The sequence below is a fragment of the Alligator mississippiensis genome, chromosome 9 (assembly GCF_030867095.1).
Source record: "Alligator mississippiensis isolate rAllMis1 chromosome 9, rAllMis1, whole genome shotgun sequence".
NCBI lineage: Eukaryota > Metazoa > Chordata > Crocodylia > Alligatoridae > Alligator > Alligator mississippiensis.
Window position 1 is genome coordinate 25,461,152 of NC_081832.1, and position 144,179 is coordinate 25,605,330.

General features: G+C 46.4%; 1 long non-coding RNA gene across 2 annotated transcripts; it reads left to right on the forward strand.

Moving 5' to 3' along the window:
* Window positions 1-352: 352 nt before the first annotated feature.
* LOC109282432 (uncharacterized) lies at window positions 353-107,687 on the forward strand. 2 transcript variants are annotated; one of them, XR_002089406.2, is made up of 4 exons: window positions 353-473; window positions 19,803-20,032; window positions 100,344-100,447; window positions 107,167-107,687. It is a non-coding gene; the product is annotated as an uncharacterized LOC109282432 (long non-coding RNA). The 2 variants fall into 2 exon arrangements; XR_009464350.1 differs by lacking the exons at window positions 100,344-100,447; window positions 107,167-107,687 and adding an exon at window positions 69,955-70,564.
* The last annotated feature ends 36,492 nt before the right edge of the window (window positions 107,688-144,179 follow it).

Here is a 144,179-nt window from a genome sequence, read left to right on the forward strand (position 1 = left end):
TAGCTCCCCAGGCTTAACCAGACTTCCCCACCCTGAAAATTTCCCCAGAATCCCATCTACCCTAGAGTAACTCATACCCTCATGCTTACATCAATGCCACCCTCTAGCCCTACAGCCCTCTGATACCTCCAGTTATCACTAGCTTTCCTGCAACCCTCCTTACCTACTGTAACAAGGAACCCTAACCCTGTTACTAGGTAACAGAATAGCCTGTTTAATACCAAAGTCTTCAGAGCACAGCCTGCCCGCACAGCAGGAGTTAAAAGGTTGCCCTGGAGGCCAGTCAGCTGATTGGGGATGTCACATGACTGTGGGAGAGCTCAGGCAAGAGCTATATAAGCCCTGTGCTGAGCTAGCTAGGGAGGCAGCCCATGCTGTGGCAGAGGGTGGAATCCTTAGGGTTCTAAGAAACTGGGAAGCAGCCCTGCCAGTGAGAGTACCAAGCAAAGTAGCCCAGAGATGTGTAGCCTGGGGTAAGCCAGCTAATTGTCTCTATTACTTATTCTTTGTTATAGCCCAGGGTTTTGGTGTTTACATTACAGTTTAAATCTGGTTGTTTGTGGATGCAGCTATAGGGAAGGTGGATGCCCCATTAGCAGCCACAGGGGCCAGAGAGCCTAGTGTTCACAGGGGCACAGCCATAGGAGCCAGAGCCCAGTGCTACAAGGGAGCAACCACAGGGGCCAGAAAGTCTGGTGCCACAAGGGCACAGCTACACAGGGCCAGGGGCCCAGAGCAGATTGAGGGAAGCTAGTGCCTCAAAGCTGGGACCAACACAGTGGGTCTGAGCTGGATGGCTTAGCTATATAAATAGGGGTGGAAGCTGCATTGGCTGAGACCTTGACAGAGTGAACAAAAGATGCATGTAACATCTGTGAGGCATGATAAAGGGGTGATTTGGAGTCAAGCAAATAGCCTAAAAGGCAGTAGGTCATCACCTCCAGGTCTTTGTGAGCACAGACCAGGTCTGGGAAACCCTGGGGAAGTCTCCTCTTTGAGAACTCAAAGAAACATCAAGACATGGCAAGTGAGTGAAGGGAGGTCTGTTCCCAGAAGAATGTTTAAAATATAAAGGACTCTGGGGTGCCTCTGGGTATTTTCAAATACCACTGAGGATGCCACCTTGTTACATCCACCTAACTGTAAGGATTCCAGCCCCAGGTCCATTTGATACGTAGGTGAAGAGATGATGTGCATTGTTAATAGCTGTGACGGGCTCTTGCCCTGCCACCTATGGAGAAGCTGCCTCTGAGCCTACTCACCTGCCATGATTTGGATGTTCTTGGTAATTCTGAGATGTTGTTCAGTTGTTCTTACTGGCTCAGTGGCATCCTCCTTGGTGCATCTTCTGTGGGGCTCCTCTTCCTCTATACCCCACCCCTTTCTACTCGGGTGTTAATGTAGATTCGGACCACACCTTGATGTCATTGCAGGCTGTTGGTGTGATGGTTAGGTTAAGATTAAGTGCTACTGGGACCTCCATGTGCCATTCTTGGAGGAAAAAATGCTAACACAAAAACACCTTAAATCAATGTAGTTCAACATAAACGGTGGGCAGGGCACTAGTGCCCCTGTGCTGAGCTGTTGTATCTTGAGCACTGGGAATTAATGGTCAACTTCCCTGACCCTTTGTCCCCCTTGAATTATTTAGCTCTCTTTCCCTGGGGCCTTTCCAGATGACTTGTTGGCCATGTGTCTCAGGGTCTCTGCGTATTCCCTGCTGGGCTTGTTTTGTGGCTGAACATGATCGATATTAGGGCTGTGGGAAATTCACTGGTAGTTTCATTTTGATGCTGTTTTGACTCATTTTGAGCTCAAAATGGCAAAATCAAAATGAAACAGAGCTTCAAAACAGCCTTGAAACATTTCAACTTGCCTCATTTTATTTCAAAAATTTTTTTTTAAGCGTTTTGAGTTTCAAAGCTCAACCTGGGCTTACTTGCAGGAAAACAAACTAAAGTAAGGAGAAGGGTAGGGAAGAGGGGTGAAGTGGGGGTAAGGAGTGCTCTCATTATTGACTGTGTAGTTGGCCAGTGACTGTCATCCTTTCCTGAGGTCCCTTCCAATCCCAGGGCTCTGGGGGAGGGATGGAAAAACTGTATAACAAGCAGCATTGTTTTGCCTGTCAATAGCCAGAGGTGCAGGGCCCCAGAACCCAGACTCCCCCTGCACCTATCTCCTTGACAACTGGCAGGATTTATGGTCTCAGTAGGACCTAGCAGGCCTGCAGTTCTCACCTCCTGTTCCCCAAGACGGACACAGTCAATTGCACAAGCACCCATGTCATGAGTTTTGCCTGCCTGCAGCCAGAGGTGCAGGGCCCCAGAACCCAGAAGCCCCTGCACATATCTCCTTGAAATCTGCCAGGTTTCGTGGTCTCAGAAGAGGCTAGCATGCCTGCAGGTTTGACACCCCCCCCCCCCCCCCCCCCCCGGGCACTGTAATTTAGCAAAACTCATGTCACATTTATATGTTTTCAAGACTTTGAGGTGCAGTTTCCCCCAAACCTCCACACCTACCTCCTTGAAAGCTGGCAGGCTTTGTGGCCTCATCAGGGGTTACCATCCCTGCAGCTTTCACCCTGCTGCGCCTTAACATATACACAGTGTCACCCATGTCACAAGTTTTGCTTGTCTGCAGCTTCTCCAAAACCTCTGCACCTATCTCCTTGAAACTTGTCAGGCTTCATGCCCTCAGAAAGCGCTATGGTTCCAGCTGATTTCATCCAAATAAGGCCATAAATGACCAAGTTATAGGCTGTTTCGAGTTTCAACGTTTTGCCCATAGGCTATAATGGAGAAGCAACAAAATTTTTTCGACGAAACGAAATGGAACAGTGGTTTCGAATCGAAACAAAACTCTAAATGAAACACTATTCTGTTGAAATGTCGAAGCACAAGTGAAAAGGGAACAGTGCCATCTCTCACAGCCCTAATTGATATTCCCCCATTGGCATGCTTCAGGTACATGGCTGCACTGCTGGTACGTGCGGGCATTGTATGCTGTCTCTCTAGGGCTCACCTTTGTTGGGTGCCCTCTAGGCCCACTGGGCCATCCTCTCCCATCTCCATGTAACCTTGAGTGGTTTGGGCAGTCGTCCTGTTGCAATGCAGGGCAACCATTTTGGAATGCCGGGCTGCCAGTGAGCAGTGTCCAGGGGCTCAGTGTTGGCTCCGGGCCTTGGTATTTTTCAGGTCAGCAGGCCTTGCTCATTCAGTCCAGGTTGCCTTTGCCAAGAATATGGGTGAAGGCCTGAACTGTTTGCCAGAGCTGCATCCAGATCTTCTTTGGTTGTCTCATGGCTGGCACATGTGTGCCCCTCAGTTGCAGCTGCCTCCTGCGGTTTCCCCAGGTTCACCGGCTGGCAGTAGGGAGTGTGTCCGGTTCTGGTTTTGGTGCCCAGATTCCCCCCCCCCGGCTTGTAGCCTCTGGGTTATTTTTTCAACATGCAGCTGCTGGCCCGCCGTCCATGGAGCAGCAGCTGCGTCGGTTGCGGTCCAGTCACCTGAGCTGTTGCGTTCACGTAAGCCGGGCCACACCAGATGCCACTCATTCATACTCCTCACTTATGAATTAGAAATATCTTTCCCAGTTCATCTCTAACTTATAGCAACATATCCAGAGACCAGGTGCAGACAGAAGTGCAGTTACAGTTATAGACTGCTTTCTGTGCCCAGATGAGGTGAAAATTGTAACATCTGTCTGTGCCCTAGTATCCGGCATGGAGCAGAATTCTGGGTGTGTCCTACTATTGATTTCAAATGTCCTTCCCTTTAATTCCATAAAAATTCCTCTTGTCTCTCATGTTGGTGAAGTGTGATTAAGAACTGACTTTTTCCATATGTTCTCTGCAACAAATCCCATTCTAACTCAAATGAAATAAATCCAGCATTTGCAGTTTCCCCATTCCTTATCTTCATTTGAGTTTGGGCTGCATGGTGCTGGCACAACTGGCCAGGGAAGAATTGCTCCAGTGAATAATGATTCTCAGGTGGTGAATAGTAGGGCTGTGCGACGTTTTGGGTAGTGATTCGATTCAGAGGAGATTTGGCCTGATTCAGTGGCTGACTCTCCAAATCTGAATTGAATCAAGGGACCAACAGAAAAAGTCAGAATACATTCAAAGCTCTCCAAATCTTTGGAAAACATTCAGAGAGCTTTGATTCAGGCAGTCCCCAATGGCTGCAGCAGGGAGCTGCAGCCAACTCCGAGCTGGTAAGTAAGGGGGTGGGGGAGGGGAGCCTGGGGGAGGAAGGAGGGGACCATGGGGGGGATGCCTGTCAGCCCCCCTGACCCCCGCCTGCTCTTCCTCCCCCCCCCCCAATGGCTGCCTTGCCTGCCCCAGCTCCCAGCCCTTTAAAGAAAAGCCTCAGTACTCGCTGGATTCTGCCAGGCAGGGGGTGATTCGGTGATTCTCCACTGCCCCACGCTGCATGGGGGCTCTGCATGAGACTCCTGAACCCCCCCCTTGCTCCCCCAGCCCCCCCCCCAGCAACCCCACCTGATGCAGCTCTGGCCCTTTAAGAAAAAAAAATGGAGGAGAAACCCCAGACTCACCACTCCTCCAGCGGCCTTGGGGCTCTGGGGGGCTCATGCAGAGCCCCCCATGTGGCAAGGGGTAGCAGGAGGCAGCAGGGATCACCCTCCGCCAGCAGGAATGATGAGTGCAGGGTGGGCAGTGCTGGGAGCTGGGGCAGGTGGGGCAGCCATTACCAGGATGGGAGAGTGAGTGGGGGATGGGCCTGTGTGATTTGGAGATTTGGCAGTAGTTGGGCTCCTGCTGAATCTTTGAATCAGATTTGGCCAAATCAATTCAGGATAGTGATTCGAATCACCAAATCGAATTGCTGTCCCCTGATTCAGCCAAATCTGAATCTGAAGCAAATATTAGCCACTTTGCACAGGCCTAGTGAATAGCTAGAATAGAGGCTTTGGTGCCACTTTAATCTGTAGCCAGACTAAGGGGCACAATTATGGTTTAAGAGATGGTTAGAGGTCCCATTGATTCAAGCCTGCTGTGATGACCTTTGCAACTTGGTGGCAGCTGGCACACATGCAAGCTGCTCTAAGTTAAACCAGGGAATTGGATTGGTATAAAGCTGGGTGCAGTATCTCATGAGTTCTTTAGTCACTTACTTTCTTGAACTATGCTGAGTCCCTCAGCCATATCTGAGAATTAGAGTAGTTATATTTAAACTAAGGATTATCTGTCCCTTGTGGGTCCCTTCTCATTCTCTGCACCTTTACAGTCTCTGCTGTATTATTTTTGAAGCGAGGTAACCAAGCATCGCAGATCATACACCAGGTGTAGGTACCTTAATCTTGTAAAGAATAGCATGCATCATTTATTTTCTACCCTATTTTTCTACACCTAACAAGCACTGATACAAGCAACGCAAAGCAAAAGAGAGATTAAAACAAAGAAGGCAACTTGTGCTATAAACTTTCTGTACAAAAGACCACATAAATTCAATCTCAGTTATTTTCAGAGTTTATTCTACCAACCTGCCAAATGAGGCGCAAAGTCAAAAGTGTGGCAGGATTTAACTTTGTTCCAGCAAATATCCACTAGGCCAGTTGCACCAAACACTACACAAATGTCATTCAAAGCCAGCACCTAGGTTATTAGCACTGAATTACCATTTCCAAGGATAAATTAATTATTAGGGGCAAAAATTCATGTAAATAAAAGCCTAAGGGTGCATCCAGACAAGCATGGATGTTTGGTCCCCTGGGAACAAGTGGCGGTCGCACACTTTGCACCACCACTACTTGTCCCTGGGGAATGCCCATGCCACGTGTGCTTTGGTGTACAGCAAGTTACCTTGAGGGTGACAGGGAAGGCTGGGGCCAGCACTGGGCTGGCCCTACCAGTCTTACCTGGAGTTCTGGGGGCCTCCCAGGGCTGCAGCTGCAGTGATCCTGCCATGCAGAGCCTGGCTGGCAACTGCAGCATGGCTCTGGGTGGCCTGACTGCTTCTCAGCAGCGTGTGCTGCCCACCATGCACTTTTGTGGTTTGTTTTATATCCAGGGGTCAAAAAAAACCATGGAGGGGGGGAAAAAAACCACTGAAGCAGAGCATGCATGGGCAGCACACCCTTACTACACAGTCCAGTGTTCTCAGTGTTGTATGTGGCACTGCAGATGTGTTTGTGGCACCAAACACAGCTGAGCTCATCTGGATGCATCCTAAGAGGCCAAGAAATAAAAGGCCAGTGTCTCATGTAGTGTAAACTAGTGCACCTCTAGTAAATGTAGAGGTGTTTTGCTAATTTATACCAGATGACAATGTGTCTCTCAGTTTATTGGAGTAGAGAAACAAAATAATGGAATACAATTTGACAGCATTTTCCTGCTCGTATCACAAATCTCCCTGAGTTCAAGAGAGTATACAGAAAGAACACCTAGTCCAGGATAAACATCGCTGCATGACTTAGTTGCCATCAAAGCAAAGGTTTAATTTGCACATGCTGAGTCATGAGTCACTTATTCACCATGAACTGTTATCTAACTCAGTTGCAAATTTAATATCCAGACTTAAGACTCCTTTTCTGCTCCTAATTTGTAGCTTGCTCATTTATGTATTTATTGCAATATTATGAATGATGGATGCTTTTGATTGTACCTTGTATATGGCTGAACAGGAAACATAATGGTGTTCCTATGGGGCCTCAGACTTGTGACCATTCCTACATGGGTGTCCTTCTGTCTCTACTTGGGTTTGTGCCAGTGAAGAGGATTCCACTGTGTAATGAGTCCAGGCTTTAGACTTGTGGGTTAGATGTGTGCCAAACTTGCCCTGCAATTTCTGCATCGGGTGCGCCACGCTGTAATCTTTTCACAGTACTTTAAGTTCAGTGTAGTACATTTCCTTCTTTTCTACTGGTACCTTGTCCCCAAAACCCTGACTTGTGCAATTAAAGGCTCATTAGATTCTTAGCGACAGGTGCTTATCTAATATAAACCTGACATTGTTCTACTGATTTCAGTGAATTGACACTGACCTATGCAGGCTGGGAACCCATCCAGAAAGTTAAATACTATGAGATAAATGGTAGGGAGAAGACTACGGTATAGGGAAAATAGAGGTGGAAAGAAACAGTCTGAATTAATCAAAAACATTCCATTAGGTCAGTAAGATATGCTTTAAGAGGAACTTAGACTGGATGTGTACTGATGAGACAGTAGTTAAAGGAATACCATGACATCTGATGCCATTGTCTCACTGCTGCAAAGGGAGTGGCTGTCTTTCTTGTAACTTTCCAGTGAAAGTGTTTCAATGATTCTTCTCCCCTGACCTTGCTCAGTTCTTCATCTCAGCCAGCTCACAGGCAACATGTCTCAAGGAAAAAAGTTGTCATTAAAGTCCTGCCATGGCTGATTTTTGGAGAGCACTTAGTGGAGCACCATCTATGGAAAACCCTCCATTTATATTGGTGTCATTCCTCACCTTGATGGAAACTAAAAATAAAGCACTACAATAATCAACTAGATTGACTAAGACAGATGCAGCTTTTAACATGTGTACTGTAATTAACTTGCACAAGACTAAAAAGCTCTTGCTCAGTTTCTTCCCCTGCCAGAGGAAATTTGGATTTCTAATAATAGGAGCTGGGAACACATGTTGAATGATTTAAAGTAACTGAAGTTGGTCATGGCATGAGCAATTTAGATCTGTTGAGCTTCTGTTTAACCACCAAATCTGAGAGGCTTAATATCTTAATAACTTGTTCCATCCTTGGATCATTTTGAATTTCTCCTTTATTCTGGGGAAACAGGTAAATTCTGTATAGTTGTGTGTAGTGCTTTCTTTTACTCTTCTTTAAATAAATGCACACAATGACTCTCACACATGTTATTTGTAGACATCCCTGCACGCTGATAAGCATGGATTAAGGTGTGTGTGTATATATAGACACAAAAGTACTGGTTTACACAAATCCACATATGCTGTATGCTCCCAAATACAGACTCTGCTACGTGCTGTATTGTCCAGGTATACCCTCACACACTGGACTATCATAAACTGCAATATGTTGTGCTGTTTGCTAGAAATGGCTGACAAATGGATGACAGTCTTCACTATTAATCTTCATTTTTGTAGCCAAGACATGCAGAATATCAGGGTTACACTACTCTCCCTCACAGGTATATATGTATTGCAAACGCACTTCATTATTCTCAAATACTTCTACTGTGGTATATAAACTCCACCAAAGGGTTAACAAAATCAGGTTTACCAGCTTCACTCCCAAATCCTCTTTCTGTGGCCCAAGTTGTGAGTCACTAACTTCTTAACCTCACTATCATTTCTATCATTTGAGCTTGCAAGCTTGGTTCTATTTTTGAACTCTCTCTTTCTTTCTCCACTATATCAAGGCTCTTTCTACTCTTGTTGGTTTCACTATAGATTCTCCAAATGTTGTCCTCCTTCCCCTACCCTACTTCTAAGACACTACCCCATGCTCAGCTATACTTTATCTCAGAAAAGTGAAGGTGTAATTAAAGTATATGTAGCTATGGTCCTGCTAGCTTTAATTTAGGCAGCTCAGGTAACATTAAGAGTGAAGCATGTACCCAGGCAGTGTGCCTACACAAGATGCTAAATGAGTAGTAGCCTAATAATACTGCACAGTAATATTACATGGCAGAAACGGTGCCAACATTCTACTGTGCAGTATTATTAGGCTACTGCGCAGTAGCATCACTAAAAAGGCCTGAACTAGCACTCCTGCACAGTAACACTGGTTACTGTGCATTGATTTAGTATTTGGTTATACAAGTACTAAATTTCATCTGCTGGAACTAGAGCACATTAAAGATTTAAAGAATGTGTAGGTGTGCCCAGGGTCTCCAAAAGACTTGTACTTGAATTGTTAGCCTATGCTGAAGCCCATGTCAACATGTCTTCTCTAATGATGTTACTCTGAGTGAAATGGTAGCTCCATTGGGCTGCCTATTCTGCCACCAAATTTGCATTGTACTATCTATTCTATCATTATATTTGCATTGTACTGTGTAGAGATACTCTTTACTATAAGCTCTTCTTTTTTTGACTTTCTATTCTCTTAGTTCTCTCCCTCATGCCCAAAACAAGACTGCAAAGAATTTTTTGTGCCCATTGTACAGTTTGGATGATAGTCTCTATTTTCCTGGTCATCTAGGCATCCAGATCTGTTATCTATATGGTCATCTAAGTACCAAGAATGCCACTTTTGCACATATGGCACTTTATTACTGAGCTCATAAACAGCTATCTGTAACTACATAATACGTGTCCACACTGGGCATATACACTGGCAAAAAAGCATGAAAGGGACTTCCCATTTTTTTTCCTCCCAGATAGCTGCATGGCTAGCATACTCATCTGAGAAGGCAGAGAACTTGGATTCTGGCCCTTCTCAGGCAGGGGGTTTAGAATCTGGGTCTCTGTGGCTTCGCTGCACAACTTCTTCTGAAACACCAGCTGGCATTCTTTTTTAAGCTGGAACCCTCCCGGGCAGCCATGGGAGAGATGTCTGAGGGAGATATTTGGGGCCAGGGAGAAAGGAGCTACCCAAAGGTGTGTGGTTCAATGGTGTAGTGACTGGGCTGGAAAGGAGGGGCACTAGGCTTTAGCTGGGGCCTTTCCTACCACTAAGGTAGATACTTCCCTCTGCACTGTTGTAACAGGTGTGTGTCCCACCCCAGTGCTCTGGGCAGCCTGCCCAGCTCTTTCCTGCCACACCTTGATTGGAAAAAGAAATTAATAAGATTGTTGCATGGTACTGAAGTGCCTTTTCCTTTAAAAGCAGAAACTACCCAGGGAGGAGGTCTTAGGAGCCAGGCAGAAACCCCACAGGTGTAGGTTACTATGGTCACAGGCTAACAAGGGATTTAACCTGCACCTGCACCCAGTCAGCTGACTGGAAGAAAGGGCACTGGGCACATATAAACCCCAGGGCTGAAGCCAGCAGGGGTTAGTTTTCTGGCAGCAGCCAGGGGAAGGAGCCTGCAAAGAAGAATTGGCCAGAGATGCTGTGGCCATCTGATATGCTGCTTATAGGACTAATGGGGCTCCAGGAGCTCACCAGGTGTTCTGGGCTAAAAAGCACTTAAAGTTTGGTGGGGAAGTTTGACCCTTTTAAAGGGACAGAGTGCCCCCTGAACTGGTTGTATTATGTTATAGCCTAGGGGCTCAGATTTTGGTTGCTGTCTATAAACCAGTGGACTGAGCCAAGGCTTTTGGGGAGGAGGAGACTTCATTGGGCCCATACTGGTGCTGGGGTCTCCACACTGTAGTGCGTGCAGCGCCAGGGAGCACAGTGACAAAGGGGCTGTGGAGAGCCCAGCACCACAGGGCACAGAGACAAGGTTGCAGAGAGCCTGGTGATGACAGGAGGCTGAGCTAGACTAAGGCCTCAGAGGGACAATGTTTAAATGCCATCTGCAAGGCTTGGAGCATGGTAAAGGGGTGTTTTTTGGAGCCACACATCTAGCCCATAAGGCTGAGTGTCCCGTGAAGCATCCATATTGAGTGGGACCGAAAAAGGGCTTTTAGTCCACTTCTGGGTCTCCTGCTGAGCATGCTGGAGAGCTCCCTGCACTCCTGTGGGACACTCCATGTGTCACAGCATTTCATGAGCTGCCTGCTACCTAGAGGTACGTTGAAAAAACATTTAAAATTGTGCCCATGTCCAAATCGATGGATCTTTCCATAGTTTCATAGTAAGTAGGGTTGGAAGGGACCTGAGCAGATCATCAAGTCCGACCCCCTGCCATGGGCAGGAAAGAATGCTGGGGTCAAGTGACCCCGGCTAGGTGATTATCCAGCCTCCTTTTGAAGACCCCCAGGGTAGGAGTGAGCACCACTCTCTCCAAATTGATTCACAGGTTTCCATTTCAACTTGGAGAGATTAAAGGGTCCTGTGATTCAATTTGGATTGGTAGATTTGGCCACTGAATTGGGCCAAACCTCTGCCGAATCGAATTGGGGACCAAAGCTTCACACAGCCGTACTGTGCAGCTATAGTTGCTGGCACTGCACAGGTTGGGAAATGTCTTGCATATATACAAACCAGAAATAAAAAGAGGCTCTTACTATGTTTTAGCTCAATATTTGGGGCACTTGCCCAGGGAGCAGGAGATATAGGTTGTAGGTGGTCCCCATCACACACAGGTGCTTCTAACTTAATTTTCTTCTTTTGTAGAACAGTACTCTAATCACCAACTCACACGCCAGGCACTATTCTGAATGTTTTCCAACCCTTCTCTTCAAGCTGACCCACTGAGCAGCCATAAAAAAGAATAATATGAGGCCAGGAGGAAGCATGCAAGTCAGACTCTCTCTGACTTTCAAAGGGAGAAGACACTATGTTTTAGCAGGGACTTTTCTAGTGCTGTCTATCCAATGACTATAAACGTAAGGCATGGTGCTCCACTTTCAGGGCCTGGTAGTTGGAGTAAGTAGTTGGAAGTAGGAAATGCATATTCAAGCCCCATCTGGGTGAGGAAGGTCTAATAGTTGGATCCTGCAGTCTCTTGGCAAGTATTGTGTTAGGCTACTGGCCTAAGGAGTGGGAAGGCTATTGTCCTCCTCTTCTGTCTAATACCTACTAGCTGTAGGCTTTACTCAACTAACTTACACATTTACCTGTGCAACTTTATTTACCTCTGTAGATGCCCAGAACTATTGAGCTGGAGGTGTAGGTAATGCTGAATCTCAAACTCTGTGAAATGCCCAAAACTGCTGTTATGCAGCTACCACTCTAGATATTCATGTGAAATAGGACACGCTATGGACTAAATCCTACTGCTCCAATGATGTCTGGGCATCTCTTATTGCCTCCACCGTGCACCAGTAATTAACTGCCCTGACCTGGCTTGTGACAGGGCACCGGTCATGCCCTGCCATAATTGGAAAAGGCAGATGGACAGCAGGGAAGAGGATGTCTTACCTGCAGGTGGAAGGAAGATAATAAAACTACTTAATTAGCAGAATCAGCCTTTTGATTTCTGCCAGTGCTCTGATGTGCGAATGGGCCAACAGGGAGCTGCCTTGATAGGGTCTAGTGGCTGACCCAGAAGTAAAAGGCCCAGGGGTTGGATGAGTTTGTCTCCCCAGAGAGGGGAAACTAGCAGAGGCTCATGGAGCTGCACAGAGGTGCAGTGATTACCTGACCCCAGTTGAGGGTCAGTGGATAATGCATAGAAGAATTGAAAGCCAAGACTCACCTGAAATCAAGTCCAGTGTGAAAGCATCACATGGAAGACTGGCAGGGATCCAGCCTGGTGAGTGCCGTATTTTGTGAGCATTACCTAGAATGGGAAGAAGAAGCAGACAGTTGGCTAAGGGGAGCTGCCCTGAGAAAGGTGGGGTTTTCCCCTCCAAGGGGACACAATACAGGGACTGAGCCAGGGGGACTGCATTAGCCTGGTTATGGTTTATGATCGGTCCTCTAAGTTAATGTGGAGTAGTATTGGAACTCTGGTGATTAACTGATTGATTACTGCATGGGATAAACTTGAGTTTATGATTTACTCAGAATTGCAAGTGGCAAGTGGGATTAAGGTTGGATCAGAATTAGGGGGCCTGTGAGGACATCAGGTCAGTTAAAGAGTACGTTCAGTGCCACAGGCACTTGGCAATCTGAAAGAACTCGTAAGAGTTTGCGCTAAGCAAAGGCTCTAGCCAAAGAATTGCACCTCAGAACAGCTGGGGTGGTAAAGGCAGGGTATGGGAACAGAGGAGCCCTGTGAAGAGGCCAGGTAGCCTGCTGTATTGCAGTGAGAACCAGGAGTATATACCTCCCAATATTTATTTTCTCTTTTGGCTTTCTTTAACACCAAGGGAATGGCAGATGAGTACAGAAGAGGATTAACAAATCCTTGGATGGATTGGCTGCAACACATTTTCTATAAGAGCCTCAGACTTTTACATGGCCCTTAAGGACTTATGTGAGACTCATAAGTTGTTCACACTGCACCTTCTTGTCTATACCAGAGAACTCATGTCCCTCTCCTTGGGGGGGTTTCAAAGTACTGTATTGCATCTGAGAATATATAGCACTTGTGGGGTAGAACTGCCTTCCTAGAGGAAAATACACCTAGCAGACTGTGCTTGGAGCAGGAACTCCTCACAGAAGTCTCACTGCTATGAAAAAAGTGCAGTAAAAAATGGTAATTTCTGCCCTTTATTTAACATTTGTTTTCCTCTAAAATCGGGGGAAAAGTGGTCTCAGTGGGCATGTCTACACACACCTTGTCGCATGCCTAAACTTAATGCACCTTTGCTTAAGGTACATTAAGTTGATTTTAGGCACACTTCTAAATGTGGATGCACTAATGCACATTAAGGCACATTAAATGCACTTTAATGTGGTGTGTATCTATTGGTGCACACTGTTTAATGCACATTAGTGCATCTACATGTGTGCTAATGCAACTTAGCTATTAGCACCTAAACTTGATATCTGCTTTATGGAGGTATCAAATTTAGGGTCACATAGCCTTAAATCACCATTTTTAAGGTGCATTAAGTATAGGCACGCACCATTAACATGCCTTAAAAATGGCAATTTTAGGCTAAACCTGATTAAAAGAGGCATGCATAGACACTCAATATCAATGCGTTTTCTGCTGAACAAAGTTCCACACATGTATGGTATGATCTGATTTAAAAGAGATCCTCCTGCCATTCATGGATCCAAGTGTTTCAGTCAATTTGACCTTAAACTGCATCTGCATATGATGCTGTAGTATCTCGAGAGCTCTAGTTTGAATACCTAATTCTTCCCTGTAGAATGGATTCCCTATCCATTAGGCCTGTGCAAAATGTCTAGTATTTGCTTTAGATTTAGATTCAGCTGATTCGGGGGGGACAGTGATTCGATTCGGTGACTGTCTCCAGTCACCCAGGCCAGGCACATCCCCCGCCCACTGTCTCAGCCCAGCAATGGCTGCCCCACCCATCCCAGCTCCCGCCACTGGTGGGGCCGGGGGGTGGAGGGGGGGAAGCCCTGACTCAGCAGGTGCTGCTGGCCAGGGGAGTGATCCCCACTGCCCCAAGCTGCGTGGGGGACTCTGCATTAGCCCCCTGAATGCCCCTCACTCTTCCAGTCCCCCCCATGGTTGCCCTGCCTGCCCCAGCTCTGGCCCTTTAAGAAAAAAAAAAACCCTGAGAAACCCCCCTGACCCCCCCATTCCTGCCTGGTAGGGGGGCAATCCCTGCTGTCCCCCACTGCTGTAGAGCCCCTCACATGGCATACATGAGCCTCACAAAGCCCAGAGGCTGCTGCAGGAGTGGTGAGTCCCAGGGTTTTTCTTGGTGTTTTTTTCCTTAAAGGGCTAGAGCTGAGGCAGGCAGGGCAGCCATGGGAGGGGAGCAAGGGAGGGGTTGGGGGGGCCTCATGGCAGAGCCCCACATGCAGTGTGGGGCAGCAGGGATCACCCCCCTGCTTCCTGGCAGCACCCAGTGAGTGGGGCTTTTTATTTTAAGCACCAGGAGCTGGGGCAGGTAGGGCAGCCATGGGGGTGGGGGGCTGTGGGAGCAGTTGGGGGGAGTAGGCAGGGTGTGGTAGCTGTCACGGGTCATCCCATGGTTCACCCCCCTCCCCTGCCCCCTACTTACCAACTCTGAGTCCAGCTGCAGGTCTCCACTGCAGCGGGTGGGGACTGTCCAAATCATCGAATTTCTCCAAGTCTTTTCCGAAGATTCAGAAAGTTTCTTATTGATTCAGATCTTTTTATTGGTCCAATTCAATTCAGATCCAGAGATTCAGCCACTGAATCAGGCTGAATCTCCTCCGAATTGAATTGGCACTCGAAGCTTCACACAGCCCTATTATCCACATTACTACTTCCAGCATACATTTCATTTTTATGACTCTGCAGCATCGTACAATTCAGTCAGAGGTGAAGCCATGATGCATTATAGGAGATGTATATTGGCTATGGGCTCTTGTATTGCTGGCATTTGAATTACAAAGCCCATGCAGCAACTCCAGATTGGTTCAAAGTCAGACGAGCAATTTACTGAACAATCTGAAATATATTTTGTTTAAAAACCATAGTGATTTGATTCAGGTCAAACCAATTGAGACTGAAACATTTTGTTTAGATTTTCTCAATGGAAGAAAAGATTTTTTTTTTGGCAAAGTAGGAATTTTCTATGGCGCTTCAGCTCACTTATGTGCCTGAGTATGTGATGTTATCACTGTCTAGATATAGATGCACGATTTCAAAGGCACAGAATCTGACAAACCAAACTTGTTTTTTCATCTGAACTTGTAAATACTGGTTAGGGCATTTCCATGCACTATTTACACTTTCAGATTCCAGCCTTTTCAGCTGGGAGAGGTGTTCAGGAAAGGTCAGAAGAATTTAAATAGAGTGTATTTTTTCTTTTCTCCTGTTATTCAAAAAAAGATGAATTGATGTAGTTCAAACATTCCATAGGAATTTACCTTCAGGCAAAGACCACATGTGAAAAATTTCAGCCTCAGTGGTAAAACCTTTTGAAAGCTTGAAAGCAGACGATTAAAATGAAACAAATCAAACAAGAATGACTTGTAAGTGGCACCAAGTAGAGGAACCATTGTAATTGCTTATTACTATCTGAACATAAGCTCAGGTTTTTAGAAAGGATTATGTGCACTTGCATGTCTAATATTCATGTGAGAGGGTGGTAATTGCCTATGCAAATGACCATGTGTGCATATAGAAGAACCGTACCTATGCATGCAAAGAGCCACACTCTAGGGCTTATTGCAGTTAAAAAAAAAAAAAAAAAAGGCAGCATGATGGCACTCTAACTGTTTTGGAGAGGCATCAGTTCTCATAGTTGATAGCATAATTTGCTGGATGCTAGAAATCCATTCATGGCTCAGGCCCACGAAAGCTTATGCTATATAGCTCTGACTTAGTCTATAACATACAAATGCATTGTGCCTTTTGCCTTTCTTCAGACTGATACAGCTGACTGCATCTCTCTACCTCTTTTGAAGTCCGTGAGATTTGGGTTGGAACTTAATTGTGCAAACATAGCAGTCCCTTTTGATAACCAGGAATATTCTATTTCTCTCTTCTTTGCTACTACCAAAAATGTATTGAAAATCCAACAAGAAAGCAGCCTTACAAAAGTGTTACTGGGTAGAACAACTGGACAGAGCATTTCCCTTCATGAGTGGAGTCCCTACCTCACTGACTCACCAAGTAGTCACATCTACATGAGATGCTGACTGCACAGTAATCCAAGTTGCTGCACATTAGCTCTGACAAACATCTTTTTTATGATGCTACTGCATGGTAGCCTAATACTACTGCACAATAGCATTGCATCATGGTTGTTGCACGGTAGTATCGGGCTACTGTGCAGTCAGTGTCTCATGTAGACACAGCCAGTGTAAAGGAAATAGTTTTACTCCCACCTGCCCTGACTATCAAGGGGATAACAGATAACAGAAATGGGAATGAATTTCATCCCTGACTTCCTAATGCCAGACTGGCTGTCACTGAAGAAAAGAAATGTCACTCCAGGGCAGGAGTGGAACCCTGTACAAGTGAGACCCAGGATTGATTTCAGGGGAATGGTTAGAGAGAAGACACAGTATGAGGCCTGACAACATGTTTTGTTGGAGGGAGTAGGCCAAAACTTGGAGCTAGGGTATCAGCCCAAACTGATACACAGAGGCACCCAGTATGGGACCAAATCTTAGACTCAACTGAAGACTCCTGATGTTGGGGAGGGACTCTGGGTGGCTCAGTAGAGACTTGGTTTCATATCTGCATTCTTACATCAAATCCAAGCAGCACAGAGCCATAGCATAGGCAGAAGGTACCTTATTGGATCTGAAAGCTGGGACTGGGGGCAATCTGGATTCTTACTGGGGTTAAAAAGGGTTCTTCTGTCTATACAGGAACTGGGAATTCAGTACATTGTGCTGTTGCTGGGATGCAGGGTGGTATGTATGTCTTTTCAGTGGGATTTTGAATGACCCGTTTTGCCGTCAAGCGTGTGGCCCTTCCCTTATAAATTCTGATATAGCTAAGCACAGAATTAGCTTCTGGGGCTAATTTCTGCCTTCTTAACAGCTGGGGAAGGGAACCAAAGGGTGATGGGCTTTGTGGGAAGCCCACAGGACTCTCCTGAGCATATTAGGGATTGTCTTAATAAAACAAGGGTGGTCCACTATAATCTCCATTCATGTGACCTACCAAATTCATGGGCCCCAGAGGTCAATGACATGGCTGTAACATGGCCAGGGCCCCTGATTTCACAGCCATATCACAGCTGGGGCTGCCATTTTGAAGGTGGAGCAAAGCACTATCCCCCCCAAACACACGCATCTGATTGGCTGAGGGGCAACACAAGTCCCACCCCTCCCAGGCATTGATTGAAAGCCCTAGCTGGAGCTGCCTGGCTTGTTAATTCAGTAATTATCACCCTTCCCCCCCCCGCCTTCTAGGAGATCGTTTTTTGCAGGCTCTTTGCCAGCTTTTTGAACATAGATGCTTCTCTATGCTTTTTCATGGGGCACCGGCTATTTCACAGGAGACTGCCAATTGTACAACTTCCATGAACTTGTGTATTTGGTAAGTCTCTAGTCATTGTGCCCTCTTAACATGATTCTTTCTGTCACCAGTTGAAAAAGATGGAGGGAGAACATCAGGGAGCCCTAGCATTGATGCAGCTCAGTGTTGTTGACAGGCAGCTCCAAGTTCTATAACTGATCCAGGGTCTTTATCAGACCCCACTTGGGCGGAAAAAAGCTTTACTGCTTCCTTCCCCAGCCACAACAGATTCCCCCTCCCACCACTGACACAGACAGAGACACAAACCCAGAGGTGCAAGCCCAGAACACTTGCTTCCAACAGAATCCTCCTCTGCAGCCAGATTGCAGCATAAAGGAATATTAACTTGGTAAAGAATCTGGCCAGCTGAGTTTTGTCTGATCCCAAACTTTCTACATTCAATCAAAACTACTTTCACATCATTTCAAAAACCCAGCAAAACTGTGATTTTTTTTTTTTTTTTTTCACGCACAGTGCAAAACCATAAACCATCAAAGGTTCTGTCAAAAGGTTGGCGAACTTTAGCAAAGCCTTTGATGAAAATGGTCTGGGTTTCAAGTGTGTAATGAAACTCAAAATCATCAAGTTTCACATGGTTGCAAACATTTCTCTCAGCTCTGATCAAAGGTGTATTCAGCAAGGACAAGGCTTTGATACCTCACTACAGCACATACCTTGAAATTTTCAAAGCCAGATGCAAGGATTTAGCTGAGCAATTCTTGTTGGGAGTGATGCAGCTAAACTTAGCAATGCTTGATTCCCTATTTTTCCAGAGGTAACTTTTTGATTCTGCAACCCCCAACATCAAAGTTCAAAATACAATGTGAAACTCAGCCTGTTGTCCTAGGTGATAGCTCTGTTATGTAATACTTTCATTGTTGCTCTGTTCTATGGCTTCACTCAACAAGCAGTAACAAAAAATGCCACAATAATTCCTCCTCCTAAATCCAGATTTTCCTTTGTGTAAGTGGGCTGTGGGAGGAGGGGAGTAGGAGGGGAGAATCTTCTGAGAAGGAAAAGATGTTCATGCTATAATGTTGTTGCAGAAAGCACAAGCAAGGCTATGATTAACCAGTCCGGTGAGGAATTGGTGGGACCCAGTGGGATGTGGCTACGGGTTTTATAAGGCCAGGACCATCACTGAGGCGCCAGGACCATCACTGATGCCTCAGACTGGCTCTGACCTGCCATAGCAAAGGAGCTCCCAACCTCAGGACAGCTGAAGGAAGTGCAACAGCACCAGGCATTGAAGCAGAGTTCTTTTTGTTATATGTTCATTCATTATATCTGTGGCGTGACAGACCCAGGGTGGGTCTGTGAATTTTAGTTTGATATCAGTTTATGCCCATGTTTAAGTTTACACTGGATGACTGGTAGTGGCTGTAAGGGGAGGCTTGGAGGCTGCAGGGAGTGCCTGCAGCAGTGCTGCCGCTGTTTCTAATGGACAAGACTGTGAACTGGGGATCAGAGCCTACAGCTAAAAAGACTGAGTAAGCAGGCCTGGAGCCCAAGAGGGCAATACCAGGGCTGGGCCCAGGAGCCAGTGTCTAGGACAGTGGACTGGGGTTGAAGGCCCCAGCCAGAAGAGACACAAAATTGGAAGGTCAAAGCCCAGACAAAGTTTTAAGGCCTGAGGGGCCAAGTGCTATGTTGGGGGTTCCCTCTGAAACTATACTAAGTGCTACCTGAAAGTCATGAGTGTGGTTATAAGGGAGGACAGAGGCCACGATTCTAGCCCTTGAAGCAATTAAGGCAGTGGGACTGGAGCCCTGGTGATGGGGAGACTGTGCGGCCAAGGTAGGAAGAACTCCCAAAGCTCACTGGCCTCTGAGGACATCCTCCCCACTTTCGTTTGCCATTAAGACATGGCAGGTGAGATGGTGGGGTGGAACCCTGAGATGCCAGTCATGAAGGATCAAGATGGCCATTGGGGGCAACACAGCTGCCCTTAGGGCCTGACTACCTACAGTCCCCTAGAATAGACAGGAGAATCGCAGCAACTATTATACTCTACTCATCTTGTTAGCCCTTTTTTTCCCCTCAATAATTGTAAATGCCAGGGGTTTTTTTTTTTTTTGTTTTTTTTTTGTTTTTTTTTTTTGTTGTTTTTTTTTTTCTTCCCTTCTTCCCAAGTCCATCTCACCCATGCACTGGATCATACAGTAAAATCTCCATAGTGCTGATTTTGAGCATGTAGCTTTCCACAGAAACAAACTGTGAAATGACTAACTGGGATTTACCTCCATTATAGGAGCAGACTGAAGAAAGGAAGGTGGTAGGCAGGAAGCCTGTCCTGATACTATCAAATGGTTCACAGAAATGCGTTGAATAAGTAAAAGCTTGGCTTTTCCAAATTTCTCTACATGGCAAAGTTTATGTACCCACTGTTCTGAAGGCTGCCACTGAAAAATAAACCTTGCTCATCTACTCCTGCTCCTCTCCATGCTCCAAGCCCAACCAGAGGCAATGAAGACATTCCAGGTACGTAGCCCTCTGTTGCTCTCAAGGTCTTTGTCTATTGAGATGTTCTATCTTCAGGTTTGCTGTAGAATGAGCTCATTTTTTGGTGGCAAACTGTAGAGTTGGGTGGAGACAATATAGTTATAAAAAAGCTTCCTTTGTAAAGGCCTTTTACTGCAGGAAGTCATTGTCAAGTAGAGGATGTCTTGAAAGTGAATACACTGGAATGTGATTATAGAGGTACTGATTCAGTATCTGGCTTTACCATGGGCTCCCTGGATGACCTTGTACAAGTTATTTCATCTGTTTCATTTTCCCCATGTTTAAAATGGGGGAAACTATGTTGACCTCCTTTGTCAAGTGCTTGAGGTCTACTATGGAAAGTTCTAGATAAGGAACTCCTAATGTTCAGGAGTTCAACTAATCTCAGAAGTTGTGAGGATGAATGTATTAGTATTTATGTATTGCTCATTAATACACTGATGACTGCCAGAGAAGTGGAAGATATGGTTCAAGTATAAGCCTGGGCATCAGCTGATCTAGATTTATTTTTGGCCTTGCCAGAGATTTGCTGTATTTCTTTGGGCAAAGTCACTTTGCTTAATGTTTGAATTTCTAGAAACTACCAAGGCATGGAAAAAGCATATTTAAGTGGGTGAAGTAGCTTCATATAGAGAAGAGAAACAAAGGCAAAGGCAATCTCATAGATGTGTCTGTAGCAGAGATGTGGGTTTTCCAGAAATTTTTTTTAATTGGAAAATTTTCTGGAAATGTTTCCAATGCCCTAAATAGTGATCTGATTTGGCATTTATTTGACTTATACTTAGTAAACAAAACTAAAGTACCCCCATGTTAATTTTATGTCCCAGTAGCCACAAGTATTTGAATTGAAATATTTTGATTAGGAAAAAAATAAATAAACACAGCACAATTAATGTGGTTTAAATATTATAGTCAAACAAATTCAAAGCTTTATGTGGAAATAAATTTATTTTTATTGGAATATCTGTAAAAATGTAAAGATAATACAAAATAGCATGTACTTCCCTTACATTGGTTAAATTTAAGGGAAAAAAAACCCACTGAAAACTGACACTAATTTTAGCACATCCAAAGAACTGTGCAAGGTATGCCGTGGTTGTCCACTCATCTACTTCAGCAGTTTAACTCTCTTCCACTGCGGTCATTGTGGCACCTCCAGTTTCACTGTTACTATCTGTAGGATCACTTGCATTACTTATTAGTTCCATTTCAGAATCAGATGGAGGCAAATCTGATTCAGAATTGCTTGAAGCACATTCTCATTGATAAAACCATGCTTTAGTGAAAGAGTCCATGATCAAGGGCAACTTGTCACACTGCATCTTCTTCGCTAGTTGTACTTCTGACTGGTTCTCCAGAGGCAAGAGATTTTGAGAAATAGAAATGAGCGTACCGGTGTGTTCATTTGTTAGTCTCTTTCTCTTTTTTTGGTCTTGATTGAGCTGAATGCCTTCCAGTTCTGTTAGCAAGAAGCTGCTTCTGGTGGAATGCTTGGGATCCTTAGAGCAATCCTGGACAATGGTTGGGTGTTACAGTATTCCTTCCATCACGTGATAGATATATTCTCTGCTGCCCACCAAATGATGTCTTGGGTCCAAAGTTTTGTTGTTTTTTTTTCCTTTTTTTGTTTTTTGTTTTTGTGTGGTACTAGGCAATGTCTGTCATCGTGGCTATTTCATCAATGTTGGGGGCATTCTTAGCTACTTCCATAATTGTATCGAGAGCAGTAGATAATTCATCCTCTGATAAATATTGTCTTCTGTGTTGAGGACCCAAAAGGTTTGCTTCCAGATGAACTGAATGAGAGCAAAACTCAGATTTTGTAGTAAACATTTATTTTACTTCTTTTTATTGGATAGAGGTGAAGAAGGCAAAAGCTCAATTACATTTTCATTCCATTATCTGAATATCTCTGGAATATTTGAAAGGCTTGGTGTATCTCCTTCAAGTTTCTTGATAGCCACTGAAACTGCTAGTAGCAAACTGAATGCTCCTTGAACTCAAAACCAGGACACATCATTATCAAGAATCTGCTTCCAAATGTTCACGGGAATAATCTAGGATACTGTCATCTATTGAAGCACACCAAGCCCCATCTAGTTTCTCCTGGTAATAAAATTGCACTTTCCTTTCCCTGCTTCTTTCTGTAATTTCTTAACATCTGATTAACAACATGATGATTGTTTAATAACTTCACAATCACTTTGCAGTTTGCCAATACTATCTTCATTGTATTCACACTTAGTATGTCCTTTGCCAGAAGATTCAACCCATGAGCAAGACAGCCAAATACTATTAAATGAGGATACTTTGCCTTTAATATTTGCCGTGCAGCTTTCATGTTACTCGCATTATCAGTTACAAGGGCTTGTACTACGGAGGGACCTGCACTTCAAATGTCTTCACTCAGTAATTTAGCTATGTATTCACCTGTATGATGAGAAGATTTGGTAGCAATTGCTTTCAGGAATATTCAGTGGTGTAGTGGGTGCACAGGGGTACACGTGCACCCCCTCTCAGGCCACGCTCCCTGTTTAGCTGGTGGGCAGGGGGGCAGGTGGGAACACTGGTGCCCTCCTTATGAGTGCTGGCCAGGAATCGGGACCACCAGCAAAAGTGGCCGTGCTGCTTTCAGAAGAGGCTGTGGGACTTCCAGAAATCGCATGGCTGCATTTTGGTGAGTGCGACTGGCTGTGGGCAACCCCCCTTCTCCCCTTCTCAGTCAGTGGGATTGGCCACTAGGGTACTCCTCCACCCCTGCCAGTCGCTGACTGGTGTTAGGGGGGACACGTGCCCCCCCTGACTCAAGAGGCACCAGTTGCCCATGCAAATATTGGTCCAGTGTTGCTAACATAATGTTCAATAAAGGATTTCCTTTCCATCCATCTGACATCAGAGTCACTGATTCTGCTTGACCAATCCTTGTTTGAACTCCATCATATTCTCTATCTAAGAGAGAATGTGATAAGCAATAACATGATGGTAACTTATATGATGGGTGAATCAGTTTGTAACGTTCCTTCCAGTATTGGGGTGTGTGTGGTTTTGTTTTGTTTTTTTTTTCCAGTTATGGAAAGAGGTGTACCACTTGCAAATATAACTTGAGCTGATGTCTCATCTGCTTTTTCTTTCATAGATTTCATAGACATTAGGGCTGGAAGGGACCTCGGAAGATCATCGAGTCCAGCCTCCTGTCCAAAGGGCAGGAAGTCAGCTGGGGTCATAGGATCCCAGCAAGATAAGCATCCAGTTTGCTCTTGAAGGTGTTCACTGTAGGCGCTTGAACCACCTCCGGTGGCAGGCTGTTTCAGACCTTGGGGGCTCAGACAGTAAAGAAATTCTTCCTTATGTCCAGCCTGAAACGGTCTTGCAGTAGCTTATGACCATTCGACCTAGTCGTCATCCCTTGGGGCGCTCTGGTGAACAAACGTTCCCCCAGATACTGGTGGTCACCCCTGATAAACTTGTAGGTGGCCATCAGATCACCCCTGAGCCTGCGCTTTTCCAGGCTAAAGAGCCCCAGGGCTCTCAGCCTGTCATCGTAGGGTCTGCTTCCCTGACCTCTGATCATGCATGTGGCTCTTCTTTGGACTCTCTCAAGCTTCTCCACATCCTTTTTGAATTGTGGAGCCCAAAACTGGACGCAGTACTCCAGCTGCGGCCTCACTAAGGCTGAGTACAAGGGGAGAATGACGTCCCTGGATTTGCTTGAGAAGCAACTATGGATGCAAGCCAGCGTTTTGGTCGCTTTACTAGCCGCAGCATTGCACTGCAGGCTCATGTTCATCTTGTGGTCAATGATGACCCCCAAGTCTCTTCTTGATATTCTTTTGACATTTTGTTCACAAAGCTTGATAAAAAGCATGACTGTCTTAAACAGCTACTGATGGTCAATTGCATATCTGGTGACGGTGATCTTGAAAGTGGGGATCCTGTTTCTTCTTCCCCCAGACCTGGCAGCTCAACATTTTCACTTTCCATTTTTTTGCAAATCTGGTATTTCACTTGAGCTACCAAGTTCCTGCAACAAAAGTGTGTGTGTGTGTGGGGGGGGGGGGAAGTTTTTATTTTAGCCTATTGTGGTCTGGCCTCATCCATCAGAAGGAAAAGTGGCAGGAGCTTGCTTTCCCCGCCTTGTCAGAAGGGCTGCTCAACTTGCTGCTCAGTTGCCCTAGGACTGCAAGAGCCAAAGGGAAGTATAGTCAGGCCTACACCATTGGCTAGAGTACTAAATTCATTCTACTGGGTTGAAATGGTTAATTATTTATCTATTATGTAATTAAATATATATTGTTAAGCCTATGCCACTTTGAGTGCTTAGTGCAAGCAGAAAAGCAGGGTACAAATATCTTAAATAAATAATAGTCCAGAGCTGCATTAACAACTTTTAAAATTATAATGTTTTACAACAATATAGATCGTTTTACAACAGTATAGTCTATACTGTGTGTTGTTTAACTTATTAATTTGTTTACTTACATAGGATTCTTGAAACAGACTTTTCTCAGATGATGTTGTTCCACCACTTCATTGTATTATCTTTCTATATATGGCTTATACTCTTTCAGGACAGTTTCTACATGTTATTAAATGTTTGGTTTTTTTCATTCTTGTTCCATAGTTAGCATACTCCAGTGGTCACAAACTCCTGGAAAACCATTTTAGACTGGACATAAGGAAAAACTTCTTTACTGTCCAAGGCCCAAACCCTGGAATAGACTCCCTCCAGAAGTGGTGCAAGCACCTACTCTGGTCACTTCTCTTGGGGGGGGGGAAACAAACAAACATTTGAATGCCTATCTTGTTGGGATCCTTTGACCCCATCTAATTTTCTGTCCCTTGGGCAGGGTGCTGGATCCAATGATTTTGTGAAGTTCCTTCCAGCCCTAATGTCTATGAAATCTATGAAACTTCCTCAAAAGAAAATCATTGACCGTTCCCCCACCAATCCTTGACCAAACATGGATTAGTCTCTTTGATAGATCAATTGATGGTCCTGTAATGCTCATGCATACTACCTGGACTGCTGGAAAGCTGAATCAAAATGAATCATTTTCCTATGCCAGGTTGCTTGTAAAATGTGCTGGTTTTAGGAGAATGCCCTCTGCATGTTCAAGAACCCATTTCACTACACTACAGACCAGAGGTGTGGGGCGGACAATTTCCCAATGCTTTATTTTTCCATGGGAAACTTTCAATTGCTAAAAATTAATTGTTTCATAACATTCATTAGTAACAATGAATGGATGCCAATATATTATTAGGCAAGCTTGGCAGTTTCAAAGTTGTAATTAATGTTTTTCAGGTGATTTATCCCTAGGAAGTGAGAGTACATATATATATTTTAATGACTTGTAAATAGGAAGGTAAATACTAGGGCTGTGCAAAACTTCAACAGGTGTGTCATTTCAAAGCTGTTTCAACCTGTTTTGAGCTCAAAACAGCAAAATCAAAATGAAGCAAAAGGCTTTGAAATGGCTTCGAAATGAAATGAGGGCACTCGAAACATTACAAAAGTTTTTTGAAATGTTTCGAGTTTCAATGCCAGGCTTGCTTGCATCTAAACAGAAACTGAGGAGGAAGAGGGAGAAAGGACTGCTCTGATATTGCCATCTAGGTCCTGGTTTGGTTCCCCAGCTCTCTGATCGTTTCCCCAGCTCTTCATGGGGTGGGGGGCATGGGCCCCAGATCTGCACCCGGGGTTTCAGGATGCTGCTGCTGCTGCAGGCTGGGGCCAGCAGCAGCCAGGAAGACTGGTTCTGCTGCTGGCCCCAGCCTGCAGTGGCAGCCTGCTGAAACCCAGCATGCAGATCCTGGGGCCTGCACCCCCAAGAAAGACCTGGGGAAATGATCAGAGACCTGGAGGAAGCGATCAGAGACCTGGGGAATCAGTAAGCAAAGTAATCACTAAGCAGATTGGCTTTTTCCTGGGTGTTGGTTATCAGCTTCCCCATTTCGTTTAGCAGAGATCCAATGTTTCCCTTGTTTTTTCTGACTTCCCACATATCTGAAGAAGGACTTTTTTTATTGCCCTTGTTTCATGTGGCCAGTTGGAGTTGGCGTTCCTAGTTTGCTCCCTACAGGTATGGACCAGTGCAGTATACTCCTCCTTAGTTGTGTTTTCTGTCTTCCATCCTTTATAAGCTTCTGTTTTTAGATGCAGGAGATCCATGAGTTCCCTATTGAGCCAAGGGGGTTGCTGAACCCTTTTACTACTCTTTCCTACAGGCTGGAATGGACTTCCCTTGTGCTTTCAGGATTGCTTCCTTAGGAGCGAGCACTCATCGTGAACTCCCCTTCTTGTCAGATCATGGCCTCTCGGGGCCTCAACAACTAGCCTCTTGAGCTTATGAAAGTCAGCTTTCTTAGATTCAAGGACTTCTGCATTGCTGACTGACTTGCCACCTTTGCAATACATAGTGAAAGTGATCAACTTGTGCTTACTGTCTCCCAGCTTCCCTTTGATTCTTAGGTTGCTGGCAAGATTATCACCTTTGGTCAGTACCAGGTCCAGCAGCACCTTACCTCTTGTCAGCTGGTAAACTTCTTGAGACAGGTAGAGCTCATCCATGCATGTGAGGAAGCTTTGTGACCAATCGGATTTGGCTGTTCTTCCTATTAGATGTTCGGGTAGTTGAAGTCTCCCATGACAACCATGCACCAAGAGCATGCAACCTTGGCCAGTTGCCTGGTGAATTTGTAGTCAAGCTCTTCCTCTTGATTTTGGAGGTCTGTAGTAGACTCTGACCATTATATCCCCTTCACCTCATTTCTCTCATTCTAACCCAGAGGGTCACAAGCTGCCCTCCTTGGGTGCCAATCTCTGCTTGTAGGGAGGTGTACTGTTCCTTCACATAGAGCTAAACCCCCACCCTTTCTCTCAACACCATCTCTCCTGTACAAGGTATAGCCATCTATACCTGTGGTCCAGTCATAGGTGGAGTCCCACCAGGTCTCTATTATCCCTAGGAGTCATACAGTCATTATTGTTTAGCAGAAGGACTACTTCCTCCTGTTTTGTTCCCAAGGCTCCAGACATTTGTGTACAGGCAAGTTAGTCTGCCATTGGAGACCCTAGGCTTCCATGGATTCCTAGAAAAGCCCTGTTCCTGGGCTGGGGTAGGAGTCTTCTTTCTTCAGGTGAAGAGCCTGGCGGTAGGAGTCAGTCTCCTCTTCATCATCCCTGATGGCATGCAGCCTTTGCACTGCAGTCTGGAACTCCCCTGACCAGCACTCCAGAGACTCCAATATGAAGCAAACCTCACAATGGGAGGTGTCATTGCTCCTGATCCCATGTGCCTGCAGTCATGTCAGGCAGCCCCCACAGCTGAGAGCCAGGGGCCCTGTCTGAGTGGAGGCCAGAACCATGGGTTCCCTCCCACAACTGTCTAATTTCCACCCACTGCAGGCCCCACTTATCTCCTGGCTGTGCTGGGGGTTAAGGTTGGGGTCTGCTGTGTCTGCTGGGGGTCCCTGGGGTCCTGGATTCACAAGGGTATGACAGGCTTCTGCCCAAGCATCTCTTGCTGGAGCTGGACCCTAAAGGGACAAGCTTTTTGTTTTTTAAGATGAGCATTACCTTCTGGGTAACTGTATAACATTTTCACTGAAAGTTTATGGTAACTGGGTTTGTAACGCTTCATAAGATGGTGTAGCAGGGGCTGGAAAGTGACGCCTCCTAGACCCCCTCAGGAGGGGCCAGACCAAGGAAAATTGAATGAGTGGTGGCATGCTGGTTGTGAACTACAGAAAAAAGCAAACAACCTACCTGGCCAAGTCCAGGAATACCATGCTGCCCAGTAGGGCTGTGCAAAGCTTTGAACCACTATTTGGATTCGGAAAAGATTTGGACAATTCAGAGGCTGAATCTACGAGTCTGAATTTAATTGCTAGCTGCTTTTGGCTTTCCAAATAGACTTGGAACTTCCGAAATGATTTGGAAAGTATTTGGCAATTCAGAGATTTAGAGGGCTGTCTGTATAGGGAAATAGAAAGTTAGAGGGAGGGGGACCCGGGGGAGGGACAGCAGATAGGGAAAGACTGACATGTCTAGGTAGCCAGTAAGCATGATTTCTCTCTGACTGCCTTTCCAATTAGTGTCTGGGGGGAGGGACATAGAACCAGCATAAAAGCCTCCTTGCAGGCTTGCTCTGCCTCTTGTGAGCTGGTTTTGTCTGAGCAATAGCATCAGAAAGGTACTGTGCTGCCTAGCTTGCTTCATAGAGTCAGTCAGTTACAACTTGCCTGCTCCTTTTTGTTGTTAGGAAGGATTGGATAAGATTTGGCTTAGTTTATTTTATTTTAGTTTAGCTTAGTTTAGAACCTCCTTACTTAATATTATCCAATTCATTTCTTTCAATTTATTTGCTTTCTTTTTTTGTTTCAAACTTTGAAAAAAGAAAGCTCAGTGTTTTCCTTGCCAGCGTGATCCATCACTCTGCAGGGAAGCACACAGAGTGTGTGTGTGTGTGTGTGCACGCGCACACTTATACACACATAGGAGAAGAAAAATCAGATATTCATAGAAGAAGAGTCAAATTATATGTAGTAGTTATTAATATTATTATAGTTAGTTGACATGGAGACTGATGATAACACAAGTCGGATTCAGATTGAGATTAACACAAAACTCATGGTTTTAGAAGAAGGAGATGTATCATTTTAGGTACACATTACAACACAGAAGAAGAACAAGAAGTATAGTAGTAGTCACACATTCACATTTTTAATAGGACATCACAGAAGAAGACACCATATATAGGTATTAACAATCAAAGCAGAGTCCAGTGCATGCACAGAACACAGAGGGAAGAAAACACACAACAGAGGCACACTTCACATTCATAATTCATAGTAAATAAACACATCACAGTAGAGAAGAGAGCAGAGTGACAGCACACCTTAACAGACTAGCTAGAGAAGAAGCGGCTCCTACTTGAGAGGAAAGAAGGGATCTCTGACAGTTTGGCTACCTGAGATGCTTCTGGTGCTACTGCTAGTGCTCAGTCAGTTACTAAGTTATTTTACCTGTTGCCATGTAAAGTGGTAGACCAGAGTGAGGCTGTAGGGGAGGAGGAAACCTCACTGGGGCACACAACCATGTTGTATAGAGGCCCCAGCACTAGTGAGGGAACATTAACACGCACACAGTGTCACCTAAGCATGTCACAAGTTTTGCCTATTAGTGGCCAGAGGTGCAGGGCCCCAGAAGCCAAAGTCCCCCTGGACCTATCTCCTTGGCAGCTGGCAGGCTTTGTGGCCTGGCAGGGCCTAGCAGGCCTGCAGTAGTGATTTTCACTCCCCTGTGCCCTAAGAGAGACAGTTGCACAAGCACCTATGTCATGAGTTTTACCTATTAGCAGCCAGAGATACAGGGTCCCAGAAGCCAAACTCTCCCTGCACCTATCTCCTTGACAGCTGGCAGGCTTTGTGGCCATAGCAGGGCCTAGCAGGCCTGCAGTTTTCACCCTGCTATGCCTTAACACATGCACACAGTGTCACCTATGTCACCAGTTTTGCTTGGCAGCAGCTTGAGGTTCGGTTAACCAGAAACTTCTGCACCCATCTCCTTGAAACTTAGCAGGCTTTGCGGCCTCAGCAGGGGATATCATCTCTTCAGTTTTCACCCCACTGTGGCATAACACATACACGTGACATAAGTTTTGCTTTCAGAATTTTGAGGTACATTTTCCCAGAAACCCCTACACCTATTGTATTGAAACTTGGTAGACATCATGCCCTCAGCAGATGCTACCACTCCTGCATGTTTCATCTGAATCAGACAAGAAATAACAAAGTTATAGATATTTCATTGATTCCCTATTATACCCTATGGCCATCTCCGAATTGGCTCCGAGTCAGCTCCAAACCTTTGAAGCTGATTCGGCTGAATCAAAGTGGAAAAAATGATTCAGAGCTCTGAATCGAATTGCTGGCATCTGAATAGGCTGAATCCGGATCCGAATTGAATGACTTCCCGTTCCCAGCCCAATCTATCGAAACATTGGAACAGTGTCCAAACACCCTCACTGTTTTGACGAAGGATCTGACTTCCCCTGGCATATTTCCCTAGCCTGGGATTACTAGATAACAGGGATATGCAAAACAGCACCATTCCATTTTTCCTTGAGTTTTGAGGTTTTGATGGAACAGCATTCCATTTCCATTTTCATTTCGATTTGAATCAGCTGTTCTGTTTTGCCTTGCACACCTGAGTTTTGATTAATCAAGCTAGAGAGTCAACACCTAAGACCTGGTACGACATTGGAATGAGAACCCTGGGATTGGCAGGCAGAGACCCCTTGTCCTCAGGATCCACAGATCTCAGAGAGAAGGAAGATTACCACAAGGTGGGTGAAACACTCAGGGACATAGATTCATAGATGTTAGGATTGGAACAGACCTCAGTAGGTCATCAAATCTGACCCCTTGCCCTGGGCAGGAAAGAGTGCTGGGGTCAGATGACCCCAGCTAGGTGCTTTTCCAGTCTCCTCTTGAAGACCCCCAAGGTAGGGGAGAGCACCGCCTCCCTTGGAAGCCCATTGCAGATTCTGGCAACCCTTACTGTGAAGACATTCTTTCTAATGTCCAACCTAAATCTGTTCTCTGTCAATCTGTGGCCATTGTTCCTAGTTACTCTGGGGGGTGCCTTAGTAAATAGAGCATGTCCTATTCCCTGCTGCCCTCCCCTGATGAATTTATAGGCGATCACAAGATCACCTCTCAGCCTTCTCGTGCAAAGCTGAAGAGATCTAGGTCCCTCAGTCTCTCCTCAGAGGACCTTGCCTGCAGGCCTCTGACCATATGAGTGGCCCTCCTCTGAATCCTCTCAAGATTCTCTGCATATCTCTTGAAGTGCAGAACGCAAAACTGGATGCTGTACTCCAGCTGTGGCCTGACCAGTGCCACATAGAGAGGAAGCATCATTTCCCTGGACCTGTTTGCCATGCATCTGCTAATGCACGATAAAGTGTGGTTAGCCTTGTTGATCACTTCATCACAGTGATGACTCATGTTCATCCTGGAGTCAACTATGACTCCAATATCCCTTTCTGCTGCTGTGCTGCTGAGGTGGTCATCCCCCAGCCTGTTAGTATGTTGGTGGTTCTTTTTGCCCAGGTGCAGCACTTTGCACTTGTCTTTGTTGAACTGCATCCTATTTCATTCTGCCCATTTTTCCAACTTGTCCAGATCCACCTGAATCTGTTCCCTACCCTCTGGTGTGCTAACTTTGCTTCATAATTTGGTATCATCTGTGAATTTGGACAGGGTGCTCTTTATGCCCTTGTCCAAGTCACTGATGAAGACATTGAGTAGCACTGGTCAAAGGACCAAGCCTTGTGGAATTCCACTGCCACATCTTTCCTGGTTGATATCTACCCATCCACCACCACTCTCTGGGTGCGACCCCTAATAGAATTAAGGAAAGATCCATTAGGAGGATACAGTCATCAACCACTTGTGAAGACCACAGCCAAGCTGGGCTGGAAAGGAACCAAGAACCAGCGACTTGCATTTAGTGCCGACAGGAAGAGTTGACTCATCACCCAAGAGGAAAGGGGTAGGGCATAGGGGTGGCAGAGCCCTGCGGAAGACTGACCTTATCTTACAATCACCTGAGATACCATCTATACTCTGGAAGAATTACTTGACATCAAAGACGTAGCAGGTGAGAGGGAGAGAAGATGAGGTAAAGGTCCCTGCAATTCCAATGGGATGAAGAGCAGCGGGTAAACCTGCCTACTCACAGGTGGCCACAGATAACAAACATCACTGCTATTTAACTGCAAAGCTAGCAACTTTAAAATGTTATTTCATTTGAATGTGTTTAGATGGGGTTAGACAAAGCCTGCATGGGGAAGGCACACTTTAAAAACCACACTTTCAAAAGAAAGACCACTCCTACCAGGATATCCTGAAGGATATGGCCTGTATCCCAGGGCTGCAAACCACTAAAAGAGATAAAAGAAAAACTAGGTTAGAAGCTTTTGAGGGCAAAAACATCTTTACTATATCAGAAAAAGGGGGAATTACTGTCCTAGAAGCTTCATTTGCATTGCCTATTTAGTCACAATTATATAGCAAACATTTGGAGTAACTATAAACATATAAACTTTGGTTTTTGAAGGTTGGGCAAGGAAAGGTCTTAATTTATGAGTAGCTAGAAGATTATTAAAGTATTCTAAATGCTCCAGTGTCCCTTTTGCAGGGACTTCCTTGCAAGTTTCAGCAAATAAGATTACTTTGAGGGCAATTGCTGAGATTCCGAGTAAGCCCCACTAGATTAAGTGGAGTCACTTAACTGAGTTAAGTGGTTGTACTTCCCCATGAGACTGGACAAATAACTTCTTTGGGACTTGGAACAGCATTGGAAAATGAGACTTCATTTATACCTACTTACTGCTGTAGACTAGAAGTAGGTATAGTTACCTGTGAGACATTCTTGCTAGTGGATGGAAGAATTAGATGGACAGCTGGCAGAGTTACTGGAAGAGGGAGGTTATATTTTACTCATTATTTGCTCATGAATTCCATTGTGTTTCCCGAGATTTATCACTCTGTTCTATTTGAACTCAGCCTCTATTACTGCCATTAACCACCTGGCATAAGTTATGAAAAAATAATGGTTAATAACTTTCTAAATAACCCCAAGACTACCATGGCCAAACCACACAGGAAAACATGCCACGTATAGATTCACAAGATGACTAAAGTACATAAACTCAAGATTAATTTCCTTCAAACACCCACTTAAAGTCTGTAGGTACCTCTGTTTCTGATAGTAAAATTCCTTAGCTACCTGATGTTTATTTTCTGTTCGTGCCTATCACTGCCACCACCTTGACAGAGTTGAGCTGACTAGTATCTATTTCATGCCCAAGCCAAATCAGGTTCCTCAAACTGATTGTTCTCCCACTGACACAGTTGAGGGGTCCAATCTGGTCAGCATGTTCAGAACATGCTTCACTTATGCCTACAGGACTGGGCTCTGCACAAAACACAGCAGTGTCAGCCACTTCCACTCAAAACCTATGGGGCTGTAATGGTGACCATCTTTTTATACAGTAGTCAAGTACTCAGGATATTGAACTAGGTTCTCTGTCCTCTTTAGCCTAGGGTAGGGGGGGAGGTGTCAAATTTGCCCTCCTTGGAAAAGGTCTCCCTTATCAGGTTATATATGAGGCTGATTTGTGTACATTGGGGTACTTTCCATCCTTCCTGTAGAAACCATGTCATTGTGTAGAAAACAATTCTAAATTCATTATGTCAAAACCATGCTTGAGTTTCTAGGCTAGTGGTTCGGACATTCTCCTGGGAGGGGGGAGATCAGGGTTTGGAACATGCTTTGTGCATTTAATCTAGTCGCTATTTAATTTCAAATACAGACATAGCTCTTGGCATGCGGAGAGCCCAGGTCCCCCTCCTCCCTGGTGAATATCCTAACTATTAGGACAGAGTCAGGGTTCATCTTCTAGTTTTTCTTTCTGGCCCAAGAAATATTTTATTATTTTTTACATTATGGCACAGCTTCAATGTAGTGCTGCCTACCAGAATAGCCTGTGACCTGGTGGTCAGGGCGTTTTTCCAGGAGGAGGGGGGCATTGATTTTTACCTCGGGCTGGGAGACCCAAGGATCATCAAGTCTGACCCCCTGCATAGGCAGGAAAGAGTGCTGGGTCTAGATGACCCCAGCTAGATGCATATCCAACCTCCTCTTGAAGATCCCCAGGGTAGGGGAGAGCACCACCTCCCTTGGGAGCCAGAATGCACATTAGCTCCCACCTGAAGGGCATGGTTCTGGAGGCCCCACTGGACTGATGACTATGGCTGGTCACAGCCACCCAGTGGGCCCACAGGTACTTGACCTTAATGTAGCACTGCCATGCTGACCAGGAGGGGCCCCATGCATGGATTCCAGCTGCCAGAGCCTCATAAATGGGTCACTTAAGTGTCATCCTGAGTGTCACCCTGGGTGAACTGCCTCAGGACATTCTTCTCTCCCACAGTGCCACAAGGGTGCATACCTCTTCCCAGGTCCATTTTGAGTCCCTGGGACCCTGGATGGGCAGTTGCACATGGACAGGGTTGGTGCTAGACATGGGTGGGGGGGAGGAGGAGGGTGTCATGCCCCATACCAGTTGACTGGGCCCCTGCATGGCTGGCCCTGTGATGCTGGCCCTGGAGGCCTGGGAGCAGCACCTTGACGAAGGCATGGCCAGAGTCACAGCTGTGCAGCCAAGGTGCTTCACCATGGTCCTGAAAAGAGAGGTGGGGGTTGAGCAGCAGTGGGGAGCAGGTGCTGTCCTTGGTGGGATCACAGGGCTGGGCAAGGGGTGCAGCAAACTGCAAACCTTTGCAGCACTCACCTGTGGCTAGGCAGCAGCTCTGGAGGGGGACAGACCCATCAAACACAGCCTGTTCACTGTCCAGGGGGGCACATGGAGCCTGCTGGGGTGCTGCAGCTGCAAGCAGCTCCTGCCAGCTCTCTGGAGTGTGTGCCCCAAGGCACAAAATGGCTACAGGCTTTTATATCCTGAAGCTAGGGGCTGCCAGAGAGCAGCTTAGCCCAGAAGCAGAAGTGGAGACCAGGCAGGAGCCCTGGGGCTGGTCTCTGGCTGGCCTTCTAGTGGCTGGGGAGACTCAGCTGGGAACCTCCCTCATTACTGCACATGAATGGATCTACACGTAAGTGCACTGTAACTAAGTGAGCATAAATTTATGCCCATGTCGGCATAAGTCACTATAGTTACTGTGCAGTATGGGCATGCACATGTAGACACATGCTTGTACTGTGCAGTAATTTTTGGTTACTGTGCAGTACTTTAGGTTACTAGGCAGTAAATGTGCATGTGTAGATGTGCCCAGTGGGTACCACATGGCCATTTAAAAGCAGAGGCACATGGTCTTACCCAAGTACTTTCAGTTTGCAGTAGAGTCAGTAACAAAATTTACATTTCCTGACTCGTACTGCAGTCTTTAGACATGAGACTGTCTACTTGTAGTGAGCATTATGGCACAGAACCACAGAATTGCTAATGGCCTGATGCTCATGACTCTTTAGTGCTAAGGAAGATTTATTATCATCCTCATTTCACAGATGACAAACTGATGCACAGAGTGACTTGTTTAAGGATACACAGTTCAAAGCACTGCAGTTCTTTTTGTTCTTAGATCAGTGTCTTAAAGAAGGCCATATTTCCTCTTCAGACTAGTGAACAGCAAGGTGCAGACCCACACAGTGTTACAAATTTCAAGACCCATCCTTTTTTTTCTCATCAGGTAAAATGATCAAATTTCTGCCTGTTTGGCTGGAATTGAATATTTTATTTCCCCTCTTGCAAATGAGTGGTTAATCATTTATAAACTTGTCCATAATGCTCTAATCTACATGCTCGGTTTCCATGATTTATTGAACAATGTGACATTTTAAAAAATATATACTACCATGGATCAAACACCCTTGCAGGGGAATTGAATGGCTTTTTCTTTAAAAACAACAATAACAAAGTAAATAATTTAAGAAATTTCTCAAAATCCTAAATCAGTGATGCTTTCTTTTGTTTAAAGCCATTTATCCAGCTAAATAAATCATCTATCTTGAGATGAATTTGGCCTCTTGAGAAATATCTTCTGGGCTTTGCTGGTTGCCATATGGGGCCAGGAAGAATTCTACCCTTCCTTGTTGTTACACCTGTCAATGGGGTATTTTTGCCTTCTTCAGAGACACTGGATGTTGGGTGCAGCCAAGGCTGGGGATTTTTGTCTGGGGTGTGCCAGTGCTTCTACTGAGACTAAAACCTGGTGGGGCTACTGACTAATAGAGTTTGCTCCTCAGCTAAAGATCTGAACAGTTGCCACATTTGGGTTCAGGAAGGAGTTTTATCCCATGTTGTTTGGTATCAATTATGAGGGTTTTTGCTTTCCTCTGTAGCAGTGGGCATAACCATCTTCCATGGATCTCTCAAGCATATTTTGATAACCTCTGCATCAGCAGGACATTGGTTACCATTATCCCCTTGCTTTATCTGCAGTAGGCTCAGGTGCTATGCTTTGTGGTTGCATGACAGGGTTTCCTGTGTAGTTTTAGTAATAGATTAGACAAGGATCTTCTTGGGATGGTATGGATAGGGATGATTCTGTCTCAGGCCAGGGGTTGAACTAGATGACCCCCATGAAGTCCCTTCAAGCCCTATTTTTCTGTGATTCTATGGGCACTTGTATACGTGACAGGGGTTTCTCCCTCAGGGTTTTATTCTATGCTCCCTATATTGAAACAGTGTGGTTTTAGTTGAAACCCACCATATCAATTTTTTCATCACATTATGGCAAGGGGCCTGATCCTCTTTTCTTTTGTCACAGTTGGACCTGCCTGTGGGGTGAGCTGCTGGTAGGCTGAGTGGCTCCTGAGCTGCAGGGGGTCCCAGTCCTTCCCTCCATAGTGGCAGAACTTCCCTGGGCCCAGCTGGGCGGGTTGCTAAAAGTCAGGTGCTGCCCCAGTGCAGATGCAGCATCCAGCCTGATCCAACTGTTACCCAAGCTTGCCCAGGGAGCAAGGACTGGTGGGCTCAGGGAACAGCAAGATTGGGCCAGGTTCTGCTTCCAAGCCAGGGCAGCACCCAGCATGCTAGCAGCCTTCCCAGCCAGCCCCTGGGGGACACAGCTATTGTGGAGGGAAGGACAGGAGCCCCCCACAGCTCAGGGGCCACATGGCCTACTAGTAGCTCATCCCCTGGCTGTGGGAGAGGCAGGCAGGCTCCCTTGGGGGGGGGGGGGGGGAGGGAGGAAGTAAGGATCGGGACCCTGCTGTTTCTGCCTTCAACTAGCACATGCTAAAAGCAGAAGTGGTGAGGGGCCCAATCCTTTTTTTCTGCAGAGCCTGCCTGCCTCTACCAGGGCCAGGGGGCAAGCTGACAGCTGCAATGCATTGTTGCAGACTAACTACATCCAGATGTAGTTTAGTTTGCAAAAATACAAACTCATCTAAACCCCCCAAACTGGTGCACATGTAATGCGTGATGTCATTAAACCGTACTAATGACATTTTCATCACATGTACATCATGATGATCATCACATGTACAAACACTCTATGATTCTGTATTTTGTATTTAAATGAAGTTACCTAAAGGGTTGTAGCATCCAACAAAACAAGCTGTTGCTTATGGAAGCTTTTGCCTTTCTGAATTAGTTAGTCTATAAGGTGCCTCTCTGCTGTTTTCTACCAATCCATTAGTCGGTGAAATGAAATGGAATTGAAAGATATTTAACTGTTAATTACACATTGGTGACATATTTTCACCAAAACTTTTTTTTCTCTAAGAAATTTAGTTTTGTGTTAATTAGAACATTTGATCATTCATGCTGATTTCAATTAATAGGTTTGGTACCTTCCCCTTCTACCCCAAATCCTAAACATTATGAAAAAACAAAATCAAAGCATTTCAACACTTTAATTTTTTTTTGTTTTTTTAAAATCTGAAATTATATTTAATCTTGAAATATACTTCAATTTTATTGACGATTTAAATTGTTAAACAACTTTGAAAATGAAATCCAACATTTTGTTTGACCAGAAATGAATTTTCTTATAACTGTTTTGCCATAAAATTAAAATACATATATATTTCATGTTCTCTCTCTCTCTCACACACACACACACACACACACACACACACACACACACACACACACACACACACACACACCCACCCTTTTTTTTTCCCCCCCCTCAGACCTGCCAATGAATCAAAATGTTGGTTCTTCAAGAAGTTCTACTGTTGAGTTTAAGGTTCTGTCCTTTTCCCTGAGACATCATCCTGCTCTTATCAATGTCAAGTGACTCTGCACTCTCTCCTGTGGGAAGAAGATCAAACTGTGAAGTACTGCGCAGCCTCATTATTTAGTGATTAAGCATTAGCTAACTAAGACAGGACAGCATTCAGGTTTTCTTTCTTCCTCCTCTTATCCTATACTGGACATGAAGAACTTGCTGAAAATATTGTTCTGTCCTAGACATTAGATTTATACAGATGTATCAAAATACCAAAGTCAAAACCTGCTTAGATTGGTCCATCAGGATAGCATGATTAAGGTGTTTGTGAAAGTGTTGTGGTTAGCATCACATTCAACTACCTTTTCTGATTCTCAAGCCTGGTTATCCAGATACCCATTTATAACAGGGTGAGTTAGGAGTGGCCTTTGGCATGAGTTAAGAGTGAGGTTAAAACTCACTAGACTCATCTGGGTCTATACTTAATCATCTTGCCCCAGCCCTGGAACAATCTGCAGGCAAGGCTGGGGCCCCCAAGGGGACACTTGCCTGCCTGTACACAAATGCCAGGAGCTTGGGGAATAAACAGGAGGAACTTGTCCTTCTGCTTAACACAAATAATTTTGATGTCATAGGGATAACAGAAACCTGGTGGGACTCCACCCATGACTGAACCACGGGTATAGATAGCTATACCCTGTACAGGAGAGATCGAGTGGACAAAAGGGGCAGGGGTGTAGCTCTATATGTCAAGGAGAGCTATGTGTCCCTGCTAGCTGGTATTGGTGACCAGGGTGGATGACTGGAGACTTTCTGGGTTAAAATCTGCAGGGAACATGGCACAGGGGACACGATGGTGGGAATCTACTACAGATGTCCCACCCAAAGTCAGGAGCTAGACAAGGAGTTCGCCAGGGAATTGGCTGAGGCTGTATGCTCCTGGTCCATGGTTGTTATGGCAGATTTCAACTACCCGGACATCTCGTGGGAAGAGCGCTCGGCTAAGTCCAAGCAGTTGCAAAGCTTCCTCTTGCATGGATGACCTTTATCTGACACAAGAAGTCTACGGGCCAAGGAGAGGTAAAGCGCTGCTCGACCTGGTACTGGCAACCGGGGATGACCTAATCGGTGACTTAACAATCGATGAGAAGCTGGGTGATAGCAAACACGAGCTGATCACCTTCACCATTTGCCATAAAGCTGGCAAGACAGTCAGCAATACAGAAGTTCTTGACCTCAGGAAAGCTGACTTTGACAAGCTCAGGAAGCTTGTCAGTGAGGCCCTAAGGGACCATGACCCAAAGGGGAGGGGAGTTCAGGAAGAGTGGTTGCTCCTCAAGGGAGCAATCCTTGCTGCACAAGCTAATGCTATTCCATCTCAGAGGAAAGGCACCAAAAGGGCACAGCAGCCCCTTGGCTCCCCAGGGCTCTAGTGGACCTCCTCAGGCTAAAAAGAAAGACCTACAAAGGATGGAGGACGGGATCCACCTCCAAGGAGGAATACTCCACAATGGTCTGGACCTGCAGGGAGCAAACAAGGAAAGCCAACGCTGTGACTGAACTCCAACTAGCTACAAGTATCAAGGATAATAAAAAGTCCTTGTTTAGATATGTGGGGAGCCAGAGGAAAAGCAAGGGAAATATTGGACCCCTGCTAAACCAGAAGGGACAACTGACAACAAATGCCCAGGAAAAAGCCAACCTACTAAATGGGTACTTTGTGTTGGTCTTTCATCAGTCCTACGGGATGCCCCTATCCATTATGGGACAGGGAGTCCTGGGTGAGGGAGATTCCTTGCCCTCCATCAATGCTGACCTTGTGAAGGAACAACTTGAGAGGCTGGACACCTTCAAGTCAGCTGGCCTGGACAGTCTACACCCCAGGGTACTCAAGGAGCTGAACTAGCATCATAGCTCAGCCCCTGGCACAGATCTTTGAGAACTCCTGGCGCTCTAGTGAAGTGCCCAAAGATTAAAAGAAGGCCAATGTGGTGCCTATCTTCAAGAAGGGGAGGAATGTGGATCTGGCAAACTACAGGCCCATCAGCCTGACCTCTATCCCAGGGAAGGTCTTAGAAAAAATCATCAAAGAGGCCATTCTTAACAGACTGGGTGATGGCAACATTCTGAGGGATAGCCAGCACGGGTTTGTTGTGGGTAAGTCTTGCTTGACCAATCTTATTTCCTTTTACGACCTGTTTTGATTTTGTTTTGATGTTTTGCCTATAGGCTATAATGGGGAAGCATGAAACTGCTATAACATTGTCATTTCTTGCCATATTCAGATGAACTTTTTAGGAATGGTAGCCCCATCTCGGGCCATGAAGTATGCTAAGTTTCAAGAAGATAGGTGCAGGGGTTTCTGGGAACTTCATCTCAAAGTCTTGAAAGCAAAACTCGTTTCCCTTGTAAGTGTGAAGTCACGGGGGGGTAAAAACTGCAGGGATGGTAGCCCCCACTGAGACCAATAGCCTGCCAAGTTTCAGGGAGATAGGTGCAGGTGTAACTGGGATACTGCATCCCCAAGCTTCTGAGAAGCAAAACTTGTGACATGGGTGACACTGTGTGTGTGTTAAGGTGCAACAAGGTGAAAACTGCCAGGCATCTGGCTCCCCAGGTACCTGTCCAGTTTAACCTGCACTGATACATCCCTCCCCCACTCCACCCCAGCCTGTCCCTCACCCCCTGATGCCTCCATTTCCATTTTCACTGATTGGCATTCTTGCCTGCATTGTATGCCAGCCTCTGGCTTCTTTACTATCCAGAAACAGCACAGAGACATACCAACTTCAGGTGCTTCCGCAGCCTGAGAAAGTGGTTTTCAATCTGAAAGTTTCCAAAGATATACTTCTCTAACTATACTCTTGAAAAAATAACAAACATATAAACTTAAAACACAACAGAACCCATCACACACCACAAGTGACACATCATTTATATATCCAAAACAACATGTCTATTTCTTTCATTCAATTCTTTTATAAAAACTCTAATTTCAATAAAAATAAGCCACTTAGCCCTACTGGATAATCAAGGAAAACTGGTCTCCATAAAATCAAAACACAACGGCTCACTGTCCCAGCTTCTCTAACTATTCAGTTGGTCTACTAAAAGATACCAGATTAACCCAGGGGACCTTGACTGCCAGTGCCATATCCTGAGACCAACACCCCTAGCACCTGTCCCTCATCAGCTGGCCGGAAGGACACAGGGCCCTGGGTAGTGGGCAAATCTAAGCCCCAGGGCTGGGGCTGGCAGGGAGAGTTCTCTGGCAGCTGCTGGAGAAGATGATCCTGCAGGAGAGGAAAAAACCAGCTCTAGTCTGTGACAGTTTGGCTGCCTGAGATGTTGCTGGTGTTACTGTGGTACAGTGCATTACCTGTTGTTATTTAATGTGGTAGACCATGCTGAGGCTGTAGGGGAGGAGCAGACCTCATTGGGACACATTACTGTATCACATAGAGGCCCCAGCAACAGTAAGTTCTGCTCTGGCATTGGAAATGCAGCTCCTGAATGCAGCTGTTGCCAGGTAAAATGTCCTTTTATTCCATTATGTTTGTGATGAGCCATGATTATCAGCTACTCAAAAAAAGTAAGTTTGTTTTCTTGTGTTTTTCAAGACAGCCCTTCATAATAATACCAATGATTACAAATGTCCTGTCAAATCTGAAAATAATGAAAAGCAATTGAAAGGAGTTAATACCAGACAAATTCAAGTAGACACAAGAGCCACATCTACACAAGATGCTAACAGTACAATAGCTTGTTACTACTGCACAGTAGCATCACATGGAGTGAAACACAAAGCTATCATGAAACAAGTCTCCAAGTTTTCAAACTTCCTAAAATCATGGAATTCTTTCATATTACCACTGCCACAGAACCCTTAGTCCTATCTTTGCAGGCTGTTTAAACTGACACAAAGCTAGGCGACCATCCACCTCCTAATCTGCCATTACTCCCAATCTCTGAAGAACCCCTGATGACCTATCCTGGAACCCCAGGGTTCTGTGGAACATAGTTTGAAAAACCTCTGAACTAGAGAAAAAGGAAATGCATTTTTCTAAATTCATGAAGCTTCAGTCTCCTCTCATTCCTGCTGCTGTGAGGTGGAAGTAACTCCAGTAAATTCAGTGAAGTTAGACTCATGCCAAAATAGCTGAAGTGACAGAGCCTTTATAGAAGAGGACAAGGAGGGTAGTGCCACACTCTGCAGAGGGAAAGAAAGAAAGAAATCCAGTTCAGTCAAATTCTTACGAAAAAGCATTACATTATTTTGCAATAATAACAATCCTAAACCCTTCAGTTTAAAATAGCTGTACTATTTTATGCCATTACTAGAGTTATTTTGCATTAAGGAACAAGGTATAATTTATGGTATTTGCCTGGGCAGTTCTGATAGCAGAAAAACAAATGTTCATCTCATCCTTCTATTAGCTTATTTATTCTATTTCACAGTCTTCACCAAGAAGTTTCCTATGTAAAATCTTTACTGGTGGTATATACTGTAATGTGCTTTTTCAGACAAAACCGTGGAGATTATTGCAAGAACAACATCAAAACTAAAGGCTCTTTTCCATCTGTAGCTTCTCTGATTCTCTGGACTTGTTACTATTATCCATTTGTGACCAGGTCAACACTTTTCTTTGGAACAAGTAAGGAAATGGTAGCAATATCTGCTATTTTTCACTGCCTGCTTCTCAAAGAAAGGCACCATCTTTATGAGGCAGATCTCCCCAGGTCCTCCTGTGATCCAATTACATTATTTCCCCACTTCTCCATAACATACACAAAATGTGAGAATTTCATGGAATGACATGATGACTATGTCCCTGCTCTGTCTTGCTAGCACCTAGGGCTGTGTGAAACACCACCATTCTGTTTTGACTTAGATTTCAATGTTTTGACAGAACAGGATTTCTTTCTGAATTTCTTTTTGATTTGAAACCACTGTTCTGTTTCAATTCATCGAAACAATTTTGCTGTTTCGACGTTTTGCCATAGGCTATAACGGGGAAGCTTGAAACAACCTATAAGTTTGTCATTTCTTGCCTGACTTGGATAAAGCTTGCAGAAATAGTAGTCCCTTCTTCAGGCATAACACCTGCCAAGTCTCAAGGAGATAGGCGCAGAGCTTTTGGTGAAACTGCACCTCAAGGTCTTGAAAGCAAATCCCATGTCATGTGTATGTGTTAAGCCACACTGGGGTCAAAACTGCACAGATGGTAGCGCCTGCTGAGGGCACAAAGCCTGACAAGTTTCAAGGAGATAGGTTCAGGGGTTATGGGGATACTGCACCTCAAACTGCTGACAAGCAAAATTCATGACATGGGTGACACTGTGTGTGTGTTAAGGCACAGCAGCATAAAAACTGCAGGGATGTTGGCCCCTGCTGAGGCCACAAATCCTGCCAGCTTTCAAGGTGCAGGGGGTTCTGGGTTCTGGGGCCCTGTACCTCAGGCTGCTGACAGGCAAAACTCATCACATGGGTGCTTGCGGAACTATGTCTGTCTTAGGGCACAGCGGGGTGAAAACTGCAGGGCTGCTAGGCCCTGCTGCAGCTATGAAGCCTGCCATCTTTCAGGGAGATAGGTTTAGGGGCTTCTGGGGCCCTACACCTTTGGATGCTGACAGGCAAAATTTGTGACATGGGTGGGTGACTTTGTGTAATGTTAAGGTGCACCCTCACTGGCGCTGGGGCATCTACACAACACAGTAGTGTGCCCCAAAGAGGGCTCCTTCTCCCCTATAGACTCATCCAAGTCTACCACTTTAAATGGCAACAGGCAAAATAATAACTTAGTGAGCAGCAGCACGGTGGCACCAGCAGCATCTTAGGCAGCCAAACTGTCACAGAGCCTTTCTTTTTATAAAAGAATTGAAAGCAAGAAGTAAAGACTTGTGTTGGATATATGTTACTCATGATGTGTGATAGCTTATCTTGTGCTTTTATGTTTATATGTTTATTATGAAAAAAACCCGGAATAGTTAGGGAACTACATCATAGGAAGCTTTCAGGTTGAAAAACCCTTTATCAGGCTAAAGAAGCAACTGCAGTTTGTAGGTCTGCTGGTCCTTGTCGGAAGGAATAGTAAAGAAGCTAGAGGCTGGCCTGGCATGCAATGCAGGCAAGAAATCCAGCCAATGAAAAAAGGAAATGGAGGCATCAGGGGGTAAGGGACAGACTGTGTGGGGGAGGTGTTACCTCTTAGCTCCATGGTTTTGGGGAGCCCTGGCACAGAACGCAGCCTGTCTGACTCACAAAGAATCTCCCCTCCCCTCCTCTACCTGAACAAGAACTGATTACAAAAGACAATGAAGATGCAGTGGGAGACGCACCTAAAGCCCTCCAGATAAGGGTGACGAGTGAAACAGCTGCCCTAGGTCTCATTTGCATCCAAGATGGAACCAGGTGACATGGGAGATGGAGAACAGAAAGCTCGAAGCAGAGACTGGGATTAGAGAAGCAGGGGAGCACTGCATGATGGGGAATTGGTGCTCAAAATGCTAATCAACCCACATTTATACACACCCAGCTCAGCATTTATCAGACCAGTTCTAATCTGGATTTACAAAGGACTTTTCCCACCCCACACACCCACCTCTAAGCAGAAGTAAAGTTTAATAGGCATCTCGGGCCGTACATTCCTCGGTCCCACTGTGGGAGGCCTATTTAAACTTGCTTGACTAAAACTCAGTTGCTGGGTTAGGGAATGCTGAGGCAGAGACCAAGTCAGAGTGGGTATGAGCAACATTTGAACAATGGTAAAGGTTCATCACAGCATCTGGCCTGTTGGAGCCTTGACCACAAGTGTTGTCATACTTTTCCCAGGACAACTGGTGGAAGTCCTCCCCCCAAAAAACGGTTATGAACACTCCAGTAATTGCCTTAAGTCTTTTAACAGACCATAGTAAGATCTGGAAAAGTCATACTAAGCTGAGGCTTGTTCACAAGTAAAAATCCAAAACCCTGATGCTGCAAGCATCTGAAGAAACCATGAGATATCCCATCAGTATATCTGTTATCTATAGGAATTTCAAGCTGGCTCCTAAGTGTCTGGTTACTCCCTAACCTTATGTTTTCCTGAGTATCAGTCAGTTTTTTTTTTAAATGTTCCAAACCAGATAACCCCTTGTCAAGAGAAAAGACAATGATTTACACTATTGAGAATGCTCTGAAGAAGCTGAACTGAGGGTATAAAAATCTGTAAAAAAAAAAAAAAAAAAAAGCAGCAAAGTGTGTGTGTGTACTTTAAGAGGAGAACTCTCTCTCTCTCTCACACCACCCGCTGTTCTTCTCGAGAGGCTGGAAGAAACAGATCATCTACCTTCAAGGACTGTGCTATGAACTTTACCTGTCAGCATTGCAATCCAAGTGCCTTGGACTGGTGAGATCCCAGTGCTCTCGCTCTCTTTTCTCTCTAGGCATAAATTTCTGAACCTGAACTGTATTAGTTAAGCTTGAGCTAAGTTTCCCTAAATACTTAGTGAAACCAGGGTAGTATTGTAATTGTTTGTGTTTGTTTTCCTTTGCATGTCTATTACTATTAGTACTATTCTATATTTCATATACTTAGCAATAAATAATGTTTATAGTCAAACTGGTAGCAACTGCGTATATTTTTCCTTCTCTACTTCTCCTTCCCCACTTGCTCTGCAGCAACACTTCTTTTACCTAAGCTAAAGATCCCTGTGAAGCCAAAAAATAATGTGGGGTCTGCTCATCAAGAGGCTAAAGATCGGGATGTGCTGAGTTTGAAACACATAAGGGGATCAGCTTGTACAGGCTGATTGACCCAGTTTGGCTCAGACATGCCTTAATGAACTGAATGCTGGCCCATGAGGGTGTCAGCTGGACACTCAGCCAGATTCAGATGTATTCTGTTTAACTGTGTGCTTGTGTCTGACTGCAGTTTATTGTTGCTCTTTTGAACTGATTCTTGGCATATGAGGGTGTCAGCCCGTCCATGCTGATCAACCCGGCTGGGTCAGGCATGTCACGTTAATCTGTATGTGTTTGTGTGTATGACTGATTTGGTGACTGGAGGAACCCAGGCCCCATTGAAACTGAGTCCTGCAAGATAGCTCCATCGGGGGTGAGGACTTGCAGAAAGGAGATATACAGCTCTGTATAGAAACGCAAGTAACACAAGCAGCACATTGATAGAATTACCAAAACCCTAGAAATGTATCCCTAATAAATGAGCACACCCCAAAGTGATGGGCAAATCTGGTAACAGGGGGGAGAGGGATGTAGCAGTGCAGGTAAGAGTGCAGAGGTACCTGGGAAGTCAGATGTCCAGCAGGTTGCAGAGGGATCATTGGTCCTGGCATTTATAGGGCTGCCACACCACCAGCAGTCCCACCAGGCCCCCCTACCCTGGCAGGGTGCAGTTTTAGTGGTCATGCCCAGAACCTGGGGTCTCCTCCTTCCCCATAGCCCTAGCCCATACCTCCAAGTTTCCTGGCACGGTAGCGAGCTCAGCAGGGACATGTTCTTCCCCTGGTTACTGGTGATGCAGTGAGTGTCCCTTCCAGCTGAGAGCATAGCATTAACTGGTTTTTAAAAAATGAAAAAAGGAAATAGGTATGGATGGAGAGAGGAGGGTGGCATTCAGCCCATCTGCAGATGGAGTTTGGGGAACACCAGCAGTGGGAGATTCACCTTGAGGAACAGTAGCTGCTCCACCAAACCAGGATCTAAGCAGGTGTGGTGAGGTGTTACTACATTCCCAGCAATGCCAAACACCCTCTCACTTAGAATACTCATTGCTGGACTGGGCAGGTGCTTACAGGCAACCATGACCAGATCTGGCCACATCTGCCTGCGGCTTGCCCAGTAGGCCAAGGGTTCACACAGTGGTGCCTCCATATCCTCGGTGAGATAGGCAGCCACCAAGGCATGAGCACTACCTGCCTGATGGTGGGGTCTGGTGGCCCTGGACCCCACCACAGAAGCCATGCCCTTGGCCCACATTGGCAGTACCTGCATGGGACAGTGGATCCCCCTGTTCCACTTCTTCCAACCTCCGCTGTTCTGCCTCCCTGACTTTCTATACCAGCACCTCCATCCACTGATTCAGGGTTTGGCTGCTGCATAAGCTGCCCTTCGCCCTCAGGTCACACATAGCGGCCAGCATGTGGACCGTACTGGACCACAAGGGATTGAGCCATTTCCTGATGCCCTCCTTCAGCTGCCTCACCAGTGCCTGCATGTCTGGTGACAGTGACTTGCCCCATCCAGGAACATTGATCCCCTGGAAGCTCTCCATTTGTCTTTGAAGTTCCCTCACTACAGGGATCATCTGGCTAAGGTGGGCATCGGCAGTGCTAAGGGTCTCAGTGGCCTCGACGAAGGGCTTGTGCATCACCAAGATCTGAGAGATGGTACCTCACTCAACTCTGTTCAGGGTGCTGCTGATCCCAATCTCCACGAGCAAGGGCATCTCATGGATGAACATCTGTTGCTCCATCATCCTCTTGAGTATCTGGTATGTGGAGTTCCACTGAGTTTCCACATCCTGCATGATTTTGTGCTGCAGGATGTTCAGCTCTGTTTGTCTGTCCTGCAGCATCTTGCCCCACTTGATGCTCTGGTGGAAGTAGCCTGCTACCTTCCTGCATTTTGAAATTAGTTTTCTGGTGGTGCTGATGCCGTCACCAGCAGCCCTGTTCCCCTGCAAGGTGTCCCTGACAACAAGGCGCAACTTATGTGCCATAGAGCAGATGCCAACAAAGTTGGCATCATGGATCACCTTGAACATATTGGCTCCCTTGTTGGTGACCATGAACCCATGGGTGAGCTTGCCCTGCCCAGAGAGCCACCCCTGCACCAAGTGGTTCATGGCCCCCAGGATCTATGTTGCTGTGATGGACTCATCCATCACCTGGACCTGAAAAAGAGCCCACTGATGGCCTGACTGGTCACACCAGTGCCCTGTGAGGGAGAGGTAGGTGTGATCCTCACCCTGGCTGCTCCAGATGTCTGAGGTGAAGTGTAAGGCGACCTGCAGACCTGCCTTGTGCAGCTCCTTGGTCAAGTACTCCCTGCATACAGGGAGGGCACCACTGTTCTACTCAAGGTGGTGCATGCAGGCACTTGGTATGATGGGGCCATGAGTGCCATGAGCTGCCTTAACCCTGGCAGCTCAACTTGGGAGAATGGCTGGCCATTGACATCAAGCATCTCCCCAATGCTCTAGGTGATATTGCTCGCCTTTGCAACATGCCTCACTTTCTGTCCACCTTTCCCCCACTGTTCCAGGGTGGCCTGCCTCTATTTTGTGGGGAGAGGGACTTTTGAGTGAGAGAGGGACTGTTACCAAATTTGCCCATTACTTTGGGTTGTGCTCATTTATTAGGGATAGTTTCTAGGGTCTTGGTGATTCAGTCAATGTGCTGCTTGTGTTACTATACGGAGCTGTATTTCTCCCTTCTGCAAGCCCTCGCCCCCAGTGGAGCTATCTTGCAGGACTCAATCTCAATGGGACTGGGTTCCTCCAGTCACCGAATCAGTCATACACACAAACACACACAAATTAACATGACACTCCCGACCTGGCCGGGCTGATCAGCATGGACAGGCTGACACCCTCATATGCCAAGAATCAGTTCAAAAGAGCAACAATAAAATGCAGTCAGACACAAGCACACAGGTAAACAGAATCCCTCTGAATCCGGCTGGGTGCCTAGCTGACACCCTCATGGGCCAGCATTCAGTTCATAAGGGCACGTCTGAGTCAAACTGGGTCAATCAGCCTGTACAAGCTGATCCCCTTATGTGTTTCAAACTCAGCACGTCCCAATCTTTGGCCTCTTGATGAGCAGACCCCACAATATTTTTGGGCTTCACAGGGATCTTTAGCTTAGGTAAAAGAAGCGTTGCTGCAGAGCACGGGAGGAAAGAGAAGCAGAGAAGGAAAAATATACCCAATTACTACCAGTTTGACTATAAAAATTATTTATTGCTAAGCATACGAAATATATAATAGTACTAGTAGTAATAGACATGCAAAAGAAAAACCAACACCAACAATGACAATACTACCCTGGTTTCACTAAGTATTTGGGGAAACTTAGCTCAAGCTTAACTGATACAGTTCAGGTTCAGAAGGTTATGCCTAGAGAGAAGAGAGAGACCGAGCGAGCGCTGGGATCTCACCTAGTCCAAGGTACTTAGGCTGCAAAGCTGACAGGCACAGTGTGTAGCACAATCCTTGAAGAGAGAGACGATCTGTTCTTCCAGCATCCCAAGAACGACAGGGGATGGTGTCAGCACAGGAGTTTTCTTCTTCTTTCCTTTTCCTCTCCTTCTCCTTTCCTCCTCCTCCTTCTTGAAGCACACACACTTACAGATTGTTATACCCTCAGTTCAGCTGCTTCGAAGCACCCTCAGTAGTGTAAATCATTGTCTTTTCTATTGACAAGGGGTTATCTGGTTTGGACCATCTCAGGAAACTGATTGATAATCAGGAAACACGTAAGATTAGGGAGTAACCCAAATACTTGGGAGCCAGCTTGAAATTCCTATGGATGGCAGATATACTGATGGGATATCTCATGGTTTCTTCGGGAACAATAGATAGCTTGCAGCATCAGGATTTTGGATTTTTACTTGTTGTGCACAAGCCTCAGCTTAGCATGACTTTTCCAGATTTTACTATAGTCTTTTAACAGACTTAAAACAATTATTGGGGTGCTCATAACCTTTTGTGGAGAGGACTCCCACCAGTCGTCTCGGGAAAAGTATGACAACACCTGGGATTAGGGCTCTAGCAGGCTGGATGCTGTGATGAACCCTTAACCATTGTTCAAATGTTGCCCATACCCCCTCTGACTCGGTCTCTTGCCTCAGCATTCCCTAACCCAGCAACCGAGTTTTAGTCAATCAAGTTTAAATAGGCCTCCCATAGTGGGACCGGGGAATGTATGGCCCGAGATGCCTATTAAACTTAGAGGTGTGTATGTGTCTGGGGAGGGGGAAGTCCTTAGCAAATCCAGATTAGAACTGGTCTGATAAATGCTGAGCTGGGTGTGTGTGAACATGGGTTGATTAACATTTAGAGCTCAGATTCCCCATCATGCAGTGCTCCCCTGCTTCTCTGGTCCCAGAATTCACTGCAGTCTCTGCTTCAGGCTCATGTAAATGAATGGTCATCTGGTTCCATCTCGGATGCAAATGAGACCTAGGGCAGTTGATTCACTCTTGTCACCCTTATCTGGAGGGTCTTAGGTGTGTCTCTCACTGCATCTTAATCAGTTTCGTTTAGGTTGAGGAGGGGAGGGAGGTGGGGGGGGTGAGTCCTTTGTGAGTCAGACAGACTGCATCCTGTGCCAGGGTTGCCCAAGAACACAGAGCTGAGATGTAACAATTCCCCCCGTTGATGGGGTGCTTGCGTTGAGTATCCCCATCACATTCTTGTTCCATGGTACTGGTTCTGGCCTTCTATCCATTGCAATTGTCGCATCAGTCTCTGGATCCAGCAAACTAGTAGCATCAGACTAATTACTAGTATAATTTGAAAACTAATGATTACTACAATGGGTTGAAGCATGACATTTAAAAGACCTGTTCCATTGGGGCTCCACCTGAACAAAACCTCCCACCAGGAGTGATGGCCTGCGTTTTTAACTGTAGTTGCTAGCTTAGAGATTTCCTGATTGTGGTGTTGAATCTTGAGTTTGCCATTCTCTCCCAAAGCTTTGAGTCTTTGCAGTTCAGCTTGTAAGGCGGGATGAGTTAATAGTTCCTTAATGGCGATGAGACCCATTCCTAGTAAAATGGGGGACACCTCTTTGTAGAGCTCAGGGTAGGCATTCAAATGTTGTATGGTCCATATAGGTACAGTAAACTTAAGATCACAAGTAACAATAGTGGTTACATTACAGAAACAGCGATTAATATAAGGCACCATAGGTTGAATCCAATATCCATTAATTAATACAATATCACATCTTGTTCTCATGCACACACATGCTTTACCCACATAAACAATAGCAGATTCCCTTTCTTGGATAACATCGAAGGAACAGTGAGACTTGTTCCCAGGTTGTGGAAAAAAACATTCATCATGCTCCTCCAGTGCTTGGTCTTCACAGATGTAACCTAAACCTTCTTTTCTCCTACACCCTTTTACATTTACTGTTTTCCATGCACTATCTTTCTGCGAGGCCCAAGTGTTATGATCTCTGGAGTACATCACTGAGCTATCATCAATTTGTAATCCCAGTGGGACTACTGGGTGGATTGTTCTAATTTCCTTGCCTGCCACAGTTATAAGGAATAACTGCAAGCTTTGCTGGTGGTGATTGTACGAAGCATTAACTAATCTCCACCAGGGCTGGAGGGCTAATTCTTCCTCCGTTACATGGGGCCGAATTAGGTTGATTGCTTCCATGGGAATTTGTCCCATCATGGCTTGCCGAATCATTACCATGATGATATTTTGGGTGAGAGCCTGAGCTTGCTCACACGCTAAAGCCAATGATACATTATTTTGGAGGGACTGTACACCAGACACCATTAATTTTTCATCCCCTTCTATGAGTTTTTCCCACCCAGGAAATACCTTACTTATTAACTGCTGTTCTTCGCTTAACATTTTTAAAGATGCAGTTAATGGAGTTCCCATTTTCCCCATATTTTCAGTGGCATATGACAGTTTATTAGCAAGAACTTCTATATTTGCAGCATCAGTTAAGGAGACTCCTGCTCCTACCAGTGCAATTTAATAACTTATGGTACAGGTTCCTCTTGAGTCCATGATGGCTTACAAGACTGGTAGTGACGCTGTAGGGCCAGGGTGTTGCTTCCACTTTCATATAATCCATGCATACGGCACAGCCATTTTATTTCCTGGGCTCCAACTGGCAAACACTTCCAGAGTTTCAGAGGCATCGCAGGCTCAGAATAGAGTCTGGACATCAGACTCCAGATACCTATGCACAGCAATGCCTTGGTGCAGCTATGGAATGTCATTATTTGTGTTTGGAGACCTGTGAGAAAAGAGAAAAACAAACTCCCACACTCCCCCCGTATATACTGGGAGAAGCTAGGATCAACGTTGCAGGGTAGAAGTGGAACATTGATCTACAAGAGGGTGGCCATAACAAGTTGTGCACTTCTCTGGCCTTTTCCTGCCTCAACATCGGGGTAGGCACTAACAAGCCTATCTGACGCGTATTTTCCAACGGCTCGAAGCCGTTCCTTCCTGCTAGCGAAGAAGGGTGGCCGGCAGGATAGAGAAGACTGTTTACCCTATTCCTTGACAGTCAGGTGGTTTACCCTTCCATTCTTTGAGCTGTTAAGAATGAAACCATTTCCTCCAAGGTTTTCTACCTTTTCCATTCAGGATTTCAACCTGATTTTCAGTGTGGTTACTAGTAGCAGCAGACTTGGCTAAGGCATCAGCTTTATTGTTCCAATGTGCTTCTTCTGAGTGATTTTTCTGGTGCCCCTTTGTGTGAGTCACCCAGGTGTCCCCAGTTCTTTCTTTGATCAGGTTAGCAATTTGTCTCCATTTGTCTGAATGAGAAATGGGACGCCCATCTGCAGCTACCATTTCTCTATCTAACCAAAGTGGGAGCCACACAGTTATTGCTCTGGCTGTCCAGTCAGAGTCAGTATAAATAGCAACAGAAGTGTCCCGAGATTCATAAGCTAGGACAGCTTTAACTGCCTCTACTTCAGCTGCTTGGGCAGAATGAGGGCGAGCTGGTCCTTGGAGCACCTCTCCATCATTTATGCGGATGGCTCCATACCCTGTTTGGGGATGCCCTTTATGATAGAAACTTGATCCATCTGTAAACCAAATTACAAACCCCTTCTGTTGTGCCTCTGCAAGCCTCTTATCTCCCTTGACAGGTCATTCAAGGTGTTTTAAAAGAGGGAGGGGGCAGGTATGCTCCTCTCCTTCTATGATTAATCCATACGGGTCTGGTGATACAGCTTGCTCTTTTTTAAACTCTACTCCTCGGTTTACTAGGGCGAGCATCCACTGAGCAATGTGTGGGTTAGAAACCTGGCCGTCTTGTATTTTCCCGGATATGATGTACTTAAGCGGGGAATGCAGAGTCTGAACAATGACCTTCGACCCTCCAATAATAAATTCCCAATGTGCAAGGTTCCAGACCAGAGCAAGACACTCCTTTTCACAGGGGGTAAAGCCTTGCTCTGTTTGATTTAGGAGCCTGGAGGCATATGCAATGACTCGGAGCTTATCACATTGCTTTTGACTAAGAGTGGCTCCAATACTTGTTTCTGAAGAGACCAACTGAATCACAAAAGGAAGGACAGGATCTGGATAGCCCAGAGCTGGCGCACAAGCTAAATCTTGTTTTAAGGTAGCCAGAGCAGTTTGTTGGTCTGCTCCCCATTCCCGAATCCTGTTTTTCTTCAATAATTTGTACAGAGGCTTAGCTTTGTCAGAGAACATTTTAATGAACTCTCTGGAGAAGTTAAAAGTCCCCAGAAGAGCTCGCAAAGAGTGTGTGTCTGTGGGAGCAGGCAGCTTTCCTACGGTTTCTACCCTTTGCTGATCTGGAGTCCTGCCATCCTCTCCAAGGCATACACCCAGGTATTTCACTTGTTGCTGCACTAACTGAGCCTTTTCCCTATTTACCTTAAATCCAGTTTCCTGTACTATAGTCAGCACCTCCTTAGTGATTTCTCTGTTCATTTCTGCAGTGGGGGTGTGTATCAAAATGTCATCCACATATGAAATTACGTGTGAGTGGTGCTTAGGGCTCAAACGGTTCCACATTTTAGTGACATAGGCATGGCAAATACTAGGAGAAGAATGGAAACCTTGGGGAGTTCGGCTGAAGGCATATTGTTGTCCCCTGTAGGTGAAAGCAAACTTATACCAACATGAAGGATGGAGGGGTATAGCCATGAAAGCAATGGCCAAATAGATTACAGAGAACCATTTGGAGCCAGCTGCTACTGCTGCTAAGATCTCATTGTATTTAGCTACCACAGGAGCAGCGGCAGGGGTGGCTGCATTTAAGGCACGAAAGTCTATTGTCATTCTATAAGTGACCCCGTCCGCTTTAAGGACTGGCCATACTGGTGCATTGCAAATACTTTGCATAGGCACAAGCACTCCTTGTTCTAAGAGACTATCAATAGTCATTTTAATGCCTTCCTCTGCTGCAGCTGGGTATTTATACTGTCTTTGAGGAGGGGGGGTCTTTTCCTTCAATCAAAACTTCAGCATTTATTTTTCCACACTCCGCCTTATGTTTAGTCCACACACTGGGAAATTCCTGTACCCATGGATCACTAATGGAGGTTAGGGTGGCAGTAGGTGCCTTTATGGCAGCACAACGATGCACAGCAGAGACTTCTGCAGGTCCTCCTTTTAACTTCCATAACACCCCATTAGCTAGCTCTACAGTTAGCTGAAATGCCTGGAGGAAAGGAACTCCTAGGATTCCCTTCTCATTTCCCTCATGAGCACAGCACTCTACTTTTCCTTGCAATCTGTCAATTTTCAAGGGAACATCCTGCCAGACAGGAGCTTCCTGAATTTCTCCCCCATATCCACTGAGCTAAATCTGTTTCGTGGTGGGTCTCCCTCCAGAGATCCACCGGGGACTTAGAATATTTACCGAGGATCCAGTATCCACTAGCAATTGGGCTAACATCCCTGGGTTCCCCACTGTAGCCCTCACAGTGGGTCTCCCCCATACATCACACTGAAGTCTTGTGACCAGCTGGGGAGGCCCGAGGAGAACCGGGCACCCCTATTGATCAGCAGACTCCCTCTGGAGCCTCCACTCAGGAGAGGAGGCAGGGGTCTGGCACTGACAGGGAGCAGGCACATGGGATGCACTCTGTACTGGGGCAGTAGGCTGAGGAGGTGCTCCCTGCATTAACTCTGCTCTCCGCATGGCTTGAGACAAAGCATTAATCAGGACACTAATGGGCTGGTGATCATATTTTCCCGTATCTTCCCCTAAATTCACTAGCTCTTTCCAAATCATTCTCCTAAGGGTCTCTTTGGGCTGTCGTTGCCCAGGGTTGTGAGGCAAAGGGGGATTAGAATTGGGAGGGCGGCTGGCAGAGTGAGGACCATTATTTGCAAAGGTGATAGCCTGCTCAGGCTCTGATGTAATCTTTTTGCCTGCTTGTCTCTTTAAAACACCAGTCTCTCGCAGCAAATCCCCTGCCTGTTTGATTTTTGCCACTAGTTCATTCCAGGTCGTGTGCTAAATCCACAACCCCTAGGGTCATTTTCGTCTGGGAATTTAACCCTGCATAGGTGCTCTGTATCAATTCAAGTCCCTGATAATGGAAAGTGATAACTCCATTCTGTTCTGTCTGGGGCAATGAATCAGAGAGAGCTGCTAGCATTTTCTTTCGGATCAGGTAAGATTCTGGGGCTTCTCCTGGTTTCTGCTTTTCTGTTACATACAATTTCTTAAGGGAAGGAGCAGGCAGTAATATTTTAAGAGCACTTATCATCCATTCCCGGGGTCCAGGAGCAGTTCGTTCCCAAGAACTTATGCCCATGTCTAAAGCATCTGCATCACAAGGAGAGGCACATAACTGAGCTACTTGAGTTAAGTCTGTGCCATCAGCAGAGGGGTACATTTGCCAAACACGAGCCAGCCATGCAATAGCAGTGTCTCGGTTCAGTTGCCCCAGTCTCTCAGCAATAGCCTTGGCTTGACTGGGAGACCATCTGACTATGTCAGTGACTATCTCTGTTGTGGGAAGATCAGCTCCTGCAACAAGGCGTTTAACCTCCTTTGTGGAAACAGGGGCAACATTATGCATATAGGGCCAATCGGGGTTGAATGGGCTTTTGGGGACTGCATCAGGGAGCACCTCTATTTTCCCAGGGGACTCAAAATCACAATCCTGTCTCAACCATACAGCTGCTACTACTCCCTTATGGACACTAAGTCAGGCATGCAATTTACTGATCTCTGCCTCACACTTCTGATGGCTTGCTGCTGTCTTTGCTGCCTTATTCTCCTCTACCAGGAAACGAGTTGCTGCTCTCGCTTCTTCTAACAACACTTTTGTGCGTGCTAATTCTTTTTTATACAGCTCTAACGTCTTGCTTGCATTGTCTCTGTCTTCCTGCATATCTCTAAGTAAAGTTACCAGTTTAAGCTTTTCTGCTACAAAATCACACCCGTTTATCTCGCAGTCTTTCAAACGCTGTTGTAACTGTTCTTTTTCAAGCTCCAATTCCTGCTTCTCCTTTAACATCTCAATCATTTCCAAACATGCATAAAACAATGCCCAGGCAGCAGCTGCATCTTTTGCACTACTACGTGGCTTAAGAGTGTTGCAATACTGTTCAAAACTCAAACCTGCCTCAGTCAGGGGATTCTCACCCTTAAAGCACCCTTTTTCCCAAGGACATTTTCCTTTCTTCATTACCCATCTTTCTAACCTGCAGGGTTTCTCCTGCCTCAAACGAGCAGCTAAAGGGCTTTTACCAGACATCTCCATTTCCCTTATCACACTAATGATCACTATCAAAAAGCCTCTTTTACACAGTCACTTAGATTCCACACTGCCACAGTATTACTCCACAATCCTAGTTCTAAAGTACAACTCTTAACTCTACAGCACGGTCTTCAAGTTATTCCAGCACAGTTCTTAACATAAAAGTTACAGGAGGTCCTATGAGAGAGGGACCTAGCTGAAGGAGCTTGGTCTGATAAGAAAGAAAAGAGAAAAAAAAAGGAAAAGAAAAAGCAAAGTAAAGTAAAGCTTTCAGACAGTGCCTCAGTTTACCACTCTGCAGCAACTACTCAACAATTACCACATGATTAGAGTCATGTGCTGCCCGCCTTCTCCACCAATTTTGTTACCAAATTTGCCCGTTACTTTGGGGTGTGCTCATCTATTAGGGATAGTTTCTAGGGTCTTGGTGATTCTGTCAATGTGCTGCTTGTGTTACTATATGGAGCTGTATTTCTCCCTTCTGCAAGCCCTCACCCCCAGTGGAGCTATCTTGCAGGACTCAATCTCAATGGGACTGGGTTCCTCCAGTCACCGAATCAGTCATACACACAAACACACACAAATTAACGTGACACGCCCGACCTGGCCGGGCTGATCAGCATGGACAGGCTGACACCCTCATATGCCAAGAATCAGTTCAAAAGAGCAACAATAAAATGCAGTCAGACACAAGCACACAGGTAAACAGAATCCCTCTGAATCCGGCTGGGTGTCCAGCTGACACCCTCATGGGCCAGCATTCAGTTCATAAGGGCACATCTGAGTCAAACTGGGTCAATCAGCCTGTACAAGCTGATCCCCTTATGTGTTTCAAACTCAGCACGTCCCAATCTTTGGCCTCTTGATAAGCAGGCCCCACAATATTTTTGGGCTTCACAGGGATCTTTAGCTTAGGTAAAAGAAGCATTGCTGCAGAGCACGGGAAGAAAGAGAAGCAGAGAAGGAAAAATATACCCAAATACTACCAGTTTGACTGTAAAAGTTATTTATTGCTAAGCATATGAAATATATAATAGTACTAGTAGTAATAGACATGCAAAAGAAAAACCAACACCAACAATGACAATACTACCCTGGTTTCACTAAGTATTTGGGGAAACTTAGCTCAAGCTTAACTGATACAGTTCAGGTTCAGAAGGTTATGCCTAGAGAGAAGAGAGAGACCGAGCGAGTGCTGGGATCTCACCTAGTCCAAGGTACTCAGGCTGCAAAGCTGACAGGCACAGTGTGTAGCACAATCCTTGAAGAGAGAGACGATCTGTTCTTCCAGCGTCCCAAGAACAACAGGGGATGGTGTCAGCACAGGAGTTTTCTTCTTCTTTCCTTTTCCTCTCCTTCTCCTTTCCTCCTCCTCCTTCTTGAAGCACACACACTTACAGATTTTTATACCCTCAGTTCAGCTGCTTCGAAGCACCCTCAGTAGTGTAAATCATTGTCTTTTCTATTGACAAGGGGTTATGTGGTTTGGACCATCTCAGGAAACTGATTGATAGTCAGGAAACACTTAAGATTAGGGAGTAACCCAAATACTTGGGAGCCAGCTTGAAATTCCTATGGATGGCAGATATACTGATGGGATATCTCATGGTTTCTTCGGGAACAATAGGTAGCTTGCAGCATTAGGATTTTGGATTTTTACTTGTTATGCACAAACCTCAGCTTAGCATGACTTTTCCAGATTTTACTATAGTCTTTTAACAGACTTAAAACAATTATTGGGGTGCTCATAACCTTTTGTGGAGAGGACTCCCACCAGTCGTCTCGGGAAAAGTATGACAACGCCTGGGATTAGGGCTCCAGCAGGCTGGATGCTGTGATGAACCCTTAACCATTGTTCAAATGTTGCCCATACCCCCTCTGACTCGGTCTCTTGCCTCAGCATTCCCTAACCCAGCAACCGAGTTTTAGTCAATCAAGTTTAAATAGGTCCATAGTGGGACCAGGGAATGTACGGCCCGAGATGCCTGTTAAACTTAGAGGTGTGTGTGTGTCTGGGGGGGGGGAAGTCCTTAGCAAATCCAGATTAGAACTGGTCTGATAAATGCTGAGCTGGGTGTGTGTGAACATGGGTTGATTAACATTTAGAGCATGGATTCCCCATCATGCAGTGCTCCCCTGCTTCTCTGGTCCCAGAATTCACTGCAGTCTCTGCTTCAGGCTTTCTGTTCTCCATCTCTCATGTAAATGAATGGTCATCTGGTTCCATCTCAGATGCAAATGAGACCTAGGGCAGTTGATTCACTCTTGTCACCCTTATCTGGAGGGTCTTAGGTGTGTCTCTCACTGCATCTTAATCAGTTTCGTTTAGGTAGAGGAGGGGAGGGAGGTGGGGGGGGGGGTGAGTCCTTTGTGAGTCAGACAGACTGCATCCTGTGCCAGGGTTGCCCAAGAACACAGAGCTGAGATGTAACAGGACTTCCCTTTGGGCATGCTCCCACTGGTACTAGTCTGAGGAGGAGCAAGGGCAAGGGGGTGGTGCCTGCAGAGATGCATCAGCATCTCTGTGATGTTCATGTGTTTTGTTCCCTTGCCCTGGATGGTTTTGGTTCAGCAGTGTGGGCAGAGAGCATATGTAGGATCATCTGCCAACTCGAAATGATCCCAGACCAAACTACCTGCTTTCTTCGGCTGTGTGGGGCCATGTGTGGATGTTGCTGCACTTTCCTCCTCCTCAGCAGGTGGAGGCATAGCAAGAAGAGGAGCAGACTCAGCTAAGCCACTTACCTCCACGTCTACATCAATCTACTCCAAAGTGAAGGAGACCTGGCTCTAGAGGAAACTTGAGGGTTGTCAAGCACCAACTCAGCTGATTCCCCCTCTTTCCCCAGAATTTCCCTTGCTAGTGCACTGAGTTTCAGATCCAGCAACAGCTCTTCCTCTGACACTGCAAAGGCTTTGCATGGGAAATGAAACAGGGGTGGAGAAGGTTGCCATGCTGGTGCTGGTGCTTGTGCTTGTTGTTGTCATCATGGTGGTGGTGGGGGCATTATGGCTGGTGCTCATGGAAGGGATGCAGTCTCTGGCACCAGAAGAGGCACTGGCACTACTCCCCTCTCCTTGCTACTTGTAGCAGCCTTTTAGCTAGAGGCAAGAGGCTGCATCTCAGTTTGGTGGTGGCGGAACTTGCAGCTCTCCCTTTTACTTCCTGTTCCATCCCTCCTTGAAGGCTGGCCAGTGTGGCCACCTGCCTTCCCACCATGCTTCATGGTGTGTTTCATGTCTTCCTTTTCTACAAATATATAAATGTGTTTGTGTTCTTATATAAATTAAAAAATATAGATGTGTGGTAATGAAGAAATGTATAACAGCAAATATAAATATGGCTTTGTCCCTATATAAATTCTATACGGTATGATGTATGCTGCAAAGTTTAAATGTATAGAAATGAAATATAAATGTATTTCCCTTCCTATATAATTTAAATTCTATAGTATTCCTATCCAATATAATTATAGAATTCAAAAGAATAAACCAATTAATGTAATAATAAAAGAAAAGAGCCTCAAATAAAAAGGTATTCTGAATCTGAAATCCCTCTTGCTAGCAAGTAGGGAATCCTTTAAAAGGTCAATATGTTGCCCTGTGGGGTTAGGCCATCTCTTAGGATCTAAATATTGTGCTTTAGGAGGGTATGACACAATCACACGTATACAAACACACAAATCAATTAGGTGCATACGCACACGCATCCAAACCAGCCTAGGCACATGCATACCTATCACCAATTCAAGCACATACACTATACACCCCAAAAGTTAGACACAGATCACTGATTTGTATATCATGCACACAATGACACACACACATATATATATACATACACACACACTCACCAGTTCACACACATACAACCCACCTACACATACACACAGGTAAGTTCCTAACTTGGATAGTACAGTCTGTATGTGTGTTCTTGGGGTACCTGGGATACTTGAGGGAAGGTTCAGGTGAGAGAGAGAGAGTTGAAGTGTAGGGAGTGAAAGTTGCCAGAACTTGGATTAGAACCAGTGGACTACAGAGAAACTGGCTGAGGAACTGAGGCTTGGGTTTACTTAAGGTAGACTGGGGCTGGAAACTGAGGTAGACAGCTGAAATTGGGGTGGGGGGGCAGATAAGTGGTGGCAAGGAGGAGACAGCCAGGAAAGAAACAGAGGCAGAAACCTGGTTGCTCAGGGGAAAAGGAAAAAGCAGTTGGGATAGGACAGTGGCAAAGAAACAGAGGGTTTGGAGGCAGAGAGGAGCTCAGGACAGGTGTTGGAGGTGGCAGTGAGCCAGAAGCAGGAGAGGGAGGAATGAGACAGAAGTTAGAGGGGTAAGGAGCAGAGATTGGAGCAGGGCCAAACCATAGTAAAGCAAAACCCAACTTAGGGGTCCAAATAACAGTTTTATTAAACAGACAACATGCTACACACCCCCATGAAGTTATTGGTTCACACACACACACAAGCACTCACAATGGCAGCAGGAGAAAGAGACTCAGTGGAAGGGTTGGAGTCCAGGCAGGGAAGAGAAGCAGAGTCCAAGTCCTTGGTTGAAGAGTGGGTGGGGGCTGACAGCTACCTATCCAGGCTGGAAAGGGATCTTTGTCCAGTAGGTGTGGTCCAGAGGTGGGTCACTGGCAGGGCCTCTGGGTGGATAGGTGGTGTGGCATGGCACTGGTCCAGATGGAAAGGGCATCTCACTAGGTCTGTCTTCACTGCCTCTTTTTATAGGGGCAGACCTTACGTGACCCTAGTGACAGGAGGCATACCCAGGCAAGGGTCAACCCCTGGCGTACTGAGCACGTGTGCTCCATGCAGGGATGTGCAGTTTCGGGTGTCTGTAATGGTGGGGTACAATGGTACAGTTGCTGGTTCTGTAGGGTCGTTTGTCTTTCAAATGATGGGTTCTTGTCTCTGTTCCTGGGTAAGGTCTGTGGTTCCTGGATGAATCAATGCTAGGTGATGGCCTGGTCATTACAGGCCTTTCAGTAGAGGCCTGCTGCCATTGGATTTCAATCATTCCCAATCACTCTCATTCATCCAGGAACCAATTTATATGAGAGGGGTACATGAATCATACAGTTGCAACACAGGGGATGCCTGGGCAGAGGACACAAGATGGAGGCTTGACATACAAAATAGAAACTTGACATGACTTGTGCTAACTTACATATATAAGCCTAAAACAGCAATCACACAATATAAAAGCAGTACAAACATAATAATTATCACTTATAAAACAGTGAGAATCGATATCAAAATAGCAGGGAACTTATTCTACACACTTATCTATAGGGAATAGAGAGGGAGAGAAAAAGTCAGAAATGGTTGGGGAAGGGGAGGGAATGCTTTTTAAAATACATAAAAAAGGGAAAAAACTGGGGGTTTTGCTACAAATACTGCTAGCCATAATTGTCTGACGCTGAGCTGGTGGAACACACAGCTCAGTGAAACCAAGGCAGAAAGCAAGGTAGGGCAGTTCAAAATATGCTCCCTTTTATGCTGTTTTTGCATCCCTCCCCCAGAGCACTGGGATTGGAAGGGACTTTAGGGAAGGATGACAGTCACTGGCCAGCTACACAGTCAATAATGAGAGCAGTCCTTCCCCACCCCCCTTCCCCCTCCCTCTCCTTACTTTTTGTTTCCCTGCAGGCAAGCCCATCTTCAGCTTCAAAACTTGAAATGTTTTGACACTTTTGAAATGTTTCGACTAGCCTCATTTCATTTCGAGTCTGTTTCGAAGCCCTCTGTTTCATTTTGATTTCACTGTTTCACTGAAATGAGTTGAAACAGCGTCAAAATGCAACTGCTGATGAAAATTTGCACAGCCCTACTAGCAACCTAGCTAGAGCCACTTCAGAGAAGCTATGGGTCTGGCTTAAGATTAAATAGGGCAATGTCAGGTTCAAGGAGAAAAGCTTAGGATGGGAAGTCTGGGTTTAATGTGGATATGGATATGAATATGGATATGGTTCAAGCACATAAGGAAAACTGATTTTGGTGAGGAGGCTAATCATTGTTTCAGTAGGGCCCAGCACATAGGTGGCAGGTACAGTCCATGTTTGGTTCATAACCATGAGGAAGTTTAGTTTGGGTCAACTGATAATGGCTCAGATCTATTAGTTCAATTTCACATCATAAGTTGCTGGTTCCATTTAGTGGTTTAGGTCAGTTTATTTCTGGTAACGTAAGAACTAGTCATTTGAACTTATGTTAATTTCTGATCTTTTCCCCCCTTTCTTTCATAGATTGAAGGAATGAAGCAAGTTCAGGTGTTTGTATTTGGAATTTTGCCAGTCCTCTTCAGCACTTACTCCTCTGCTCCCATAATAAATAAATGTACGCCCCTCTACTACCTGTGTGATCTTATAGGGTATGCTCCTTCTGTCTGTCATGTGCTTCAAAGGAGGATTTGGCAAAGCATCCAAAGTGAGCAAAAAATAATGGCTGGCCTTTGCTGTGTTAAATCAATTTCAGTTAGTATTCAGTAAAATGGGAGTGCAGCAATTCCACTTAGCTCTGTTTTAAATGCTGTTTTGTGTCACACTCTGAAGAAGCTGATTATTCAACCTTTGCTTTTCAATTAAATCAACAGTTCAGAGCAAAATCTCTCATTCACAGGGGAGATCTCAGATAAGCTGTCTAAATGAAAGGCATGGAGTAGGGCTGTGTGAAACACCATTATTTCATTTTGACATCTAATTCACCGTTTCAAAGGGACAGTGTTTCATTTTGTTGGTTCCTTTAGTTTCATTTCGAAGCACTGTCCCATTTTGTTTCACTGAAACTGTTTCACTGTTTCGACACGTTTCAACATTTTGCCCATGGGCTATAATGGGGAATCATGAAAATGCCTAAAACTTTGTCATTTCTAGCCTGATTTGGATGAAAATTGCAGGGATGGTAGCCCCTTCTTAGGACACAAAGCTTGCCAGCTTTCAAGGAGATAGGTGCAGAGGTTTCTGGGAAACTACACCTCAAACTTTTAAAAACACAACTCCTGACACTTGCCAGCAGCAGCAGCCTCCTCTCATCGGGCATGCAGATCCGGCAGCCCACACCCCCAGGTGGGCTGTGGGGCAGTGCTGGACAACTCCTGGGGCTGCAGGCCCCCAGATCTGTACATTGGATTAGAGGAGGCTGCCTGTGCCACCTGGGACTGGTGCTGGGTGCAGCCCACACCCAGCACCAGAGAAGATTGCTTCTGCCACCTGTCCCAGGTGGCAGCAGCAGCCTCCTTTCATCCGGGATGCAGATCTGGGGGCTCACTCCTGGGAGGAGTCCATCAGAGCCTGGCAGCATTTCCAGGGGTATGAGCCCCCAGATCTGCACCCTGGATGAGAGGAGGCTGCCTCTAACACCTGGGACTGGTGCTGGATACAGGCAGCACCCTGCACCAGAGAAAATTGCTGGTGGCACAGGCAGCAGTGGCAGCCTCCTCTGATCTGGTGCACAGATCTGGGTGCTTCAACCCCTGGGAGGAGTCTGGCACAGGTGGGCAGCCCTCCCAGGGGTGCAAGCCCCCACTTCTGCACCCTGGATGAGAGGAGGCTGCCTCTACCAGGGACCAGAACTGGAGAAGATTGCTGCAGCTGTGTGTCCCAGGCAGCAGCGGCAGAGGCAGGATCCTCTCATCCAGCGCAAAGATCCAGGGGTTCACACCCTTGGGACGAGTCCAGAACAGCCTGACAGCCCTCCTGGGGGTGTGAGCCCCCAAATCTGCACCCCAGATGAGAGGAGCCTGCCTCTGCCACCTGGGACTCTGCCACCTGTGCCAGTCCCAGGTGGCAGAAGCAGCCTCCTCTCATCTAGGGCACACATCCGGGGGCTTGCACCCCTGGGAGGAATCTGGTAAAGCCCTGCAGCCCTCCTGGGTGTGTGGGCTCCCAGATCTGCATGCTGGATGAGAGGAGGCTGACACCGCCGCCTGGGACTAGTGCTAAAGCCAAGTAAGCCTGGCTTCAAAACTTGAAACATTTCAAATTTTTTTAAACATTTCAAGTGCCCTTGTTCCTTTCCAAAGCTGTTTCAAAGCCTTTTGTTTCATTTCAATTTCACTATTTTGAGCTTGAATTGTGTCAAAACAGTTTTGAAACCAAACACCTGCGGAAATTTTGTACAGCCCTGGCATGGAGGCCTAACAATTACAACTAGGCATTGTGTGGGATTCTACGTTCCAGGTTACGTGTTATGCTGGATCCCCGCTGCTGATAACTAGCATTAATACAAGCACCTTCCATCAAAGATCTTAAAGCAGAACACTGCAAATAATGCATACATGTTCACTTCAATCATCAGTTCATTCATCTGCAGTTGAACACAAGGGGCGTGTCCATGCGAGCGCACATGTGCCTCTTGCCCTGCCTCAGCCCCCTTTGAGGCGGGGCAACAGGCATGTGCAGGAACAAAAAAATGTTATCCAGGGGATATCCAGGGGTCTAAAAAAATCAAAGTATAAAAAAGCGGGGCCCTGAGGCAACCGGAGGCTGGGTCCTACAGATAGACGCTCTGGCTGCCAGAGCATCTCTATGGTTGGCCCCTTGCCCTGGTGCTGAAATACGCAGCAGGCCAGGGCTCCGGTGGCAGTGAGTAAGGGGTGAGGGGGGCTGGAGGAGGGGGGAAGGGACTGTGGGGTGGACCCCCAATGGCTGCACCCACTCCCCCAGCCCCCCCTCCCCCTGCCAGCCCCCATGAGGCCCCTGACCCCTGCCACAGCTGGCGCCTCTCCCCACCAGCCCCCCTCAGCCCCCTCAGCCCTGCTGCGGCTGGCCCCTCCCCCCACCAGCCCCCCTTCCCCTCCCCCTACCAGCCCCCTTGAACCCCCTGACTCCTGCCCTGTCTGGCCCCATCCTAGCCCCCCCACGCCATACTTTAAAAAAAACAAAAAAACCCCTGGCACTTACCTGGAGTTGAAGCTGCCGTTTTTCTGCCGGGGGCCCTGCCCGCACAGTGCGGGGTAGGCTGACAGCCCCAGTGGCCCCAGCCTGAGTCCTCCTGCCCCTGTGCTGTCCTGTGCTGCCTGGGGGGCTCTGTCAGGAGGCCCCAGAGCCCCTACCCCTCACCCCTGCTTCTAAGATAAGCAGAGGCTTTTTTTTTCTCCACTTTTTTCCGTTCTTTTTCTTTGGTTTTTTTTTTTAAGTGGTGGTGCCTGGGGTTGTGGGGGTAGCCTTGGGGGCCTGGGGGAGCAAGTTGGTGGGGTGAGGCTGGGTGGGGAAGCCATTGGGGGTGTCTGGGGGAGTTGGGGGGTGGGACTTGATGGGGCAGCTATTGTGGGGGCTGCAGCAGCTGGTGCGGGATGTGGCCAGGTAAGGCAGCAATCAGGGGCCTGGGGTGGGGCATGTGGGCCTTGCAGGGGGGGTGGTAGCCCCTGTGGGGGCCATATGGCCCCTGTTGGGGGGCTGTACCCCTTGTGTGGGGGATGAACTCCCTGTTGGGGGGGCATACCCCTTGTGATAGTGCCAAACTATCACCTGTTGTGCCTGTTGGGGGGTTGAACCACCTGTTGCGGGGGGTGTGTCCCTTGTATGGGGGCTGAACTCTCTGTTGGGAGACTGAACCCCTTGTGTAGGGGCTGAACTACGTGTTAGGGGGCCATAACCTTTGTGTGGGGGCCCAGCCCCTTGTGTGGGGGCCATCACCCTGTGGGAGGGCAGCAAAGTATGTATTCAAGAATTCATGAAACCTGTATTTAGAGTTCACTTTATTATTATGATAAGAGACTTGTTTTAACACTGTAGATATATCAATGAAATATTGTCCAACTGATCACTGTCTCTGTCTCACTCTCTCTCTCTTTATAGTAGTCTTTTGTTTTACTTGTGGAGGAACATGGATTTGGGGATATTTTAGAGAGTGATTTGGGGATTTTTTTTTTTCAGGGATTTTCAGTTTTCCAATAGGGAACACCAGAATTCCTACTAGGGAGGCCAGTGGCAGGACCCTGCCTGCTCAGAGCTGCCACCTTGGACCCAGCTGGCTGTGGCTGACCTCCTGGCCAAATGGGACCAGGAGGACATGCTTTGACAGTTCAAAGCAGGCCACCACACCTGGAACATCTTCCGGATAAAAGCTGCCCAGATGGCCAGGCAGGGGTCACAAATGGCACAAAGGCCAACCCTGCAACCGTAGTCCAGGGCTGCTTCAGCAGTCCAGCTGGCACAAGGGGTAGTATCCACAGGTACCAATTGGCTGGGCCCCAGAAGCTCTTGAGAGCTAGTAGCCCTGAGCTACTTGCCAGGGTGGCTTTTTATACTGCTGGGGCCAGGACAGGGCAGCTTTTTATACTGAAACAAAGTACATGTCCAAGCATGTGCGCTGAGGGAAAAAGCCCTGGCTCAAATTTGCACTGCTTCTATTTGAGCTGCTGCAAGCGCACATGCCTGCATGTGTGGGCGCGCCCAGGGAGTGCTCCATCTAGGAGTTTAGGTCCCAAGGTGAAAAACAATATCATGTCCAATTGAAAGAAGGAACATACAATAGACTGGATATAGTTATCTAAATTGGAATCTGGCTTAGAGCAACCTCTTCAGTGATACTTAATGGGATTTTGCATTACCACACTTGTGCAGTTTTAGGTCACCTTTGAAAAACAAGACCTTTACCTGTACTGTGAACCTAGTGCCTGGTTGGAGCATTAGCTCAGTTTCCATTCAGAGCATTGCCTACTGAATTCTGAGTATCACTTCTTGCAACAACAGGATTTTCTTTACAGAATTCCCATCATAGTCTTGGCACACTCCATTGCTACATAACTCATGAGCTCTTGAGAGTACACAGTCTGGATTAATGCCACTATGTCCCTGTTACAGTCCTGAGTCTAACAGACCTCACCACTTACTTAGGGTAAATTCAGACAAACAAATTCTTGCAGCCTTTGGCAGATTAAGAAATGGAGTCACAGAACAGTCTAGATACATATACTTTAATATACCCAACAACCAAGAGGTTTGGGATACATTTATCTATGGTGTAATTCCATTGATTTCAGGGGTCACAATGATAGTTAGTTATGAAGTGCCATGCAGAACATGGCAGTTTGACAAGTCAGGCACAAGAGGAGGGGGGGAAATGCATTTCTTTCTTTATACTGTGGCTGTGTGGGGTGAGTCTTATGGGTATAATGTACAAACAGGAAGAAGGAACCTGAAAATACTTAGCTGTTCTTAAAAAAACTCTATATAATTTAATAGAAAAATTGATTAGTTTTATAGACTTCTGTAACAGTATGGTCTGTCCCCTAAAGAAGGGGCAGCCAGCCCTGTTAAGGATCTACAGTTATGGGGCATTCTACTAATAAGGGAGTGTCCCACTGAGAGCTTAAAACCCAGAAAAAAGAGTAGAAAAGTGAAATGTGAAGGAACAGCTTGTAGGGAAGGAGCCAGTTGGGAGCAGAACAGCAAGGGCCCAGGCTGCTCTGACGGGGACAAGAGCCAAAGAGTTTTCCACCCTAGTGCCCAGGGTATAAGGATTTTCTTGTTCACTTATTTGGCTGTTTGCAGCTTAAAGAATGTGTTTGAGTTGGGGAGAATGGCTGGAGAGCACCGCAGGGAGCAAATCCATCTGCAAAAACCAACAGGCTAAGCAACCTGCTTACAGCTCCCCAACCCATTCTATAGAATTTAAATGGAATGGTGGTTATAATAACCTAAAGAACACAGAGAAAGGAGCTCATTCAGTATTTAATTCCATAAGTTTTTAGAGTACTTTATACAGGACGTAGTTATTTTCATTTTTTAAACTCTCAACAGCCTTTCCATAAAAGGAATCAAAAGAAAAGCTTAATGAGCAGTTGATATTATAGTGATAAATGTTTACTAAATATATAAGTGAGCGTGTGAGTATATGAAAGAAAGCATGAGTGTGAGTGTGAAACTGTATGTGGTGATCTGGCAGAACTTTTGGCTTCCCTTCTCCTGTTAGCTGGGTTGCATGCATATGTACATAGTTTGAGAGCAGGCAAGGGGAATGGAAGATATAAGAGCTGTTTTGGGAGAAGGCAGATGCTAGTGGATTCAGGTCTTTTGAATTGGAGACGATGTGGTCTCACTTCATTCTTTTGGATACCCATGATGCTAAGATGTGCTGTATTTATCACGCTCCTTTGACAGCCTCCCTTATTCTCCAACCATCATTTCACTTCCTCTGAGCAGCTTCAGACAGACTCATTTTTTAAAAAGCTGCACGCCAGAGAAATGCAACCCTTTTTTCAGAAATATGGCATTGCCCCTCATAAATCTACCTACCTTTAAAAAATAATGGCACTGGCCTGTACCCCAGAATAGCATATAGCAAAATGTAGTTTTGCTTCTTAGGTAGGATGTGGGATACTTTGGAGATGGTGTGGGGGCAAAGTCATAATACGAGGATACCTGAACCATTGCATCACCCTGATGAACAGTAACACTGACTTCAGTTTAAAGTAATGGGTTCTTTTCTGATATCTGATTTCATAGGACAACCTCCTACATTCCCCAGTCTAATCTCTCCTAAAACCATACTTCTCACTACACACCTGCCTGGCAAAAACATGGAGAGGGCAGCCTAATTATTGAGGCTAGACTTGTTTCCAGTTAACCTTGTCCACTGCAGGCAAGAGTTGTCTTTCATTTGCATTGATTCTTCTGCACTGGGCCAGGTTCTTGCCGCTGTTACCAAAGTGCAATCCAGTATAAAACCATTACTACTGTTTCATGGGTGGAGTATGTCCCTCTAACATAGAGGTGGATTCAACCCAGCTGAGTATGAGATGGATCTAAAACCCAGGGGACCCATATCCTGGGCAAGAGCTTAATTGCTAGGTAAAAAGCTGGTGGTACCACCACACTTGCAGTATCAAACAGTTGCAGTTTTTCTTTGAAGGTTTCATTCAGGGACATTCACTAAATTTATGTTCTTCTTCAAGTGAAACCAGATAGCGACAGAAAGTAAACTGTTAGATTGCATAGGCAGCCATCGTGGATGACTTCTAAGCATACATAGTAGACCAAATCTAGATACGTAGGGAACGTTTTTAGGTGAAGATGGAGATGCATAAAAAATCCAGACAGTTTAGTAGAATTCAGATTGTTCTACAGGGTGAAAAAATTCATATTTGATTAATTAGAGGTGCAAAAGCTGTGTATGTAGCACTTAGATGACTTGGAGGAGAAATAAGAACTGGGATCTCAGTTTCCACTAACCAGCCAGGACCCAGCTACAGAATCCTGGGGTGTCCAGCATTGCCAGGGATGCACAGTCGGTCACCCTAGCATTAGGGGTTACAAATAAGCATGGTTTAAAACAAGAACAGAATGTTATTTCCTCTTTTCCTGACCTAATATTAGAGTTGTTGTAGTGTGAAACGGTAAGCTGGTACAGTTCTAGCCTAAATGAGTAACATACTACCCAGCTCCTCTCTAAATGAATTTCATGTTAGTCTGATGGATTTTGGAATTTAATTTTCAATGGTTCAGAATGTGTGACCCCCTCATGCATTGTAGTCCAGGGAGGGCCAGTGTTTTTGCTTATTTTTTCTATGCCCATAACAATTCTTGGCAGAATTTCATTTGTAAGTGCTAGAACTGCAAAGCTAAGATGAAAAAAGAAAAGTCTATAAATAGTCTTTTGATTAAAACCTACTTTTTATGATAGTCAGAGTATAAAATGTTGTTTTATTCACTTTACAGTTACTTCTCCAAGCAAGTTTTCATTTGCAACAGTACTAAGGGAAAACGGAACTGTCATGAATACTTGTACTAATATTTGCACTAGGCCAGCAAACAAGGCCTCCTCAAACACTCCAGGTGCTAGTGAGCCAGAAGGTTATTGAAACAGGGAACAAACTCAAGCCCACGTGACTCAGAAGATCATGCACACCACACTGCTTTTGAATTGCAAGTTTCAGATTTGTTTGCACAAAGCAGTTCATTGAACTGGTGTGAACTGCAAACAAATGAGTGAAAATCTCTGTTTGTTCATGGGCAATTTGTGCGCAAGAAACATTACAAGATAAATTCTTTACTGCAGACTGTTTACCCAGTGTTCTAAAGTACAGCTTGAGGACTACAAGGAAGAAGAACTGCCTTAACTATTATTTTGCTGAAATAAAAAATGGGTTTCCCCTAGTGCATATATGTGCTACAAGAATAGTGGGTAGATATGGACTATCTTCACAGTTCAATTAACCTAATACTCTAGTAAGTATCACAAATGAGGTTTTAGTGGACCACAAGGTTTGAGACACAAGCTTAATGGTCCCAGCACAGGTACTTCTACAAATACTACTAAGTCCTAGATATAGCAAGTGAATAATAAATCATATCTTGCATTTAGATAGTCTCTTTCATTGTCAAATGCATTATACACTTTACATAGATTATTCACTTCTCTTGCTGCTGGAATGCAGCTACCTCTAGGGTAGATTGCAGCAGTCATTTAATGCATTATGAATGTCTCTGTGAGCTGCTGTTAAGGCAGGAAGTGAATTTTCAATATCTAGATGAAAGGAAATGAAGGGAATGCTTGTATAAATGTTGAAATAGAAATTTGGTTAGGAGTGTGTTGGGAAAAGTCTCACTGGACACTGAGTAATTTTCATCCAGAAGAAAGTTCCAACTGGTAGCTTCTAATATCAAGCTATGAGAAGAGGGAAAAAGTAGTTTACCTATGAAGTTGGCAATGCAAACTTCTGTGAGCCCAGGATTGACCTTGCCAGTTTCATATCCAAGGACCAATTAGAATCAAATCTTTTGAAATCAGTGAATGTACAGGTACAGGGTCCTTTGGGAGCCACAGTAAATGTTCAAAGAAGAAAGATTTTGTTCCTTTCTCACTTTTCCTTAGAAACTACATATAGATGAGAAGGAAACACTGTTTTATTCTTTATCCACTGGCAGAGGTTCCAGCATCTCTTGTAGTCATGTACTTCTTCATCCCAGCCTAACACCTGGGATACAATTTTTTATATTATAGATGTGCCTAGAGGCCACAGAGGTTGACTCCCATCGTGCAGATGGGATAGTAACTGATGGCTCTTGTTTCATCGTTACAGTTCAAACAGCCAGGAAGGACTAGGAACAGGAAGGGGAAGAGGGGCACAGAGAGAAGATGCAGCTTGCTTAAGGTCACATAGCAGATCAGTAGCTAAGCAGGGCACAGAAGACAAATCTCTTGATTCCCCACCCAGGGCACAACGTCGCCTCTCATATGCAGTCCAGATTCTCTTGGAAACACTGTGAAAGGGGGATTTACAAGAATAAAAGGGGAAGCTTAATTAAATGATGGGATCTCTTTTCCCCTTTAATACTGTGAAACTGTTATTATAGCAGGTGTTTGAAGCCCTTAAATTTATCTCCTGGCCATCTTTAAATCTTAAATTTAATCCACTAATATGCTTAATAATCTCCTATTGAATTTAAACTGTTATTAAGCACTGTTTGGGGGACTCATACATTTCATTCCTGATTATTTTCTTTGGAATAGGTGGTGCAAATAGCAGTGCTTACAGTTAAGTTTTCCCAGTGCTCATGTTATAAGACTCTGTCTTCATTTGATTAATCCTTTGCCAAACTTTACTATTCAGGCTGAAAGATTCCAGGCTGGGTGTTGGCTGCAGGCTAATTTTATTTTAGCAAGTTTCAGTCAAAATAGTTCAGCTGTTTACAAGTATGGGATTAAAGAAAAAAGTCAATTTGTTCAATGAGATGCATATAGAGACATCCAGGATGAGTGAAATAAAAGACAGAAGAATAATCTGTTTAGCAGATAGGGGATTATTTGCTGATCACCTCATGGAAGAGCAGTCATCTGCCTCAATCTAAATTCCCTATCCACTGAGCTCAGGAACTTCTACATGATGCTGGAGCTTATAGAAAAACAACAAACACAGTGGTTAGGACATATCTCTACTGTTCCTAGGAAGAGGCAATGAAGGATGGCAGTATTCTGACACTTCCTTCAGAGGGGAATGGAGGCATCAGTCTGTTGACCTGAATCCTCACCCCAGGTTTACTCTTGCTTGAATTGAAAATCTAAGACATCATAAAAAGGCTTCCGAAACACATGTGACTTTCTGCTTATTAGTCTATGATGTGCATCCTCATGAGGAATAGTGGTGCTGCCAGATATGATCCTCAGTGGATGAGAAGTAACTGAGAGACCTTGGGAGCAAGGGTGAAAGAGATGCTATGCACGGGTGATATTCTCATCAGTCCTCCCCTTGATGTTAAGGGCTCAAGCTGGGGCAGATAAATGTAGGAGATGAATGACTGGTAGCACCAATATGCTGTCAGAAAAGGGCTTTAACTTCTTTGGCCATGGACCAGTGTTCCCCAGAAATTAGGACTGCCAGAAAGAGGTAGGATCTGTCTGAAAAAGAAAGGGAAAGCAACCTAGTAAGGAGGATGTGAGATGATGTCTGAAGTCGGACAGTGACAAAAGACCAAAGATGATTAAGAAGTAGGGACAAAAAATGGCTGGAATCTGGGATGAAAATGGGAAATCACCACCACAATAGGGTCATAAGAGAGGTAAAGAGAAAATAAAAAACCCCAAACTCTTGACTACCCAAGGGGTCTTAATAATGCCAAGAATGTTTAGAATAACCAGTAATAAACTAAAATGCCACCACACAGAAGCAACTAAAACTTAATGGGCATCATAGAGATTGATGGAATAAACTGCAGGCCTGGAGTACTGGTACTGAAGTGGGGAAGTAGGAGGCACTTGCACAGTACATCAAATACATTAAACATATTAGCTCTGGACTTCAGGAAGAGTTGAGTGATAGGGTTGATGAATGTTTCTAAACAAAAATGAAATGGGGTGGGGTAGGGTGATGGCATGGCTGGGATTCACTACAGACCACCTAATAAGGAAGAAGCAAATGGAGTTTTTTTCTGAGCAACTAACATAAGCATTCAAAGGACAAGCTGTGGTGGCAAGGGGGGGCTTCAATTATCTGGATCGGTTGGAAAATACAAAATGGCAGGACACAATGCATCAAACTTTTTTTTAATGTGATAGGAACACTTTATTTCATAACATGCAGGACATTAATGGGAGATGCCTGTTTTAGATTTAATTCTTTTTGTTAGGGCATTGTGGGCTGAAAATCTAAAATTGGAATGTAAAATGGGTGAAAATGATTGCAAAATGTTAAAGACAGGTCTAACAAAAGAAAGGAGTAAAAACAGAAGAATGAAGATGATAGAATTGACAAACAGATTTATACAAAATTGGAAAAGCACTGGGTAAGGTTTTCTAGGAAGATAATCTAAGGCAGTGGTTTTCAAACTTTTTTTGGCAGTGTGTCCCTTTATCTGCAAAATAGTGCTTCTCAGGCCTGTAACAGAAGCTCCTAAGCCCTATTACAACAGGGGGTGCAGCCTACAGAGTTACAGGCTTCAGAGTCCCAGCTTGTAAACTGCATGCAGAAAAATGGGGACCCACTGATTAGATAATTAGCCACATCTGTGCCCTGTTGTGAGAGAGAAGGGGTCAGGTGACCAGAAGGGGCAGAACTGAGTGAAAAGCCCGGAGGGGTTGAACCTGAGGACTGGCAGTAGTCAATGTTTTAGGAGAGCCTTGGGAAGGCAACCTAGTTTTGCAGATATGGGCTTTGTTTATGGGTTTTATTTGCTGGGGTATGGGGTGGCTTATGGGGTGCATGGTGGCCCATGAAGGGCACCTGGCTAGGGGCACTTTATTTGGAGTCTGAGCAGACCCAAGAACAGAGTGGGGGGAGCAGGTGACTAAGCTGATGGAAGGCACTTGAGCCAAGGGGCTATGCTAAGGTAGGGCTGACAAGGGACCCAGTGGACTAAAACAGTTGGCAGAAGTCAATGGAAGGTAGAACCCCACTACTTAATTAACATCAAGGCTTAGTAGGCTAGAATAGGGCAGTATCCTAGGATGTGACCAGAGTGTAATACAGGCTTGGGGGTGGCTGCCAGAGTGCAAAGCTACTTTAGAGGTGGAGCCCGACAGTGCCCTTACACCTGATGCATCTCTGTATGTTCATTTTTACATTGAGTATCAACAGTGATGTCAACATGTGGCAATGCCATCATTCACTGCATGTTGATCAATCAGAAGCTCCACCATTAATAAAATATAGGCATTTAAGGTGATAAATACGAGCCAACCTGGATTTGTCAAGAACCAAGCATATCAAATAAATCTAAGTTCATTCTTTGATGAAATAATTGGCTTAATCAGAAAGCAGTAGATACATAATACCTTGACATTTTCCAACATGACATTCTCATAAGCAATTAAGAGAAATGTGATCTGTATGAAGTCACCATTAGATAGGTACAGTACTGATTACACAAAGGACGTCAAAGAGCATCTTTCACTTTGTTGCTGTTAAACTGTAACGGCATTTCAAGTGATGTCTCACATGGGTCCATCATGGGCCACATTTTATTTAGTAGTTTCATTAATGACTCATATGATGCAGTGGAGACTACTGACATACCATTTTCAAATGAAACCAAGGGGGGAGAAATTGCTAGCACCTTGATATAAAGGATTACAATTCAAAAGTTAGAATTCATATTTAGAATGTAATATTCAAATAATTTTAGAAATTGGAGAAATGATCAGACAACAAGATGAAATATAATAAAGACAAAGGCAAAGTAGTACACCTTTGTATACCTAGGTAAAGTACAAAGTAGTACCCTGGGGGACTCACTGCCCCCCCACCCCCAGCACTTGTAGGGACATGATCAGGAAAACCAAGGCGGCAACTGAGTTTAGGCTAGTCATGGGAGTCAAGGACAATAAGAAGTCCTTTAGGTATTTAGGCAGTAGAAGAAAAAGAAATGGAAGTGTGGGACCTCTGCTTAACACCTTGGGTTATCTGGTAACTGACATTCAGGACAAAACTGAACTCCTGAATTCCCACTTTGCTTCTGTATTTCACCGGACCAAGGGGAAAGACAAGTGAGATAAGGCTCATAGGAGGCATGCCGGGAATGACAGCCTCTCCACTGTGGATGCTGAGTGGGTACAATACCAACTAGAAAAGCTAGACATTTATAAGTCAGCAGGTCCAGATGGACTTCATCCGAGAGTGCTGATGAAATATAATAGACCAGTGCCTCTATCGGGCACTGGACAGACCGCAGTTGGAATACTGTGTTCAATTTTGGGCGCCACACTTCAAGAGAGATGTGGATAACCTGGAGAGGGTCCAGAGAAGGGCCACTCATATGGTTAAGGGCTTGCAGACCAAGCCCTATGAGGAGAGACTGGGGCACCTGGGCCTCTTCAGCCTCCGCAAGAGAAGGTTGAGAGGCGACCTTGTGGCTGCCTATAAGTTCATCACGAGGGCACAGAAGGGAATTGGTGAGGTTTTATTCACCAAGGTGCCCCCGGGGGTTACAAGAAATAATGGCCACAAGCTAGCAGAGAGCAGATTTAGAATGGACATTAGGAAGAACTTCTTCACAGTTAGAGTGGCCAAGGTCTGGAACGGGCTCCCAAGGGAGGTGGTGCTCTCCCCTACCCTGGGGGTCTTCAAGAGGAGGTTAGATAGGCATCTAGCTGGGGTCATCTAGACCCAGCACTCTTTCCTGCCTATGCAGGGGGTCGGACTCGATGATCTATTGAGGTCCCTTCCGACCCTAGAATCTATGAATCTATGCTGAAGGAGCTGGCTGAGGTCACTGTGGAACCCCTGGCAAAGCTCTTTCAGAATTTGTGGTGCACAGGGGAAATCCATGAGGATTGGAAGAGGGCCAACATTGTGCCCATCTTCAAGAAGGGGAAGAGGGAGGACCTGGGCAACTATAGGCCAGTCAGCCTAACCTCTATCCCAGGGAAAATCCTGGAAAAGCTCATTAAAGAATCTGTGCGATATGCTTGTGAAAGGAAGGTAAGATTCTGAATGACAGCCAGCATGACTTTGTCATGGGTAGGTCTTGTCTTACCAATCTCATCTCCTTCTATGACCAGGTCTCTCACCACCTAGACATAGTTTCATAGTTTCATAGTTGGTAGGGTCGGAGGGGACCTGAGGAGATCATCTAGTCCGACCCCCTGCTGTGGCAGGAAAGAATACTGGGGTCAAACGACCCCGGCCAGATGTTCATCCAGCCTCCTTTTAAAGACCCCAGGGTAGGAGCCAGCACCACTTTTTTTGGAAGTTGGTTCCAGGTCCTAGCCGCCCTGACAGTGAAATAGCACTTCCTAATGTCAAGCCTGAAACTACCCTCCACTAGCTTTTGTCCGTTGTTTCGTGTAACTCCCGGAATTGCTCGGGGGAACAGGGACTCTCCTAATGCCTGCTGGTCCCCCTTGACTAGTTTGTAGACTGTCATTAGATCCCCTCTCAGCCTTCTCTTTTGGGGGCTGAACAGGTTCAGGTCCCTCAGCCTCTCCTCGTAGGGCCTGCCCTGCTGACCCCTGATCATGCGGGTGGCCCTCCTTTGGACCCTCTCCATATTGGCCACATCCCTCTTGAAGTGCAGCACTCAGAACTGGATGCAGTACTCCAGGTGCGGCCTGACCAGTGTTGCGTAGAGGGGGAGGATCACCTCCTTGGACCTGCTTGAGATGCATCTGTGGCTGCACGACAAGGTATGGTTGGCCTTCCTGACTGTGTCCCCACACTGTTGGCCCATGTTCATTGTGGCATCAATGGTGACTCCAAGATTCTTTTCTGTCTCAACACTGGCAAGAAGGGAGTTCCCCAGCCTGTAGGTGTGTCGCTGGTTCTTCCTCCCCAGATGCATTACCCTGCACTTGTCAGTGTTGAACCCCATCCTGTTCTCTTCAGCCCACCCCTGTAACCTGTCTAGATCCACTTGTAGCCTGTTCCTTCCTACTAGCGTACCCACTTCCCCAACATCTTAGTGTCAGCTGCAAACTTGCACAGGGTGCTTTTTACCCCCTTGCCCAAGTCACTGATGAAGATGTTGAATAGTGTGGGCCTGAGGACCGAGCCCTGGGGAACCCCACTGCCCACATCCCTCCAGGTCGAATAAGACCTGTCCACCACCACCCTCTGGGTGCAGCCCTCCAGCCAGTTAGTGACCCATCTGACCGTGTAGGCATCAACACCACTGTCTCCTAGTTTCTTACTGAGAATGGGGGAAAAACCATGTTGAAGGCCTTCCTGAAGTCCAGAAAGACTATATCCACTGCGACACCTGCATCCAAGGACTTGGTGACCTGGTCATAGAAGGCCACTAGGTTGGTTTGACAAGACCTGCCCCTAATGAACCCATGCTGGTTGCCCCTCAGCATAACCTCCCCTGCTGGCCCTTCCTGGACATGTGCCAGGATAATTCTTTTGAAAAGCTTCCCCAGGACTGAGGTAAGACTCATGGGCCTGGGAGAGCTGGCCCGTGAATCTTACCTCAGTCCTGGGGAAGACATGAGAGACAAGGTAGACATTATAAACCTAGACTTTCAAAAAAGCTTTTGATCTAGTATTCCACAATATCCTTGTGGGAAAACTGGAAGATTGTAGGCTCAGCTGCTCGATGGGTCGGTGGGTGGGAAACTGGCTACAGGGTAGGACCCAGAGAGTTCTCATGAACGGATCTGTGTCACCCTGGCATAAAGTGGCCAGTGGTGTCCCTCAGGGGTCTGTGCTTGGACCGGTGCTTTTCAACATCATTATCAATGATTTGGATGGGAGACTGAAAAGCTCACTGGCCAAGTTTGTGGATGACACCAAGTTATGGGACAGTGTGGTCATGCCAGAAGATAGGTTGCAGACCTGGAGAGTCTAGAGAGTTGGGCAGACTGGAACCGGATTAAGCTTAACATTTCTAAGTTTAAGGTGCTCCATCTGGGTGCAAACAACCCATGACATACATACAGGCTCCGTGGTGACAGCTTGACTTGCACTACAACCAAAAAGGACCTAGGGATACTGATTGACCATTGCATGAATATGAGCCGTCAGTGTGATGTGGTAGCCAGCAGGGCAAATAACACAATGGCATGCATCAATCAATGCATCTTGTGTAAAACTAAGTAAGTGATACTCCTACTGTACTCAGCACTGGTGAGACAGCATTTGGAATACTGCGTCCGGTTCTGGGTGCCACACTTCAATAAGGATGTGGAAAATCTTGAGAAGGTCCAGAAATGAGCCACCCGTATGATCAGGGACTTGCAAGGCAAGCCATATGAGGAAAGGCTGAGGGACCTGGGCCTCTTTAGCTTAAAGAAGAGAAGGTTGAGAGGGGATTTGATAGCAGCTTACTGCTACATCAGAGGGGTGCATCAGGAGCTTGGTGAATAATTGTTCACTAGGGCACTCCTGGGGAAGAGTAGGACCAATGGATACAAACTCCTAGAAGGTCGCTTCAAGTTTAATACCAGGAAAAACTTCATGGTTGGGGTGTCCAGACTGTGGAATAAACTCCCTCCAGAGGTGGTGCAGTCACCTACCCTGGTGATTTCAAGAGGAGACTTGACAGTCACCTTGCTGAGGTCACTCGACCTCAGTTGTCTTCCTGCCCGGGGGGGCTGGACCTGATGACCTGTGAGGTCCCTTTTAGCCCCTAACAATCTATGAATCTACACCTAGGAAGGAGAAATCTAAGGAGTGAAAACAAAATTAGGAATAACTGGTTGTATAGCAGTATATTTATAGGAGGACCATAATCCAGGGATGACCATGCTGCCCCCTGGTGGCCAAATGGCCACTTTCTCAACCTGATTTTAGGTATCCTCCCCTCTTCCATGTCTTGATTTAATGGTTAAATTATGGAAGGGAGGCTGCCTTTTAGTCCTAGAACCAGCCCTGGTCTTTTCTTTGCCAACGGATCCCTTCCTGGGCCACACTAGCCTGAGCCTGGTTTATCTGCAGTTGGGTCATTCACACCTGTATGTGCCTTGAGGCACCTGTTGCCTTATGGGCTTATTATGTGGCTCCAAACTGCCCCTTACACCACACCCAAGTATTACAGATGTTGCCTCTCCAATCAGTCCCTTTGTCATGACCTTGGCCTGCTCAGCCTCCACCCCTTTGCTCTAGCTGGGCCTTCTAGCCTTGGCCCATGGTACTGAACCTGGCTCCTAGGCACCAGCTCTGCCAATTTGAGCTCTTGGGGTATCTGCCCCTTGCCTCTTGCTCTGTGTCCCTGGCCCCAAAGTCCATCACTCACAGGCTATGGATCTCTGACCCTTGCTTCCCCTCTCACAGTCATCTCTGTCAGCACTGTCCTGGGGGGGCTCCTCCCCTTTGCCTCTTGCTTGGGGTCTTTGGCCTCAGAGTTCACCCCTCATGGGCCATGGATTCCTGACCCTTGTTTTGCCCTTCATACCTATGCCTTCTCCTTGTGTGCTTTCATCCCTTCAAAGCAATGCTTGTCTCCCTGACCCCTGTCTTCAACCTGTAAGCACTCTGGGCCCTTGGGCCTGGTCAGTGCCTCAAGCCTGAACCCTGGCAGTGCTCAAAGCAATAATGTATCTCTGAGGCACTAATGGGATCTCCAGGACCACCCCTCACAGTCCCACCCAAACCACTTGTGTAAACTACAACACAGTGCAAAAAAACCATTTGGCTACTACAAAACCCCCCAAAACAACAAACTATCCCTCACACTGGGTCTCAACATAAACATCCACTCCCTATCTGAACCACCACACTGCCTCCCATACTGGGCCCTACCTCCTCTCCCATCAGCAAGGCCATCCCCTTTAGCCTCTCTGCTCCTGAGCAACTTCCCCTGTGGCATACAGAACCAGACTGCCCCACTCCAGCCCAGGCTTTTATTTTGCTTAAGCCCTGCTGACTTCTAGTCAGGTGCCCCATCAGCTGACCCATCTGCAGGACTGTCTATTAACACTAGCCTTGTTGGCTGCCTTTGTCTGATTCACAAAAACCCTTCCCTTAAAGGAGCCGTTCTGCTTTTCCATAACAGGGTATGAGTTCCCTGTTAGAGACTGGAAAGGATCTTGGGTGCTATAGAGAATCACAAGCTAAATATGATTCAGCAATGTGATGCTGTGGAAAGAAAGGCACATTTCATTCTTGAGTGCATTAACAGGAGTATCTTAAGGAAGATGTTTAATGTAATTATACCCCTTCTATTCATCCCTCATGAGACTTCAGCTGGACTAATCAGGCTCCTCTACACATGCAGGGAGGTTGCTCTAACACTTTGTAATTACAGTGTGTCAAAACAGACTCGATTAACCAAGTCTGTTGGAGAGTGGTAATAATCACGCTCCAGCAGACTCCAGTGTCATGTATCAGCGGCCCTGTGCTGAAAAATGGCAGTGGGACACTTTAAACCAAAGCTCGCTCAAAGTGCCCCACTGCCATTTTTCATGTGACACTCTGGGTGCTCTTAATTAGCACAGCTCTTGGCACTGTGCTAAAATTAAACTGCCCCCCCCCTCCTGCCTCCCTAAGCATGTCTATAAATGCCCATTGCGTTCAGATCTGGCACCACACAAAAGAAAGATTTAGACAAATTGGAGAGAAACCAAAAGAGAGCAACACAAATGATAACAGGTTTAGAAAACATGACCTATAAGGAAGGATTGAAGGAATTAGGTTTGTTTAGTCTAGGAAAGAGAAGTCTAAGAAGAGTCATGATAAATGTCTTCCATTATATAAAAGGTTGTTATACAGAGGATGGTGATCAATTGGTTTCCATAGCCACTCAGGGAAGGACAAGAAGAAATCAGCTTAATTTGCAGCAAAGAAGATTTATCTTAGATATTAAGAGAAACTTTTAAACTAGAAGGTACTGAAGCATCAGCACAGATCATGCACAGAGATTGTAGAAACACTTTGAATGGTGTTTTTTTAAGAACAGGTGAGACAAGCATCTTTTAAGGATGATCTAGGAATGCATGTACTTATATCCTGCCTCAGAGTGGCAGATTAGTTTAGATGAGCTCCCTTCCAGTCCTACATTTCTGATTCTTTGTTGTTTTACCCAAGTTAGAAAAATGAAGACAGCTGATTAGATGAGAAGCTCAATAGGATTCATCTTCTGGAGCAGGAAATGAGGCAGAGGGCTCACCTTGAAATCAGGGATGTGAGTTTTGTTTTTTGCCTTGACAAGTTGCTCAAAGTTGGACAAATAATAAGCCTCTGGAAATATCCCAGTTTGCACATGTTCCGTAAAGACCTATTAGGGTTTACCTGCTACATTCTCTGAAAATTACACCTGCATTGAGTATGGCCCATCCCTTATTCCTGACCCGATTGCCCATATGCTGAACCCAGGAACACAAAGGCTGTAGGGGATTTTTAGTGCAATTGCTCTTCCCAAAAATCAGGACGCATTATGTCACCAAGCACCTGGATTGAGAGCAAGTAGTTATGCTCTGCTTACATGCGGGTACTCAGACAATGAGGAAGCTAAGGGGAAAATAGTCTGATATGGCTATGAGTAGGGTGTGGAACAAGGAGGTTATGGGAAAGAAAGAGATACAAGGCAAAGAGAAGTCGGGGATCAGGCTTGATGAAGCAAACAGGTTAAGAACTAGAGGGCAGAGGGAGAGAAGGTGATGTGATTCTCAATGAACAGCTGGAGCAGGTAGTATGGGGAAGGTCTGAGCCATACAGGAAGGTAGGAGTCAAGTACAAAACATAGGACCTTGGGACAGGACAGAAGATGGGATGGGGAAGGACTAGAAGAACCATGGAGGAAGAGAGAAAATAAAAAATTAGATGTGTGTGAGAATTGGCAAGAACTATTAGGATAAGACAGCAGTACCAGAGTAAGACAGGCAGAACCTGGGAAGTGGATGGTAAGAACAGAGTGGGGCAGAGAGAAGCTGTGGAGATGGAAAGCTATGTAACTCCTAGAGCACAATCTCTCCAGAACCTTGGACTGCATATTTTGGACTAAGTCTCTACATATCTTTCCTATATGGAAACAATCACAAAGAATTTACTCAGGGCAGCTGCATAAATGAAATAATAGTTTTCTACAGTTATTGGTTATTAGTTTATTCACATCTTAGAAAATTGTACCATAGATCTATAGGTCCTGTCCCTGATGATGAACCATGTGAGAAGCCCATTTGGTTTTTACTGGGTGATATACAGTATTTTCCCCCCTCAATATTTACATCTTTAAAAGAACAAAAAAACATAGTTACTTACAGGCAACCCCCACAAACAAACAAGCAAACAAACCCTACATTAAAACATTATTGTGGTTGCAAATTCAAGCATTCAAAACTTTGAAAACAACCTCCTCACTGAGCCACATGTCCCTTACGTGTGACTTCCTGGTCTTACAAACCTCTCTCTTGTGGTTGTCCAAAGGGTCAGTTTAAAAAAAGAGAACCAGAGAGTAGCCTGGAGAATGCATGACCTATGGTTAGTGGCCTACCAAATTTGAGGGGGCTGTACCCCCCCCCCCAATTTTATGGGCAGAATGTGGGTCCTGGAAGTCATTTTGCGAACAGTGCAGCAGCCCCTGCCTGCCCCATGATGCTGATTGGCCAAGGGGGCCTGGTGGGCCCACCCCTCACTGCTGATTGGCTGTGAAGGCTGCTTGTAATGCAGCCCCGCCCCTCACCACCTATTGGAGATGAGCAGGGCCACACAACAAGCAGCCCTCACAGCCAATCAGTGGCAAGGGGCAGGGGCAACAGACATCTTACCAGCAGCCCTTTGAGCAGGCAGCAACCCCTGCCCCTCTGGCAGGCTGCCACAGCACCCTGAGGACTGCTGGCTCCCCCTGGGGAGCCAGCATTTTATTGTATGTCAATTTTCTTTTTTTTTTCCTGTGGATTTCATTGATTTCACTGTCATTGCCCAATTTCACAGGCAATGGTGGGTTTTCCAAAATCTGCAAATTTTGCAAAATCATGATTTTGGTAGATTTGAATTGTGTCTTTGGGTACATAAGTGGCAAAGTTATTTCCCGGGTTTTCAGTTTTCAACCTTAGCATCTCTGGAGTGTATCTAAATATTGGGTTTCTGGGATGGAAGGGTCTGCAGTAGGGCTGTGCAAAATTTCTCCCCCAGTTTTGTTTTGACGCTGTTTCAACCCGTTTTGAGGTTGAAAGAGCAAAGTTGAAATGGAGAAGATATGGTCAAAACAGCCTAGAAACAAAACAAGGCAAGTCAAAACATTTTGCCGTTTTGATGCTGTTTTGACATTTCACCCATAGGCTATAATGGGGAAGGACAAAACAGCCTGTACCTTTGTCATTTCTGGCCTGATTTGGATGAAACATGCAGGAATGGTAGCCCCTTCTGAGGGCATGAAACCTGCTAACTATTTTTTCCCTGTGTAGTGTCACATAGGGCTGGAGCTGCTCTGCTGATTCCCTCTCCTGGCCTTCTACACCTGCCTCCATTACTCACCTGCCACAACTTCAGTCTGACTGTATATCAGGTGGTGGCAGGTCCCTGCCTCCTGCCCGCTAGGGCTGTGTGAAACAGCACCGTTTCGTTTCAACTTCCGTTTCATTGTTTCAATGGGAAAGGATTTTGTTTTGAGTTTCATTTCATTTTGAAAGCGCTGTTCTGTTTTGTTTGTCGAAACCGTTTTGCGGTTTTGATGCTGTTTTGAAGTTTCGCCCATAGGCTATAATGGGGAAACATGAAACTGCCTATAATTTTGTCATTTTTTGGCAGATTTGGATAAAAACAGCAAGGATGTTAGCATGTTCTCAGGGTATAAAGCCTGCCCAGTTTCAAGGAGGCAGGTATAGGGGTTTATGGGAAACTGCACTTCAAACACTTGAAAACTTCAGACACGGTAGCCCCTGCTACAGCCACAAAACCAGCCAGCTTTCAAGGAGGTAGGTGCAGGGGTTTCTGGGAAACTGCATCTCAAGCTGCTGACAGACAAAACTCATGACATGGATGACACTGTGTGCATGTTAAGGTGTGCCCTCACTGGCACTGAGGCCTCTACATGACACAGTAGTGTGCTCCAATGAGGTCTCGTTCTCCCCTACAGCCTCATTCAGTGCACCACTTTAAATAACAACAGGTAATAACAACTTAGTGAGCAGCACAGTAGCAACAGCAGCATCTCAGGCAGCCAAACTGTTACATAGGCTTTCTTTCCTTGCCTGCATGGGTTTCTTCTCCAGCAGCTGCCAGAGAACTCTCCTTGCCAGTACCAACCCTGGGGCTTAGATATTCCCAGAGCCCTGAGTCCTTCTGCTTAGGTGCTAGGGGTGTTGGTTTAAAGACATGGCACTGGCAGACAAGGTTCTTTGGGTCAATCTAATTTGGTATCTTTTAGCAGATCAACTGAATAGTTACAGAAATATATCTTAGCAAGGTTTCAAATTGAAAAACCCTTCATCAGGCTGAGGAAGAACCTGCAGTTGGTGTGTGTGCTGTTTCTGGATGCATGGAAAATATGTAGGACACACGAAGCAACAATTGCACACCAGAATGAGCACACATCGAAAGTCTATCAAAGACAACAACAAAACATCACCTGTCTCCAGTCTCTCAGACCTGATCCTCAAAGAGAATTTACAAAGCACTTTTCACAGACAAGCCTATAAATTGCACTTCATCAACCTCCTAGGCACAGAAACTCTTGGACTCAATATAGACATTGGAATTCTGACACCTACAACCTGCCAGACATCTGACTCTCCAGGTACCTCTCCACTTTTACCTGTGCTGCTACATCCCCCTTCCTACCCCACCCCAGGGTGTCCCTCACCCCATGATGCCTCCATTTCCATTTTCACTGACTGGATTTATTGGAACTGTATGCCAACCTCTGGCTTCTTTACTATTCTTTCCATCCAGGAACAGCACACAGACACACCAACTTCAGGTGCTTCCTCAGCCTGACAAAGGGGTTTTCAACCTGAAAGCTGGCATCCCAGGCAGCTAAGATGAGCAAACCTGGAGCCTCATAACTCCATTGCAACCAGCAAGCCTCAGGCCTGTCAAGCACATGATGGGTCTGGGCATGGTCAGCCAGGACTGTGTGCGTGCATGTGGTGGCTGGAGGTTCTGGTGCCTCCTACCCCCACCTCCCACCAGGGGGTCCTGCCATTTCCTGGGACTGCCACACTGCCGGCAGACCCACCAAGACTCCCAAGCTCAACAGGGACATGTTCTTCCCCTGCTGGCTCATGATGCAGTGAGTGCCCCCTCCAGCTCTGAGATTGTGGCATTAAATGGTTTTAAAAAAATGAAAAAAGGAAATAGGTGCAGACAGAGTGAGGAGAGTGGCATCCACTCCATCTGCACCTGGAGCTTGGGGAACCCCAGCAGTGGGAAGTTCATTTTGAGGAACACCAGCTGCTCCACCAAACCAGGATCCAAGCAGGTGCAGTGGGGTGTCACTACATCACCAGCAGTGCTGAACCCCCTCTTGCTTGAAACACTGGTCGGTGGACAAGACAGGTGCTTGTGGGCAACTGTGGCATGATCTGGCCACATCTGCCTGTGGCTTGCCCAGTAGGCCAAGGGGTCACACAGCAGCAGCTCCACATCCTCGGCAAGATAGGCAGCCACCAAGGCCTGAGCACTACCTGTCTGATGGTGGGGGCTCTGGACCCCACCATAGAAGCCATGCCCTTGGCCCACATTAGCAGCACCTGTTGTGGAGGAGGAGACTGGTTGGTGGATGGCATGCTGGCATGGGACAGTGGATCCCCCTCTTCCATGTCCCCTGCCTTCACCGTTCTGCCTCCCTGGCTCCCTTCACCAGCACCTCCATCCACTAATTCAGGCTTTGGCTGTTGAATACGCTTCCCTTCACCCTCGGGTCGCACATAGCAGCCAACATGTGGACTATACAGGACCACAAGAGATCAAGTCATTTCCTGATGCCCTCCTTCAGCCATTTCACCAGTGCCTGAATGGCTGGTGACAGCAGCTTGCCCCATCTAGGAACATTTATCCCCTGGAACTTCTCCATTTGGTTTTGAAGTTCCCTCACTACAGGAATTACCTGGTTAAGGAGGGCATCACCAGTACTGAGGGTCTTGGTGACCTCGAGGAAGGGCTTGAGGACCACCAAGATGTGGGAGACAGTATCCCACTCAGATCTGTTAAGGAGGCTACTGATTCCAATCTGTCTGAGCAAGGTCATCTCATGGATGGCCTTCTGCTGCTCCACCAGCTTCTCTAGCATCATGTATGTGGAGTTCCACCGAGTCTCCTCATAATGCATGGTTTTGTGCCTTGGGATGTTCAGCTCTGCTTGTTATCCCACAGCATCTTGACCCCCTTGATGCTCCAGTGGAAGTACCTTGCTGCATTTTTAAATGAGCTTGCTGGTGGTGCTGGCACTGTCACTGGTTGCTTTGTCCCCCTCCAAGGAGTCCCTGACTATGAGGTGAAACTTGAGTGCCACACAGTGGATGTCAACAAAGTTGGCATCACAGACTGCCTTGACCATATTGGCCCCATTGTCGGTGGCCATGAACCTGTGGGTGAGCTTACCCTGCCCAACAAACCACCCCTGTGCCAAGGGATTCATGGCCCCCATAATCTTGGTTGCTGTGTAGGACTCATCCATCACCTCGGTTTGAAGAAGAGCCCACCGATGGCCTGACTGGTTGCACCAGTGCCCTGTGAGGTAGAGTTAAGCAAGATCTCCACCCTGGCTGCTTCAGATGTGTGAGGTGAACTGTAAGACCACTGTGGACCTGCCTTGTGCAGCTCCTCCCTCAAGTACTCCTTGCATGCCTCATATAGGGAGAGCACCACCATCCTGCTAAAGGTGGTGTGTGCAGGCACTTGATATGATGGGGCCATGAGCTCCGTGAGCTTCCTGAATTCTGGCCACTCAACTAAGACCTAGGGCTGGCCATCCACAGCAAGCAGCTCACCAGTGCTCTGGGTCATTTCACTTGCCTTTGCAATGAGCCCCACTTTCTGTCTACCTTTTCCCCACTGTTCCAGGATGGCCTGCCTCTGCTTTGGGGGGATGAAGGCTTTGGAGTGAGAGGGGGACTTCCCTTTGGGCATGCTCCCACTGGTGTCAGGCTGAGGAGGAGCAAGGGCAAGGGGGTGGTGCCTGCAGAGCTGCATCAGCATCCCTGTGGTGCTTATGTGTTTCATTCCCTTGCCCCGGCTGATTTTGTCTCAGAAGTGCTGATGGTGGTTGGGATTATGCTTGGTGTTCTTGGAGGGGATGCAGACTCAGGCACAGGCAGTGGCACTGGCACTTCTCCCATTTCCTTGCTGCCTGTACTAGTGGAAGCCTCATGCCTGCTTGTTGCAGCAAAGAGGCTGTATCTCAGTTTGGGGGGATGGAGAACTACCCCCTCTTCCACCCCTCCCTGAAGGCTTGCCAGCTGCTTTTCCAGCATGCTTCATGTCTGTTTCATAGTGTCTTGTCTTTATAAAACTATTAGGCCTGTGCAAGTCAGCAGTGATCCAATCCAGCTTTGGATCCAGCCACTTCAGATGGCCACAATCCAATCTGGACCTCTGGATTGATTTGCCACTTCGATCTGGCTTCAGAGCCGCTTTGGAGATCTGGCTGTAGGTTATAATGAGGGATGAATGAAATAGCTATAACGTTGTTATTTTAGTCCAGATTTGGGTGCAACTTGTAGAGCTGGTAGCCTCTTCTGAGAGCATGAAGCTTGCCAGGTTTTAAGAAGATCGGTGCAGGGGTTTGGGGGAACTGCACCCCATATTTTTGAAAGCAAAACTCCCATCACATCTACATGTTATACCACAGGGGGCTGAAAACTACAGAAGTGGTAGCCCCTGGTGAGGCCACAAATCCTGCCAAGTTTCAAAAAAATCAGTGCAGAGCTTGGGGGGAACTGCACCCCAAGCTGCCGACCTATCACCTAGACAAGGGAGAAGAGATTGATGTTATATATCTTGACTTCAAAAAAGCCTTCAATCTGGTATCCCATGATCACCTCTTGGCAAAACTGGCCAACTGTGGCCTCGGGTCCACCATGATCTGCTGGCTGGGAAATTGGCTCTGTGGTCAGACCCAGAGGGTGGTAATTGACTGAAGTCAATTGTCATGGTGCCCTGTGACCAGTGGGGTCCCCAAGGCTCCATCCTTGGACCCATATTGTTCAACATCTTCATTAATGATGTGGACATTGGAGTCAGAAGCGAACTGGCCATGTTCGCCAATGACACCAAGCTCTGGGGCAAAGCATCCATACCTGAAGACAGGAGGGTGATCCAGGCTGACCCAGACAGGCTCAGCAAATGGACGGATGAGAACCTGATGGTGTTTAACACCGAAAAATGCAAGGTTCTCCACCTTGGGAGGAAAAACCTGCAGCAACCTTATAGGCTCAGCAGTGCTACACTGGCTAGCATTAGAGAAGAAAGAGACTTGGGGGTCATGATTGACCACAAGATGAACATGAGCCTTCAATGAGATGCTGCAGCTAGTAAAGCAAGCAAAATGCTGGCTTGCATCCATAGATGCTTCTCAAGCAAATCCCAGGACGTCGTTCTCCCGTTGTACTCAGCCTTGGTGAGGCCACAGCTGGAGTACTGCATCCAGTTTTGGGCCCCACAATTCAAAAAGGATGTGGAGAAGCTTGAGAGAGTCCAGAGAAGAGCCACATGCATGATCAGAGGTCAGGAAAATAGACCTTATGATGACAGGCTGAGAGCCATGGGGCTCTTCATCCTGGAAAAGTGCAGGCTCAGGGGTGATCTGATGGCCACCTATAAGTTTATCAGGGGTGACCACCAGTATCTGGGGGAATGTTTGTTCACCAGAGCGCCCCAAGGAATGACAAGGTTGAATGGTTATAAACTACTGCAAGACCATTTCAGGCTGGACATAAGGAAGAATTTCTTTACTGTCCAAGCCCCAAAGTCTGGAAAAGCCTACCATTGGAATTGGTTCAAGCATCTACATTGAACACCTTCAGGAGAAATTTGGATGCTTATCTTGCTGGGATCCTATGACCCCAGCTGACTTCCTGTCCCTGGTTGATCTTCCGAGGTCCCTTCTAGCCCTTATGTCTATGAAATCTATGACAGGAAAAACTCATCATGTGGGCGGGTGCTTGTGCAATTGCGTCTGTCTTGGGCAACAAGGAGGGGTTAAATCTAGTGCAGGCCTTAGTGCTGGGCCCTGCCTGGCCACGAAGCCTGCCAGCTGTGTGTGTCTCACTGGGGCAGTCTGTCGTCTGGGGCCCTGCACCCCAAGCTGCTGACAGGCAAAACTTGTGATGTGGGTGGGTGACATTTTGTGTGTGTTAAGGTGCACCCTTCCTGGTGCTGAGGCCTCTACACAACATGGCAGTGTGCCCCAGTGGGGCCTCCTCCTCCCCTACAGCTTCATACCCGGTCCTCCACTTTAAGTGACAACAGGTAAAATAACTGTGCTGGCTCAACACCAGTATCATCAGCAGCAGCATCAAAGGTACCCAAACAGAACTGTCACGGAGCCTTTCTTTTTATAAAGGAATTGACAGAAGTAAAGTTGTTGTGTTGGACTTATGATGTTAATCATGATGTGTGATGGCTTATCTTGTGTTTTTGTGTCTATATGTGTATTATAAAAAAAAAGGAGTATTTAAAAAAATGTATCTTTGGAAGCTTTAGGGTTGAAAACCCCTTTGTCAAGCTGAATGGTTTGCATTGTAATTTGTTCCCTCTCAGGATCAGGCCTGAGAGACTGAAGGCAGAGTGTTTTTTGGTGAGGAATGTGCCCCCACATGTAGTTGGGTTTTGCTGTTTTTGATAGATTCTGGTGTGCAGTTTGTGGGGATACTGGAGATAGTTGGCAGGTTTTGTGTTTTGAGCTGCAGGAAGTTGGCTTCAGTTCTGGTGATGAGGTTAGGTGCTTGTTTGAATGTACAAATGAGTTTTCAGAGCTGGGCCTATGAACTGCACTTCATCAGCCTCCTAGGTAGTAGGTACACAAGCTCATGGACTCAATATAGACAGTGGCAGTGGAATTCTGGCACGCTGTGACCTTCCAGACATCTGGCACCCCGGGCGCCTCTGCACTTTTACCTGAGCTGCTACATCCCCTTTTCCCTCCTATCCCCCACCCTAGCCTGTCCCTCACCCCCTGACGCCTCCATTTCCATTTTCACTGACTGGCTTTCTTGCCTGCATTGTGGGTCAGGCCAGTCTCTGGCTTCTTTACTATTCCTTCCATCCAGGACCACCTGCAGGTACTTCCTCAGCCTAACAAAGGGGTTTTCAACTCTAAAGCTGGCATCCCGGGCAGCTAAGCTGAGCTCACCGGGAGCCTCACAAGTGCACTGCAACCAGCAAGCATCAGGCCTGGCAAAGACGTGACAGGTCTGGGCATTCCCCAGCCAGAACTTTGTGCGTATGTGCATTAGCTGGAGGGTATGGCACCTCCTACCCACCTTTCACCAGGGGATCATTGATCCTGGCATTTACAGGGCTGCCATGCTGCCAGCAGTCCCACCAGGCCTCCCTACCCTGGTAGGGTGCAGTTTTAGTGGTCATGCCCAGGACCTGGGATCTCCTCCTTCCCCATAGCCCGAGTCCCATACCTCCAAGTTCATCCTGATGGGGGAATGAGCTCAGCAGGGACATGCTCTTCTCCTTCTGGCTGGTGATGCAGTTAGTGCCCGCTCCAGCTGAGAATGGGGAATTACTTGGCTTTTCAAAAACTCAAAAAGGGAAATTGGTGCAGATGGAGTGAAGAGGGTGGCACTCAGTCTGTTTGCAGGTGGAGCTTGGGGTACCCCAGCAGCAGGAGGTTCACCTTTAGGAACATGAGCTACTCCACCAATTTAGGATCCAAGCAGGTGCGGTGGGGTGTGTTCCCTCTCACTTGGAACACTGGTCAGTGGGCAAGACAGGTGTTGCTGGGCAACTGTTGCCAGAGCCTGCCACATCTGCCCGCGGTTTGCCCAGTAGGCCAAGGGGTCACAGTCCAGTGGCTCCACATCCTCAGTGAGATAGGTAGCCACCGAAGCCTCAGTGCTACCTGCCTGAGGCTGGGGTCTGGTGCATTTGGACCCCAGCATTGAAGCCATGCTCATGGCCCACATTGGCAGTGGCTGGCATGGAGGAGACTGGCTGGTGTTGCTGCTGGCACCAGTGCTGGTGCTGGGAGTGCTGGCATGGGAAAGTGGATCCCCCTCTTCCACATCCCCTTGCCTCTGCACTTTGGGCTCCCTGACTTTGATCACCAGCACCTGCATCCAGTGATCAAGGGTTTTGGGTCTGCCAGTGTACATGCTCCCCTTCACGCTCGGGTCACACATGCCCACCATCATATGAACCGTACTGGACTGCAAGGGATCCAGCTATTTTCTGATGTCCTCCTTCAGCTGCCTCACCAGTGCCTGCACATCTGGTGACAGTAGCCTGCCCCAGCCAGGAACATCGATCCCCTGGAACTTCTCCATTTGGTTCTCCAGTTCCCTCACTAGGGGGATCACCTGGCTGAGGAGGGCATTGCCAGTGCTAAGGGTCTTGGTGGCCTCAAGGAAGGGCTTGAGGACCACCAAGATCTGGGAGATGGTATCCCACTCAACCGCTGATCCCAATCTCCCCAAGCAAGGCCATCTCATGGATAGCCTTGTGTTGCTCCACCAACCTTTCAAGCATCAGGTATGTGGTGTTCCACCAAATCTCCACATCCTGTATGATTCTGTGCTGTGGGAAGTTCAGATCTGCCTGTTTCTCCCTCAGCATCTTGCCCGCCCTTGATGCTGGAGTGGAAGTAGCTTACCACCTTCCTGCATTTCAAAATCAGCTGGCTTGCAGCAGTAATGGTGGCGGCACCATCACCAGCAGCTCTGTCCCCCTCCAAAACATCCCTCACTATTAGGTGCAGCCTGTGTGCCACACAGCAGATGCCAACAAATTGGCATCACTGACAGCCTTCACCATATTGGCCCCGTTGTCAGTGATCATGAACCCGTGGGTGAGCTCAGCCTGCCCAATGAGCCACCCCTGCACCATGCGGTTCATGGACCCCATGATCTCCCTTGCTATGTGGGACGCATCCAGCACCTTGGCTTGCAGTAGAGCCCACCGATGGTCTGACTGAGTCTACCAGTGCCCTGTGAGGGAGAGGTAGGCATGATCACCACCCTGGCTGCTCCAGATGTTGGAGGTGAAGTGCAAGGCTATCTGCAACCGTCCCTTGCACAGCTCCTCCCTCAAGTACTCCCTGCATGCCTCATACAGGGAGGGCACCACCGCCCTGCTATAGGTGGTGCATGCGGGCATTTTGTAAAATGGGGCCAGAAGTACCATGAGCCGCCTGAACCCTGGCCACTCCACTAGGAAGAAGTGCTGGCTATCCAGAGCAAGCATCTCCCCAATGCTCTGGGTTATCTCCCACGCTTTGGGAATGCACCCCACTTTCTGTCCACCATTCCCCCACTGGTCCAGGGTGGCCTGCTTCTGCTTTGGGGGTAAGGGGTCTTTGGAGCGAGCGGGGGACTTCCCTTTCAGCACACTCACACTGGTGCCAGGCTGAGCAGCAGAAAGAAGGGAAGGGGGTGGTGCCTCCTCAGATGCAGCATCATGGCTGTGGTGGAGAAATGTCTCACGTCTTTGCCACAGCTCATGTGGCTTTGGCAGTGCTGGCAGATGGCAAACCTGGGATCATCTGCCATCTCAAAATAATCCCACACTACACTATTCCCCCACTTCTGAGTTGAGGGTGAGGATCCTGCCTTTTCCCCCTTCTCAGCAGGCTGAGTCTGAACAACAGGAAGAGTTGCCTCAGTTGAGCCACTTGCCTTCACAACCTCAGCCTCCTCCGAAGTGCTGCTTTCCGGAGGAGACCTGAGTTTAGGGGAAACTTAAGGGGTGTGGAGCACAAACTCTGATTCCCCCTCAGTCCAAATAATTGCTTGAGCCAGCACGCTCAGCATCCCTGGTTCCAGATCCAGATCCTCCTCTGGCAGTGGGAGCCTCATGCTGACAGCTGAAATTGGGGTGGAGAAGTCAGTGATTCCACTGCTGGTGCCCGCTTCTGGACTGAGCAGAGGTGGTGCAGGTAAAGGGATGTCATGTGCAGACACTGCTCCCACCTCCTGGCTTCCACTGGCAGTGCTGATGTCATGGCTGCTCAGGGATAGAATGCATCTGTGTTTGGGAGGGGGCTTGCAGCTCTAGCTCTCCCCCTACCCCCTCTCCCTCCCCTGCCAGAAGACCTGGCACCTGCTTTTCCAGCACACTTCATATTGATCTTTCCTGTGCTGCAAAAGGTCTGTGTGTGTGTGTGAAACTTTTTGTATATCTGTCTGTCTTGTTCTCCTGTGAATACCAGTGTCTTGTTGTGCTCTCAATATATGATCTGTGTGTCTTCTTCTGTAAATATCTGTCTTGTTGTGCTCTTAATATATGATCTGTGTGTCTTGTTCTGCTGTGAATATCTGTCTGTCTTTCTGTGCTGTGATTTTTTTCCTATATTGTGTGTGCGTGTGTGTGTGTGTGTGTGTGCATGCGTGCGTGCGTGCATGTGTGCAAGCAATCTGTGCCACCCTGCTCCGTGCTAGATAACACTGGCTGGGAAAACACACCTTTTTTTTTGCAAAGTTTCAAAAAAAAAAAAGCAAATATAAAATCAAAGAAATAAATTGAATTGTAATACTAATAATAATTGAATAGAATAGCTAAGCTAAGCTAAATCCTAACCACTCCTTCATAACAAGAAAAAGGAGCAGGCAAGTCTCAGTCCGAGTGTTCCTCTCTCACACAGCTGCTGACAGGGAATGAGCTGCAAAAGGCACAGAAGGGCTGGAAACAGAGGCTTTTATGCTGTTTCTAGTCCCACCCCACAGATGCTGCCATTGGAAAGGTAGCCAGGGAGAAATCCTTCTCCCTGGCTACCTACAGACATGAGTCTTTCCTCCTGCTTCCCCCGCCTCCCCCCCCCCCCCCCACTCCCTGTCCTGCCCCCACTCCCCCTCCCTCTTCTAATTGTGCCTCAAAATGGTCAAAGCAGGTCCAAAGCATCCAAAGCAGATCTGAAGCACTTTGAATACCCCTGACCCACTTCGGATACCATTGCTGGGACCCCGCTTCAATCTGGATGTGCTGGTTTGGATACTGAAGCACCTGAAGTGGCTCTGGATCCGAAGTGGGATCTAAAGACTCACACAGCACTAAAAACTATATAAATGTATGTCTGTTTTCCTATATAAATTCTATATTATAACATGCTTGCAATATAATAAATTAAATAAAAATATATAATTTTATTTGTGTTTTTCTATATAAATTCTATGTTGTAATATGCTTGCAATATAATAAATAAAATAAAAATACATAAATGTATATTTGTGTTTTCCTATATAAATTCTATAGTATATTATGGGGATGTGTGAAATAGGCCATATTTGATTCAGATTCAGCCCAAATCAGGGGCAGTGATTCGATTAGTTAATTCGGATCACTGTCCCCAATTTGATTTGACTGAATCTGAATGTGAAGATTTGATGCTGATTCAGAGAATCAGCAATTTGGCCATAGACACAGCTTTACATTTTTTTCCTACATACGTTAAGGTACCAGGTGCAGCTCATGAATGCTGCAGTGCTGGGGCAAATGGTGTGTCCCACAGGAGCATGAGGGGTCCCCCTGCATGCTTGGTGGTGAACCCAGAAGTGGATGGGAAGCACATCCGGTCCACTTCTGGGTCCACCACTGAGTGTGCTGGGAGGCCCCCCTGCAGCCCCCCAGCTCAGTGATCAGCCATGGGGGGACCCCAGATGCCCCTCCAGACTCAGGAGGCACTAGTCACCGAGCTGGGGGGTGCAGGCACACTCCCTGGCGGACCCGGATTTGCACCAGAAGTGCTTTTGGTCCACTTCTGGGTCTGCTGCCAAGCCCCCTGCACTTCTGTGGGACGCTCCATCTGCCCCACCATCACAGCATTCACGAGCCACCTGCTATACTGAGGTATGTAGAAAAAACATTTAAAGCTGTGTCTATGTCTGAATTGCTGAATCTTTCTGAATCTCTCTGAATCAATTTGGAGGGTTCTGATTTGATTCGGAGAGAGTAAAGGGTCTCCTGATTTGACTGAGATTCAGAGTCAGCCATTGAATTGGGCTGAATCTCCACCAAATCAAATCATGAACTGAAGCTTCGCACAGTCTTAGTATAATATGCTTTCAATATAATGAATAAAATAAAAATATATAAATGTATATGTGCATTTTCTATAGTATAATATGAAATATAATAAAGAATATAAAAATATATAAACATATATTTGTGTTTTCTTATATAAATTCTATAGTATAATATACAATATAATTATGGAATTGAAAATAATCAATTAATGAATATAATAATAAAATCAAAGGGTCTAGAAAGAAAGCAAAAGGTATTGTGGAATCCCACTTGCTAGGATAGCAAGTAGGAAATCAATGGTAGTAGTAGCCTTTGTTGTCTAATGCTCCTGAGCTTCTGGAAGACAGCTCAGTAACTGACCCCAAGGCAGAAAGCAGGCCAGTTCAAACAATGCTGCCTTTTATGTTGTTTTTACATCCCTCCCCCAGAGAACTGGGATTGGAAGGAACCTCAGGGAAGGATCACAGTCATTGGCCAGCTACACACTTAATATCAGAGCAGTCCTTCTCCCCTCTTCCCCCTCCCTCTCCTTACTTTCTGTTTCCCTGCAGGCAAGCCCAGCTTCAGCTTCAAAACATGAAACATTTTGAAACTTTTGAAATCTTTTGACTGCCCTCAATTCCTTTTGAGGCTGTTCCGAAGCCTTTCATTTCATTTCGATCTCACTGTTTCAGGATTGAAATGAGTTGAAACAGCATCGAAATGAAACAGACGGTGAAATTTCATACAGCCCTACTGCCCCTCTGTGAAAAGATCAAGAATACATACCTGGAGCAGACTCGTAACCAGGGGAGTTTACCCAGCCATGGTGGCATGGCCATGCTCCAATGGGAGCTCCCAGTTTCCCCCGGCACTGATTTATTACTTCACTGGGTGAGATGAATGGGGCTAATTAAGTGGTCCAGGGCTATTTCTGGTCCTGGGAGACAGGACAAGGAAAAATGATAGAGGAGAGAGACAGGGGCAGGCAGATAGGGTGAATGCCAGTCTGCTGCCCAGAACTGAAGTACCCAGAAACAGGGCAAAAGACCTGTAAGGTCTTGAGAGCTCAGAGAAGCTCACACACCTAAAAAAAAAAAAAATAAAAAAAAAAAGGAAGAAGACGCTTCTATGTTAATTGCCACCGCAGGCAGTTAATTAAACTGGTGCACCATCAATTACTGAAGAGGGAAAAACAAAACAAAACACTTGATCGTGGGTCTGGTGATCAAACACTCATGAACTAAGGACAAGGGGGAAGAGAGAGGCTGTATCTGAGTTCCCTGCAGCAGGGAAAGTATCACTGGGTGGACAGCAAGCTGACTGGTGCTGGCCTTGGGGAAGAGGAAGGCCAGTGAATGGTAACGGGATGCAAAGGCCCACATCCTTACACAGTAATATCATGACAAAGTAGTGCATTGGCCAGGAATTCTCATAACAGCCAAGGGGAAGCTGAAAATATGGGAGTCTTGATGGCGGCTGCAGCGAGAACAGATCCTATTCAGCAGATGCTACATTTGATGAGGCAAGTCCTCCAGCAAAAATAACAGTCAGCTTATTAGATTACCCTGGAGGAAAGTTGGATCCAGCAACAGGCATGGCATCAAAGGAATGGGGGTAGAATTAAGAGTACCTAAGATGTCAGTGCATGATGACCCACAGGTATTCTTGGAAAGTTTGGAGTGGGCACCGCTGGTGGCTGGGCTTGAAAAATCCTGCTGGGCTGGACAGCTGGGAGTATTGCTAATAGGAAAAGCTCAAGCAGCCTATGGTGCCATGATGTGGAACAAAGCTATGGACTATGATAAGGTAAAGAGAGAAATCCTTTATTGGCTGGATATTAATCCCGAGACCTGCTGGCAGGCATTCAGAGCTAAAAAGAAGAGAGAGGAAATGAGCCATGGACTTTTCTGCAACGTTTAGTTGATCTGTTAACAAAGTGGTTGAAGCCAGAAGAAAGTTCAAAGAATGACATCTGTGACAGGATCCTACTAGAACAGTTTCTGAATGACTTGGATGAAGAAACCCAGAATTGGGTCCGATACCATAGGCCAGTATCTTCAGCTGAGGCACTGCAATTGGCAGAAAACTTCAGCAGCACTCTAGGGAAAAAGCCTTCAGATCAGAATGTAAAGGCTGCTGTGTACCTGAGACCCCATGAGTCCATGAGACCAGGGAGTAGAGAGACCCGACATCATAGGAGGCCCAACAATAACTGATGATCTGTATCCAAAGTGGGAAGGCATGGCACATGTCCTGAGACTGCACCCACCTGATGTGGACGATAAGGTATCTCTGTTTGAAGACTTGGGCACAACTCCAGGTCCTGGGGAATCTGGAGGCGTGGAGTCCATGGACTGTAGCATAAGGAAGGAGATTAAAGGTGGCCCATTGCCCCATCCAGTGGTGGAAGCATGGGTTGGAGGTGAGAGGTTTGAAGCCATTGTGGATACTGGGTGTGCTCTCACATTTATACAGGATATGCTGGCACCTGGCGAATATATGCTGAAGGCCAGCCTGGTCAGGATAACATGCATGCACAGACATGGCACTTATTACCCCCAGAGGGTTTATCAGGTCTCTGTATTGAAGACCACTAGAGACATACCTGTTGGGGTGGCTCGGGACCTACCTTACCCAATGATTTTAAGCTGGAACTGGAGAGAAATCTATGATGTGTTAAACATCATAAGGGACAACAGGCTGGGTGAAGTTGGCCTATTGGGGAGTGAGGAGGATGATCCAGTTGGGGAAAGCTTCAATGTGGAATGATTATCCTGCAGTAAATCATTCCAGAGCACACACGAGACAGAGAGGGATTTCCAAGCCATCAAAGAGACCGAGCTGGCAAAAAATAAAGAGGAAGTGGTAGACCCAGGAAATTATACAAGCCTGCCGAGATTCAAGGTCAGGAGAGGGTTGCTTTATAGGATAAAGCAAGGGACACAAGAGGGGGAGGAGGTAGCCTAACTTTTAATACCATATTTAGGGTTTCCTTATTGAGGTTGGCCCATGAACATCCCTTGGGCGGGACATATGGGGTATAACAAAACAGAAGCCCGATTAACAAAATGGTGCTTTTGGCCCAAGATGTATGAGCAGGGGGAGAGTTTCTGCCGGGCCTGCCTGGCATGTCAGAGGGTAAGCATGAATAAACCAGCCCAGGCACCCTTACAATCTATGCCCATGATAGGGGTTCTGTTCTCCCGCATTGCACTGGATGTGGTGGGGCCCCTCCCCAAAAGTTCAGCAGGGCATCAGTATCTGTTGGTTATCATAGATTATGCAACCCAGTTCCCAGAGGCAGTCCCCATGTGAGCTGTCACTGGGCCCCGGGTAGCAGAAGAACTTCTAAAATGGATCACCCGGGTGGGCATCCCGAAAGAAATTGTCATGGAACAAGGGTCTAATTTTATGTCAGGGTTTCTGCGGAGTCTGTGTAGGGTATTGCAAATTAAACAACTACATATGACTGTATACCACCCCCAAACCAATGCGTTAGTGGAAAGGTTTAATGGGACCTTGAAGAATGTGCTGTGGTGGTGTGTGCAGGCAGAGCCCCATAAGTGGGACCTGATGATTCTGCCACTGTTGTCTGTTGTCATCCTTGGGGTGTGCCCCATTTGACTAGGTATATGGACATCATCCAAGGGGATTGTTAGATCTGGTGATAGAAGGTTGAGAAGAAATACCTCGGAGGGGATTAACCACATAGAGTATGTGCGAGAATTGAGGCAGTTCTTGCAGAAAGCAGGGGAACTGTCACGAGAAAAATTGAGGGTAGCGCAGAGGACTCAAAAGGCTACCTATGATAAAAAGACTCAGGAGAGGAGCGTTCAAGTAGGCCAGAAGGTCTTGGTGTAACTCCCAGATACTGAGAAGAAGCTCCTAAGGTGTTAGCAAGAGCCTTTTGAGGTGATTCGGCAAGTTGGCCCTGTCCATTATGGGGTATCTAAACTGGGACATAGGAAAGCGAAGCAAATATACTATGTTAATCTACTTAAACGATGAGACCAGGAGGGTTTGTTGATTGATTCCTCTCCACCGGATGAGGAGCTTCGTCGGGGGTGGACATGAGACAGAACACAGAGGGGATAATGGTCCTGGTTGGAGTCCAACTCAGTCCTCAGCAACAGCACCAGTTCAGGGGTGTGGCAAATTAATTTCAAGATATTTTTAGTGAAATTCCAGGGTGTGCTAGAGGGATAACTCATTGGATAATAACCCCTGTAGGGCCGATTGTTAGAGAAAAATGGAGGAGGATCCCACATTACAGATGAGGCCATTTGTATGGAAATTTTAAAAATGTTGAAACAGGGCATCATTCAGGAGTCCTGAAGTCCGTGGCACAGCCCCACTATAGGGTGACTTAGCCTGATGGGTCATTGTGGCTATGTGTGGACTTCAGGAAAGTGTATGCCATATCATGATTTGATGCTTTTGCCATACCTCAGATTAGTGAGCTGTTGGAGAAAGTGGGACAGGCCAGGTTTATCTCAACCCTGGATTTTGCAAAGAGGTACTGGCAGGTGCTGCTGCAGAGGGAAGATGGGGCCAAAACTGTGTTTGGCATTCTGTGGGGCTTATATGAATTTAGGCAGATGCCTTTTGGGCTACACAGAGTGGCAGCTACCTTTCAAAGGTTAATCAAATGGGTGTTGGCCCCACATCAGCAATACGCCACCGTTTACATACATGATATTATATATACGAAAAGTTGGGAGGAGCACCTAGAAGCAGTCAAGGCAGTGCTGCAGGAATTACATCAAGCTGGGCTCATGGCCAACCCAAAAATGTGTCCTGGGTAAGGCTGAGTACAAAGTACCTACGGGTTTTGGTAGGCCAGGGACATATTTACCCGTTAGCTGACAAGGTAGAAGCTTTGCGTCATTATATTCCACCCCGGAGCCACAAACAGCTGAGAGCATTCTTAGGCCTAGCAGGGTATTATTGATGATTTATACCTCAGTTCATAGAAATCACAGCACCCTTAACTGATTTGCTGCAAGGGAAGAGTAAGGGCCCCCTTAAGTGGGATACCGTGTGTAGACAGGCATTCGAGAAGACAAAAAAGCCCTCTGTCAGGATGCAGTGGTGGAGACTCCAGACTCTGAATCACCTTTTATCCTGCAGGCAGATGCCTCTGATAGAGCATTAGGTGCCGTTCCTTTGCAAGAAGTCAATGGAACCCTTTGGCCTGTAGCCTATGCCAGGAAGCTGAATCCACAGGAGACAAGGTATGTGATGGTTGAACATGAATGTTTGGCCATAAAATGGGGTGTTGACTATTTTTGGTATTACCTGCTAGGGCACAAGTTTGCCCTAATAACTGATCATGCCCTGCTGAGGAGGCTTAAGACTAAAGTCTTTGGCTTCCATGACCACAGTCCGCTCTTTGGTGAGAGAGGCAGTGAGCTGCTGGGAAGGGGCAGCCTCCACCTCTCTCCACTGGGGAGGAGGCTCTTCTCAGCCAGACTGGCTGACCTGCTCCACTGGGCTTTAAACTAAGCCTGACGGGGGATGGGAGGACTACTGCCACTGCTGACCTGCTGAGCAACCCTTGCAAAGCCAGCAGACCAAGGCACTTAAGGAAGCGCACGCCTGCCCCAGTCCTGGAGTGAGCTGTAGGCAAGGCAAGGGCCCCCAAGGGGCACTTGCATGCCTGTACACAAATGCCAGGAGGTTGGGGAATAAACAGGAGGAACTTGTCCTCCTACTTAACACAAATAATTATGATGTCATAGGGATAACGGAGACCTGGTGGGACTCCACCCATGACTGAGCCACAGGTATAGATGGCTATACCCTGTACAGGAGGGATTGAGTGGACAAAAGGGGCAGGGGTGTAGCTTTCTATGTCAAGGAAAGCTATGCATCCTTGCAAGCTGACATTGGTGCCCAGATTGAATGGCTGGAGACCCTCTGCATCAAAATCTGTGGGGAACACGGCACAGGTGACACAAGGGTGGGAGTCTATTACAGACCTCCTACCCAGGATTAAGAGCTTGACCACGAGCTCTCCATGGAATTGGTTGATGCCTCATGCTCCCAGTGCATGGTTGTCATAGGAGGCTTCAACTACCCAGACACCTTGTGGCAAGAGAGCTTGGTCAAATCCGAGTGGTCACAAAGCTTTCTCTCATGCATGGATGAGCTCTATCTGATGCAGGAAGTCTACAGGCTGACAAGAGGTAAAGTGCTGCTCAACCTGGTTCTGGCAATGGAGGATGACCTAATCAGTGACCTAATGATCAAAGGGAAGCTAGGTGACAGTGAACACAAGCTGATCACTTTCACCATCCACTGTGAAGCTGTCAAGTCAGTCAGCAATACATAAGTCCTTGACTTCAGGAAAGCTGACTTTGACAAGCTCTGGAGGCTTGTCGATGAGGCCCTAAAGGGCCACAATCCAAAGGGGAGGGGAGTTCAGTATGTGTGGTGGCTCCTCAAAGGAGCAATCCTGGATGCAAAAGCAAAGTCTATTCTATCTTGGAGGAAAGGAAGCAAAAGGGCGCAGCAGCCCCCCTGGCTCTCCAGGGAACTAGTGAACCTCCTTGTCGCAGAGCACCTCAGTGCTCTGCTCCTAGAGAGTGGAAACTGCCAGGGAGAAAGAGCCCTGGCAGGACATAACGAGCACAGCTGTGGGTTGCCAGGGATAACGAGCACAGCTGCGGGTTGCCAGGGGCAACCAGGAAGTCAGCTGCCTGTAGGAGGCAGGGCCTGGCTCCTATAAAGCCCAGGGCTGAGGCCAGGCTGGCAGTTCCCTGCTAGTGGCCAGATGGAGAGGAGCTCCTGAAGTTGAAATGCGAGAACTGCTCGAGCAGAGTAAAGGATGGTGGCTCCAGGAGATTGGAGCAATGTTGTTATAGCCAGGCGGCCTTAAGTTAAGTTTTAGCCAGGAGGCTTGCATTTTGTTTTGTTGTTTATTACACTGGTGGCTAGGGTGAGGCTATAAGGGGTTGGAGGAGGCCTCATAGGGACCCCCAGAGGAGTGGGGGCCCCAGCACCTGAGGAGGGCGCAGTGTACTCATCGGGGACTCGCAACGAAGGGTGAGGACCCCAGCACCAGAGCAGGCGCAGCATACTCAGGGGGAACCCCCAGTGGTGTGGGAACCCCGGCGCCAAGGAGGGCACAGCTAAAGGGGGCTTAGACCCCAGCCCCAGAGAGGGGGCAGTATTATTAGGAAGCCCAGCATGGGCAAAGCGAGCCCCAGAGAGGGGGCAGTATTATTAGGAAGCCCAGCGTGGGCACAGCGAGCCCCAGAGAGGGGCAGTATTATTAGGAAGCCCCAGGGCAGGTGTGGCGAGCCCTGAGGAAGGTCTAGTGCTGCAGTAAACCCCGGAGAAGGGTGGTGTACTGCGGTGAACCCCGGGGAGAGGGGGTAGTGGTGCGGTGAGCCCTGGAGAGTGGGGGTAGCAGTGCGGTTGGGCCTGAGAGAGAGGTGGCTTGATGAGAAGTCCCAGAGGGGGCGCAGAAGTCCCCAGGAAAGGGGGCGACATTACAGGGAAGGCCCCAAGTGGGCTCAGAGAGCCCAAGAGAGGGGCTGCACGACAGAGGAGGCCCCAGAGAGGGGCGATGTCGCAGGGCACCTCGATGCTCTGCTCCTAGAGAGGAGAAACTGCCAGGGAGAGAGAGACAGAGCCCTGGCAGGTCATAACGAGCACAGCTGCAGGTTGCCAGAGCAACTAAGGGGAGCCAGCTGGCCAGAAGGGGGCAGGGCCTGGCCCTTATAAAGCCCAGGGCCGAAGCCAGGCTAGCAGTTCTCTGCCAGCAGCCAGAGAGGCAGGAGCTCCCGAGGCTAACAGCAAGTACCGCTTGAGTGAAGGTTAAGCCATGATGTTAAGTTATAGCCAGGCGGCTTTGGGTTGTGTTTGGAGTTATAGCCAGACGGCTTGAGTTTGCGTTTGGGTTATAGCCTAGGGGCTTGTGGTTTTGCTTTGACGTTGTGATATTACAACCGGAGGTTTGGGTGAGGCTGTAGGGGTTGGAGGAGGCCTCATCGGGGACTCACAAGGGAGTGTGAGGCCCCCGGCGCCAGTGAGGGCGTGCTAGGCACTGAGAGTTACAGGGCAGAGTCGTGAGGTCAGTTAGCTCAGAGAGGAGTGGCTGAGCCTCATAGGGACCCCAGAGAGTGTGGGGTGCCCCAGCGCCAGTGAGGACGCAGTCTAGCGCCAGGAGGGCACATCATTCTTACAGCGCCAGTGAAGGCGCAGCTTGCACACCAGTGCGGGAGCAACTGGCAGCGAGGAGCATGGCCAGTGTGTCGCGGGCACAACCGGTAGGTTGCAGACAGGGGACATAGACACCGGATCACTTGCGGGGTGCATAGACCCCAGCCCCAGAGCGAGGGGTGATCTTCATTGAGAAGCCCAGGGTGGGCATGGCGAGCCCCAAAGAGGGGGAGCGTCACATTGTATTTTTGAGAAGCCCGTGGGGGCACGGCGAGCCCCAAAGAGGGGGAGTGCCACACCGTGTTATTGAGAAGCCCCGTGCGGGCACGGTGAGCCCCGAAGAGGGGGAGAGCGCCATATTGAGGAGCCCTAGAGGGGGGCCATATTGAGGAGCCCAGAATGGGCGGGGCGGACCCGGTAATAGGCCTGCACTGCAGGGAAACCCAGGACAGGGGCAGGGTGCCGCGGTGGACCCCGACGGAAGGGGTTAGTGGTACAGCATCCCAGAGAAGGGCAAGGTGCTGCGGTTGCTCCGAGAGGACGGGGAGTAGCAGCGCGGTGAGCCCATATCATTAAGGGTGGTAGTGCGGTGGGCCCGAGAGACCGGTGGCCAGAGAGGACGTCCTAGAGGGGACTAGCCGAGAATAGAGAAGGCCCAGAGTGGGCTGGACGAGAGTCCCAGTGAGAGGCTGGGTACTAGAGAGAGCCCAGAGTGGGCTAGATCATAGAGGAGGCCCGGGAAGCGGGCATGCAGACATACCAACGTCTATTACATCTGCGAGGCTTGGGGCGTGGTATCAGGGGAGGTAGGAGCCACGCATAACCCATAAGGCTAGGGTGTCCGAGGAACACGCACCGTATCGGGAGACCCCCAGGGGTCCCGGAACACACGGGGACAGAGGTCCTGAGTAGCCATGCCCAGGGAGCCGTAGGCAGCCTCCCTATTACATTTTCCAACAAGACGTGGCGGGCAAGAATAAGAGGGTGCCTTGGGCCGGCCTGACACAGAGCGAGGGACCTCGAGGAGATCACGGCCCTCCTGAAGGACCCCGCTGTGACAGGCGACATCACAGGGAAGGCCTCGAGGGGGCTCAGAGAGCCCAGGAGGGGGCAGCATAACAGAGAAGGCCTGAGAGACGGGCATGAATATAGGCAGAGAGACACACCAATGTCTATCCCATCTGCGAGGTTTGGGGCGTGGTATCGGGTGGTTGGAGCCACATGTAGCCCATAAGGCTAGGGTGCCTGAGAAGCACCCATCATACAGGGAGACCCCCGGCGGGTCCGGGAAAACATGGGGACAGAGGTCCCAACTAACCGTGCCCAAGGAGATGTGAGGCAGCCTCCCAACTTTAACTTAAGATCAAAGACGTGGCGGGCGAGAATCTGAGGGTGCCCTTGGGCCGACTTGGCACAGAGGAAGGGGCCTCAAGGAGTTCACGGTCCTCCTGTAGGACCCCGCCGTGACACTCCTGCATCTAAAAAGAAAGACCTACAAAGGATGGAGGACTGGATCCACTTCCGAGGAGGAATACTCTGCACTGGTCTGGACCTGCAGGGAGTGAAACAGGAAAGCCAAGGCTGTGACGGAACTCCAACTAGGTACAAGTATCAAGGACAATAAAAAGTCCTTTTTTAGATATGTGGGGAGCCAAAGGAAAAGCAAGGGCAACATTGGACCCCTGCTAAACCAGATTGGAGAATTGACAACCGACACCCAGGAAAAAGCCAACTTGCTAAATGGGTACTTTGCGTCAGTCTTTCACCAGTCTCACGGGATGCCTCTGCCCATTACAAGGCAGGGAGGCCTGGGTGAGGGAGATTCCTTACCCTCCATCAATGCTGAGCTCATGAAGGACCACCTTGAGAGGATGGATACCTTCAAGTCAGCCAGCCCTGACAGTTTACACCCCAGGGTACTCAAGGAGCTGACAAGCACCATACCTCAGCCCCTGGCATGGATCTTCGAGTGAAGTGCCTGAAGATTGGAAGAAGGCCAATGTGGTGCCTATCTTTAAGAAAGGGAGGAAAGTGTATCCTGCAAACTATAGGCCCATCAGCCTGACCTTTATCCCATGGAAGGTCTTAGAAAAGATTATCAAAGAGGCAATTCTTAACAGACTGGCTGATGGCAGCATCCTGAGGAATAGCCAGCAAGGATTTGTTGAGGGTAGGTCTTGCTTGATCCATCTTATTTTCCTTTTATGACCAGGTGACCTATCACCTGGACAAGAGAGAAGAGATTGATGCTGTATATTTTGACTTTAAAAAAACCTTCGATCTGATATCCCATGATGACCTCTTAGCAAAACTGGCCAACTGTGGCCTTGGCTTCACCATGATCCACTGGCTGGAGAATTGGCTCCGCGGTCAGACACAGAGGGTGGTGGTTGATGGAAGTCAATTGTCATGAAGCACTGTGATTAGTGGGGTCCCCCAAGGCTCTGTCCTTGGGCCAACACTATTCAACATCTTCATTAATGATGTGGACATTGGTATCAAAAGCGGCCTGGCCAAGTTTGCCAATGACACCAAACTTTGGGGTAAAGTGTCCACACCTGAGAACAGGAGGGTGATCCAGGCTGACCTTCATAGGCTCAGGAAATGGGTGGATGAGAACCTGATGGTGTTTAACACCGAAAAATGCAAGGTTCTCCACCTTGGGAAGAAAAACCCACAGCATGCTAATAGGCTCGGCAGTGCTGCACTGGCTAGCACTATGGACGAAAGGGATCTGGGGGTCATGACTAACCGCAAGATGAACATGAGCCTTCAATGTGATGCTGCAGCTATTGAAGTGAGCAAAATGCTGGCTTGCATCCATAGAAGCTTCTCAAGCAAATCCTGGGATGTCATTCTCCTGTTTTACTTGGCCTTGATGAGGCCGCAGCTGAAGTACTGCATCCAGTTTTGAGCTCCACAATTCAAAAACAATGTGCCCTGCTGAACGGGTAAATTCTGAATCACCTCGAGTCGGTTCAGCCCGGCCGAGACAACAAGCAGTTTGGCAAGGCACCACAAGCATTTTGCCAAAGCAGCCACTCTGCAAAGGGACCCAATGGGGCAGCTCCCTGCCCAGGCTTCTCTGCCTACAGGGGGTGGGGAGGGCTGGCTGGCTGGCTGCACTTCTCCTCACAAGCATTTTGCCAAGGCAGGAACTTTGGAAAGGCACTTTTCCCACCGTTTTTTCATGCTCTTTTGCAGCCCAACACCAGACTGGATTTTTTTTTTTACACCAAAATGAGGCCAGCGGCAGGGGGTTGTGGGGAGGTCCTGCCCCATTCGAGGCCTATAAATTTGGGGAGCACTTATTGGGGTGCACATATGTTATATCAGTGAGTGAGGTTTGAGGCAGAGGAGAGTTGGCAGCACACCAGAGGCAGCCCAGTGGGGAGACCAACAGGGAGAGTTGCCCGTGAGGGGCACAGGAATGAGAATGCAGCATTCAAGAAGAGTGCAGGCTACTGAAGTCGGGTGCAGTGAAGTTTCAGTTGCTGGCTGAGAGCCGCTTTATGACCTGGGACTTGAAAGAGGACATTGCAACGTGCTCCACAACCGGCCAAACTTTACGCATTGGTTTTAAGTGACACTTAACATTTGGCCATGCCGTTGGGGGTGGGGGGGATTGTTTACTTCAATTTTCATATAAATCATGTTGGTGGATTTTTTTGTCATGAAGGAAGGTACAGAAGGTGTACAAGAGATCTGGTCTGGAAACACTGCATGGTAGTTTTCCAATAAAAATTCCTATGCTCTTTCCATGCTCCCTCCCTCCTATTTTTAGCTTCTATTGCTATGCTGCACTTCTGCTGGTGACAACAGGAAGAGGAGAAGGAACCCACTTACAGAGCCTGAGAAGGATGCCTGACACCACTTCCTTCTGCATTGTCTTAACTGGCAGTCTCAACTTGCAATGCTAGCAATGTCTCACTGCCAGGTGCCTATCGCTACTGGTATTGGATTCATAATACTCAAAAAAGAATTGTATGACAAATGAGCATCATGATTAATCCTGATAATGGTAGTAAACAGTGCATGAATAAAAATTAACCCTCTCTCTGCCATGATGTACAGAGTTTATAAAAATAGACAAATGAGACCTTGTCCTGTGAATATAGTAGCTACTACACATGCATGTGAAATAATGATCGTTAATTAAAAAAAATATATTGTTTTAATATTAACATGCTATTATTTATTAATGAATAGAATGTTTTTGTCTCTGGTCAGGTTAAGAACCATCTATGCAGTGTGTGTGTGTGTGTGTGTGTGTGTGTGTGCCCTGCTTCCAGGGCTGACTGTCGCTCAGCCTACTGGCCTACATTGTGCAAGATTTTGAAACGGTGAAAAATTACAAATGTCCAGGTAGTCCAAACAGTAGTACTTACTCAAATATGCTTCATTACTCTTTTGAAAGATGCTGGATTCAATTTTCCTTTTCTTTTCATTTGGTTTATATTTATTACTTCAATGTAACAAAAAAAACAGAGGTTAGTATACAACAGTAAATGGCAATATGGGTTGCTCCTCCCTTGCTCCTCCATTGTTGCCAAGAGGAAGGGAGATTACTCCAAAGAGGGAGGACCTTCCCTCCCTCCCTCCCTCTTGCTCCCTGCCTGGTGACTTTAAGTGACTGGTATCTTCATTTCAGAATTAAGATATTCCACTCCATTCTCAGAAGTTACAGCCCCATTCAAAACTGCACCCTTGCTTCCCCACTGCATGGTGGGCCTTCCAACCCTCCCTAATGACATATGAAAAATTGTACACAGTACTCCACCTGACTACCAGCAGCACTCCCCCTGAGAAACCCCCCAGCTGGTGGGTCTCCTTCTTTCCATGTCTAAGCAAATGAACAAGCCCTCCACATGGGAAGATTTGCTCCCTGCCCAGGCTTCTCTGCCTATGTGCGGGTTGGGGGAGTGGCTGGATGCATTGCCCCTCACAAGTCTGCCTTGGACACAAATAGTTTGTCAAGGCACCGCAAGCATTTTGCCAAGGCAGTCACTTTGCAAAGGCACCCAAAGAAAGGGGGTGGGGTGGGTGGGTGGGTGGCATTTTTGTGATGTAAAGGTAGATTAATATTGTTTGGGATCCCTAGGGCAGCAGCACCCTACCCTGCATTATTTTTTGTCTCTTCCCTGCAGGGGTGGGTGGGTGGGTTCTCACTGTGAAAGCTTTGATTCATAAAAGGTTCAATAAAAACATTAAGGGATTTAAATGAGAATGAATCATCTGACTCCTGTCTTTTGTGAAACCATTCTCAAAGACAAGCTGCAGAGTAGCAGCATTGGGTGGGTAGGTGTTGCTGTTGGGTGTTGCTGTTATGATGTAGAGCTGGATTAATATATTCCTTGAGTACCAGGGATCTCACCCGATAGGCACCCCAAGGGTACTACTCTGCCCCCACAGCCAGTGACCACTACACTGCCCAGCGTGCATGCATGCAGCTGCTCCACTGTGCACCTTTGGCTCCGTCGGGGGCGGGGGGGGAGGACATTTAGGGAGGGTGTTTTGGAGGTGATGCAAAAAACAAAAGCCAAGCATTAGGCTCATAATACATGGAAGATTTGCTAATCGCCCTCTTTCAAATGTTTCTCCCATGCCTCGCACAATATTGCTGTGTGCTGCTTTTTCTTGTCTGTCGGATTTGGGATGGGGTGCTCTGTGTGTATGTTGGGGGGTGAGTCTTTCTTACAAAAAGGCACTGCAGCCTCAGAAAGGCTTGACAGGATCACTGTACATTGGGATTGGGGGTAAAACAAGCATTGAACCTCCCCTAACAGTCCACCCTGTAACTCTTTCCAGTAGAGCCATAAACGTCCCCAAGCAAAGGATCCCCACGCTGAGGCGGGTGGGCACGGTCATCATCCATCCCCAACCCCAAACCACATGGACAGACTTCCATGTGTGCCAATCTTCCCATGAAAGAAAACATACTACACATCTGTACAATTTCAAATCTTTATTTAAAAATGTGGTGCATTTACTTTTTTTTAATATAAAAATACATTATTTAAAAAATAGATAGTACATTAATTAAATACAATTAAAAAAAATTTTAAACTAATAGAAAGATAGGAAAATAGAAAAAAAGGAGGAAAAAAAGGGCAGCATTTTCCTCCCAAGCACCTCTATATCTGTCCAGCACTGTTTATCAAAACATTACCTATACACTAGCTTTCATACAATATCTATATCTCTACACTACACATATACACTATTTAACTATACACTATTTTCTATAAGACAACCATACACTACTTATTACATACACTAGAAACTATTTAACAATTGCACTATTACTAAATAACTTGCTTCTACTTGTGGGGTCTTGATGCTTTTCTTATTGATCCTTTTTAATTTCAGATCTCAAAAGTCTTCTGCAGGGAGAGGAAAAAGAAGACGACAACGGGGTTTTGGACCACAGTTCAAATACTGCCCTCTTGCCCCTCCCCTTCCATCGTTAGAAATAACATTTCTCTGACATTACCTATATATCACCTGGGATGCTGCATATCCTGGCACACAGCATCCACCTGCACTTTTCATCGTGTTTCTGGAATGGCAATGTTAATTATAAGAAATAGGAAAGGTTACCTACGAAATACTGAAGTTTTAAGAGGTGCCACACTCCAAACATAGCTGCAAACTTACCATTCTGGTGATGCCACTGTGCTTGGCAGTTCAGAACACCAGCACCATGGTGGGTGCAGCAGGCAGCGGGTGCAGGGGGAGCGCATACACAATTGCTGGTGGAGGTACGGACAGAACCGCTACCCTAAGCATACAAAAGTAGCATACAACAGTAATTGGCAATATGGGTTGCTCCTCAATTTCTTTATTTATTTCTGTATTAAGTATTCTGTGCTAGGGTAATTACTAGAGATGCCCCGCACAAGGTGCCCCAGGTGCCTGCAGTCAGCTGTTGGAGCAGGGGGAGGGAAGGAGGGATGGGCAGGAGCCAAAACAGAAAAAAAAATTACAGCAGCAAATGACAGCGGCACCTACAGGCCAAAGGCTTGAACTACAGAAATTGGGCAGTGCCACCTGCCACACAAGTCTGTGAGTCACTTGTGTGTTTACACGCCACGAATCCATAGATACAATGAAGTAATCAGCGGCAATGCAAACTAAACTATGTCGTAGCAGCTTTTGTTTAATGCACCGAAAAGACTTTTAAAGTGGCAGGAAATCCCACTCATGCAAAGACAAATGAAGTTGCGGCAGCATAAATGGGAAATCTCATGTCATGTACAAACATCCTTAGGAACCTTCAACAATCACACAGCACTCAACAGCCTTCCTAAAAACTAGTCCCTCTGAACCTAGGTCTCTGATATTGCATGTTTCTGCCCCTCAGCCCCTAAGTAAATTTTAATTAGAAATTAATTTCTAATGAATGTGTTGATAACTTTATCCTTTTTTTTTGCCAGTGAGGAGTATGTGTGGCAGCATCTTATGCCCTCTATTATATTGCTATTCAGAATCATTCGCTTAATGTTTTGACAAAATAATTTTTGGCCTGTGGGTTCACAATGGAGTTCTTTTGGAAGGATATTAAAAATATTTAATTTAATTTATTTTGCTTTTAATAGAATAGTGTAGGAATAATATTGTAGCTGTGGTTGTCCAAAAATTGTGTGAGGGGGAAGGATTTCTTAGGGTGATATCTTTCATTGGAGAAACTATGTAGTTGGGATAAAGTTAGACAAGCTTTCAAATGCAAGACATTCTTCCTCAGGCCACTGACTGCACTTCAAGATACCTATTTTAGAATCTATGCCTTCAAAATTCATGTTCTGAAAATGTTTTGTAATATTTGCTCAAAACAGATTGTTACTGCTTGTAAACTGGTGTTCAGAAAACAAGTGCAAAATAGACATGAAGTAAATTAAGTGAATTTAATTGGGTGAAAATTCAAGGTAATGTGTTTGAGGCATTTGTTTGGCTCTTTTGACATATGCAATTTACTGGTCTTTTTCTCAGGGATGCCTTGGAAACAGAATCACAGTCAGGTGTAAATATATAAAAAGTGGATGAAATGTTGCCACCCTTTTGTTTAACAGGTTACAAATGGAACATATTTATTCATTTTGTTTGTGCAGATGGGTCCTCCTTTTCTCCCCTCCCCCCACCCACCCTTACAAACACTACCTAAAGGCAGCATTGGTTTCATAGCCTATACTTGTTTAATGCAAACAAGTTTTTCACCATATTTAGGTCCTCATCTTTCTTTTCTCTTGCTCGACACAATCCCTGTTTCTCTTTGTTATTTATTTTGTTGGTAATTATAATTAAGACATGGTTTTGATCTCACTGTTTTGTTGTGATAGTGGATTTGTCCCCTGTTTCTTTCTTATGCTCTAGTTCAGTATGTGTATACATACCTGCGTACAGGCTAGACAGTGTGCAGTATACACATATATGCTTATGCATCAACAATGCAGGGGAAATGGATTCATAACTTATGTGTAAGTGCCCAAAATGCCATTTACTTGCCTACGAAACTGTCATGTAGGTGCACAAAGGGAAGGAGAATTGTGCCCAAATTATCCCTAGGTTCTCAGGAAAGGTGTCTTTATAAATAAAAGAGTGTTAACCACCATAAATAATAAATAGCCACTTCACCTTCAGATGAGAGGACCTGAAACTCAAGCCAGTTATTGTAGGTTGATTGGAATGGAAATTTTCTCTGCACTTAGGCTGCTTGCCTACCAAAGCCCTATCTTTAGAATGCAGATTGGTCCATTTAATACAGTGTTGCTAATACTCATTTGTGTTAGACAGTTGCAATTAAACCAGGGTTTCTATTACAATTAATAGAATACTACATTCATCTCTGCTATCCTAAATATAGATGGACAGACTATCTCATTTGAAAAGAAAGGTCTCTAAAATGGGATAACTGTGGGGCTTTAGGACATAGGTGATGGAAGACCAGGGCTAAGGGATGGAAGGCCAGGGCTCAGCCCCTACAAAGGCCCACATCTGTGGGCTCCAGCTGGCTGCACCAGGACATGGAGGGGCATGCACACAGCTAGGATCACAGCCTGGTGTGTGGATCACTAGCAGCACAGCAGGCAAGTACCAGTCTACTCTGAAGGGGAAAGGGTGTGTGTATGTATGTGTGGAGGCAGATCAAGGCCTCCATGGTGAGGGAGGGAGTGGGGCAGGGGCAAGAGCAAGAGTTGGGGTGAGTGGGGCCCTGGCTGGGCCAGGTCATGGGACAATCAGAGCCCAAGTGGCCTTTCCAGGGACATGGGGGGGCGCAGCTCTTGCTGCTGTGCGCACACTGGCAGAGGCCTGGAGGCACGTGTCCCCCTGATCTGTGTGGGATGGAGGTGGCTGCTTCTGTGCGCTGTGCTTTGTGCACCACTGGAGCTGCCCTGGGAGCTGTGCTACACCATGTGCATCCCACTGTGGGGTGGGGAAGGGGTGTGGCACAGCCCAGCAGCAGCGGGCATGTGGTGTCACACCACTCCTAGGGCAGCTACAGTGGTGCGAAAAGCCCAGTGCAAAGCAGCAGCCACCTCCACCCCATGCACAGATTGGTGGGAGCACGTGCCCCCTGGGCCTCCACAGGGGTATGTACAGTGACAGGAGCCCCCCCACACCTGGACGAGTTGCCCAGGCTCTGATTTTCCCAGGATCTGGCCCAGCCGGGGCACCACTCACCCCAAGCCCTGCCCCTGCCTCTGCCCCACTCCTAGTTCATTGGCCATTTGTTATATTTGGTGAGTTTCATGTAACCTTTGTTTGTCATGCTCACTTTGTTTATTGAAAATTATTAAGGATCAAGGAAAAGAAGAAGAAATGACCACTTGTAATTTTGGGGTAGATTAAAGATATACTAGCTTCACAGGAGAAGGCTGACTGCTATATATGATTGGGGGGTACAGTCATTGGCATTGGAATAGAAGCATTGGCAGTGCTGGCATGTGCCTACTTACAGTTTTATGGAGCTGCTAGCAAAGGGGCAATGACTAAATGGAACAGGAAGCAGAAACTCAGCTACCCTGAGCTGCTTCTGGAGGTGCCACCTCTTTTGTTTTGGACGAGGCACCGTCTGTGATTTACACTGTGAATTAATTTTCCATTGAGGAATGTATTCCAAATTAATATTGAGCTAAGTTGTTTTACTATTTTGTGCTTAATATGAAGGTGCTTTGCACAGCACACCCCATGCTGCAGATAATTTGAGGGTGTCTCAGAGTTTTAATAACTGTTTCCAGAGTTGGTAATGAGAATAATATTTTATTTGGAAAGAAAGCTACCCTTTTTCTTTACTGTGTAGGCTGTGCTTGTTACAGATAGTTAAATTGCACTATAATTTTATTTTACAGTATATACAGGGCTTAATTTTGTAATCCTTACTCTGAATACCACTTACACAAGTTATTTCCATTGATTTAAATGAAGCTAGTAAACTAAGTAAAGGGTGCAGAATCAGGCCTCTCAGTAAATGTACAGCCTATTAGTTACTGGGTGCTGTGATTACTGTTTCAATACATTTTATGAAGTCAGCATATTTTCCACCTCAAATAAGAGAGGGGGAGACTATATGAGTGAATAATCAAGAGGAAGATACAGAAGAAACTTAAATAATATGCAAAATACAAGATGTTGAGGTTTGACATTTGTAAGAAGACATCTAATAACTCATCAGTGAATGTAAATGCCACCTCACTCATAAAACATGCATTCTCTATCACCTAGGATAATGAATGATTACAAATGTCCCAGTGCATACAACACCAACAAAACAAAAGTGGAGCATGAAGTTTAAGTAATAAAGCAAAAAATAATGTTAATGCTACTGCACCTTACATTTATTTAGCGTCTCATTTAGAATGAACTTGAAGCATTTTTGCACATTATAGCTTAGATCCTTAGCTTGCTGGCATCAGTAGAAGTATGCTGATTTAAACCACATGTGTATACTCATGTTCATATAAACACACCATTTAGTTGTAGCTATCAGCATATTGGATGGTTTCAGGTTCTCTGCAGTCTGGGGCAGTGTGGTGAACACTACTGCACTGGTTACACTCAGGTAAATTTTGAAACTTTATCTGAAGCCACAAAGGGCCAGAAACTTAATTTCTGTATAATGTGATTCCAGAAGCTGAGGTCTATAATGCTTGTGTTAATGTAACTCTGGCACTGGTAAATAACTGATGCTCATCTGGCACCGGACAGAGTCTGGAGAACAATGCTTTATGGTAAGCAGCTTACAGAATTCCCATGGTTTTCCTTTCCTATCAGGCAGGCAACACTCACAGAGTTTCTAGGCAACAGCCTAGCAGTAATACCTCAAACAAACCCAGCCCTTTGGGTGTATGAACCTTGAGCATCCTTCCAGTCAATGTTTATTAAACAGGTTTATTAAGCCTATGTTGATTCAATTGATTAAGGCATCAGGGCAAGGCCAGGGAGTGAGAACACTGAAGAAGCAACTGATGTGATGATGGGAAAGAGGGACAGTGACACAGACATGATGAAAAAAACAGGAGATCTAGTGGTCTAATTATCACCTTAATAGGAGGAGCCTGGGGTTTCATAGATTCATAGATTGTAGAGTCGGAAGGGACCACAATAGATCATCGTGTCCGACCCCCTGCCCCTGGCAGGAAAGAGGACCAAGGTCAGATGACCCTAGCCAGGTGACTATCTAGCCTCCTCTTCAAGACCTCCAAGCTAGGTGATAGCACCACCTCTCTTGGAAGTCCATTCCAGATCCTGGCCACCCTTACTGTGAAAAATTTCTTCCTAATATCTAACCTAAATCCACTCTCAACTAGTTTACGCTCGTTATTCCTAGTCACTCCCTGGGGCACCTTAGTAAACAGCGCTTCCCCTATTCCCCATTGACCACCCCTAATAAATTTATAGGCGGCCACAAGATCTCCCCTCAGCCGTCTCTTGTGAAGCCTGAAGAGATTCAGCTCTCTCAACCTCCCCCCATAGGGTCTATCATGAAGGCCACTAATCATGTGAGTGGCTCTCCTCTGGACTCTCTTGAGATTCCCTGCATCCCTCTTGAAGTGTGGTGCCCAAAACTGGACACAGTACTCCAACTGTGGCCTGACCAGTGCTGCATACAGGGGGAGCATCACCTCCTTTGAACTATTAGTCATGTACCTGCTAATGCACGATAAGGTGCAATTGGCCTTGTTGATGGCCTCATTACACTGCCAGCTCATGTTCATCTTGGAGTCAATTATGACTCCAAGATCCCTCTCTGCCTCCGAGCTGCTAAGAAGGACACTCCCCAACCTATTGGTGTGCTGGGGATTCCTCCTTCCCAGGTGGAGTACCTTACATTTATCTTTATTAAATTGCATCCTATTTCTCTCTGCCCATGGATCCAACCTGTCCATGTCAGCCTGAATCTGCTCCCTGCCCTCCGGTGTACTAACTTTGCCCATAACTTGGTATCATCAGCGAACTTGGAGAGGGTGCTCTCCACGCCCTCATTCAAATTGCTGATGAAGATATTGAATAATATCGGTCCAAGGATCGAACCCTGGGGACCCCACTGCCAACCTCCCTCCAGGCCAAGAAGGAACCATCCACCACCACTCTCTGGGTGCAGTCCCTAAAGCCAGTTGGCCACCCACCTGACCATGTAGGCATCCACTCTACAGTCAGCTACCTTCCCAATGAGGATAAGGTGTGAAACTGTGTTGATGGCCTTTCTAAAGTCCAGGAAGATGACATCAGCCTTGGCTCCCATGTCCAGGCAGTGTGTGACCTGGTCATAGAAGGCTACAAGGTTTGTCAGGTAGGATCTACCTGTAACAAACCCGTGCTGGTTTCCCCTCAGCATCGTTTCCCCTGCTGGGCCTGCACAAATGTGTTCTTTGATTATTTTCTCTAGCATGGGTTAAAGCCCATAGCTGGGAGTCAGGGGAATAAAGTGTGGTGGCTTCAGGTCAGCTTTTCAGTGTGGCCTGTATCTCAACTTAGGTGTGTACTCCTGAAACAAGGGCAGTTGTGAAAAAAAAAAATTGTGCTGTGCTGTGCTGTGCTGTGCTGTGCAGTGATTGGCAGCCCCATCAGTGTAGCCTGGCTGCTGCTGTGTTTTTGGATCCCCATACTGGAATCTGTACTTTACCCATGGGCCCTGTAGGGTCTGGTGCCATCAGGGTAGCTGCCATCCCTGGATGGGCTGTCGAAAGAGAGAGAACATCTTTAAGCAGCTGGGATCAGGGCCTTGAACAAAGATGCTCATGTTCATTTAATTGCCTCATTTTGCTGAAAGGAGTAGAGATCCATGAAAGAGCATAGATCCATGCCCATCCCTGACAGCCCTCCTGCTTGATTTTGGAATGCCACAACCCCTCTTCACCTATTTCTCCTTAGCTCTAAAATGTGAGTAATGGTACTTTCCTGCCTCATTGGATATCATGAGGCTGGCTAGAATTCATTATCATTTGCAGAGCGGCTTGTAACCCCCTGATGGCAAGTGCTAACGGAAAACAGAGAGTTATATTGTATTATTACTTGGAAGTTCTGTCTATTGCCTCCTAACATATTAGAATACTCTGAGAAGCTAAGTCTTGTTTCAGGTCATGCCCTTAACCTCTCTGTATATTAGTTCCCCACTGGAGAAAACTTCTCTGTCACAGGGGGGTTGTAAGTGTTAACAAGTTAGGGCCTTGTTTCATTTAATACTGTGTGCCACACAAATGCTGAAGGATGTTAGTGCTGGCTTGAGTTTGGAGTGGTACCCCCTTCCCATTCTGGGCTCCCCTTTCCCCGCCCTCCACTGGCTTACTTGTGACTGCCTATGCTGTCTGTCCCAAGGGAGCAGGTAGGGAAGGGTTAATCTGCTTGCCTAGTCACTGCTGGGATGCTGGTATTTTCTGGGCTGAGCTGGCCCCAAAGCAGCAGCAATGGCCAGGAAGGCATGTTCACCCTTCCCTGCCTGCACATTCTCCTGGCACATCCAGTAAGGACACACACAAGTAAGTGGGGAGGGGAGGGTGGGAGAGAGGGGAATATGGGGTGCTGGGGAGGGAAGCGGGGGCAGTGGATCCAATCCAGACCAATGGCAGAGGTCATCAGGTGGGGTGTTTACTCTAAGGTATAGCCACCAGGGCTGAGCAAAATTTCGTCAGATGTTTCATTTTAACGCTGTTTCAGTTGGTTTCACGTGCGAAACAGTGAAATCAAAATGAAACCAAAGGTTTTGAAACAGCCTTGAAATGAAATGATGGCACGTGAAACATTTCAAAGTTGGGCTTGCTTGCAGCTAAATAGAAACTAAGGAGAGGGAGGGGGAAGCGGGGGGAAGAACTGCTCTGATATTGACCGTGTAGCTGGCCAGTGACTGAGATCCTTCCCTGAGGTCCCTTCCAATTCCAGTGCTCTGGGGAAGGGATGGAAAAACAGCACAAAAAGCACTGTTTGAACTGAGCTTTCTCTGTGACTTGGGGTCAGTTTACTGAACTTTCTCTTCCAGCAGCTCAGAAGCATCAGACAAAAGCTATCACTTTCTATTTCCTAGCCCATTACTAGCACATGGGATCCAATACCTTTTCCTTTCCTAACACCCTTTTATTATTATATTCATTCCTTTCAATTTATTTCAACCCCAAAATCCTCTTTCTGTTTTTGTTATTCTATTTTGATTCTTTTCCCCCAGAAATCTGTGCTTTCTCTCACAGTGTGCATTCCAGGGAAGCACAGCATATATTGCATATTATAATATATAATTTATTCAGGAACACATACATACATTTATATTTTTTTATTTATTACATAAATACATACATACAATTATCTACATATATTACATACATACTACATATATTATAAAAACACATATTACATTACAGAAGAACACAGATTTTTAGGGCACCAAACACTATGAAACACACTATGAAGCGTGCTGGAAAGGCAGCTAGCTGGCAAGTCTTCAGGGAGGGGTGGACAAGCAGGTAGAAGGACAGCAGTAAGTTTCCCACCCCCACCCCAAGCTGAGACCCAGCCTCTTTGCTACAACTAGCGGGCATGAGGCTTACAGTTCTACTGGCAGCAAGGGGAGGGGAGCGGTGCCACTGCCTGATTCTGCATCCCCTTCAAGAACACCACCCACCCACCACCACCATTACATCAAGAAGCACCAGCATGACAATCTCCTCCTCCCCCATTTCACTTCTCATGCTGAGCCTTCCAGTGCCAGAGGGAGAGCTGGAGCTGGATCTGGATCTGAGTGCCATACCAAGGGAAATTCTGGGAAAGGTAGGGAAACATCTGAGTTTGTGCTCCACACCCCTAAAGTTTCCCCTAGAACGAGGTCTACTTCCCCAGAAGGCACTTCGGAGGAGGTTGTGGTAGAGGTTGTGGAGGCAAGTGGCTCAGCTGAGTCTCCTCCTCCTGCTGCTGTTTATCTGCCTGATGAGGAGGGGGAAAAGGCAGCATCTGAACATGCACCTGCACCCCAGAAGGAAGCTGATAGTGTGGTCTGGGGACCATTTTGAGCTGGTAGATGATCCCACATATGCTATCTGCCTGCACTGCCAAGTCAAAACCAGCCAGGGCAAGGGAATGAAACACATGAGCACCACAGGGATCCTGATGCATCTCCGGAGGCACCACCCCTTGCCCTTGCTACTCTTCAGCCTGGCACCAGTAGAAGTGTTCCCCAAAATAAGTCCCCCTCTCAATCCAAAGCCCCCATCTCCCCAAAGCAGAGGCAGGCCACCCTGTCACAGTGGGGCAAGGGTGGAGAGAAAGGGGGGGGGGCACGTTGCAAAGGCAAGCTAGACCACCCAGAGCATTGGGGAGATGCTTTCTGTGGATGGCCAGCTCTTCTCCTTAGTTGAGTGAGCTGGCAGAGGTCATCGTGGAGCCCTTGGCCCAGCTGTATGAACATTTGTGGTCATCTGGCCAGGTGCCAGGGGATTGGAAACTGGCTAATGTGGTCCCAATTTTCAAGAAAGGGAGGAAGGAGGACTCAAGTAACTATAGGCCTGTAAGCGTCATCTTGGTGATCGGGAATATCTTGGAGAGAATCATCAAGGCGCACATCTGTGGGGGGCCTGCAGGGGAGATCATGCTCAGGGGCAATCAGCATGGGTTCACCAAAAGCATGTCCTGCCTGACCAACCTGATGGCCTTTTATGACAAAGTAACTAAATCCTGGGACGATGGTGTCGCTGTGGACATAGACTTTCTAGACTTCAAGACTTTAAGACCTTTGACTTTAAGACTTTAAGACAATAAGGCCTTTGACATGGTCTCTCACCCCATCCTCATCAATAAATTAAGCGACTGTGGCATTGATGCCTGCACAGTTGGATGGGTAAAATATTGGCTGATAGGGGCACCCAGAGAGTAGTGGTGGACGGGTTGTACTCAACCTGGCGAGATGTGAGCAGTGGGGTATCAAAGGGCTTGGTCCTCGGGCCCTCGCTGGTTAACATCTTCATCAGCGACTTGGACGAGGGGGTGGAAAGCTCACTTTCCAAGTTTGCTGATGACACTAAGATGTGGGGCGAGGTGGACACACTTGAAGGGAGAGAGAGGCTGCAACTAGATTTAGACAGACTACAAAAGTGGGCAGATGAGAATAGGATGGGGTTCAACGTAGATAAATGCAGAGTGCTGCACCTTGGGAGAAGGAATCCACAGCATACATACAGGCTGGGGAGTTCCCCTCTTGAAAGCACAGAGGCGGGAAGGGATCTCGGAGTCATTATTGACTCCAAGATGAACATGAACCACCAATGCCAGACCGCAGCCATCAAGGCCAGCCATACCTTGTCATGCATCCAAAGATGCATCTCAAGCCGGTCCAGAGAGGTGATACTCCCCCTCTATGAGACTTTGGTCAGGCCGCAGTTGAAGTACTGCATCCAGTACTGGGCGCTGCACTTCAAAAGGGATGTGGCCAGCTTGGAGAGGGTTCAGAGGAGGGCCACCTGCTTGGTGAGAGGGCAGCAGGACAGGCCCTATGAGGAGAGACTGAGGGACCTGAACCTGTTCAGCCTCAGCAAAAGGAGGCTGAGAGGGGACCTGGTGGCTGCCTACAAGCTCGTCAGGAGAGATCAATAGCAAATAAGTAGAGCCCTTTTCTCCCCAGCACCACCTGGGGTGACAAGGAACAATGGTAATAAGCTGATGGAGAATAGGTTTAGGTTAGAGATCAGAAGGCAATATTTTACAGTTAGGGTGGCCAAAATCTGGAACCACCTTCCCAGGGAAGTGGTCCTCACCCCTACCTTGGGTAAATTCAGGAGGAGGTTGGATGATCTCCTGTCTGGGGTCTTATGAACCCAGCATTCATTCTTGCCTGTGGCAGGGGGTCAGGCTAGATGATCTGTTCAGGTACTACTATGAAACTATGAGTGGCCAGGGTTCAGGAGACTCATGGTGCTTGTGACCCCATCATATCGAGTGTCTACACGTACCACCTTCAGCAGGACGGTGGTGCCCTCGCTGTATGAGGCATGCAGGGAGTACTTGACCAAGGAGCTGCACAAGGCAGGTCCACAGGTGGCCTTACATTTCACCTCAGACATCTAGAGAAGCTGGGGTGGTGATCACGCTTATTTGTCCCTCAGAGGGTACTGGTGCGACCAGTCAGGCCATCAGTGGACTCTCCTTCAAGCCAAGGTGATGGATGAATCCCACATGGCAACCAAGATCATGCAGGGCATGAATCCCTTGGTACAGGGGTAGCTCTTTGGGTAGGTTGAACTCACCCGCAGGATCCTGGTCACGATAATGTGGCAAATATGGTCAAAGTGGTCCGTGATGCCAATTTTGTTGGCATCTACTCTGGAACACACAAGTTCCACCTTGTTATCAGGGATGCCTTGGAGGGAGAAAGGGCTTCTGGTGATGGTGCCAGCACTACCAGCAAGCTCATTTCCAAATGCAGGAAAGTGGCAGGCAGGGTACTTCCACCAGAGCATCAAGGGAGGATGATGCTGTTGGACAAACAGGCAGAGATGAACATCCCACAGCACAAAATGATGCAGGATGTGGAGATTCAGTGGAACTCCACATACCTGATTATTGAGAGGCTGGTGGAGCAACACAAGGCCATCCATGAGATGGTTTTGCTGGGGCAGATTGGGATCAGCAGCCCCCTTAACAGAGCTGAGTGAGATACCATCTCCCAGGTCTTGGTGGTCCTCAAGCCCTTCCTTAAGGCTATTGAGACCCTCAGCACTTGCGATGCCCTCCTTAACTAGGTGATCCCTGTAGTCAGGAACTTCAGAACCAAATGGAGAAATTCCAGGGGATCAATGTTCCTGGCTGGGGCAAGACACTGTCACCAGATGTGCAGGCATTGGTGAGGTGGCTGAAGGGGGGCATCAGGAAATGGCTTGATCCCTTGTGGTCCTGTATGGTCCATGTTCTGGCTGTTATGTGAAACCTGAGTGTGAGGGGCCAAAGCCTGAATCAATGGACTGAGGTGCTGATGAAGAGAGTCAGTGAGGCAGAATGGTGGAGGTAGGGGGGATGTGGAAGAGGGGAATCCACTGTTCCATCCCAGCATGCCATCCACCAGCCAGTCCTCTCCTCCACCACAGGCACTGCCAATGTGAACCAAGGGCTTGCCTTCCATGGTGGGTTCCAGAGGCACCAGACCCCAGCATCAGGCAGGTAGCATGCAGGCCTTGGTGGCTGCCTCTCTCATTGAGAAGGTGGATCCACTGCTGTGCAACCCTTTGGGCTACTGGGCAAGTCATAGCCAGGTGCGTTTCGATCTGTCCATGGTTGCCTAGGAACACCTGCCTGTCCACCGACCAATGTTCCAAGTGAGAGGGTGTTCAGAATTGTTGGTGATGTAGTGATGCCCCACCGCACCTGCTTTGATCCTGGTTTGGTGGAGAAGCTGGTATTCCTGAAGGTGAACCTCTCACTCCTGGGATTCCCAAAGCTCCATGTGAAGATGGAGTGCCACCCTCCTTACTCTGTCTACATTTCCATTTTTTTTTTTTTACCCTTGGGTTTCACAACTATTTAGTGCCCTGCTGTCATTGCTGGAGGGGGCACCCACTGTATCACCAGCCAGAAGGGGAAGAACGTGTCCCTGCTGAGCTCCCATGCCAGGATGAACTTGGAGGTATGGACAGGGACTGTGGGGAAGAAGGAGCCTCCAGGTCCTGGGAATGACCACTAATACTTCACCCTACCAACATCAGGAGGCCTAGTAGGACTGCCAATGGTGTGGCAGCCCCAGGAAATGCCAGGAAATGCCAGGACTGAGGCTCTCCATGGTGAAATGTGGGTAGGAGGGAACTTATAACCTCCAGCCACCACACCCATGTACAGTCCTTGCTTGGTAAAACCCAGACACATCACATCTTTGAGAGGCCTGAGGATTGCTGGTTAAAATGGAGTCATGAGGCTCCAGGTTTGCTCAGCTTAGCTGCCTGGGATGCCAGCATTCAGGTTGAAAAATCAGGCTGAGTAAGCACCTGCAGTTGGTGTGTGTGCTGTTCCTGGATGGAAGGAATAGTAAAGAAATCATAGGCTTGCATGCAATGCAGGCAAGAAAGCCAGTCATTGAAAATGGAAATGGAGGCATCAGGTGGTGAGGGACGGGCTGGGGTGGGGGAGGGGGAGAAAAGTGGATGTAGTAGTGGAGGTAGAAGTGGAGAGGTACCTGGGGAGTCAGATGTCCAGCAAGTTGTAGTGTGTCATAATTCCAAAGTCTATATTGAGTCCACGAGTTTCTGTATTCACTGGTTGATGAACTGCAGTTCATAGGTTTGTCTGTGAAAAGTGGTTTGGATATTCAAACAAGCAATGATTCACCCAAAGAACCTTGTATGCCAGTGTCATGTCCTTAGATCAACATGGCTACAACCTACACCCTTAGCACCTCTCTCTGTTCAGCTGGCTGGAAGGAGGCAGGGACCTGGGCACACCTAAGCCCCAGGGCTGGGGCTGGCAGAGAGAGTTCTCTGGCAGCTGTTGAAGAAGAAACACCTGCAGGAATGAAAAGAAAGGCTCTGTGACAGTTTGCCTGAGATGCTGTGCTGCATACCTGTTGTTATTTAAAGTGGTGGACCAGGCTGAGGCTGTAGGAGAGAAAGAGGCCTCACTGGGGCACAGTACCATGTCATGTAGAGGCCCCAACACCAGTAAGGGTGTGCCTTAACACACACACACAGTCACATGGGTTACAAGTTTTGCTTGTCAGCAGCTTGCAGTGTAGTTTCCCAGAAACCTCTGCATCTCTCTCCTTTAAATTTGACAGACTTTGTGGCCTCAGCAGGGGCTACCATGCCTCTTGTTTTCACCCCCCTTTGCCTTCACACTTATAAACAACATGAGTTCTGCTTTGAATAGTTTGAGGTGCAGTTTCCCAGAAACCCCTGCACCAACCTTCTTGAAACTTGGCAGGCTCCATGCCCTGAGCAGGGGCTACCATTCCTGTAAACTGACTCAGGCAAGAAATGACAAAGGTACAGGCATTTTTGTGATTCCTCATTACAGCCTATGGGCAAAACGTCCAAACACTTTGCAACAATGTTGAAACACTGAAAGAGTTTCAACTTGGGGATAGCTCTATAAAGCCTTCAGTCAGCACAGATGTAGTTAGGGATCTTCTGGAAGAGCTAGACATTTTTAAATCTGCAGGTACAGATGCCCTCCACCCAAGGGTGTTGAGGAAGCTGGCAGGGGTCATCGCGAAGCCCTTGGCCCAGCTGTATGAGCATTCGTGGTCATCTGGCCAGGTGCTGGGGGATTGGAAACTGGCTAATGCGGTCCCAATTTTCAAGAAGGGGAGGAAGGAGGACTCAAGTAACTATAGGCCTGTAAGCGTCATCTTGGTGATCGGGAATATCTTGGAGAGAATCATCAAGGCGCACATCTGTGGGGGGCCTGCAGGGGAGATCATGCTCAGGGGCAATCAGCATGGGTTCACCAAAAGCATGTCCTGCCTGACCAACCTGATGGCCTTTTATGACAAAGTAACTAAATCCTGGGACGATGGTGTCGCTGTGGACATAGACTTTCTAGACTTCAAGACTTTAAGACCTTTGACTTTAAGACTTTAAGACATTAAGGCCTTTGACATGGTCTCTCACCCCATCCTCATCAATAAATTAAGTGACTGTGGCATTGATGCCTGCACAGTTGGATGGGTAAAATATTGGCTGATAGGGGCACCCAGAGAGTAGTGGTGGACGGGTTGTACTCAACCTGGCGAGATGTGAGCAGTGGGGTATCCCAGGGCTTGGTCCTCGGGCCCTCACTGGTTAACATCTTCATCAGCGACTTGGACGAGGGGGTGGAAAGCACGCTGTCCAAATTTGCTGATGACACTAAGATGTGGGGCAAGGTGGACACACTTGAAGGGAGAGAGAGGCTGCAACTAGATTTAGACAGACTACAAAAGTGGGCAGATGAGAATAGGATGGGGTTCAACGTAGATAAATGCAGAGTGCTGCACCTTGGGAGAAGGAATCCACAGCATACATACTGGCTGGGGAGTTCCCTTCTTGAAAGCACAGAGGCGGAAAGGGATCTTGGAGTCATTATTGACTCCACATGAACATGAGCCGCCAATGCCAGACTGCAGCCAGCAAGGCCAGCCATACCTTGTCATGCATCCAAAGATGCATCTCAAGCCGGTCCAGAGAGGTGATACTCCCCCCCTATGCGACTCTATGAGAAGTGGTCCTCGCCCCTACCTTGGCCATATTCAAGAGGAGGTTGTGCGATCACCTGTCTGGGGTCTTGTGAACCCAGCATTCATTCTTGCCTGTGGCAGGGGGTCAGGCTAGATGGTCTGTTCCTCCTGACCCTAGCTACTATGAAACTGGGAAACTAAATGAAACTGCACAGTGCTTCGAAACGGCACAATGAAATACTGTCCCTTCTAAATGGCAAAACGGAAGTCAAAATGAAACGGTGCTGTTTTGCACAGCGCTAGTCCCTGATTAACTCCATCTGTGGATGCTTTGCTTCTGGAAGCAGAGTACCTTCTTCCTGTAAACAAGGCAGTCTCACTACAGAGGAAGTGTGTCCACACACGGCATTGATGAGAAATAGTTAATAGGGATTACTCCACATATAGGCAAGCCATTACTGTTTGAAAAGTACTTGAAAGATGGAGACCCCTGTTAAGGCTTTTGTACAATTTTTATTGTTACCAGAAAGACACATTCTGGAAAGGAACAAAATGCTGAACAATATCAGTTTTCTTTTCAGCTTCAGCTGCTTGTATTCTTCACTCCTTTTTCTAAAGGCAGCTGCGCTGCTGAACTGCCTCCATATTCCACCCATACCTGGCAGCTGCATTTTGATAGTTGGGAAAGTGGTATTTATTCGCAGAAGGCTGTGTCCCTCTCACTGAAGTTAAGGACAAAATTCTGGATTTGAATGGATGCAAGATTGGGTCCAGAGATGTACAGGCATCCTAGGAAGAACCTGCCAATGTACATCTTTAAAATGGTTTATTATTTAATTGCTATGTACATCCATATTAAATGAAAATCTCCATCTTTGTTGCAAGTGCTGCCTTACCATTTATTATGTTTTTGTATGTACTTTCATCATGAACAGAAACTTCAAGTCATGGTGTCAGGTAGAAAGTAGGACACGGTGGCACTTTAGCTACTAACTGGTTCACAGAGGAATGAGTTTTGTAGGCAACAACCTGTATTAGATGCTAGCAATGGACTGGCAGAAAGAAAATAGTTTTATATAGAGGGAAAAGAAATGGGGGAAGAGTTGCAGGTTAGTTATAGTGGATCCTTAAGCCTTGATGATTCTCTCTTCAAAATGAGCATCTTTGAATGAAGCATCTTTGACCTGTGTTAGCTGTTGGGGACCATTTGATCCATGTACCTTTGTAAGATGGGAGTTTTTGATCATCTGATAGATTATATGACAAAGGGGATGGAAGTTATAGAAGAATGTGTCTCACTCTTCAATAGAGAATGGAAGGATGTTAACTTCAGGGGTCAGGGAAATGGCATGCCACATCATACCAGTGTGGAGATGTCATATGCCATAGGGAACCAACCAAATCCCAGATAACTGTCAGCAGTGGCAAGGGAACTAAGGCAGGAATGGTGGTAGTAGTGTTTTCACTTTGACCTGCGCATTTCTTTTGCTGCTTAAAGTAAAGAATAAGGTCCAGATTCTATGAACTTAGTTGCAAACCTAGTCCATCTTGTTTAAGCCCCTGAAAATCCATTACTGCATCTACTTTGTAATATGCAGCCAAGCTACTCTTGTATATTGTGCCACAAAACAAAAGGAGGAGTAGGAGGAACATCCACCTGTGTCAGGTGTTCAAGGACTCAGGGTGAAATAGAATCACGCTTGTATGCCCAATGAGTGGAATAGAATCTCGGCTTAAAAGTTTTAGGAAACCTTTTTTCTAAAAAATATGCTTTTTCACTGAATTATCATGTGTGCCTGGAGAAGTAAAATGTAAATCAGAATGCCCTCAGTTTGAAGTTCTTGGAAAGGGTTTGGTTTAGCTACTGAGATGTCCTGACACTGTCCCTGGTTCTGGGACAGAGCAAGCCCATTTCAAGGAAGATGCATCAGACACACTATTTCTAGGTTCAGCAGGGGGAACTTGACCAGGGCCATGGTATTTCTCTAACCAAAGTGTGTCTTTCTTCAGTAGGGTGCAATATACACTTCTCTCAATGAAGCTTCACTGGCTGGTGCTGTGAGAAGACCATGTCATATTGTCATGCCTTTTTAGTTTTTTTGAGAGGTCCATGCCCATGGGGGCTCTAGTTTAAGCTGAATTCATGCCAGAAAGTGCAAGGAGTACCAGTGGAGCTAGCTTACATGAGTGACAAAATTGTGGGGAAGGTGATTTGCCTTCTCCTGCTTCCTGCAGCTATTGTTGGATAACCATACTCTGCTGCAAAGTGATTTGTCATCCCAGGGCCTGAAGGACCCCATTGTTTTTTTATGTAAATAGATGCAGCTCCTGTGAAGTCATCTGAGATTTGCTTGCCTACATGACCTGAGATCCTGACCCAAAGAATGAAAGAGTAATGTGGTGTTATGTTATCTGATGATATTATTACCCCAGGGATAGTCGGTGGGCAAAACAGGGATTTTACTGTTTTCCATTTGGAATATAAATTAGTGAGATGAATAAAAAGACTAGAGCTAGATTCACATTAAGCACGTAAATGCCTAATGAAATGAAAAGGAAGTGGACACCAAAACACCCTTGTGGATCTGGCCCTAATGATATGCCCCGTGTTGCATAGAAGATGCATGGCGAAACGGGGCACTGAACCTGCATTTCTTAAATTCTGTGTTAGTGTCCTAACAATCCCCTGTGTTAGTGTCTTGACTATTTCCCTTGAGACCTTCTGTTATTGTCAGTTCCTTGGTTTTGTTTTAGTAACCTCAGCAGGATGTCAAGACAGAATTCCAATGCAGTGCCCCCCCCCCCCGGCTTAATAACTCTTCTGTTTTTGACAGTTTATCCTGAGCTGTTCTTTCACCCTTCCTGTTTCCTTAAAACCCCCTATTGCAATAAACATATATTCAAATAATAAAAATCCCAATAACCCTGTAAACTATAGTATTCATAATTTATTACCAGGCAGCTTCACAACTGTCATTGTGGGTCATTAACAAATCTTTCACTTATCTATTATTTATGGAGAAGACTTACTTTAAACTTTTCAAATAAAACTATCTTTGTTGAAAATGGCCCTTTTTGGAAAAAAAATATTTTCATTCTAAATTTTTAAGAGAAGCACTGGGTGAAAAACTATCCTTTTTAGTTTTGCTTTTGGCGTCCAGTATCATACCTCTTTTCTTCCTTTTTATATGGTTTCCCACTGATCTCTTCATTTTGTACTTCTGTGTGTTTGCATATTCACTATTATCCCCTTACATTGTTTTAATGTCTAGTTACTATCTTTTGGACTGTTTTGGGCCACACAGCTGTATTTGCTGTAGTCACATGGGGCATGTCCACACATGGAAGCATGTACACTTGCAGCAGTGCAGATAGAAGCGGTGCAGATTTGAGCTGGGGCTTTTTGTCTCAACTCAAGTACCCGGACATGCACTTTGGTGTGTAGTAAATTGTGCCACTTGGGGCAAAATAACCCCGCCTGGCTCCTCCTGCATCTGCAGGCAGGGGGAGCTAGACCCCAGGGCCAGCACCTGTGCCATCCCCAGCAGGATAAAAAGTTGCTCTGTCCTGGCCCATCAGTACAAAGAGCTGCCCTGTCAAGTAGCTTGCTCTCAAGAGCTTCTGGGGCCCAGCCAATTGGTACCTGGTGACACTACCTCTTACTAAAGCAATCCTGAGAGTTTCCTCCACCCTTTACCCACTGCAGCAGTCTGGCAGTGGGGGCTGCTGCTTGGCTGTGACCTGCTGTGCACCTGCCAGACCCGGATGGGGACTGCAGAGCCAGCAGAGGCATCTGCCCCTCGGCCAGCTGCCAGTGGACTATGGCTGCAAAGTTGGCCTTTGTGTGGCACTACTGCCATGTGTGCCCCCTGCCTGGCCATCTGGGCAGCTATCGCCCAGAAGATGTTCCAGGTGTGGTGGCCTGCTTTGAACTGTCAAAACATGTCCTTCTGGCCCCAACTGGCTAGAAGGCTGGCCACCTACAGCTGGGTCCAAGGTGCCAGCTCTGAGCAGGCAGGGTCCTGCCACTGGCCTCCCTAGCAGGAATTCTGGTGTTCCCTATTGGAAAACTGAAAAAATCCCTGAACAAAATCCCCAAGTCACTCTGTAAAATACCCCCAAGTCCATGTTCCTCCACAATTAAAACAAAAGACAACTATATATAGAGAGAGAGATAGAGTGAGATACAGAGACAGCGATCAATTGGGCAAAGTTTTATTGATATATCTACAGTGTTAAAGCAATTTGGAAGCCTACCAGTGTCTCTGTCATCATAATAAAGTGAATTCTAAATACCTATGTATTTTTCTGCCCCCCACAGGGGTTACAACCCTCCCCTCCCCCCACAAGGGCAGTGATTGGGGGGTTTTAGGGGGCAGGTGGGGGATGGAACTGGGCAGGGCAGCAATCTGGGGGCCTAGGGGAGTGGGCAGGGCCAGCAGGGGTCCCCCCCATCATCCCCTCCCCCATCTTCCAGCCTCCCCAGCCCCTACTTACTGGCACTGGAGCCCAGGTCCAGCTCCCTGAGGCTGGCATGCTGCCTGACATGCACAGGCAGGCAGCGTGCTTCAGCATCAGGGTGAGGGCCAACCATAGAGATGCTCTGGCTGCTCCTAGAGAGTCTCTGTGGAGGATCCAGCCTCCAATTGCCTGTCCTGCTTTTTTTCTGCTGCATTTTTTTGACCCCTGGATATCCAGGGGACTATTTTTTCCCTGCATTGCAAATTTGCAGTGTGGGGAATGTTTTCGTGTTCCTGCATGTGCCTCTTTCAGCATGACAAAGGGCTTTGAGATGCATGCTCGTCTGGACGCACCCCAGGTGGGATTTTGTTTGAAAAATTAGCAATTTTTCTTTTCTGTATAAATCGCTCAACTTCAAAATAACTCCTTTTGTAAATTGAAAAAAAAAAGAAAAACTTTTATGAAAAAGTTGGGAAGACTTTTTCCCCTGTTTTTGCCTAGCTCTGTTCTTGTTTAATATCACTAGCAGCAAGGCAGTGGTAAGAAGACCTATTCTAAATGGCAGGGGTAGATTTTCAAAAACACACAAGGGAGTGTCTTTATCTCATTGACCAGGAAGGGGAAGTTTGAGGCCTAGCTACCTGTTTTGCCTTTGAATACTTGCCCCATACATATTTACCTAAGCATTTCTCTCAGAGTAGGAGTAACTGGTTTAAGCCTACCTCATAGACTTGGATGAGTGATAAGGATCCAGATATCTCAGTAAAAGGATGGTGTCTTGTGTCTTGTGCTGGTTTATGTTTTGCATGGAACTATATGTGTGTGGTGCCCCTCCTCCCACCCCCAAGGGACACTTGCCAGTGAGTTTTAAAGAAATAATGGCACACTGAAAATGCACACCAAATGGATCCAGACCATTCCAGGACAAGAAATACCAACCAACACATCTCTACCAAACCCAAATAACTACACACCACAACTGAACCATCACTGTTCCTGGATCTTACACCTGCACCTCCAGAAATATAATATATCCCATTAAGTGCACCAAATGCCCTGATGGAAAATATGTAGGAAAAACCAAACAATAACTGTGTACTAGAATGAATGCATACCAAAAATCCATCAAAGACAAAATATCCAATTACCCAGGGGTGCCCATTTCTCACAAGACAATGACTGCCTTTCTGATCTCTCAGTTTTAATCCTCAAAGGGAACTTAGAATCATAGATAGTTAGGGTTGGAAGGGACCTCAGGAGGTCATCTAGTCCAACCCCCTGGTCAAAGCAGGACCAGCCCTTATTAGATCATCCCAGCAAAAGCTTTGTCTAGCTGGGTTTTGAAAACCCCCAAGGATGTTTTGAAACACGCCCCCCCCAACCTCTCTGAGTAACCTGTTCCAGTGTTTTACTACCCTCCTAGTGAGAAAACTTTTTTCTAATATCTAACCTAAACTTCTCTTGCTGCAACTTGAGACCATTGCCCCAGGTCTGCCATCTGTCACACCTGAGAACAGTCTAACTCCATCCTCTTTTGAACCCCCCTTAAGGTAGTTGAAGACTGCTATTAAGTCTCCTTTCAATCTCCTTGTCTCTAGACTAAATAAGCCCAGTTCCCCCAGTCTTTCTTCATAAATCATGTCCCCCAGCCCCCTCACCTTTTTTGTTGCCCTCCACTGGACTCTTTCCAATTTGTCCACATCCTTTTTGTAGCGGGGGGGACAAAACTAAATAAAGTACTCTAGAAGTGGCCTCACCAGTGCTGAATAGAGGGGAATAATCACTTCCTTTGACTGGCAACACACCAGCAATGTAGCCCAGTATGCTGTTAGCCTTCTTGGCATCTAGGGCACACTGTTGACTCATATTCAGCTTATTGTCCACTGTAACCCCCGGGTCCTTTTCTGCAGAACTGCTGCCCAGCCACTCAGCCCCCAGCCTGTACGGGTGCATGGGATTGTTCTGTCCTTAGTGCAGGACTTTGAACTTGTCCTTGTTGAACTTCATGAGATTCCTTTTGACCCAATCTTCCAGTTTGTCTAGGTCACTTTGAATCCTAGCCCTACCCTCCAGTGTATCTACTATTCCCCCCAGATTAGTGTCATCTGCAAACTTGCTGGGGGTGCACTCTATACCATCTTTCAGGTTATTGATGAAGACATTGAACAAAACCAGCCCCAGGACTGACTCCTGAGGCACTCCACTTGCTACCAGCTACCAACTAGACATTGAGCCATTGATTACTACTCTCTGAACCCGATGCTCTAGCCAGTTTTCTATCCACCTTACAGTCCATTCATCCAGCCCATACTTTCTTAGCTTGCCTGTGAGCATGTTGTGGGAGGCCATATCAAAAGTCTTGCTAAAATCAAGGTACACCACGTCCACCAGTCTCCCTGCATCCACAGAGCCAGTCACCTCATCATAGAAGGCAATCAGGTTGGTCAGGCATGAATTGCCCTTGGTGAATCAATGATGACTGTTCTTATAAACTTACAAAATACCTTTTGTAGATGAGCCTATGAACTTCACTTCATAAATCGTCTGGATACAAAAAAATCATGGACTTAATATAGACATTGGATTTATGATACATTACAACCTGCCTGACATCTAACATACCAGATAACCTGTCTTGAGCTGACCACTGGCATTCCTTCACACTTTTCCCTGTTTCCCCCTTCCTCTCCTATCTCTACCCTTTGTCTTCTGTCACAGAGCACTGAGGTGCCCTGTGCCTGAAGAGGGGAAAACTGCTAGGGAAGGAACCCTAGCAGTGACTAAGGAGCACAGCTGTGGGTTGCTGGGGCAACCAAAGCAGGTCAGCTGACCAGAAGGGGCAGGGCCTGGCCCTTATAAAGCCCAGGAGCAGAGGCCTGAGGCAGTTTCCTGCCAGCAGCCAGAGAGGCAAGGGCTCCCTAAGGCAGGATGCGAGGAGAAGCTGAACTCCAGGTATAGCTTGACCTGAGTTGAGCAATGTTGTTTTAGCTGAGCGGCTCTACGTTATGTTATAGCCTAGGGGCTGGTATGTTTTGCTTTGTTGCTTTTGCACCGGTGGTTTGGGTGAGGCTATTAGGGGTTGGAGGAGGCCTCATAGGGGACTCACAGCAGAGTGTGAGGACCCCAGCACCAGCGGGCGCAGCACACGGGGTGCATAGACCCCAGTCCCAGAAAGGGGCATTTGAGAAGCCCTAGTGTGGGCATGGCGAGCCCCAGAGAGGGGAGTGCTATTGAGAAGCCCTAGTGCGGGCGTGGTGAGCCCCAGGTGGGGGCAGCATCATTAGGAAGCCCAAGTTGGGCACGGCGAGCCCCAGATAGGGGGCAGCATTACGAGAAGCCCAAGTTGGGCGCGGCGAACCCCAGGCAGGGGCAGCAAAATTAGGAAGCCCAAGTGTGGGCACAGCGAGCCCCAGATAGGGGGCAGCATCATTAGGAAGCCCAAGTGAGGGCACAGAGAAGTAAGGCCCAGAGAGAACAGGAAGGGGCCAAGATAGGGATAGACCTGAATTAACATCGGCAAGGTGTGGACTACGGTTTAGGGGAGGAAATGGAGCCACAGATGGTGCCCCCTAGCAGCGGGGCAGTATAAGGGGAGCCTCCCGCTGATTAACACTGATCAATTAATTAAGAACAAGGCATGGCAGGTGAGTAGGCGGGCGGTTGCCCCAGGGACAGGTGTGTGTGGGCCACATTGAGGGTGGCCCAGATCGTGTACCTGTCACATCTTCCAAACTTCCACTCATTTGCATTTTTTTCAGACTTCTTGTTTACTTTAGCTTCTTTCCTCCTTGGAGAACTCATAACAGCAGCATAGTTTCCCAATGCCTGAAGATGGGTGTTTATGCCTGACAGCTTACAAAGAACTTTTTTCCAACTATTCAGTTGGTCTAATTAAAGATATCACATCTACCCAAAGAACCTTTCCTGCCTGTCCTGCACAGGTACCTTTATAAAAATGTAACAAGCAGTTCTCACACTACAGCAATCACTACAAAGGCAGTTTCAGTCATGTTTACAGACTATACCTCAGGGTTGGAGAGGAGCTTAAGGTGTGGACTGTTTAACGGAATTGTTTCCAAATGTCACTGTTCAAAATCCTCACAGGTCAGAGGTGTCCAGGCATGTTCCAGGTAAAGAAATTATCTTAGGCATTGAACCTTTGTGGGTGTGTCTACATGAGACAATAACAGTGCAACCAACTAATTAACTGCACAGTAAATGCCTCTGCATCCATATGTGCATCCCTATTAAGGTACATGAAACTAATACACTCCACAGCAGGGTAGGACTTCTAAATATAAGTCCTACCCTGATGTGGAGGCTTTTCATGGACAGTAGCACATGTGTAAACACTGACCTGGCTGGCTGGTGCTTCAGTGCTGGGGCTGCCTGCTGACTAGCCTCACACTGAAACACACTTGTCCTTCAGCCAGTCCCTCCACAGCACACTGAGCCCAGTTGGAGTAGCTCTTGTTGGCAGGTTGATCCCACGGACCCCCTACTAGCTGGGGCTGCTGCAACCTGGCTCAGTCTGCTTCAGTCGGGGTGCATGTTCAAATGTGCAGCTGGGAGCTTCTCAGGAGCAATAAACCGTGGAGCAATAGCCTCCCTAATGGGTGCCCCCTATGACAAATGTAAATGTGAGTGGTGGGAGAGAGCATCCAGCCCAGCATGGTTCACAATGGGTGTTTGGGGGTGAAAGGATTGCTCAAACCTATGTTTTGGAACACCCAAGAGTTGTGGGAGTGCATGATGAAGGGTTGCAGTCAGGCAGGAGTGAGGTCGCAGCTTCTTAGAATGTTTTTAGGGATCTAATTGATAAAAAGTGCTAAGAAGAAGGAAAATGAAAAGGGGCAGTAGAGTTCTGGATGTACACAAGAGCAGCAAGTGGTAGTGGAAAGCTGGTGAGAAGTGATGTAGTGCAGAATGCCAGGAGGTCCATCCAGACCTATGTCATAGAACATATGGTATTCACACATAACGTTAAAACAGTACACTGTGAACCAGTTGAAGAATGCCTAATTCCCCAGGTAAATTTTGAACCAGGTGGCTTTAAACATAATATGAGGGGCTTGTACACCTATCCATCCATTTCAGGTTTAAACTGCATAACTGGGAAAAATCTTATGTGCTCCCACACCCATAGGGTCAATTTGTACTGGGGTCCTGATGGATTTGCATCTATAAAGGTAAGCTGTGCATATACCTAACTGAGATTACAGCTACTTGTTGGTGCCACTTTTTAGTGGAGAAGCAAAGGAAATCCTTGCAGAGAAGAGTGTGGTCATGTTTATTATATCTAGCTCAACTGAACAAAGGGAAAGTCTTATGATTTGCATCAGCTCTACAAGACTGCAGCTTCAACTAAATATCAATATATCTCCACCTATAGCTTATGTTTTCTGTGGCAGGAGGAAGGTATACTAACACCATCAGCAGAGGCTGCAAGCAAAGGTGTTGGGCTTTACCAGGGCTAAAGCAGTCAGAGAATATCTTTATGACATTGAATGAGATTATGCTTTCTTTTATGGTCTCTTTGAACCATCCTGTGGAATTCTACAGCATCAGTTTCTACCAATCATATAGGCTTTCAGCCTAAACTGTAGAGAACTGTATTAGTGTGTAACGCGGGCGGTAATCCAAGAGGTACCCCCTCTCCAACTGAAGGGATCAAAGCAGGTGCACAAGTGCTATGGGAGGTGTAGGGACTCTCCACCCGCTATAGAGCAGAGCCAGACCACCAGTGGACCTTAATCATATACCTTTCAATGAAAGAACAGTATTGGGAACATAACAGGCATAAACCAGGGGTATAGGGGACACTACGATGCCCCAAGGTGGTAGGATTCAACACTTACAATCACTGACAAAAGACAGGGTTAACAAAATATAAAACACAAACAGCAGAACAAACAATACTGGTTGGTGAAATATAAAAAGGCACAAAATACAAAATGTCAAATGACAAGGAATATAGGGCCTAGGTACCTGGTGGGGGAGAAAGGGGGAAAACACAATGGCTCCTCTCCACTGCAAGAATATTTTCTCTTTGTTAGCTCACTCACACCAAACCACCCCAGCTGGAGCTTAAACTCAGATCTCCCACATGGTAAGCAGAAACACTGCCACACAGCCACCAGTGCTAACACTGATTGAAGCTGCTAGGGGTCTTCTCCTTCCCAGAGCCCCAGCCTCTTTTTGGAGGATATGGAAGCAGAGCTGGGAGCCTCTCCGGTCACTGCTCAGATCCTTGCTGGATCGGGGGAGCCTCTCCTGCTGGCCACAGCCTCTCGTAGGCAATGCTGAAGCCCAGCGGGGAGCCTCTTCTGCCGGCCACACACTGCACTGCTGAGGGTCCAACTGCTGCCTGCAGGTCCCACTCCTTCAGGCTCTTCTGGGGCAACTGCTCTTGCCCCGCTGGCCCAGCTCTTGCCAGCTCTTTGAAGCTCCTTCCTTGTAGTCCTTCGCTGGTCTCTGTCTTGAGTCAGCCATGCTGCCCCTATTATCCCTCTCCAGGTGACCCAAGGGGCCAATCAGGGGACACAAAGGGTGAGTCTCTGGGGCCTGATTGGTGAGGAAAGGGAATCCCAAGTCCTCAAATCATCTTTTACCCCTTCAAAACCCCTGGGCCAAATCATTATCAGATGGGTGAGGAAAGGGAATCTGAAGTCTGCCAATCATCTTTTGTCCTTTCAAAACCCCTGGGCTAAGTCACTGCCAGCTAGCCCGTCACAAGTGTTAAACAAGCCACTCATGGAGATTTTTACACTGTGTGCAGGACCTCCACCTAACCCAGGTGGTGTCTAGTCCCACCAGGGGCAGCACCTTGCTTGACCTGGTCTTATCAACAGGGGATGATCTCGTGGGGAACATGTGAGTTCATGGTAGCCTGGGAGATAGTGACCATCACTTGGTCGAGTTCACTATCCAGCGAAGAGTGGGTAAAGTAACTAGTGGGGCTAAGGTGTTGGGCTTCAGAAGGGCCAACTTTAGCAAGCTTAGAAGGCTAGTTAGTGAGAGGATGCAACTCAAGAATAGAGAGCAAATGGGGGTCCATGAGGGTTGGAGGTATCTCAAGGGAGTGATTCTTGGGGCTCAAAAGGAGTCTATCCCATTAGGTAGGAAGGGAGGTAAGGGGACAAAAAAGCCCGCTTGGCTGAACAGGGAACTCCAGAAGAGTCTGGGGGCAAAGAAAGAGATGTACAGGCAATGGAAGCAGGGGAAGCCACCAAGGAGGAATATATCTCTCTGGCACGCTATTGCAGGGAATTAGTTAGACAGGCCAAGGCGGGACTTGAGCTCAGGCTGGCTTCAACAATTAAGGACAATAAAAAGTCCTTCTTCAGGTATATAATGGGAAAAAGGAAAGCTCAGAGCAACATAGGGCCCCTGCAGGACAAATCATGACAGTTGGTGGTTGACGCGGGGAAAAAAGCAAAGCTCTTCAATGGGTTCTTCGCTTCAGTATTTCTAAGTACTGACCAAGCCAGTTCCCCCACCTTGATCATTGATGGATGTCTACATGGCACCAGTTTCCTGTTTCCTAGATAATAGCATGGATTTCCAACTCACACTGCATATCAGACTCTGTTAAAAAATGCCCTATGTTTTGATAGAGTTAGGTCCATGCTGAATATCTTTGAGAATCTTCCACATATATTTTGATTGAATGAATATTATGCATAGTCATAGAGAATTAGAGCTGGAAGGGACCTCTATAGGTCATCTAGTCTAAAGCCCTGCCTGAGGGAGGATCACCTCTATGCAAACCATCCTATATAAATGCATCATTTAACTTCTTAGCAAAGCTGTAGTCAGCCCAGACGCAACAAAAGACTAAACACCCTAACCTGCCATATGTAAAGCGGGAAGCATGATGGCAGCCAACCTCTTGCTGCTGTAAAGGTTGTTAATATATACTCAAATGATTTGTACCTGTTCATTTGGAATTCACTGAAAAGGGCACTTTATTTTTGTCTGAAGGCTTGCCTCCATAGGGAATTCTACTGATATGTCAGTTTTAATTCATACATTGGTTTATCCTGTTAAATTATTTTTGCCCTGGGGCAGTATGATGACCTTTGCAAAGTCTTTCGTTGTCCAGCACTGAAAGATCATTTTAAGAGCTCCCCTTTTGCTCTGGCTAAGAACAAGTTCTAACTAATGAACAAATATCTCAGAGTAAGCTCTGGGCTGCTATCAATGCTTACAAACAGCGACTACAGTATGCATTAATCATGCCAAATGAAAAAGGTAACCCTAAAAACAAAGTAAATGCATTTTGCTGTAGGTTCATTATAAATGATTAATAAATCACAACCAACTACTGTGCATTCAGATAAAAATATTAGATACTTATTTAAAAAGCTTTATGGACAAACCAGAAAGTTAAGCCAATTGTTAACTCAGTTGTAGTGGTTGTTCAAGAGATCTTGTCAATTAATCCACTGTAAGATAATATTTATTGAAAATGAAATCTTTGATTCCCCCCCCCCCCCCCAGATGATCAGGTAACTGAGATTTCTTGGATGGAATTCATCAGTTGTAGGATGGGTAAACATTTCCATCAAAACTTTTTCAACAGAAAATTTGGTTTGTTGCAAAACACAATTTTTATTAATTGAAAGTTTGGTTTTATTGAAAAAAACAACAACCCAGATAAACTATAAAGTTTTGGGATTTGGATGAATACTGAAACATATCAAATAAAAAACAAAAAAAATCAATTCATAAATGCTATCATATTGCAAGAGCATTATAAGGATGATCATTGTGTTCTCTCATTACAGGGGACGAATGGAAGCAAAGAAGGTGAAGAGAATTGCCCAAGGGCATTAAGAGAGTTAACTCTAACTTCCAGCTTCCCACTTCCCACTAAAGTACATTTTAGCTTTTCACATTGCACATTACACTGGTTGTAACATGCTTACAATATATTAGCTGTTAATAATGCACTGATAGGTGACCCTTAGGGAGCAAATATTAAAACAATGTATATAAGATGACCTGCAAATACTTCTGTGTTAGTTTTTAATTTTTCATGTGAATTTCATTTCAGATAGACTTTGGCCTGCAGGGCTATCAACTTCAGTATAAAATAAGAACACCATGGGCAATGGCAATGTAATTATTCCATCCATGCCCTTCTTATATACTTCATTCCCTCTAACCTGGAGGGCAAGCACAGTAGTTCATTTTGAATGGCTGTTTACTTCTTGTCTTTCCTCTGTAATTGGCACAGAAGGAGTTACTGCTACCTGTGGTGAAGTTTTATTTTGTTTTTGTTAATCACAGAAACAAAAGACAAAAACAAATAGACAAATGGAGAGATGGATACAATATATCAATATATCACTGACAACTGTCCTGATTTCACTGGATTTTGTTCTATGATATCTAAAGGTTTTCTTAAAGCCCCAACTCTTACTTTCTTGCACAACTTCAACTGTTCAGTCCTCGTAATGCAGAGAAAAGTTCAGAATAGATAAAAAGCTTGACACCCAGAATGCAACCCCCTCCCAAAAAACCCACAAAGTCCCCAAAACACAACAGATACCCCCACACCTTGTGTTTATTTTAATTTTATGATTTTAATGCAATTTCCTGATGTATGGGTTATGACATAATTTTGAATGTTTGAAGATGACAATACTTCATTATATAACAAGGTGTAGATATCTTGTCTTGTATATGTGGACTTCTCCCTTCCAGGAAATGTATAGAGTGCCACCAGTGGGTTTCACATGGCTGCCTAAAGTATTCAAAGGTGAGCCATTTTCAGATAATATCAACTTAGGTTGAATTAGATCCAGCAAGCTGGAAATGGAAAGTTCTCTATTACATTATTAAGCCTGGGAGTCATCCAGTCCATCAGCTTGCATGTGCTTTGGGGGGTGGGGATCAGCAAAAACCCCATGCAAATAGTCTTCATAATAAATGAGGGTTTTAATTCATGCAGTATTGGCCTAAATCTCATCTTATGCTTCCCCTTTCTATGCCGAGCCCAGAAACCAGTGTTATAGGCTGAAACCCTCTGAGATCTCTGGCATGCTCTATACCCAGTGGGAACTCATAATCACCATGATGCCTTCGTGGTAGCCTATGTGAAACCAGCCTCTTCTTGGATTTATGAAAGGCTATATTTTAAGAGAGAAAAAGAATTTTAAAAAATTCAAGAAGAAACTATTGTTTTAGAAAATATGTGAAACAAAAAAGTCCTGTACTTCAGCTCAAAGTGGTTTTTAGTTATCAACACTATTTAGATAGTTTGTGCTTAGAATGTGCCAATTGCTTAACGTAACTCAATTTGATTTGCAGTTAGCAGAATCCAGCCTCAGAAAAAGTGGACTACTGAATACATCATAAAAAGCTTAAAAACAGGTGCCTGGTCCCAGAAAGTACATCCAACCATATAGGGTTAGGCACCTAGGATTCTCCTTCAGTCAGTGGAGAGATTTAGGAACTCAGAAAGGCAACCCAGAGCCTGAAGGCACTGAGTGACAGAAAGAGGAAGAGAATCACAACCATTGGCTCTTTTTCAATTAAGAGGAACTGTGGATCCTATGCTATGTACAGAACTCAGTACTGTTAGAGTGAGTTAGGCATGCTCTATGGGCCAAATGGATTGGGGCTTAAGCAGATTTTAGATACCTCCCAGCTCTGACCTGGATCCTAGTGGGACTAAGGTGTGTGTTAGGTGCCTAGCTGATTCCACTGGATTGCTTCTGACCATTCTCAGAAGCCTAAGGACTTTTTGGGCATCTATACATGTGCTTCAGGATGCGGGGGCACTTTAATTAGAGCACCTCCTCTTGTCCCTAGGTGTCTTCCTCTTGTAACTATATGAGGGCCAGCTTCAAAAACTGTACCAAAGTAAGGCCTGGGTAATGCCTGACCTGTAGCGTGATGTTGACAAGACAGCATAACCAATGTTCAAACTCTATCTGGGTAAGCAGAGTCTAGAACCTAGGTGCTTTGGCTTTCCAGGCAAGTGCTACCAAGGAGAAAATGTTTTCTTTTCTTCTCATATTTTGTCACCAATCTGTGTAACTATGCAATTATCCACATGTACAGGGCCATGCATCTAGGAATGGGATTCCTCTGGCAGTTGTGCCAAAAATTCCCTGTAGACAACCAAAAATGGCCACTGAAATTACTAGGAAAAGAACAGAATGTTATCTCTTGTTAGATATACATCTGGCCCTTCAACTATCCCCTGCCTTCGAGCCTCAGTTTTAGAAAGGGGGTAGTACCACCGTACTTATAAAATGACTTGGAATGGTAAAATCCTTCAATATGTTCTTATGTAAGAGTTCAGTTGACCACTCTCTAAATATTTCCTGTTGCAAGTACAGCAGATGAAGGAGTATATTATTGAATTTGAAATAAACTCCTCAGTTTATCTGAAGTAAAACTGGTAAAGTTTTCAGGACTATCTTTCAATCCATAATTCTGTCCATCATGGACTAAGAATATCTGTGATTTATAGGTTACTGGGGCAACTCATGAACAATTAAAAGTTAAGTTATGATTGTGGTACCTACAAAATATTTTTTTAGAATAGACAACTTTTTAGGTAAACTCTGTTCTGAGTGATTCTCTTTCCCTTGCTATTAGTTGGAATATTATTTGGAAAAATAGCTTTATAAATTAAAGGATTGATAGTCCCCTTTTAAAGAGAAAGTGGAGATCATTGGTTACCTCAGGGAAATGAAAGACATCCTCATGAGATCATTCCCAAGCATGAAGAATTCTGTGAAATCATGCTTGCAAATGTCAAGGTGCTAAAAGGTCCATTGAAATAAAAGGGAAGAGTCCCAGTTTTTGCCTGCAAGAAAATACTTCTCAGGTATGTTTTTTCTTGATCTAGGAGATGTTGTGAGTCCCTGCAGAAATCTTTGAGAGTAGAGAAGTGCACTGTGGTAAGAGTTGTGTTAAAGGTCAATACAGAAGTGCTAAGTGTTGGACCCCAGCCTGGAAATTGCCTTCCGGCTGCCTGGCTCATGCGTTCAGTGCTGATGATTCTATAGAAAACAAAGAAAACAAGCCCTGGTAAACTATTTTCACTTTCATATATAGATATATCCATGTCCAATTGCTCCTTTGTAGGCTAGGAACAGACATTATACACAAACCAGTTTAAGTGATCTGAAACTGGTTTAAATCTGTAACAGAACATAAGTTCAGTTTACATAAACTAGTTTCAAAATGGCTGACACTGGTTTAAGATAAACCTGGTTGAATGTAGTATCAGACTTAACTGATTTGGGTTAAATCAGTTTATGCAATGTCTGTCCCAGACCTGTTCCTGGTTTAAGTTAAACCAGAGTCCCCCAGCACCCCAGATGCTTTTCAGCCCTGGGCTGGGCTAGGCTGGACTGATGCTCCAGAGGCTGCTAAATGCTGTGTTATCAGCACCCTGCTTGCTCCCTTGCCAATCTGGTTTTCTGCAGACAGTATGAAGAAACAGGGAGAGGAAGATTGAATAGCTCAGTAACATCAACAGATGCATGCCTTGCACATACGCAACCCTCCCTCCCCCTCCCTCCTTTGCCTCACTCATGCCCCTTGAGCAGTAAATGGGAAAAAAGACTGGGAAAATGCAGACTGGGTCGGGGTTTACACCCTTCCCTAATCAGAGCCTCCTGCTGGGGCCTGGCATGCTCCCACCCCCTCAGCTCAGCAGTGTGGGAGGGAAGGTAGGGCTGCTCTAGTACCCCTCAGCTTCCAACCTGAGCCACTGCAGACATGTGCCTGCATTTCCTCAGTCCAGAGGGAATGTCTGTGCACTTACAAATCTGTTCAACCTAGGCAGGTTAGATTAACCTACAAAGATTGAATCATGTTAGGCTCAAGCTTTTTGAATGTCTGTTCCTAGCCATAGTGTCTAGACAGGCATCTCAAAGCAATGATTTTACCCACTTGCATAAACCTCCTGAAGACGGTGAGTTTTGATCACCTTTGAAAATCAGACACTTATTCAGGTACCAAAATATGGGAGGAGTCTGTGGTATGGATTCTGTAAAATATGAATTCTGTGTATGAGACATGTTAATCTAATTTGTGTTTAGGGAAACTGATATATGGACCGGCAAACAGGAAAGAAACAGTATCAGAAAGGGCAAGCCTCACAGGACTCAGATAAAGAACCTCTAGCATGCTTAAAGACTTGAAGTTTTCCTCAACAGCAAGGTCCTAAGTATAAATGTTCTTCTAGGTGCAACCTAAAGTCATACATGCATCACATCTTTTAACACAAGAATGAGGATGTCACTTGGGCTACTTGCAGACACTAAACCCCGCCTCCCCCTCCCACCCACCCCAAACCCTCCCCCCCCCACCAACTGTGCCTTACTTTATATTTGGCGTGCTCCTGTGCCAAGTCCAGCACATGCCCAGAAGAGGCAGTGCATTACTTCAACCTGGCTCTGCAGTGTCTGCATAATTTGGGGCTTTTTTGGCACTTGTATCTAATAGATGATTTAATCAGTTTAGATAAAAATGCCAAAAAGTTCTGCTGAAGTGCCTGATCTATACAGATACTGCAGAGCCAGGTGAAGGAAATTTCACTGCTTCTTCCAGTAAAGCACATTTTGTTGGGGGGAGGGGGGTATATCTGCAAGTGGCTTTGATGAAAGTAAAAGGTGGGAAATTCAAAGCCCATCAAAGGAAAATAATTTTTTGTATGATTTGTAATGCAGTTGTGGAACTTGCTACCCCTAAGCGAGTTGCTGAGGCCAGGAACTTAACCAAGTTAAAAACATGGACTGGATATTTATAGGACTATCTAGAGTTACTATTATAAATGACGACAAAATGTTGGAAGGAATCTCAGAACTCATATGTCAAGACTTATGATAGTTTCTAGTTACAAGAACAGGATGTGACCTATGGCGGGGAACAGACAATTCATCTTTGGCTTCTAGTGGGTTCTTACCATGTCTTGTGCAGCATCAGGTGCTGCCCACTACCAGAAACAGGATTAGATTACGAGGGGCTTGAGTGCAATCTACCAAGGCAGATCATATGATCTTATCTAATACTTCTAGGCTCAAAGGAAGTCTTTAAAGAATCCCCATCTAAATGGGAAGGATATTTTTAATTGTGTATTCATCAAACCCTTTGATGTGAGCAACTAAACTTTGATCTCCAGCTACTAACTGAAAGGCACTTTCCTCAGTGTGGTAGAAAGATATGAGTTAAATACTGAGGGAAGTGCAATCTGCAAGGATGATAAAGGTTATTAGCACTTCTGACATCAAAGGGCCCTTGTACACGTACTCGGCATTTAGTCACTAAAAATGTGTTCCTGGTTTAATTTTTCTTTCTTAGTTTAAGACAGCTAAATAAGTAATGTGGATGTGATTTACCACTTAAGGGCTTATTATGCTATGACTAGTAAAAAGTGCTAGAGGGCTTGTCAGAACAATTTCACCCTCATGCCCTTTCAGTCGTACCTTACTGCCAGGCGGCACTTTAGGACAAGAAATGCCCAGCCACAGCACTTCTGCCACTCTCTTTTCCTGTGTGCAAGTTGCATGGGGTGCTTGGGGGGGCTGAGGACTGAAATCTTTGTGTGCAAAGCTAACCCCAAGTGTACACAAGCACAGGGCACTTGGGCACTTCTTTTTGGCACCAAACCTTTCTGTGCAAAGCCCTGCAGGGCTCCCCAAGTGTACACAAGCATCTCCCAAGTCTTCAGGTGGCACACTGTTTCCACAGGCCGC